Source organism: Saccostrea echinata, unplaced genomic scaffold (assembly GCF_033153115.1).
Source record: "Saccostrea echinata isolate AGI-Se365-2 ecotype Australia unplaced genomic scaffold, CSIRO_AGI_Sech_v1 ptg000022l, whole genome shotgun sequence".
NCBI lineage: Eukaryota > Metazoa > Mollusca > Bivalvia > Ostreida > Ostreidae > Saccostrea > Saccostrea echinata.
Genome location: NW_026889771.1, coordinates 17257501 through 17379641, shown reverse-complemented (window position 1 = coordinate 17379641; position 122141 = coordinate 17257501). Strand labels below are relative to the sequence as shown.

General features: G+C 33.8%; 1 protein-coding gene across 1 annotated transcript; it reads right to left on the bottom strand.

The window, feature by feature from the left end:
- Nucleotides 1-32024: 32024 nt before the first annotated feature.
- Nucleotides 32025-106259, bottom strand: LOC133190568 (tyrosine-protein kinase Src42A-like). The gene is made up of 8 exons (XM_061326270.1): nt 105668-106259; nt 99572-99693; nt 97975-98138; nt 84431-84599; nt 61689-61847; nt 57016-57194; nt 56423-56579; nt 32025-39392 (listed from the first exon to the last, which is right to left on the bottom strand). Exons 1-8 carry the CDS (start codon nt 106084-106086, stop codon nt 39181-39183), a joined length of 1581 nt encoding a protein of 526 aa, XP_061182254.1. The 5' UTR covers nt 106087-106259; the 3' UTR covers nt 32025-39180.
- Between the last annotated feature and the right edge of the window lie 15882 nt (nt 106260-122141).

Sequence of the window (122141 nt, the reverse complement as noted above, 5' to 3'; positions counted from 1 at the left end):
GGCTGTACTGCTCTTGGCTCTTTTATTACATATACACTGTAAAAACAGTGTTTAGATCCTAAACACAAAACTAAACACATAATTTGTTTCACTTTTTTTACACGTTTAGCTCTAAACATGTCTCATTTCTAAACACGTAGACTTCATGTGTTTAGTAGCTAAACATGTTTACTCCCTAAACACTTTTAGCTAAACACATAATTTGTTTCACTTTTTTTACGCGTTTAGCTCTAAACACGTCTCATTTCTAAACACATTTAAACTTCAGGTGTTAATTAAGTTGCTTAACATGTTTAGTTCTACAACATTGGTTCTAGTTGTTTACATGATAAACAATTCCAAGAAAACTGAATGTATTTGATAAGTTTCTAGAAATACAGTATATTAATGCACTGGTATGTACATATAGATAACAAAATTTTTAACTTCAGAGGTACCCATGTCACAAGAAAGGAACAACTAACAATAACATCACTGAACATTTAAAAATAGATTTATTATAAAAAATAAATAAATTAAATATACATGTATGCTTAAACATAATCATTTATTATAGTTAATTTCAATATTAATCAGCTCAGCAAGCAGTTTCTTCTCACAACAGTAAGAAAAGGTTTATCAAATTTATTATGTTGAGCAAGTCCTTCACTAGCAACACAAACAGTGTATGATTTGTATCCATCCATGACTGTCAGGAATCAGGGATTAATCCATTTCCAATGTACAAGAATGGTATTCAAAACTACCGAACAGTAGACTTTTCAAATTCCGGTTTCCTCTAGAATGTGAGAAATGCTGAATTGTAACAACAAATGCACTTGAACTTGAAGATGACACCAGTTATTCTGATACATGTGTTTTTGCTTTTAAGTTCGATCTGGACCATATCCTGTAAGAAAGAAATTAAAATTATAGTAAGAGTATGCTCCTCACTGAAATTTTACATTTGTTTGATAGACATTATTGTGCAACTTTTAGTGAAACTCATTTAACTACTATATATATAGTACTAATACTGATCTAGATGTTTTTAATGAAATTCAGTATAGATACTCTTTTCTAGCTTTCATGAATGCAAAATAACCGAAGGAAATCTTGATCTACATTCATGTATAACTGTATGTTTATTTACGTTGCTCATTGTGGTCAATTCATGTAAAATAAAAATAGTAAACAGACCTTTTATAGAAGTAATAAGATGCCTTTCAAATGTACTTCACAATCTCTTCATGGTTTATCACTTTGGTTATCATTCACATCCTTTGATACATCTTTAGCTTACATTGGGATTTTCTTTGTTTCCATAACCGCTCTAATTAACGTTCAAATAAATACGCGTCATTTCCGGGAAGATAACTCTGTATTTCAAAGAAAGTGTTCAATTTCTAAACGCTTATATCTAAACACGTATTATAGCTAAACGCGCTTAGATATAACACATGTTTAGACGCAAGTGTTTAGTTTTTAAACATAATATTAAACATGTTTAGGTCTAAACACGTAATGGAAGTGTTTATTTTCTAAACACAGTTTTTACAGTGTATATACATACGAAACGGACTTCTCTGAACGAAATAAAATACATTTGCATTACAGTTTTTATGAAATCTATTTGAAATTGAAACCGAATCTCTTGCAAAACTTAACAGGACTGTACAACGCGCGGGGGGGGGGGTGCCCCCACTTTTTCTGAGTATAGTATTAGCAAATTTTCCTTTTATAGGTGCTGGTTCCCCCGTCCCTCCCCCCACCAAATTTTTGTTTTTGTAAGCACTGACAAATTCCAGGATTTTTGTATACAGATAAGTTTTTCCCCTTTTTCTGCTCCTCAGATTATTTTGGGAAGTCCCCCCCCCCTGCAAATCAGTTAGTATTAGTCAGTATAGGTTTTTTTTAATTGCGTGTCAGATTTATGGAGGAATCCCCCCCCCCCCCAACTTTTGAATTTGTAGCTACGGACCTGCTTGAATATATGTATATAAACATAATTAAGGTCATCTATTCATCTTCCTCTATGGCATCAGTTAATCTGACATCTAAGTTTTTCATATTTCGATGCGATGAAATGTACATAAATATATTCTTAAACAATAATTAAATATTACGTCCAACACACATGTTTATACATTTTTTGTATATGGGGCGATTCGGTTAAACAACATCCCATTGAATGTTTGTAACTACTCTAACTTGACCTTCATAGCCGACTTAGTATCTGCTTTTGTCTTGAAAGCTAAAGATAAAATAGACAAACCATGACATAAATATATTCTTAAACAATAATTAAATATTACGTCCAACACACATGTTTATACATTTTTTGTATATGGGGCGATTCGGTTAAACAACATCCCATTGAATGTTTGTAACTACTCTAACTTGACCTTCATAGGCGACTTAGTATCTGCTTTTGTCTTGAAAGCTAAAGATAAAATAGACAAACCATTTTTTGTTTGTCATTGTTTCAAAAATCTTGAAATTAAAGAACATGACTCTTATTTTTGCCTGTTACCACAAGACTGAAATAGAAACATTTTTTTCTTTAAAATCAGAAAGATGTGTGTGCTTGTTTAATCCTTTTCCTTCAGTATCCCTTTCAAAAAATGTCGAGATATCCGGGATATTGATATATCGGAGCAGAGACTCAACGTCCAAGATTTTAACACGGAACATGACTAATTTATTACAGGTGTACATGAATTCAACAGTCAACCAAAAAAAGAAGTTTTTTCTAACATATTTTATGGTTTTCAAACGGTGGATTGCATACACAGGTTGTTGAGAATAGTAGGTAATTATTGCAAGGTGAAGCAAGACAATGTGCTCTAATCTATGAGAAAATTAAGTGCCCTGGCTGTAAAAATTAAAGACGATAGATTTGTTTGATTAAAGTTTCAGTTAGAGAGAATTTATGTTCTGATTTTCTGATTATCACGGATCTTACTGTGTCGCTTTTTTACTGTGTCGTACGCATAAATTTGAATCGTTAGGCTGCTATAGTGCAGATTGCTAAAATCGAGTTTACGAAAGTCTGTTGAAGTTTCCCCAGAGTACAACAAAATTGTGATTTAATGTTACGGTTACCTACGACACATTTATTTAAATATTGTCAAGTATACTATGACAGCTTATCGTGATCGTAAAATTTTCCTGATACTAGTAATCTGATGATTTTCAAGGGATTGTGTGATTTTCTTACACTGCGTTCTTCGAAAGTAAAAGTTAAAATAAGGCTCATTTTAAAAAGTATTGTTCATACAGTACCTTCTAATTGTACCATAGAAATAAAAATTGCACTGGATGTGTGAATCAACATAAAGTGATTCAACTGAATCTACTAAGAATAAAAAATATTCTATTAAACATATTTGCTGTAACTAGCAAATTGCTAGTGTTCTCGATAGAGAAATGTGTTCTCGATAGAGTCCAGCTTTATAAAATTATACATTAATTAGATGTACTTCATAAGGTCCTTATATAATTATATTTATTTGAAATATTAATTGTCAAAGATGAATAGCTGAAAAAAATACTGTCTTGATCATGTTAGCAAAATCAGTTTAGCCCCCAAAAATAATGATAGAAAAGCTATATATATATATATATTTATATATATATATATATATATATATATATATATATATATATATATATATATATATATATATATATATATATATATATATATTAGGGGTGGCAATTTGTAATCGGTTAACCGATTATTCGGTCGGAATGATGGCAATCGATTAGATAATCTGTAATCGGTTAATCGGGATAAAAATTAAAAACTTTGTTCAATTGAACACATTTTTAAAAAAAAATATTTAAAAAAAAAAAAAGAAATCTCTGCATCACAAAGAATGATCGTTTGATCGTTTAGGATTTAACGTATCTAATTTGGACGTACATGTAATTATGAATCTCCAGGTTGAGACCGTAGCGTAGTTGGTCAGTTTTTGTAGAGTTAATTACTATGAAAACACCATGTCGTTTACCCGACTGTCCTGTAATTCTTTAATGATAATAATTGAAATATTGAGCAATGTGAATTTGCGTTTTGTCGTTTTCAGTTTTTAATCCAATTTATTAAACAAACATTGTAAATTAAGGTCAAGATCTAGTAAATGAAAAGAGCCTACAGATTTCTCAAACTTGAGAAATAAATTCCTTTTATGATGCTTTATAACTATAGCTCGGTCAAATAAGGTGTATTGGGGCATAATTTGCAAGAAAACAAGACGAAAAACCATCTTGTAAACTGTCATTTTCAATGAAAAATTAAGAAAGCCAGTCACGATTATGGGAGTTTTTTCCATATCAGACGAAGGAAATGTATTCAGATTGCCTACAGTCTCTCAGAAAACGGTAATTTGTATGTTCTTAGCCTCTTCTTTAAAATAACGTAAAATTGAATATAGGTATTGGGATTACTTTTCACATGATTTCAAATTGAATGCCAATAAAATACTTTATTTTCTATATAATTCTATTGGAGTTGTAAAGTACGGGAAAAGGAAAGGTTAAATTGATTATGACGTCATAATGGATCTAGCACCGAAAAGACGGTCTAAAGTCATTTACTAGATCTTGACCTTAAGGGCTATAGAGTTCACATGTACTTTTGATTATCATAGTGAAAATGCAGAAAGAACTTTTGTGACATTCTGTTCTGGAAAATTATCAAAGATTTCTTTGGCTTTTTTCATGGTTTTCTCATTTTTTTTTCTTGTCTATTGAAATTTAAATATAAAATATGTACCAATAGTTTTCTGATCCAGAATCAAGACTAATGGAATGTTTTAACTTCTATCGTCTTATTTGGGTCTATTTGTGCATATGGACAGAGCTACTTGAAAAACAATTGTCAAGAAAACGTGCATTTTGATACGATTAACCGGTTAATCGGTCGGAACGTCTTGCGGTTAACCGATTAGCACTTCTGTAATCGATTGCCATTCCTAATATATATATATATATATATATATATATATATATATATATATATATATATATATATATATATATATATATATATATATATATATATATATATATATATTTGGTGTCGCTACATCACTCTATTTATGACGCGCTTAAAATGTATGACCTCATACTGATTCTCACTGAGCCTGATGATGTAAATGGTCATTCTCATAGCTATTATAGTAAAGATTTGCATTACTATGTATGTCAAACTGGTCTGTTAAAAGATTTATATGTTTAATATCATCAGAATAAATAATCCATCTAATTTCTTTATTATTAACATGACTAAAACTCATTAAAAATAATTTGGACTTTTTTTTTTTAATTTGTGAATTCCTATTTTCAAAACACACTTCATAATAATGTGAACATGTGTTGTTGTTTACAATTCAACCAAAGTTATCGTTCTTGCGCAAGGTTCGTCTGAATGAAGAAATTAGTTTCCCATACCGAGTTCAAAAATACATTTTAAAGTTTCTCTTTATAAAACGTTTTGTGTATTTAAAATATTTAAGACATGTTTAATCAGAATATAACATCGTTTTGCTGAATCTAACCCACATTTTTATAGGTCTCCTGTAGGTTTCAATTACGTGCAGGTCGTCAATTAGGTCGCGCCTTTCAAACTCGATTTGCCACTAGATGGCAATCACATATTCCCTTCCGTCGCAGATTTGCATTCCCAAAGGACGCAAGGCTCTAAGAGCCTCCGTCCAAAAAGCTTGTCTGACGTGAGCAAATTTATTATTACGTGAATGAATCAAGAAAAGTTTTAAAATCCAGTGTAATCAACATGACTCTGAGTCCAGAAATGAATTCTTTTGCTAAGAAACAAGAAAAGTTCGATTCAGTGGCATTACTTAATGCTTGTGCCCCCAAAATCAAGTAAATCATGCAAATAATTAGCCCCTTCACGGCAACAGCGGTACTACTCTTTTGCAGGGTAAAATAATAAAGTTTGGCGAAGTTTTTTTTTGAGAGATAATTAAATGACGTATATTAAACAATTACTTTTACGTCATATTCCAACAAACTATATCATTTTGCCCTGCAGTGCCGCAGTTACCGTGAAACGGTCTATAACGACTAAAAACTATTTTATGCTTGATAAGAAATTTTTCCTTGATTGTGCCCACTCTACACTGAAAATATTTAGTTGTGCACCCCTTCCTCTTGAAATTTATTCCAACGGGCCTGTTCACACTGCTGGTAAAGCGCGAATCGAGAAAATCTTGGTTTCGGACACCTGCTCTATTGGTTTACATTAATGAGGCAGTTTATGTCAACTAAAGATTCAGAAATGATAGAACACTTGATTAAGACGTAATTATTAATGTTTGGTATGATTTTATGCAGTAGAATTGCTTGTTGGTTGAAACCATGTAAGGAGCAATCCAGTAACTGCTTTAGGTTACATCCGTTCAACGTAGTTTACTGGATCTATTCATATGTTCAGTTTACATGTTAAAGACGATTTACACTACATTATTTGTGTTAAAAGTGATATGAGTATATAATATTTGAATCGTTAATGATTTCCTATGTCTGTAATGTTTCACAAGATTAAAACATTTGATGCAATATAAAGTTTTCTGATAACAGCGCGAGTTTGGTTGCGGTATATGCAACTCTTGGCATCTGAAATTGCTACGCTTGGTTTCTATTCTGTTTCATAAGGTGCGACGTTTTACTGCTTCATCATGAGTTTATCGTTTTCCAAGAAATACATTTGAAGTCATTTTTGGCGTATTTTTTTAATAGTTCAGACTAACTAAAATTAAAAAGATCTATCTATTTGTTTTATTACTTTATATAAAGATAGGACTTTCCTGTAAATTACAAAATCCAAATCAATCACGTTTCAAAGATATTATACAATTATGGACTCTTTCGGTGGTGAATATGGTTTGTTATTCACCAGAAAATATCAATATTGACCGAGGCGAAGCCGAGGTCAATATTGATATTTTTCTGGTGAATAACAAACCATATTCACCACCGAAAGAGTCCATAATTGTTTTATTATATAGTCAGGATTTGAATGAATAAGACATTGAAGGCTGCATGACGACTCCATTTTTCATTAACGAACTTCTATCGTAGAAAAATTTAAAAAAAATGTCCAGATTATAACTTATATCTCCCGTGTTTTCCTTTTGCTGTGTGTAAGACATCGAAATGTTTGGAAAATAATCCTGCGAGAAATTTGCCTAAAAGTTTTACTGCTCAGAAATACAGCATATATATACAGCTGGCTCCGGCCGTTGCAACCATTGTTTTCATTGTTTTAGGTATTGATTGTGACGTCACAATGCCGCTGCACGCGCACTGACCCTCCGGTGAATACGGCTTCAAATCCAGTGAATATGTAGTATTATGAACTGTTTGCGTTTGTATAGATTATATAGGGACTATTTATAGACTATATAATAATAGAAATTTAAAACAATAATAACCAATTTATTTACCGACTCTGCAATTAAATAACAGACAAAGTTTAAAGTCAATTTCGCTATAGAAACATGAGGTTATTCAAGTTCAAAATCGGTGAAAATTTTAATTTGAACGTAAATAACATATATCATGTTTATCTACACTCAATCTCGTGTTTTTATTTTTTAGCTCAGATACGCCATATATAGCTTTAGATTTAATATCGACAAATTAGAAAGTGCAAAAACTATATGGTACAAATTGAAGGTCCTTGAATACACCCCAAATACATATACCCCCTGATCCAGGATTGGTTGTTTCATAAACTAAGCTTCTATATCAAATATATAAAATGCATTGCATACCCCCCCCCCCCTTAAAAATTGTTCTATTATGTGAAAAAAATGTTTTAAAGGATTGAAAAATGCAGAATTCACCCTGGTAAGTTAATTTATATTGGATATCATCCTTAAAAATCAAGAACTTACTTCACTAAAATATGTTATATGTTCATTAAGGCTCTATTCCATAGTTCAATTTTAATCTCTACGCTTTCCACCTTCATCTTGTAAGTCATCTTCAATACGTTCTATTTCCACCATGGAAGAGTTAAAGTTCTTAGTGAAAAATGTACAAATCTCGCGGGATTTCGGGGACAATCCTAACAACATGTAAACAGTATGTTGAATGTCGATGAAAAAACGCGTAACAAACATGCAAATGAGACACTGTATTGTTGTGGACTTAACATGCATAAGAAGTAGAAACATTCACCACAGGAAGTTGATGACAAGACTTAGTGTTGACGGTTCGTCTCTAAATACAATGAACATGCCTCGGAAACGTCGTAATGTTTATCAATGGATGATAAATTCTGGCCTTTCGCAATCTCACATATGCCTATTAGTTCTATTCTTTAACTGGAATGACAAATTCATTAAACATTCAAAATTGGATTGAGATCGGCATGTTTTGTATTCTCCGCTAGTCATTGTTGTCCCAGTCAGACGACCAAACGCGCCTCTAATTTGAAGAGTTCCAGTAATGGAAATAGAAAGTATTGACTAGAACTTCAGAGTTACTTAATTTTTATGTAGAAGAAACGAACAAAAAAGACCTTGGAACCCCCCCCCCCCCCCAAGTAAAAAAAAAAAAAGATTGACCTCTCTTAAATAAGAATGAGAGCTATGTACAGGTATGTGAAGAGAATAGACGTTGATACACGTAAGTGTTTTTAAATTTTTTTTTATCCCCTCCCTGAATAGTTTTTTTAAAACTTTGACTTGGAAGATGGCATGGAGAGGCATTAAGTATTTCCGATAATTAACTTGTACATGTATGGAATATTTTAATATTTCAACAAAATATTCTCATATTTGAATGATATATAGTGGCCGATCTACTTAGTAAACATGCAGACCTGTGGCAAAATTTTTTCAATGTATGTGGAGGAAGGATGAGGGTGAAGCAGGGGTGATTGACAAGCCAACAAAAAAAATAAACCGTCCAATCACGGAAGAACAAAGCGGCAGACCTGTAGCGTTATGGTTTTATGTTTTAGTCTTTGACTATAAAGACTTGAATATAAAACCATAACGTTACAGTTCTGCAGCAAGGAAGAACAGTCCTATTTCTTTGTGTGTGGGGGACCTTTCTCTAACATTTCCATTTCCCCCAACGGCTGGAATTTGCCAGAGTCCAACCTTACGGCTAGCTGCAGAACTGTAGCTCTCCGAAAAAATATTATTATTGACAGACGGGAGAACTGCAGTGCCACCAACTGGGAAAAAAATGTATATTTATTGCGCACAAAAAAGTGCGCTGTTTCTCGGTTTCTAACTGTCATCTCAAAATATTCTGTGTGTGCCAAATATATTCCTTTACAATTTCCACTTACAACTTCCACAATAAAACAGTCTTTAAAACTGTTGTAAATAGCCCTCCTTGAAATTGAGACCATCGAATTTCGAATGTTTACTGCCATTTTTAAGTTGACATAAAAAAGTACACCCCCAACTTTTATACTACGGGCCTGAGATGTTACTTGGTAAATGTAGATTTTATTAAACACGATTCAATACTAAAGATGCTAACATCGTGTTCTGAGTAAACATACATATATTGCAAGGAAAAATATATTCTAAAGAGCTTGATCACTATTCGGACGAAAAATTACAGCCATCACAACATTCTTAAATGGTATACCTGGTGCAGCTTTGGATTATTTTGTTGTCATCGTCTTTGCTCATTTATACCATATCACTCTATTTGAAAGTAACAAAATAATTTAGCCAAAAACACAATATCCGTAAAAAGAATTGATGGAACATTTTGTATTGCTTCAAGAAATGGTCAAAAATGACTATACACTATAAAAACTATTATTCTTTTCATGCAAGTTTGAATTATTTTATATTATTCACGTTTAGTTACATAAACCAACAGTCTCATAGACGTAAACCAGTTTTCACAGTTACACAAATAAAAAGTCGCCTGTGTCAACGTTTTACAGAAACCAGTTGTAGCACCTACAAAATGAATTTGCTAGTTGTTGGCAAATTCCATGGAAATTATTCATTTAAAGCACATTGTTTGTGTCCATAGTATTGAATAACGTTCAATTAAAGTTAAATTTATCAATTAAGCTGTCCCATTAGTCCTGTAGTCCTTTATGTATAATTCGAATGCGAGTACATGAAAAACACGATGTAAACAGTCATTTACATGTAATGTTTCGATACGAGCACTTTTCGGATATGAAAGCAATCTAATCGGTTATCTATTTAAATGAATTTGCTTTCTGGAAAGTGATTTTTATCATGTTATTTCAAAAAATATATATTTAAGTAGACAATTTACAGGTGCCAATAGTAGCGAGTGTCCGAAACCAAGATTTTCTCGATTCGCACATTACCAGCAGTGGTTCATGGATACATAGATACAACCTGTGCTTTTGAAAGAAAACGTTAAAACACATAAAAATCTAAACATCAATTTGTAAACAGTTTTGATAATTATGAAAAAATAAACGTGTTACAAACGAGCTAACATCTTAGCATTTTAGCAAAAGCATGTTCAACATCTTTCACATTGATATTTTTTTTTAACTATGAATAAATCAAACGTTTGCAAGTTATGAATATGTGTAGACTGTATAAAAATTCTAAAGGTAAAGAGACTGAGTATGCATTGAAAATAAACATCTATTAGTTAATCTGATAAAGGTATTCGACAAGTGTTGACCTGACCAGCTTCATTCTTGCTGTTTTGCTTGACATGAATGCATTCTAGAATGGCCAAATGTTATGTAACCTGTAATGTACAATGTGATAATAATGACACCATGTCCAGTGCTCTGGCTTGTTTGGATGTGTAGAAAGTTTTCATTACTCCCCATGATCTCTAATTGATAGTTAAGATAGTATGAAGTTTCCAAGATCGATTTTCACAAGAATTATATTGAACGACTTGACCAACAAGCCTTGACTAAATCTAGTACTGTCTGACACCATGACGTCAGACAATAAGGCCTGGTAAAAGATTTCCTAGAAAGCTTGTCTGATGAGAACGAATTCATTCCTATGCTAAGAAATAAGAAAATTTGGCCCCAGTGCCATGAACATAAATCTGAGATCGGGAGAGGGGTGACTGCACCCGATCTGCAATTATAAAAAAAAAATAATTAAAGTACTGAAAGTAATGATAGCCGGGCTCTTTGGGAAAAGATCCAAAAAAGGAATGATGCTGCACTTTCCTATGTTCAGTGTATTCAGTGTACCCACATATAGACTTATTAATCTACACCTTGTGCTATAACTGTTGTAATAAAAAAAAATAATAAAGTGCCCCGCCACAGCATGATACGCCAGTCAAATATTGTTCAATTATCATAAACAGTTTAGAGTACAAGAATTTCACTGTAAAAATTGTGTTTAGGAAATGAACACTTCTATTACATGTTTAAATCTAAACGTGTATAGTACTGTTTTTAACAACTAAACACTTATGTCTTAACATGTTTTATATCTAAATCTTAACATGTTTTATATCTAATATCCTAGAAATTAAACACGTTTTAAATACTGTAAGGTGCAGACTATCTTCCCGGAAATGACATATATTTGAACTTTAATTTGAGCGGACGTCTAAACAAAGAAAACAGAACAAGCTAAGATGACGTATCAAAGAAAGTTATGACAACCCAATTCAAGAGATAACCATGAAGAAATAGTGAAATACGTGACAGGGCATCTTATTACTGCAATAAATTAAAAGTTTATTTTTCCTTTGCTTTAATTAACCACGATGAGCAACGTAAATAAAGTTGACTTGGGATATCTTGAATTCGTTCATAGACTTGCTGGAGAGGAAATAATACTAAATATCATTAAAGACATCTATATTATTTTATATCAGTATAGTTTCACTAAAACTTGAACAATTTTGTTTTTCCAAGTACCGTGGTAATGTAAAATATGAGTGATAGTGTACTTTTACTACAATCTGGCTTTCTTTCCTTCAGGTACTGTAGTCCACATCGAACTCAGAAAACACGTATCAGAGTACCTGGTGTCATCTTTAAGTGCAATTTTGTTCCATAATCAACACTTTGAATTTTCATTTTGTGAAGACTACTGAGTTAATTCGACACTGTGTTTACAATTACCCTCGTGCATTCGAAATGGTTACTTTCTGGCAGTTATTGATGGGATATATAATATAACATGTGGTGCTTTGGAACTTGCTGAAAGCTAGTAAAATTTGATATTTTTGTGATTGACATGAAGAAAAATCCACAGCCGATTCAAATTATAAATGATTATAATAAATATAGATATAAATAAACATTTTGTATTTTTTATTTGAAAAATTCTTTAATAGAGCCTTTTAGAAATTTTCAAAAAAGTTTTGATATTAAATTGTTAGCTTATTATTTTTTCTTAATAATTTTGAAGGTGAAAAGTTTGTTATCTATGTGTACAACATAAATTATGTGTCATTCTGACTGAATTGTTGAGACTAATCAAATCTATTCAGTTCTTTCTCCTATATTATTTGTGAAAATTAAGTACGTCGCACAGTGTCCATTTCATTGCATAATTAAATACATATCCCAAAGTTTGGTGGCTTTATGGAAAATAATTAATATCGGTTACATATTTTGAAAATTTTGACAATTATGCGCATTGAAAAACATATACTTTTTGTGCCTAAATTTACGAGAGCGTTTTATTTTTCTGCAGGTACAAATTATACTTATGATGTGTTTAGCTATTAAACACTTCTGCTTTTATGTGTTTAGAATTTAAACACTTGTGTTTATGTGTTTAGATATGTTTAATTTCTAAGCACACAAGTGTTCAAATTCTAAACACTTTCTAAGACATGTTTAGAAAAAACATGTTTAGGAATTAAACATATAAAAAAGGAGGTGACAACAAAGTGTTTAGAAAAGTGTTTGAATTGTAAACACATTTTTTGCAGTGAAAATCAAGTCAACATTGATAAAAAGATTTCAATGATTTTTCCATGTTTGACGTACATACATACATACATACATCTCCTGTGGTGTAGGCATTAGTTATAGCAAATTATACGTCATATATTTCTCAGATGGTTGTGTTAGAGCTTAACAAATGCCCATCTGTAAGCTTTGTTTATTGTATATTTTATGATTGATTAACAATGCTACAGCCTAATAAAACATCAAAACATATGTTTATTCTTTAGACCATAAAATTGTCATCTTAGTGAGACATGACACTCTGAAATTTATTGTAAAGATATTAATATATATATATATATATATATATATATATATATATATATATATATATATATATATATATATATATATATATATAAAGCACTAAAAATGACCAACGACACGAACAATAATAATTGTCAAATTTTCGGGACGACCTGTCCCTTCCTCAGGACAAAGAAAAAAGTTAAGAAGTCATAAAAACAAAGGAAATAGAGAAGCAAAAACAACTAGCACTACTACTAAACTACCAAACACTAAATATTTACAATGTTACATGTTTAATTTGGAGTTTATAAACAGTTGTGAACAAAGAAATCCGGAGCGCTATGAATTGCGTCCGGTCTATCGGGTGTACTCTGGTGAAGTGTGATTTACATAAGTGTGAAATTATTATGGGATTCATCGCCTATTTGATATTACATTTTTTACATAGTCTCGTTTCTCTTGGTTCATTTAGCCAGCGTCCACTTTCAATCGGTAAATAATTATGGCAAGTACGGAATTTGCAGAAATTAATGGCATCTTTTCGGGATAGAATATCCAAGTATTTTTCAAATTTTAGTTCGTCTTTGTATATTCTTTAATTTAGAGTCTTTGATAAGTTTTGAACATCCGAATTCCATTTTTGTTTAAATTGATCAAGTAAAGTAAGTTTTACTTTCGATCTCAACCAATTTGGATTAAAGGTTTGACTTTGCCAAATATTTGAAAGTCCACAGTTGTTTAAAATATTCAAGACATTATTTAGCCAAGCAATCTTCGTCTTTTGATTTACGATTTCACTTAATTTGAACAGTAGGCTTGATATTTTTGTTTCCTTTCCAAGTTTTAGTTTGCACCAATGTCATGTTGTAGATTTTGAATTTACCGGGTGGCAGTAAATACAAAATTTACAACATGTTGTAAATTTTGTATTTACTGCCACCCGGTAAATTCAAAATTTACAACATGACACCAATATGAAATAATACGCGTCTGTATTTTAATGGACATTGGATGTCGACCGAGTTCACCATACACCATACAGTCCGGAGTAGTTTGTTTAAGGTTAAGAAGTAGTTTACAAATTTTAAATGTACTCTGTCTACAATTGCATTGTTCGAAAATCCCCATACTTCACATCCGTACAGCAATATAGGCTGAACAATTTTATCAAACAGATCTAACTGACACCGTATTGATAGATTATGTAAGCGACCTTTCTTAAGAATTTCAAATACTGCTTTATTTGCTTTATTAACCTGTTTCTGTTTTGCTTCTTTGAATGAACCCGAGGCGCTAAATAAAATACCCAAATAATTAATTTCATTTACTTCAATAAGCTGTTCGCCGTATTTAAATTCAGGTTTTTCTTTTTTTTTCCCTTTACTTATTATCAAAACCTTTGTTTTGTTAATGTTTATCTGAATAGAGCATGTCTCTATTCCATCTGACTCCATCTGACTTCATATATGGCTTATGATTTTCCTATTTACACGGTATGATTTGTAAGATATGGCGAGTCGCATCTTACAAATCATACCGTGTAAATAGGCCTTAACAGAAATGATTAAGACAGCTCGCCTTCCTACATTGAACTCATTAAATAATCTTCATCTGGATGCATGACATTGTCCACTCATTACTCCAATTGGATGATCTGCTTTGAACTCTGTAGTACAATAAAAATGCATATTTGTGTAATTCTATTGACAACAAAGATTTTTTTTTTTATTTTTTACAAAGATTTATAAAATGAAAAAAAATTGTGTAATCTTGATGCAACATTTTTAAATAAGGTTACTGCATGACTCTGTAGGGATTATTTACCATAAAGCATTTTTTAATACTTGTGGTGATTTTTTGAGATTTAATGACTGGGTTTTAGCTGCACGCCCCCCCCCCCCCACCCCCGTGTATAATTAGTTTTAATTATATTACACAATATCAATTTCGTTTTATTAGTTTTGATTATATTATACAATATCAAATTAGTTTTAATTACTTTACACTAAATTTATCTTGAAAGTTAAGCTAGCCAACAAAAACTATTTAATCCAACGCAAGCAATCCGTTGCTCAATTCCCAAGAGATAAAGATAACATCTGCTTGATCAGAGATGCTTTACCGGTTATCTTTTCACACTAAACTCATTGATTTCTATTTAGAGGACAAGCTTTAGTTGCAATAGTTGCTGTTGAAATTTCAACAGGTATTGGAAAAAAGGATGGATTCTCCATGTAGGTTTCATATTTCTTCCAAAGTTTAACAGCCCATCTATTATTTTCTCTAGTTTTTTTAGGAACACTTTCTATGAATTTCTTCAGCAAATCTTCTCCAGATATTGTTGCAGCATATCTATCATTCTGTTCTCTTTTGAAAAATAACTCCTGTGTAGGAATTATATCAACATCAAAGTTATCTCCATCTAAAAAGGAAAAATTTGCAAGGCCAATTAATCAGGTCTGAATAACTGTTATCCTGTTCAGACATTGTGATAGAAATGACTGGTATATACCTTAATTCTGTGTGAATCAGAAACTGGCATCAGAGATGCTGATTAATTTGACACTGATTTAATGGTTTTGTCTCGAGTAAAGCTTGTCCTCTGAGCACGTAAGAATGTTAATTAGGATTTTCTACGGGACATAGAAGTCTCGCTATCGCTCGACTTCTATATCCCGTAGAAAACCCTAAGTAAAATTCTAACCCTTACCTAATGTGACATGCAATTTTCTGTTATCAAAATTCTCCTTGACCATGCAGTGCTTGATAATTACACCCATGGGAGAAGTGGACTTTCTCTTATAACATTAACATTTGTTATAGATTGCTGTAAAATATACAATGAAAAAATAAGTATTTTTTTGATTTAACATTGATTTAATAAGGATACTGCAATCCTCTTACATTTTTTTGGATTGTGTAATTTAAAAGTTTAAAGACATGGTTTTTTTCCTTCAAAATTTCACTTTAATTAAAGGTCACAGTGACTTGAAGTAGGGTGCGACACTCCTTCTACATATGATGCATTAATTGGCCAAGTTTGATTATTCTAGGTCTAATAGTTTTCTAGTTATGATCCAGACAGGATTTTTCCATATTTGGCCATAGCATCTTAATTAAAGGTCAGAGCGACCTACTTTTAATGTGCGACACACCTTCTACCCAAGAAGTATCAGCTGACTAAATTTGATAATTCTAGACCTACTAGTATTCAAGTTATGAGCCGGACACGAGAAAAGCTAACAGACAGACAGACAGACGTGAACGCCATAACATAATATGTCCGTATAAAAATGCCACAATTAAGGATAACTTTTTTTTATCGTCTGTTATCTATCAGTTTGATAGCTAATAAAGTGCATTAACGCCAAAGGTGTCATTTTCTTCACATCCTGAAAATCTACAATTAAATATCAAAAAGGTTTAACAGTCAAATTCAATAATGCATCGAAAAGAAGTCTGAGAGCCAATGCTCAAGAGTAATACCCCCGCTCTGATGTGAATATACCCTCTGATGTGAATATACACAAGTTCAATAAACAGGAAGTTGAGAACAGAATTGGTACAAAAATGAACCCACCATATCGCATGCCTAAACAAAGAGTGTGCTCTAATTTAAAGCATCTGAGATGAGTAGTTTCTGAGAAAACTGCGACGAAAATTTGTAAAGTATGGTACGGACAGATGCACGGATAAACAGGAAGTTAATATCGGATTCGTATAAAAATGAATCCCACCATATGGCATGCCTAAACAAAGAGTGTGCTAAAATTTCAAGCCTCTGCGATGAGTAGTTGCTGAGAAAATTGCGACGAAAATTTGTTACGGACAAACACACAGACGGACAGAAAGATACATAAGGGTAAAACAATATACCCCCTCTCCCTCAGAGAACGGGGGTATAATTATACATTATTTATTATATCAAGGATATAAATATATTGTGTAAAATCAAGTTTAAGAAACGGGGACAAAAATTTAAACTGAAAAAAATGTTTTAATACATTGGCATATTGTAGAGGGCCCTGGTGAGGGTGTTGGGTTCATTGGTGTTAATGTGCACGCATGTGATGCGTTCTATTTCTTGGTGTTATTACAGGCCGCGCATATGATAATAGAAAAGTTGCCCATCCGTTTCAAGGCAGCAATCAGCAACAACAGTTTTGTCACTGTGTCTCATTAAAGTGACCTTACAGTGATTATCTGAGGGGAGTTTTATTTTTGTCTAATTATGATTGAACTGTAGGATTTGTAGAAGTTCCTTGAGACAACATCTTCATTAAAGATGCAATTGATTTTTTTTTTCTCTGTTGCCAAATGATGCAAAGAAATTGTTTTTCTTTTTTTTTTTTTGAATTGTTGCATAATGCAAGTAGTTTAGACATACATGTAATAGGTTTTTTGATATTAGTCGTAGAATATACTGTAGAAAAGGTTTATTTTTGTCTTTTTCTCCCCATTTGTTCACATAAAGTGCTTTTAAAAATAGAGACAAATTTTAAAATTCAGTCAACTTGTAAGAATTTAAATCTAGTCGAAATATATTGGACAAAAATAACAATATAGTGTATGTACAATGTTCTCTAGTCATTGTTTACTAATTAATAGCCTTTTTTTTTTTACTAGAACTATTACAATTTTTTGTGAATGCTTGCATGCAAGATATATAATGTAGTTTAGAAATTGTGTTCATTATGTTCTAGTCATAATATTTCTTAAATTGTTAGCATTACATTGCATGTTATTTAAAAAAAAATCAGTGAAATCTGGTCCATTCATATATTTTTTTGGGGGTGGGGGGGGGGTGGGGGGTGGTCATGGAAATCCAAACCATATATCATTGTTATTAAACCTTTTTAATGTACACATATTACTTTTTTCTCATGGAAATCCAAACCACATATAATTGTTATTAATTTTTTTACTTGTACCCTGTTCATTGTTTTCTAAATGGAGCACTCCTTTCAAGGAGAACTAAACCTTTTTACAGTTTAAATATTCAGAAATGTCCATAACTTTTTTAAAGTTTATTATAAAATATGAATTTATATTCCACAGTTTTTTAAAATATTAAAACATGATGATTTCACTAGTCCTTTTTGATTCCTTGTGAAATCCGAAAAGGATAATGTTTAACTTTACTTTAAATGAAGATAATCCACCCCAATTATGCTAAATGAATCATTTTCCACCAAGAAATTGGATATTAAACAAGTTTCATTTTCACTTCCTTCAAATTTTGGCAGACTTTTGATACGATTCTAGATAATTTTAATCACTGTACAGGGGGCCCTTATTTCCTGACAATTGAAAATGACCTAAGGGGGCGCTTATAGGGACAGGGGCGGTTATTAGGGATTATACGGTATAGTTTAATTCCCATTTGCAACTTCAATGAATTGTAGTGTGACAGAGATCGGGCTCGGGATGTGTTTATGCATTACGTCAGCCGGACTTTATCCTAGTGCGATACGATAGCGTCCAAGGGTAGTCCGGGTATAAATGGGTATAAATAAGAGCGCTCTGCAGAAAGCTGGCAGTTGCCAGTCGGAGCGCAGTGTAGACGGTCGTTGAAGGCACAATAGTGAGGTACGGCGGAGGTTAATAAGGCTTGTAATTAATACGGTGTCTAGTATACTGGGTTTACATTATTCAGGTTAATAAAGTTGTAATTACTTTTCCTCGAATTTTATTAAGATCTGTCTGTGTACAGGACAGAGACCTCGAAGATCCGTACCTGTCCTGGTACTGATACATGCAGGACACAGACCTGTCTGAATACAGGACATATCCCGGATTTGAGACCCGTACCTGCCCTGGTACTGATACATACCAATAATTGTTTAAAGAAAGTTGTTTGCTTTTATGTTAAGGATAGGAAATCCTATTATTATTATCTTTACTTATAAATTAATAAATTTTGCAAATAAACTCCGAAACGGATGCACCAGAGTTCTTACTTACTCCTCTAACAATACACTAGATACAAGATGATGTCCGTAAACTATATTTAGATTTCACTCGCATAGTAAGTATCGAACATTAAATGAAAAGTCTACTTTCATTTTCTATAAACAGCCATGAAATAGCAGAAACGTGAGAAAGGTGGCGTTTCCGGTTGGCGGATCTAAGTTACTTGCAATTTTTTATGAAACTGACAACAAGCAATCGTTTATTTATTTCATAAAACGTCATCACCGAATTATTCAATCAAAACTTGATTTAAATGATATGAAATAAATAAGTTGTGATAACCGATTAGAAAGGGAAATGTGCAAATTATTTTCGTCATTCAACGATCTTAATATTGACGGAAGCTTCTAGAACATCATATAGCATCGAGCCCGATGTTAAAAAGAAAAACGAGACGATTATAGCTGCATGTACATAAATAAAAAAAAACTTTTGTGTGAATGGTCATTGAAATAATTGTAAACCATTGATAACACTATAAGTTGTGAATATATTTATATATCGAAAGACTTTTACATATATGTAGTAGGTTTTCCTAATGAATTTATCGATAAAATTTGTATAAGAGCATCGTGGCAACGAACCCGAAGTACAATTTGTACTTCGTAATAAACTTGCTTACATGAAAAGAGAAAACTAATGAATAAGGTATTGTTCAAATACAATTAATGTTGTAAAATTTTGTGCTTTAATCAATACATTTCAATTTTTTTCTGAATACAGTCTTTTGTATCAAATACTCGGCCTATTCATAGGGCGTTAAAAGCAAAAAAAAAATTACACAGGTACTTGGGTCTTGGTATATAAATATATATATATATATGTACCTTATTGATATGTAAAAAAGGTAAAGTACATTTTTTACATATCATTAAGGTACATAAATATTTATAAACCAATACCCAAGTACCTGTGAATTTTTACACCCCCTCCCCCCCCCCCAAAAAAAACAATCAATTTATCAGCATAATGTGCATATTTGCTGCTTTTATCCTTGGCGGAAATGAAATAAGAGCATCTGAAGTACAATATCCATAACATAATTAAACAGGTTTCACAATAAATGTCAATGAAATTGTAATTTTTCAAGTTTTTACAAAGGGGGGGGGGGGGTATATCTACTTCATGCGGGATTTTGAACAAAGTTTTTCTTCCTGCTATAAGCCTGTAGGCTGTCAGTAGAAACTACAATATATTTTCTGTCGGTAGTCGTATTCCCCGCGCTTGCGCGGGATTTTATCTAGTATCTGTATATATTGACTCGTTTATTTTCACATGCTTCGTCTAACCTATCATTTCTAATCATTTGTTAAATTAATTGTCTTGATTAAGGATCTATACTCAAATTCACGGACACAAACACGTTACAGTAGTAATTGAACAAAAATGAATCAACACCAAGATTTTGGATTATGGATTATTTTAAAAAGACTTTCCACACGGAAACCGATGACAATCTTGGAAAAGGATAATGAACTAACAAAGTTCTGACTAAGCTAAATATATTAATTGTTTGCGCCAATGTGGATTTTTTTTTTTATATGGGCCATCGTGTCCATAATTTTGGGCGAACCTGAGGGTTGGTATGTCAGAGATGAACAGGCAGGCATCCATTCTTCTAATTTATAATCCAAGATTGCTTTGTGTTTGAAATAGGTCCCTCTGTACTCTTCATCCTTTCAAATGTGTAATTTCATACACCCATCATTTGACATAAAATGGGATAAATTGTAATCTGCACTATAAGACATATTTTAAAATAAATTTATTAGTATTTTAAATATGATATTAGACAAAGATACGTGTAGATTGGTTGACTAAAAAACATTTTCCATCTGTGTTTAAAGTGTCCTTAAAAGGTTTTGCGGCCTGATATCTTTGACGCTTGCGTCAAGATTATTTTCTTGTATTCACCTAATAACTTTTTTGGGTCTGTGCCCACATCAAACAATGTAAATACTAATACAGTCATTTAGGGTATTCCGAATCACCTTTTACATTTTGACTGCAAACGATTTTATTAACAAGTTTATAAATGGTTGTTTGGTATTAAAGGAAAGCCAATTCTAAGAAAAATAAGATCTACATTACAGGGCGAGTCTATCTTCGATACAGCGGCCTTGAGGGGGGTTATATTTACATCACCTTTTTAGTGTATTGCGGGTCACTTCCGGGTATTTCGAATCACCAGGTAAAGGGCTAAAATCGGTCAGATAACAACATCATAATTAATGATATTAATTAGTTGGTATTATTTACCAAACGCCTAAAAAAATAAAAAGAATTATTTTCTTGTTGATTGTTCTTGTTTATTTATTAAGTTATTAAAGCCATAGACGCACTCTAAAACAGCGTGCTCAGAGGCGGATCATGCAGAAAAGCAAATGCCAACGAAATAATAGTTTCAGAAATTACTCTAAGACTATAAATTGTTGCCCTGTAAATATAATTATGTGATTTTTTTTCACCCGTGTGATTTTTTTTTTCCAGAGCAAAACAATATTAACATTGAACATGTAATACTTCTGAATATGTTAATCGTATTTCTACGAGTACGCTACCAAAAAAAAAAAATGATATAATGATGATTAAAAAAATCATGAAAAGGGAACTAAACCAACTCATGTTTAGATATCACAATTATCAAGTATGACATATACCACTGCATAACTTGCAAGTACTCGTACACATGCATGTGTCCGTATTTGTGTGATGAAAAGAGAAACAGTGATCAACACTGATGAAGTGTATACCGGGACCCGGGATAGACTTGTTAGCTCTTGCTTTGTCAAATCATTACTTTCATACCCCTTGCATTTAATATCAAAAACAATTAATGCTTACGGAAGCTTATAAAATCGCCGTTCTATCAATACCTAATATGTCATTTTTCATCCACCAACAACGCAACGACATCGATGAGAAATATCATGCATGCAACGTTTCTCACGAGCATTTTCTTCAAAAGAAAAGCAAGTAAATGAATTAAATTATTAATTTTTTTAATTAACGCATTATGTTTAACTCCTTATTTCTTGTATATAATAAGTAGAGACCTTGCTGATAATGAATGGTTGGTTGTCACACGTGTGCATGTGTCGTGCGAGGTACAGCGGTAAGGTAAATTATCGAGAGTCGCGATAAGCGGGGTGATTCGGAATACCCTAAATGACTGTAAGTACATTTGGGTGATTCAAGATTACTTCAAGAAATGGACAGAATTTGTCCCAATTCCGCATATGGAGACACAGACTAGCTGTAGCTCGAGCCTTCATTGACATGATAAAGTCGCATGTAAAGAGATCCTTACGTCGCGGGTTCGAATCTTACTGCGGAATTGGAAACGGATGAGACCGTAGAAATCGAGGACCTGTGTCGCAGTAGGTGCTGGCACAAAATAGAACCCTCACTGCTAAAAGGCCGTAAGTGCCGAGTACTAAATTTTTAGCCCTCCAACGACAAGTGGTGGCATCTCAATATGAATGAAAATTATCGAAAGGGACAATAAACATCTATTTATTGAATTTGTATATATACATGTATCTCTTATCTCTTGAATTGCCAGTTACTAGTATTTGTATTGTGTTGTATTTGCATTGTTTTCTTCTGCATTTTTTTTTATGTGAAATTATTTAAAGTCATAATTGCAATCAGGCCTTTTTTTTTAACAAAATATTGTACGAAATACTTACTCGATCACCCGATACCTGGCGCAATCACAGATTCAAAATTTCCTATAAAAATGGGTATAGTTCAACAAAAGAAAGGCGATATTATTACCTTTTATACAAGTTTTGTTGTATCAGATTCTTTTTTTTTCCAGAATTGCAAAGAGGAGTTATGAGCTTATGCCATCGACGATACAAGCTGAACTCGAGGCACAAAACGCCAGGCAAACAATTCAGACGATATGTTGAACAAGAGATTGTTCAGGCACCGAACTATTGTACATCTCCAGCACAACACGATTGGTCAACCCAACACAAAGTTTGGTTTTCTCGAACATTTGACCAGGATAATATTCAGTAGCCCAAAGTCTATTTCTCTGGAAAATCATCCACTCCTAAATTGTACTGGTGCTCAAGTGTCACACATGCCTGAGGAACACGCCAATTGTTGTTATCCAGCTCTGTTAGCCTCTGAGAACCAATTCACTCTTACTGGTATAACCAAAGAACAATTTAAAGATATAATGAATTCTTTGCTACCCATCATTCGAAAGTGAGATCCGTAAGAACTCTAAATGAAAATGCGTACAAGCCTTTAAAAGGTGTTCTATGTATTACTTAAAATAGAAAAGGCAAAATACATATTACAAAAAAATATATGTATTTAAAATGACTTTTTGTTTGACTTTTTATTTCTGCACCTCAAATATGATCGTACTATGCACAATATTAATGATGTTCATATTGCAATATAATGCTGAATGATAATCTTATTGAATTCCTCTTTTAAATGATAACATATATAAACCAATAAATTGCATTTCTCGTATTTTTTTCTGCCAGTGACTTGAATTTTATAGATGACCATGGGTTATGTTCATGAGCCACCTTCACCTTTATTGAAGCATGGGAATCCATCCAATTTTTTTTATTATTAAGTTATGAATTCAACGCAAATTAGTCAATGTTTTTGCCAGTGACGTTGAATTTGACCTTGAATCAAAGTTAGAGCTTAATTCAGGTCATAAATCCTATGTATATATACATGTACATGTAGAATATAAGCTTCTAATGTTTCTCAGTTACAAAGTTATTGTCGGAAATGACTGCATTGACGGACAGACTAATGGTCAGACGGACAAGTTGATTTCTGTAATGAACCCCCCCCCCCCCTCAAAATATAGTTTTCGTTAAAAATCTAAATATGTTTTTCATTTTACTAAAAAAATGTAAAGTTTAACAAAAAATCGGAACGAAGAGAATAGAGACTATATCAAAATTAACGATTGTTTTTATAACAGTAAAAGTTTTGTTAAATGACAATAATAGCTAGATTTTCAGGTCTGAAGGTATCATTTTTTAAAGATGGTATCCATGGCAATGGAATGTCTGATCAATTTAAAATATGTTTTCTCAGCAGTACACTTACGTTAACATATCCTAAAGTATAAATATAGATATTTACTGAAGAAATTATAGATGCAACCACAATTAAAGGTTTGTTAAATGACAATAGAAGCTAGATTTTCAGGTCAGAAGGTATACGTTTTTAAATATGGTGTCCATGGCAACGGAATGGCTTTTCATTCTAAAATATAAATCCATTTCCTTAGTAATACAGTCACCTTAGCATATCCCAGAGTATAAATATAGACATTTGCTGAAGATATTATAGATGCTACCAAAATAAAGCTTTGTTAAATGTCAATAAAAGCCAGATTTTAAGGTATGAAGAAATATGTTTTTGAAGATGGTTACCATGGCAACGGAATGCCTGATCAATTTAAAATATATTTCTTTGGTAAAGCAGTTACTTTGACATATCCCAAAGTATAAATATAGACATTTACTGAAGACATTGTAGTTGGTATCAGAACAAGAGGCCCAAGGGCCTTAAATCGCTCTTCTGATAAACTGTACAACCTATCACTTCTACTTAAAGCCTCTAAGTATCCTGTATATTTAGATAAGGCCTTAAAATTCCAAAGGTAGGTCATCATGACCTACATTTTAGATGAAACACTCTGAGAACCCAAGACGATTCTAAGCCAATTAGTACCTGAGAGTAGGTCATGGTGACCTACTTATCACTTGTCATTCTCTGAGGACCCAAGATGCATCAACTAAGTTAGATGATTCTAAGCCAATTAATACCTAAAACATTTTTAAAATTATAACCATAAAAGGGGGAGTTTCGATAAGGCCGTTTTTCGGCCCCTCGCGAAATTTAATGAAATTTTGAAATTTTGTGGAAAAACTCTTTATTTTCCTAAAAATATGAAAATAATTTATGTTACGCATTTTCCGGTCACGTGATAATTGAAAATTTAAGTATACCCCCTTTCGTATAATTTTTGGAGTAGACATTTTTATAGGGGAAAGTTGATTTTTTTTAACCGTCAAAATCGTAAATGAAATAGGCTAAATATGAATAAAGATATATATTAACCAATTTCAACAATTTTTTTACGGAAAATGGTATTTATCTTATCATGCTTATGCGAATGTTTTTTTAAGGCGCGATATTTTTCTGGTGCGTTAAATGTTACATTTTTTTTTAAAAGAGGATGAATTTAACTTATAATACGTAAACATATATAGAAAGTTTTAACATAATAATTAATAGACAGTTTATAAATAAACTTTATAATCAATATTTAACATTAAAAATGCAAATTAAAAGATATGTAGACATGAGATAGGTAAGCGTAAAAACGTCATATACAGATATATGCAATACATTTTCATCAAAGAGGTTATAAAACTACATGTTTTATAAAAATATACCTTAATATCATAAAAATGAAATTAAATGAAATGTTTTGAGATAAAAAGATTAAAAATAAATGCAACTTTATATACATACATGTAATACGGAAGCCCGTTGAGGCCAGTTTAGGGAAAGAAATATTAAACGCAATACTTTTTTGCGTTTAAACGCAATAATATTTTTGCGTTTAATCGCAATAATCTTTGTGTTTAATCGCAATAATCTTTGTGTTTAAAGGCAATCATTTGTATCTAACCTTACAGAGTACAAGGACCCACGCATACTGATATCTTTTATTTCTTTCTCTTTTTACTTATTAGGAAATTGAGTATTGTCTAGCTTTATAGAATCAGATTCCTCCGAGCAAACGCTCTCTGAAAGGATAAATCACTGATGTGAATTTATAGAGGAGAAAAAAAATGTCGGGTTGCAAAAACAAAGGCAACCTAAGAACGAGACATGTCTTGAACTTATTAGATCTCAATATTCTTAATGAAGATTTGGTCAGTTACTTACAATCACAAATCACATTTTCTATTTTGTTATTTTTTACTTTGAAACAATATCTGCAAACATTTAGAATGGATCTTCTACACAAAAGACTATGAGGTGAAGACCTTATGAAGTGAATTTTTGTATAAAGTGTAGATTTGATCTTTGCTAATAAGGCATATAACTCCCAGATTTGACTACAAACAGAAGTTGTAGATGTCATTAAAGGCAGAGATTTTAAGCATCGCCTTCAAAAATATCTGGTCTGTGTACCTCTGTCAATAAAGTGCATTAAAGTACATCATTGGGTGCTACAACTTGATTGGCAAAAACACTACAATTTTATCTGGCGGCCGCCAGATATTTCAATGGCAGGCGCTAGAAACTTATCTGGCGGCCGCCAGATATTTTTTTTTTTACATAGCACCTACCGGCTTCAGTATATTGCAATGTATTTGATAATATGAATAATATTAATTACAGTCAAAAATATTTTATCATGATACGTAATATGTGAATAGCCAAATGATGGAAAAAGCTATAATACATTGAGTGTATCCTTTTCATTATGAAACTTAGAAGTATTTGCCCACATAGATCTATATTATGTTAGCATAACTGAGAGAATCCCAGCCAGGACTAATTTCCTCTCGATTCCCAACTCTCCATAGATACTTAAGTTGCTTCACCAACTCTAGTCACTTCTCATTTAGAGAGTTTTAGAATTCATTATATATGATTTGCTAGACCAGAGCGCAGTTCGAAATACATGTGTAAACGCCAAAGATATGTGTTTAATCCTTAATCAGGCAGGCATATACGCCTTGACATCCAGACAATCCACGTTCCCTATATCAACCACACGGAAATATGTGAGCGCTTCTCTAGCATGTTGGAGCGTGGATTTCTATTTACAAGAAAGTCAAAAATACAACTATGCATGATAAATAAATTAAAAGAATGGACTTGCTCTAAAACTTATTTTTTGTTCAGTCAGTCGGAAAATGTAAGAAAGATCCAGCATCTGAACCATGTCTGGTAGTGTACAATCCTAGATGCATCATCAGTGCAAGTTTGGTCACGATAGAGCTTATAGTTACATAAGAATGAGACCCGCTTCAAAATCTTTAAACGGCTCACTAAGTAAGAAAATGTAGGTCATATCTAGCATCTGAAGCAAGTCTAGTAGTGTGCATCCGTAGATGCATCAAGAAGCAAGTCTGGTGAACAAGTGCTTACAGCTTGCTCTGCTCCAAAAACTTAAACCTGCTTTTAAAACATTTATCTGGACATTCTTTTGCTAAAAATCCAGCATCAGAAACCTGACTGGTGACAAGGAAACACGCTAGATCATGTGTCTCTGATTAATATAGGGCATAGTTATACTTAAAAAAAATCTGCTTCAAAACTTTTACCTGGAACACCGATGCCGACGGTATTAAAAGTTCCCCCAACTTCGAGGAGGTGAGCTAAAAATGTGACGTTAACGTTATATGTTGGCGACCAAAAAAAGTATCGAAATGAAGATAGGATACGAAAATGTTTTCTACTGTTAATATAATCGAGAATCTTCTTTGATTTAAAAAAATATGCTACTTTTGGCGTAGTATTTTAACAGTCAGATCAAGAAACCAGGAGCTCCTAATTTTAGATAAGCAAATTTTATGCAATTTTCAATTCTTGGATATGAAGTGCACACGCGACACTCATCTCGTTTCAAGAAATTAGTGTGCAGAGTATGTATAATTACTGAGCAAATTTAGGTGAGTGTCCCTCATGCACTTCATATTCTAAACATCGATTTATAAATGCCACCCTCTTATATTTTCCCATAAGCCTAATGTTAACGGATCTGAGGGTACATCTAAGTATGTATCAGCTACGGTGTGAATTCATCTCATATTAACTTTTGAAATATAAATAACCAAAGGTAACATATTTATCTTGAATTCTGAAGTAGGTTTGAAAAAATAAATTGAAATTTATCTGTATGAAAAAAAGTGGGCCACTGAGCGGCCTTATCGAAACTCCCCCTTTCAAAAGTAGGACAGTGACCTACTTTTCAGATGACATACTTTAAGGACCCAAGATGCATCAACTGACAAAGTTTGATGATTCTAAGCCGATTAGTACCTGATATATTTAAATAACGCCATAAAATTTCAAAAATAGGTCACAGTGACCTCCTTTTCAGTCGACTAACTCTGCGGACCCAAGATGCATCAACTGACAAAGTTTGGTGATTCTAAGTCAATTAGTACCTAAAAATATTTGAATAAAGCAGTAAAATTTCAAAAGTAGGTCACAATGACCTACATTTCAGTCAACTTACTCTGAGGACCCAAGATGCATCAACTGACAAAGTTTGATGCTCTAAGCTAATTAGTACCAAAAATATTTCTTTATAGCCATATAAATTGAAAAGTAGGTCAAAGTGACCTACTTTTCAGTAGACGCACTCCGAGGACCCAAGATGCACCAACTGACAAATTTTAATGATTCTAAGCCAAATAGTACCCGAAAAATATTAAATACAGCCATAAATTTTCAAAAGTAGGTCACGGTGACCTACTTTTCAGTCGACCTACTCTGAAGACCCATGATGCATCAACTGACAAATTTTGATGGTTCTAAACCAATTAGTACCTGAAATATTTAATTAAAGTCATATAATTTGAAAAGAAGTTCACGGTGACCTACTTTTCAGTCGACCTACTCCCAGGACCAAAGATACATTAACTGACAAATTTTGATGATTCTAAGCCAAATAGTGCCCAAAAATATTAAATACAGCCATAAAATTTCAAAAGAAGGTCAAGGTGACCTACTTTTCAGTTGTCATACTCCGAGGACCCAAAATGCATCAACTGACAAAGTTTGATGATTCTAAGCCAATTAGTACCTGAAATATTTAATTAAAGCCATAAATTTTCAAAAGTAGGTCACAGTGACCTCCTTTTCAGTCGACTTACTCCAAAGACACAAGATGCATCAACTGACAAAGTTTGATGATTCTAAGCTAATTAGTACCCAAAATATTTAATTATAGTCATAAAAATTGAAAGTAGGTCACAGTGACCTACTTTTCAGTCGACCTACTCTGTGGACCCAAGATACATCAACTGACAAATTTTGATGATTCTAAGTCAAATAGTACCCTAAATATTTAAATATAGCCACAAAATTTAAAAAGTAGGTCACAGTGACCTACTTTTCAGTTAACTTTACAAAGTTTTATGATCATAGGCCTTAAATTGTTCAAAATATGCCTCTAAATCATTTTGAAAAAGAATAGCCACAAAATTTAAGAAGTAGGTCACCATGACTTACTTTTGAGTCAACATGATATGAGGTCCTTAGATGCATCAGCTGATAAGATTTGATGATCCTAATTTTTATAGTAAGCAAAATATCAACATTTTAATAAAATGTAATTTTTGGTCAACTTTGAAGTGACCTTGAGACCACGCCCTTTGCCCCAGGGTGATTTCCCATGCACATTTTAATCTACAACATATCCTCATCATTTTATGTAGGTTTGGTGATAATCTGCCCAGTGGGTCTTGAGAAGAAGATTTTTTTAGCAACCAGTACTTTTGTTTCTATTTTCCTAATTATTCCACTTGTTTAAGGGTCACAACCCTAGTTTTAGAATAAACGGGAGCCTTTGGGCCAAGGATACCCTGTGAAAAATTTGACAATAATTGGTCAAGGGGTTGTTGAGTTATGGCCCATATTCTAAAAAGAATATTTGTGCGCACACTGCACAAATGGCCATAGCATTAGCTCTTTGAGCCTTTGGCTCAGAAGAGCTAATCAAAGATTTGTCAATGACAATAGGGGCCAGATTTTTAGGTCTGAAGGTGTTTTTTTTGACAACAGTTTTCATGGCAAAGAAATGCCTGAACAAATTAAAATATATTTTTAAAACAACACACTTGCCTTATCACTCCCCAAAGTAAATATAAACATTTTCTGAATGGGGACCTAAAATGGCCCAAACCATATATAGTTCTTTGCAAAATACCAGTACTTGATATCAACAAAACACGTACAATCCCATACATAGGACATAAGGACATCACGAACGCCTACATGATGCACGGGCCAACCAGGAGAGGCGGAAGCAAAGTCCTGAGGAAGACAGTACATGTACAACCAGTCGTGGCACTCAGTCAATGCCTGTCTTTAATTCTAAGAACAACAGATCAATTAAAGCCACACAGTCATGGACAGACAACTGTTAGTTGTCATGCTGGGACAGGATTCCTATATTATAATGATACCACTAAACATCAGGGTTGGGGTCAATTACTTTGAAATGTAATCAAATACTTTCACATACTTTGAAAATTTTGTCAAATACTTGCAATTACAATTACATTGATTTTTACAAATGTAATTAATTACTCTCAATTACTTTAAAGAATTAAATACATTTCAATTACTTTTGTTTCATTTTCAAAAATCTTGAAGAACAAATACATGCATGTAAATTTAAGGTAGCTAGGGGGAATATTTAAAATAAATAATGTCATGTGTCTGTCATGTTTTTTGTGTTTCATCAACATAAAACCTAGTCCTACATTTACATTTATCAATTAATTGACTGCCTTTATGAAATTATGAATCAACAATAAAATATTCTCAAATTATTTTAGCTACAGGTAGGCAAGCTAAACAACTTAAATTGCAAATGTTGACAAAAAATACTTGTTTTATGTAATAACTATTTTAGGTACCAAATGCATATGTAAATAAAGATCTGTTTTAAATAGTGATTCAATATTTATTTCTTTGAAGTATATAAATAGGAGAGTATTCTTAATAGTATTTAATAAATCACCTCTAATGGTCATATCTTTAATTTAAACAAAGCATGGTATAAAATTATATAAAATTTTGGAGGGTTGTTTTGATAGCAATTTACAGCTGGGTGTTGAAGGGTAACAAGGCAGGTCTTAATGACACATTAATTAATTTTTTTTCCCTTTTCTTGATAATCAAGCAACAAAAAATTGAAATGTTTCATGCTTATACCAATGAGAAGTAGAACAAAATTTTTGAAAAACATTAAACTAGTGTTAATTCTTTATGTGCATTATAATTATAAAACAAATATTTTTATAAACAAGCAGCAATATATCAAATTTATTTATTGACATATAAAAGAGTTTAACATTTTGAAAAACAGAAGGGCTTCTTTGAATAAATTAAAAAAAAAACCTGTAAAATGTGACTGTGTTGGAAATATTTTCTTATTAAATACAAATAAAATGTATTATGTAAAGTAATTGAAATGTTATTGAAAAGTAATTGAAATTACAGGGTATTTTTTCATTGAAATTAATTATATTCAATTACATGTAATTGAAAAAATGGTCAATTACAAATTACTTCTAATTACTTTGAAAAATGTAATTACACTCAATTACAATTACTTTTATCAATTACCCCATCCCTGCTAAACAATGGTGCTAAGATATTTCGAACATATGTGATGTATCTACTCAGTGCAATGGAATTGTCGTTCGAGAAAGAAAAAAATTTGGTGATGGAATGGACCAAATTAAAAGGACATAACTATGGAGCATTCAGTGTCAATGTAAACCTTTTATTTTGTTAAATTGTACCCACATTTTCATTCATTTTCTGAATCAGAACGAATCTCTATGTGCTTGGTTTATGTTACAGACTTTTTAAAAAGTGACTATCAATAACTTTAATGCTTTTTTTTGCTATGATTGTCTTTCTTTGTTATAGATGTCTCTTAAATTTTACTCTTATCACGTGATAATCATTATACATACACTATTTTTTTATTTTCACAACAAAATGATGCAAATTTAAAGCTTTGAAAATTCATAGAGACTCCATGGGTGAATCTATGAGCACCTGTTTTACAGTAGGTCACCCAAGTGACTTGCATATCTGAAATAAAACTCTCATCTACTTAATAGCTTTTATTATTAGACATTACACACAACAATAAGTACTGACAAGTATACAGTGCACTCAGAAAGGGATATAAATTATCCATAGTTACAGTACATAGTTCTCTATAATCTGAGAAAGAGTGGTAATGCAAAGAATACATGTACATGTATTTGGAGGATGAAAACTAACCTAACAATCAACAATACAACCTGCAGTGCAAAAAAAAATATGACTATGGGCATCAAAGCTCACCTGAGTCACCATTTTCTTCCTGATATTTCACTTATGACTCTTCTGGTTTTTTTTTTAAAAAGTTTTCATAGTTTAGTTTCATATATACATATATATTCCCCCTACATGCCCCAACTCCACCTCAGGGGCCATATTTCGACAAATGCCAGGGCCATATTTCAACAAATGCTTTACCACACAGGAATATTGACCCTCTTTGTGAACCCACACTAGTCAAAATTTAATCCAAACACTAAACAAATTTTACTCTATATACTTCATGAAGATACTTAGATACTAAGATGGCTTTTTGATCTGCTGTTGTTTAGAAGGAGCTTATTATAGACTTTTAACTATAATTATCCTTATGCAGATTTAACCAAATATTGCTGCCCCATCTTATCCCCCGTTTGATGAATAGAACACAGTTCAACCTATACTACCCCTACTTTCCATTTTACCATCAATTTGAACAAACCTGAATATATTACATACTGTGGCCCTGCTAATCTTAAAAATTCAAGGATCTCAAATATACTGCTATATAATACACAGAAAATCAAAGATTACAAAGCTCAACTCAACAAATAATATCTTTAGGTAAGACAAAATCTCATACCATTTTTTTAATTAGTCTGAAAACCTGAGATTAATATCCATGCAAGTTTGGTTTTAGAAGAACTTATTACTTGGGAATGGTCTTGCATGAAAATGTTATTCTGATCACTCATCTGGAAAATGTAGGTATGATAAAGTATCAAAGTAAATCTGGTAGTGTCCAACCCTAGATACTTCATCCATGTCAGCTTGGTTTTGACTAGGGCTGATATTCATTCATCTTGAAAATATGTCAGGTCAGCATACAAAGCATGTAGGTTATTATGCATCCTTTAATGCACTGTCCTTGCAGGTTTGGTATAGGTAATAGGCATATATTTACTTTGGGATGGACCTGCTCCAAAAACAATAACTCGTTTGCACACCCAAAAATGCATTTCAGATAAAGCATTCAAAGTGAGTTTGGTAGTGTCCATTCCTTGTGCATTATCCATGCAAAGAGCTAAGTTCACTTTGTGCATAAAATGGCCCTGTCCTTATATCAATTAATTGACTATCACCCTCTGTCCCATTTCATATGTCAAAATTAAGTAGAGACTTAGTGCTCCCTTTTCCTATGACAAAATTTCTTTTTGAGAATCAGTTATCAGAAAATAGGCTTTATGAAAATGCAGTGTTCTTGAATTTTGCAGAAAACAGGCGTATTTCACTACCTTCAGCAAAGAATTAAAATATGAGCACAGCCCTCAATCCAAAAATTAAAGCATGTTTCATGATCTTCAGAAACAGATCTTTCATTAAGTAATTGCATATTTTGGATCAGAGGTAGTGCTCCATATGAAATATTGAAAAAATACTTCAAATTTAAGCCAGTTTTAGAGGAGTTTACAGGATATGCTAAAAATGATGCATTTTATGACATCATAATGGATTGACTAGAGAGAAAATTACGTCATATTCAATAGAGAAACGATCACCAAGGGTCCAAGTGATAAATACTGCATTGTCAAGCAAAACTGAGCAGTTTCAATTTTTCAGAAATTAACAGGACCAAAAAAGGCCCTAAGTGGCCCTTGCTCTTTGGTCCAGGTAGGGTTTATAGTTACTTAACAAAAGACTTGATCCAAAACTTCAACCTGGTCACTCATCAATAATGTAGGTTAAATCCACCATCCAAAGCAAGTCTTATAGTGTACATCCCTGTACATATCTGTTCAAGGTTGGTCCAGGTTAGAGCTTATAATTACTTGGGAATGGACCTGCTCCAAAAAAATTTAACCTCATCACTCCATGATTTAAATGTACACAAGTCAAAAGATTATGTGTATGTCAATATCATAAATATCACTATAAATTCTTGAAATGAAGATTTTTAAAGATATTCCCTTTTGATTCCTATATAAAACTTTCACCCATATTGCAGTCCATCCCAGCCCCGGAGTCCAGAAATTGAACAAGTTGCAGAATATAACAGCACACAATTTTTATCTATTTTGGCATACCTATTTTTAAGATTTAAAAATGACAATAAAATCTTTTCACCAAATATGAATTATCTCCCCTAGGAAGAGGGTGTTAATCTTTCTTTCATCAAGATGTTTTGTGGCAAGTTTGACTGACATTGCCCTGTGGTACTGGAGAAGATGGCATAAGATTCCAGTTTTTAGATGATACAGATAGACAGATAGACTATCAACCAACAACCTTTGGCTCAGGTGAGCTAGAAACTATACACATATATATGCAAGTAAATATGCAAAGCAATCATTAAATACATACAAAAGGTGCAAACATTGTTTTCTTCTACTTTCAGAAAACCATGAGATACAGCAGTATAACTATTTATGATAAAGCACATGAAAATGATTCAAAGTATTTCATGGAGAATGAAAAAAAAATTAAAATGCAATTCATTTTGTAAAGTAAACATTATGTAAAATTCAAACAACTTGGATAAGTTCAGCAAATGTGATATTCAAAATTTCACATCTCTTTGTCTTTTAAATTGTTTTTGGCACAACTTTTAAAATAAAATAAGTTTAAATACAACCTAAATCTTGAAATTCTCACAACCTAAAATCATCTTGTACAAGCCAAAAAAAAAAATACAGAAAAGAACACAAATATATCAATTATTTTTATAACTGTGACATGTTTATAAGGCTGTCTGCAATTTTCTGTATGATGAATCTGTATATGCTCTGGTCAAATAGAACAAAAGGCCCATGGGCCACAGTGCTCAACTAAATCACCATAGCCATGCTGTTATCAGATTTAAAAAAATTCCTCTGTATTCTAATGAAAATTTTTTAACCTCTTTTATGGCCCAATCCTATCCCCTGGGGCTATGAATTAAACAAAATCTTATGTGCACTAACTGAGGATGCTAGCATATCAATATGACCACTCATGACCCTGCTGTTTTTGAAATGATGATTCTTAATGATTTTTTTAAGTTCTAATGTGAAATTTCCATACCTTATTGCAGACTCATCCTATCCTTGGGGATCTGCATTTTATATAATCTTTAATACGCACTACATGAGGATGCTTAAATGTCTTATCATAATCATACTATTCCAGAAAAGGAAATCTTTAAACACTTCTTCTTATATATTCTTACAAAAACTTTATTCCTCTTTTGGTCCCACCCCACCCCTGAGGGTAATGAATTCAACAAACTGGATTCTGCACTACCTGAGAATGCTTGGTGGTGCATCATTAAATTATAGACTAATTGTGGCCTGCTGGTCTTAAGAATTAGAAAATTAAAAAGATATTTCCCTATATATTCCAATGAAAGTATAAAATTATCCCTAAAGTGATCCCATTCTAAGGGGGGGCATTATTGAACACATTTGAATTTAGACCTTGATTATCTCACGTTGAAAGAAGCATGACCCTTTATTTAAAGAATGTGAATCCTCTTCACACAAAGAAACATTGTGCTAAGTTTGGTGAAATTTGCATACTGCTCTTGAGAAGATCCTGACAATGAGAGTCAACAATTTTGACCAGAAGCCTTAAACAAGGACTAAAACATATGCTACATGACTTGATATGCATTGATACTTTTAGGTATTAAGATATAATAAAGCATAACAAAAGAACATGATATTCACGCCAGTAAATTTACAGAACATTTCTATCCACCTACATTCCACAGTCTTTCTTTATTCTTGTAAACTATAGATGAAAATATGTGCATTTGTATATCCAAGAAATGTAAAATTGATGTATGAATAATAAAGACCCAATGGGTCACAATGATCAGAAAGGCTCATTTGAACTAACAACTTGAGTAAAAATATTAGAGAAACAAATTCTAAAATAATAAGAGGCATAAAATTGTAAATATCAAAGTTTTAAAAAATTACTGATATATTTTGCACTAAGTACATTAATCACATCAGTGTCATTTTTGAAATTTAAAAAGCATCTAAAGATTCATTGGTCACAATGCTCACCTGAGTCACCTTGGCCCTGTTATATGTAAATTAAATAATATTTCACCAGCACAACTAAATCTTCCACCTTGACTTGAAGAACCTTAAATCTACACTTTATCAGGAATCTTTCATATAATTTTTATCTTCACTGACAGAGTGGTTCCTATATCTCACCTTGAGAGAAGATTGCATTAATTAATATGCTAGGTTTTTTTCTACCCATCATAAATACAATATAATTGAAAAATTGAAAATCAACCTAAAACTTTTATTTATTTCTGTTGCCTGTATGTATCGCTCTATAGCCACACATTATGAATACAAGGGTATCTAAGTGTTAAAATAACTGGACAAGACCATGAGAATGTACAGATAATATTAAAAACCACTACTTGCTAATTGGGTAATTACACCCATACTCAAAACAATCTGATCAGCTGAACTGCTTTTCCATGAATTTATTTTCGCAACCTGTCTGCTTTTCTGGGATTACTCCATACTGCTTTTCCGCGATTGGTTTTTACTATACGTTATGTGTTATCTCCTTTTTTTAATACCTCCTTTCTTTTTTAATGGTCATGGTTAGGAATAAACATCAAACAACTGCCAATATTTACCTGTATTTCCCCCATAGAGTTTTATACTAGGTAGTGAGTATTAATTCACACTGTGATAAAAATTGAATGAACCACATATTTTACACTGGGTCTTGATAGGTTTTAGACGTTATGGAAATTGTTCATACAAAAAAGAGGCCCATGGGCCACAAGGCTCACCCGAGTAACTTTGGCCCTGCTGTTCTTCATCAGATTTCCCCCTTATAATACTTATTGTGGCCTCACCCTACCCCTCGGGGTCATGATTTGCACAATTTAGATTCTACTCTACCTCAGAAAGCCTCCTCCACATAAGTTTCAGCTTTTCTGGCGCAGTGGTTCTTGAGGAGAAGATTTTTAAAGATTTTTCCTATATATTTCAATGTAAAACTTGGATTCCCTATTGTGGGCCCACCCTATCCCTGGGGGTCATGATTTGAGCAATTAAGAATATACACTACCCCAGCATGCATCTACCTAAGTTTCACCTTTTCGGGCCCAGTGGTTCTTGAGAAAAAGACTTTTTAATGAACCCACCATATTTTTGTCTTTTCCTGATTATCTCCCCTTGTAAGGGGGCTTGGCCCCTTCATTTTAACAATTTAAACTCTCCTTTACACAATGATGCTGTATACCAACTTTGGTTAAAATTGGCCCAGTGGTTCTTGAGAAGAAGATAAAAACGTGAAAAGTTTAGACAGATGGACGGACGACAGACAACAGGTGATCAGAAAAGCTCACTGAGCTTTCAGCTCAGGTGAGCTAAAAACAAATCGCGGCAACAAATATACAATGGATTTACATATAGAAAGGTCAATGTTTTAAAGAATGGTAATGTCTATGCAGCATAGATAAAATATGCAAATCCAGGATTACAACCGTAGTAAGCAAGGGGCAACAGGGTTTATCAGGGTTTATTTGGCTAAAGGAAGAGGTACGGAAAAAAAGTGGCGGAAAAGCAAAAAATATAATTGTGGAAACAGTATAACATCACTTAAAAGCAGGATTTTTTCGCGGAAAAGCTGTGTCGAATCGCAGAAAAGTGAAACTGCGATCTGATCAAAAGCAGCTTTCACAAATGGGGCAATTATGATCAAGACTTACACAATTAATTTCAAAAATAACATTTGAAAATTCCATTGAATTTATATGGTATTTATTTTTTTTTCCTAATTCAACCATTTACCTAAGTATAAACACGTGTGAAACAATTTGTTTATAAATATTGAAGTTTAAATTATTCTCTTTTTTGTTATACATCTTTCCTATAAAAATGTTTACTTATAAAAACTTTAATTTGTTGAGGATGTAAATTTGTTGAAGGGTATCCATGATGAATTCTACGAACATTGAACCACCATGAAATCTAGCGATTCCACAGTATATTCCTATGTTAAACTATGATCACCTACTTTGTTGCCAAATTCTATACCCTGGGGGCCGTGATTTAAAAAAAAAAATTGAATCTACACTGCCTGAAGATGATTCCATATGGATAAGACTTATCATAGTTTTGCTGTTCTTTTAAACATTTTTAAAGTTTTTCTTTTATATCTCTGTGTATTTTGACTGCCTACTGTGGCTCTGTCCTACCCCCAGGCATCATGATTTGAACAAACTTGAATCTGCTCTATATAATAAAGCTTTCACTTAGGTTTAATCTTTTCTGGCCTAGTGGTTTTTGAGATGTTAAAATGGTGCCATTAAATTTTCAATTATTCTTAATTACCTCCCCTTGAAAGAGGTTGTGGTCCTTCATTTGAAGAAACTTGAACAAGCTTTGTAGCAAGCTTGCTTAAAATTGGCCCAGTGGTGGAGAAAAATTTTAAAATGTAAAAAGTTACAGATGGACAGACAGACAGACAGAAGGAGGGACAGACAGTTGTATGCCAGACAAAAAATATCAGAAAAGCTCACTTGAGCTTTCAGCTTAGGTGAACTTATAAAAAATTGTTTTGCAAAAATATTGAAGTTGAAAAGCAATTCAAAGCTTAATATTTGCTTAACTGTCTTTTCAACTGTTTACTTTTCATAAGAAACAGAAATATTGCAGTCAGTACTCTCTGTTCCTTGAAAGAATTAATTTTGACTAGATAAAACAACAAAGTTATACAAAATTCACTCCTCTAAGTAGGCTTTAAAATATTAACATCACCAAGTTTCACCAAACACAGATTAGTAAAATTAATAAGCCGAATATATAGTAAGATATTTCTGTCACGTTCCCTTGTGGATCACAACAGCTCTTTGTAAGAAAAGTCCACTCATTTTAATAATGTAATTACAATGAACACAGACAACGTTAGGCAAAATATGACTATTTAGAGGTGGGACTTTATTTAACACTGGATGCTTCCTTGTAATCTGTCCCCTCCATGGTAAAGAACTCTTCCAATTTCCACTGCAAGGTTTCAAATGTTGGTCTTTCCATCTCCTCTTTCCTCCAACATTCCAGCATTATATCATACAGTGGTTTGGGACAATTTGGGGGGCAAGGCATTCTGTATCCATGTTCCACTTGATGTAGGACTTCTGCATTTGTCATTCCTACAATAGGTTTTAAACATTGTCAATATAGTCTTGCCTCATGAACTTGGTGGGACTGTCAAAAAACTTTCACAAAAGCCAGACATATATTCAAAACTACAACAGCATATAATTTAAATATCAATTCATGAATTTAAACCCATAACAAACTAGATATCATTGAGATGGTGGCCATCTCAAAGGGCCCCACTTTCAGCAACGAACATGAAAATGTAAGGTAGCTGAAAAGGGTTTATTTTGAAGAGGAACATTTGTGTACTATTAAGGAATGTGTTGTCTGAAAAAATAATAAAATAAAAAAAACTTTTAGAAAAGTATTTGTATGATGAAATGAAATATAAATATATATGAAACACTGCACATCCATTGACCAGTGGCACTCTGTGAGTGAAGTATGAGCCACATTGGACCAAGGGGAGAGAAGATATGTTCCGGACAAGGATTTTTCATATAATTCTGCTATGACCTTAACGTTAGTCCTAGAAACATGGTTCAAGGCCACTGCACACCCTTTACGCAAAGGAACTCTGTGGGTGAAGTATGAGCCAAATTGGGCCACGGAGAGAGAAAATATGCTCCAGACAAGAATTTAAACAGAGAGGCTATTTTTGACCTTGACACTTGACCTAGACACTTTGTTCAAGGTGACTGCACATCCATTGACCAGTGGAACTCTGTGAGTAAAGTATGAGCCACACTGGACCAAGGGGAGAGAAGATATGCTCCGGACAAGGATTTTTGATATAATTCTGCTATGACCTTAACGTTAGACCCAGAAACATGGTTTAAGGTCACTGCACACCCTTTACCCAAAGGCACTCTGTGGGTGAAGTATGAGCCAGATTGGGCCGAGGAGAGAGAAGATATGCTCCAGACAAGAGATCTCGGATGGACAGATGGACGGACGGATGGACAGACGGACAGACTGATCGCTATAGGGCGCCTGCAGAGCGGGGCCCTAATAATATGAATTCCTCTTTATATAAACTTGTCCATTATAATCATAGGTAAGGGGGTGTCTTAAGATAGTATTCTGCTTAATAAATCATCATTAAAAATAGAAATGTCACATGTATATTATTGTATGAAAATATTAGAATACTTGTATATTTATGCAACACATCCACAGACCTTTGTAAAATATTTCTTTTTTTATCAATTTACATGGAATTGTTTTTGTACGGAATTACATGTGTGTTTGTAATTCATTCCATAAATCGGTCATTTATTTTTCTAAAAGCAATGACATTTATAATAGTTTTTCAAATCTGTGTCCAAGCCCCTTGAAACTCATTAAATAACATAGCAAAAGCAATTTGCTTCAGTGATGAACTGGTTAGGTCTTAACATACTTGTAGCTACAGCATTATTGCAAATTAATGTCACTATTGAACTGTTTTTAAAACTAGAGGCCCAAGGGCCTTAATGATCACCTGAGTATAATACAACACTGTAAAGGATCCATAGATTAAAGTATAAAAACAAAATAACTGTTTGTTATCTCCATATTTCATAAACTGATGGATGAAGACAAACTGCCCAAAAGTAAGAGAAATAAGATGCTCAGATATCAACAAAATAGTATGATACTCAGTATCAAATCAACAAGAGGCCCATGGGCCACATTGCTCACCTGAACACATTGGCTAGGCAAAAGCACAAATCAGTTCAGTATTGAAAAGATTACCAGGGGGAGGGGGGGGGGGGCTTGAATTTTAAACTACCTGATGATGCTTCCATGTCAATATAACAAATGGCTTTGTTGTACTTGAAAGATTTTTTAAAAAAATTTCCCATATATTCCTTTGTAAAAATTTGATCCCCCATTGTGGCTCCTCCCTATCCAAGGGGTCATCATTTGAACAAACTTGAATCTACACTACCTGAGGATAATTCCATATCAATATGACTAAACATAGCTTTTCTGTTCTTGAGAAGAAATATTTTTTCTATATATTCTTATGTAAAACTTTTGATCCCCCATTGCCCCCCCCCCCCCCCCCCGAGGGTCATGATTTGAACAAACTTGAATCTTCACTACCTGAGGATGCTTCCATATAAATATGACTCATCATGGCTTTGCTGTTCTTGAGAAGAAGATTTTTAAAGGTTTTTCCTATATATTTCTATGTAAAACTTTGATCCTCCACTGTGGCCCCGCCCTACCCCCAGGGGTCATGATTTGAACAAACTTGAATCTAAACTACCTGAGGATGCTTCCATATAAATATGACTCATCATGGCTTTGCTGTTCTTGAGAAGAAGATTTTTAAAGGTTTTTCCTATATATTTCTATGTAAAACTTTGATCCTCCATTGTGGCCCCGCCCTACCCCCGGGGTTCATGATTTGAACAAACTTGAACCTACACTACCTGAGGATGCTTCCACATGAGTTTCATCTTTCATGGTCCTGTGGTTCTTGAGAAGAAGATTTTTAAAAGATGCTATTAATTTTTCACTAATTCTTTATTATCTCCCCTTGGAAGAGGGCATGGCCCTTCATTTGAACAAACTTGAATCCCCTTCACCCAAGGATGCTTTGTGGCAAGTTTGGTTGAAATTGGCCCAGTTGTTCTGGAGAAGAAGTCGAAAATGTGAAAAGTTTACAGACAGACAGACGGACTACAGACAAAATGTGATTAGAAAAGTTCACTTCAGCTTTCAGCTCAGGTGAGCTAAAAAGTAGATCTATTTACTTGTGTGTACTTGCCAGTGATATATTCTCATTTGTCACTACAGTACAATTCGTTTAGTATCATACCAGTTTTATAGGTGTGATCCCCGAACGTCAACTGGACTAAACCAACATCTAATTATCACACTCAATTAAGGGGCCCTCTAAGGGGTACATCATTTATGAACTAGCTTTACCTGTTTTTAATGAAGGAGGAATTCTACAGCAACAATAAATTTTGGATCTTGAAGGCATTTCTTCTGAAACATGGTTTCAGCATGGATAAAAGATATTGTTTTACATGATTTTTTTTTTCAGGGGGAATCTAAAAATCTTGAAGATTTTATCCATTAGTTTAAAAAATAAAAATAAAAATAATGTGTTTTATTCTCATAAATAATTTTTAATTAAGAAAAGCTTATCTGATTTTTCTTGACATTTTTTATTAAATATTTATATTATCCATTTATTTAGAGCAAACTTTAAACTCTAAAGGATCTTATTTGCAATTAAAACAATCTTTTCATTTTCTCCTAAAAAAGCCTCCAAAATTCATAAAAATTAATTTAAACTAATATCAATCTTTCCATACTTAAGCCATATTTCAGAGGAGATGTCTTAAAGATCGGTTAAATAAAATTTCCGTGAACATGTAAGTAGCTTTCTTTCTTAAACAGGAAAAATCTAGCGATCATATGTCATTTTTTCTTTTCAATATAAGCATTAAAGGTGCTTAGACACAGATTTGAACTTAATATTTTCTCAAATTTTCTGTATAATATCACGACTTATATATTGCAATAATAATTCACACGCAAATATAATTAAAAACTTATTTTATCTGAAAATTATTGGAACTACGAATTCCGGGACGCGTTTGATTAATACATCTTTGCACTTACAAAAATTTTAACTTTATCCTTAATATTTAAGAAAAGAAGCGATTTTGTTATGTATAAATGAAAAATATTACATCTATAATCCAGAAAATTCAGAGTAGAAATGTTTGAAAGCAAAATCATCTCACCAGTATTGTCAGTCCATGCTCTATGATGTGTACAGAGTTTAACAAATTGAACACACCCGTGAAACGTAAACTGTTTTTGTAAACAGGGCACGAGCTCTGTTATTGTTAATGTTTACGATTCACCGGGTGTGTTCAATTGTTAAACTCTGCACACACCACTGAGCACGGACTTACAATACTGTGAGTGGATTTTGCTTTCGAACATTTCTACTCTGAATTTTCTGGGTTATAGTTTAAATATTTTTCATTAATACGCAATAAAATTGCCACTTTTCTTAAATATTAAGAATAAAATTAAAATATGTGAAAGCACAAGGATGTGTCAATCCAATGCGTCCAGAAAACAGAAGTTTTAATAACTTCGAGATGAAATAAGATTTTTATTATATTTTAGTATGAAATGCTATAGCAACATACAAGTCATGAAATTATACAGAAAATTTGAAAAAATATTAACTTCAAATCTGTGTCCAAGCACCTTTAAATGAGCTAAATAAATTTTGCTTTGGATAACTTTTTAATTTAGTTTCAATCACCATTTCAAAGCATTAATTTTAAATATTGTAACAATAAATAATTTCAAAATCTTTGTTAGTTTGCATCATAAAACTCAAATCACAATATACATGTATTTTATTTTTGGTAAAAATCTATCAAGAAGCGCAAGATACGATTATTTGAAGAAAAAAATTATTTTGAATTTAAACCCCTCCCCAAGGAAATTGGGTTTTGGACAATATTTTTAAAAGATAAGTTGTCAAAAAAAATTTTGCCCCTCCCCCCTCTTTCAAAAACGATACAACATGTCTGAATTTGATGTAAATAAAACGGTGCTAACTTTAGATATTGCTTCCAAACAAAGAGGTAGCTATGGTTTAAACAGTGGGGGAAAGGGCAAAGTAAAATCAAAATAATTAAAAAAAATCCTTGAAAATCCTGTTTTGTGTGTTCGTGTGTGGGGAGGGGTGGACTTTCTCTAACTGTTTGTAAATTTTTTTTCAAGTACGAGCTGGAATTCGCCAGCGCTCGACCTTAGAGCAACAGAAAGTAAGAGGGGGCAGCATCTAAATGAAAATTTACATATTAGATCTAGAGGAATAGACTATACTACAGGAAAAGTCTATGATCAGAAAAATGCCCTCTCCCCCTTTTCATTCTATGGACCTGCAAATGTGGTGTGAAAAAAGTTCTCCATGATTAATCAGATTAATATAGATTAAACAAAGCTTAAAATGTTAAAATTTGGTGTAAGTGATGCTTCAAGTACCAAGTGTTAGGTAAAAAAAAAAAGTTATGTTTGAAAATAATTCATCACATGTTACTTGGTAATTTAAATATCTTGTGCAGATATGTTTCTTTTTTGATTTTTAAATGTATTTTAAATAAAAATATTTGTTACATGTACAGGTATATGAAAAAAAATTTGTTCAGTGCCTTCAGTAAGTATTTAATCAATAAATCTGTGCTTTAGTACACAGTTTTATCAGTAAATATTAAATTATTTACATGTAATTTTGACTACTTTGTTAAATCAAGGTAACACAGGTAAACTCTACCTGGACCCCATAGAGGGCCTCTTAATTGAGTGTGATAATTAAATAGTTGTTTTAGCAAGTAGACGTTCGGGGAATAAACCGTTTTATATCATACTTCTTTTCTTATCATAGTTTTTTGAAACATAAAACCATTTCTTTATAATTCATTGAAAATTCCTTCTGTTATTATAATAGGCAAAAGTGTGCACTTTGTTTACTATAAAATTTTTGTCCCTAATATTTTATTCACACCTTTTCACCCTTGGGACACTCAACAAAACAAAAGATAACACCTATCTACACCTGTGGTTCATGCCCTGTTGCTTGTCTATACACAATGCCTTGATTTTTCATTTGCTGATAGTGACAGATTGAGGAGATTAGTCACACTCCAGTGCACTTACCTGAGTGATTGACATCTGTGTGCAGGATTTTTTGGTCATTTAAGGAGGCTGAGGGGTCAACAAATTAACCAGCAGATATAACTTATTTTTTTAGATATGATATCTTAATCTGTCAACTATCATATGGCAAAGAAAAATTTCATTCATTTTAGTTTTAAAATTTGATCATTTTTGTATATCTTTATATGGAGCTCTTCTAAAGGAGATAAATATAGTCTGAAAATGGCCACAACCACCCAGCCCTCTTAAAACTATTTCCCACTTACTTTATTTTTAAAAAAAAAAAGTCACAAAATTTAACAGATTAGACGTTATATATATTTTTAAATAATTACATACAGAACTCAAATTAAAATGCTTCAGGAGTGAATGGTGTGACGTCATGCAGGCCCTTATAGTGACTGATTCTTTTCGAGATGTTGCCAACTTTAGATTTAAGGGTCGAGTATGGTGATTGAGAGGGAAATCGGACCAGAAATCAGGTTAGAAACATCGACTAACGTGAATAATACTGTGTGTTTTTGTTAGTTTTATCAAATAAAGCCCCAGAGCAGAATTCACCAAAAATGCATTGCATTCCTGTTGCTTTGCTCGTTACGCTCGCGAAGCTCACTGGTTATTGTTTATGCTGTCTTATGGATAAAACTGCCGAATCCTCTGAATTTACAAAGGCATGTCATTTATGTCAGATGTCCGAACATAAATTTCAGCTGACTATGCCTATTATAATAGTCACTTATTATAAAGTTTTGGCCTGACAAATAAATTATGATAATAAACGAATTGTACTGTATCACCATGTAGACTAGACAAAACAAAAGTGCTTGAGCACATAAACCCTCTCAAATTGGCCTTGATCTTTGCAGAACATTAATGTACAAAGAAAAGGTATTTTTATCTCATTTTTATTTATTTATTAAATACAAATCTACCTGACCATTAAAAACTTTAAAAGTACTTTAAGTATTAAACATTTAAAAAATTTAAATCTTTATTTCAATTAACCTATTAATTACATTATCAACAATGATTAATTATCATACGTAAAATATCAAATGGCCAGGGAATAATTTCTTTCAGTACAGTACAAATTTCTCTATAAGATCAATAGAGCCTTGCCAAGCAGCAGAAGACTTGACCCAGTGATCCAGAATTTCACAAATTTGGTAAAATTACTCCTTGCTCATTACAACTTTGTACTCTATTTACTTCCTAGCTTGACAAAGAATTCATGCAATTTCACGATATAATCAATAGACTATCTCCCTAACACCAGAATCCCCAACCCAGGGACAAAGAATGTCACAGTTTGGAAGAGGCACCTTTGCTCATCATAACCATGCACTTAATTTATCTGCTAAACATCCAGGAGCCAAAAAAAGGATTTGAAAACAATTGATGCATTTTCACTATAAAATCAATAGACTATCTCCTTAACACTAGAAACCCTGCACCCAAGGGCCATGAATGTCACAGTTTGAAAGAGGCTTCAAAGTGTCCAAGATGTGCATCAAAAATCAAACTGAAAATGAATATCAGCAAAATTTAACAAGAGGCCCATGGGCCACATTGCTCACCTGAGCACAATGGCTAGGCAAAAGCACAAATCAATACAGTATTGAAAAGATTGAAAGATTACCGGGGGGTGGGGTGGGGGGGGGGGCTTGAATTTTAAACTACGTGATGATGCTTCCATGTCAATATAACAAATGGCTTTGTTGTACTTGACAAGATTTTTTAAAAATTTTCCCATATGTACCTTTGTAAAAATTTTATCCCCCATTGTGGCTCCTATCCCAGGGATCATCATTTGAACAAACTTGAATCTACATTACCTGAGGATGCTTCCATATCAATATGACTCATCATGGTTTGCAGTTCTTCAGAAGAAGAAATTTTCCTATATATTTCTATTTAAGACTTTGATCCTCCACTGTGTCCCCGCCCTACCCTCAGGGGTCAAGATTTGAACAAACTTGAATCTACACTACCTGAGGATGCTTCCATATAAATATGATCAATCACGGCTTTGCTGTTCCTGAGAAGAAGATTTTTAAAGATTTTTCCTATACATTTCTATGTAAACTTTGACCCTCCATTGTGGCCCCCGCCCTACCCCCGGGGGTCATGATTTGAACAAACTTGAATTTACACTATCTGAGGATGCTTCCATATAAATATGACTCATCATGTCTTTGCTGTTCTTGAGAAGAAGATTTTTAAAGATTTTTCCTATATATTTCTATGTAAAACTTTGATAGTCCATTGTGGCCCCGCCCTACCCCCAGGGGTCAAGATTTGAACAAACTTGAATCTACACTACCTGAGGATGCTTCCATATAAATATGACTCATCATGGCTTTGCTGTTCCTGAGAAGAAGATTTTTAAAGGTTTTTCCTATATATTTCTATGTAAAACTTTGATCCTCCATTGTGGCCCCGCCCTACCCCCAGGGGTCATGATTTGAACAAACTTGAATCTACACTACCTGAGGATGCTTCCACCTGAGTTTCATCTTTCCTGGTCCTGTGGTTCTTGAGAAGAAGATTTTTTATATAATGCCATTATTTTTTCACTAATTCCTAATTATATCCCCTTGAAAAAGGGCTTGGCCCTTCATTTGAACAAACTTGAATCCCCTTTACCCAAGGATACTTTGTGGCAAGTTTGGTTGAAATTGGCCCAGTGGTTCTTGAGAAGAAGTCGAAAATGTGAAAAGTTTACAGACAGACAGACGGACGGACAGACGGACACCGGACAAAATGTGATCAGAAAAGCTCACTTGAGCTTTCAGCTCAGGTGAGCTAAAAAGTAGATCACTATGACTTACTTTTGAGTGAATTGACTCAACATGATATGAGGTCCTAAGATGCATCAACTGACAAGATTTGATGATCCTAGTTCTTATAGTAGGCAAAGTATCAAAGTTTTAACAAAACATAAATTTTGAAAAACTTTAAAGTAACATGTGACCCACCCTGTGCCCTAGGATGATGCCTTGATCAATTCTTAATCTATAACATATCCTCAATCTTGTGTATAAGTTTGGTAATAATCTGCTCAGTGGTTCTTGAGAAGAAGATTTTTCAGTAACCACAAATTTTGCTTTTTATTTCCCTAATTATCTCCCCTTGTTTAAGGTGAACAATCCTATTTTTAGTAAAAATAAGAGCCCTTGGGCCAAGGATACTCTGTGACAAATTTGACAAAAATTGGCCTAGGGGTCCTTGAGATATGGCCCATATTCCAAAAAGTTGATGCACACCACACAAATGGCCACAGCATTAGCTCTTTGAGCCTTTTGCTCAGAAGAACTAACAAGAGGCCCAAGGGCCTTAACGGTCACCTGAGTATAAAACAACAATCCATAAAAGATCCACAGAGTATAAAATAAACTGATAGAAGGAGTTTTGTAAATCTTTGATCGTCCATTGTGGCCCCACCCTATCCCCCCCGAGTCCAGAGTCATGATTTGAACAAACTTGAATGTACACTACCTGAAGATGATTCCATATCAATACGACTAATGTACAAACTTGAATCTATACTACCTGATGTTTCCATGTAAATATAACCAATCATGGCTTTGCTGTTTTTGAGAAAAGAATTTTTTCAAGATTTTTCCTACATATTCCAATGTAAAACTTTCATTGTCCATTGTGACCCACCCTGTGCCTAGGGATCATGGTTTGAATCTACAGTACCTGAAGATGTTTCCACATTTCATCTTTCTTGGCCCAGTGGTTCTGCAGAAGAAGATTTTCCCAATATATTCTCATGTAAAACTTTGATCATCCATTGTGGTCCCCCCTACCCCCCGAGGGTCATGATTTGAACATACAGTACAGGCAAGGCAGATCCAGTATTAGACTGAGTCCCCTCGGCGGTGTGTTAATCCTTTCCACATTTCACCGCGGGTTTTGGTTGCGGTACTCCCTGTGACCGTGTTTACACCGCGGCAGGGCCAGCTACCGCTTTTCTTCAGCTTAGAGTTGTTACCTGTAAAGTGTTTGCGATTTTTCATCGCGACGAAGAAAAAGGGGGGGATTTATTGAAGATCATGGCCTACATTATATTGTGAATACCATCAAATGAATTTTTGATTTAATTCTAAGTAATATAAAATTGTATAATAATTATTTATTTCCTATGTTTTTTATCAATAGCCACTCAAAATTAATTATTTCTCATAATAAAAAAAGCATATATAGCTAGTACGTGTGGTAAAATTCAATGAAATATCATCAGCTCATTTACCGTAAATAATTATTTAAAATCAATAATTCCAACATAAATTATCCTGAAATCGCTAAATAATTCACCTTATAACAGTAGCATTAGATTCTTAATGCATTGCAATGCAGTGTCCACGATTAGACCGTGCAATTACGTTCTTGGTTACATGAAGCTAATAAGTTTATTTTTCTGCGAGATTCGATCACAGTCATTGGTTTCTTAAAAATAAAATATGCCTTTGTATATATATATCTGATTTAATTATTTGAATGAAAAACAATGATAAATAGAGATGGTAACAGTATTAAACACATGTACATTTAGGAATATGTTGCACCTTTAACTGCTTATATTATGCGTTAAACATGTGAGACTGTAAAAGTAATATTAACATGACCTTTTTTCTGTTATTGTTGTTAATAAAATCATTACATCCTATATATTTAGGATAATTTCATAGCTAGTTTTTCCATTTTCTTTCTTTTTGAAATTAATATGATCATGCTCATCAGTATTTTCATTTACACGCATCGTCAAATTGGAAAGACCCTCTTTTATCAGCTGATTTTGGGCCCTCAAATAATTTGAACATACAAAACAAAAAAAATATTATATTCAGAGACAAAATGTGTTAGAGCAATAGGCTTCGAGTTTTCAGGTGTCTGTGTACCGGTAACTGTCCATTACCCCAACGAGATACCTGCAAAATCTTCAGATTGCGTAATATTACATCGTGAAGCAATATTAGCGATCTAATAAATAAATGTCCTGTAAGCAGTTAGTTTTTTTAGTAAAATAGTGTCTGTGGCTGTTACTGTTTCTGTGTTTTTCAGAAACTCGAATGTAGAATTGAACAATCAAAGTCCACAACTGGTCAGTAAATTGATAAATTGGATACAGTATAATATTATCTGTTCACAGAAACGATTATTTTAATTTGAAACTGAAAAAAAAATTCCAGAAGCAATTTATTTCATGAATATTTTGATTTAATCGATGGACTCGATAAATCAATGAACTGACTGAAGGAAAAACGATGTACGTGCCGTAACATTCTGTACGACTTTTTCCTTTTTTTTTTTTCAAAATTCTACTAGTCTTACATAACATATACACATGTAACATATTTAAACATAAACATAAATATCAAGCCCTTTGGCATTTACAGAAAATAGTAAGAAACATTAATTTTATTTATTTTATTTTATCTAAACTCTATTAATTTGTTTTAAAAGTATGATTCATTTGATCATTTTCCTTTAATACACTCATGAAAAAAAATTGCAAGTATGTATTGACTCGCATAAATTTCATGGTTGTAGTTTCATTTGAAAATGAAGAAATAATGAAACACTGAAGGGACCGGTGTTTTGTATGGCTAGACAACGCCTTGCACATTCCCAGGTACTCTAGGACAGGTGTGAAACCCCCCAAGGCATGCCGTTTCCTGTTCTTGGTCTGCTAATCCCTATACACAGGAAATGATTGCGACTAATACTTAATACACAAAGAAACAGAATATATTCAAGTAAACTTGGCATTTTAATTTTTTTCTTCTTCACACATTGAGAATAAAAAGTTTAAGTGTTATAACCCCCCCCCCCCTCTCTGGTTAATTGTTTTGTGGAGTTCATCACCATGCACATCCTACCTTCTGTAATTGGAGAAATAATTAAATTAAAAACAAAACACTTTTTACCAAAGAAGTAAATATTGAGGAAAAGAAAAATTATGTTATATTTTATCGATATCTTGTATAAAGTTCACGTGCCCTCACCATCGAATATTACAGCTTTCCGGTCATTCGACAATTTCAGAGAAATGCTTGCACATTTATACAATAAAGTGAAATTAATTAAATGAATTATACTGTTCTAAATTTGGTAAAAATACAAAAACATGAACAGCATATAGATGTACTTTTTTCCCTCATAGGAATGCTGAAAACTGCTCATCGGAACTCGCATTGACTATTGTTAAGCATGTGTATGTAACAGTATAATTGCAGTTCGCGTATAATTTGAAGAGAGAATTTAAAAATTTAGAACTTATATTTCCGACATTAACATTTGTCATGTTAAACTCTCAAATGACACAGCTTATAAATAGTTTTCTTGATAGTATTTAAAACAAAAGATTCGCTTTAGTATAAACATATAATTTCAAAAAAAATAATTATTAAAAAAAACGTTTAAAAGATCTTCCGTAGCTTTACAAATTCTTTTTTGGAGTATATTCATTATTTTCACCTCACTGCTACAAAAAAAAAGAAAATACTTTCATAATACATACACTGCGGATCTTGATTTTTTTTAATTTTTTTTTTTTTAAATTCCTGTTCAGGGAGATAACTTCCGTTTGTTTACGATACTAATTGATCGATTATTTAACCACGGCAGGGACAGGTAGGTGATGAATTTCCCGCGGAGGGAACGCGGTTTACCTGTCTCACCTGGCCAAATCCCGCATTGTGTTTATACCGCGACGGCGCGGGAAATACGGGATCCGCGTTGCCTGTACTGTACTTGAATCTACACTACCTGAGGATGCTTCCATATAAATATTACCAATCAGGGCTTAGCTGTTTTTGAGAAGAAGATTTTTTAAAGATTTTGCCTTTATATCTCTATGTAAAACTTTGATCGTCCATTGTGGCCCTGCCCTACCACCAGGGGTCATGATTTGAACAAACTTGAATCTACACTATCTGAGGATGCTTCCATATAAATATGACTCATGACGACTTTGCTGTTCTTGAGAAGAAGATTTTTAAAGATTATTCCTATATATTTCTATGTAAACTTTGATCATCTATTGTGGCCCAGCCCTACCTCCAGGGGTCATGATTTGAACAAACTTGAATCTACACTACTTGAGGATGCTTCCATATAAATATGACCAATCAGGGCTTAGCTGTTCCTGAGAAGAAGATTTTTAAAGATTTTTCCTATCCATATCTCTATGTAAAACTTTTATCGTCCATTGTGGGCCCACCCTACCCCTGGGGGTCATGATTTGAACAAACTTGAGTCTACACTACCTGAGGATGTTTCCATATAAGTCTCATCTTCCCTGGTCTAGTGGTTCTTGAGAAGATTTTTAAAAGATACCATTAATTTTTCACTAATTCTTAATTATCTCCCCTGGGAAGGTGTGGCCCTTCATTTGAACAAACTTGAATCATCTTTACCCAAGGATAGTTTGTTGCAAGTTTGGTGGAAATTGGCCCAGTGGTTCTTGAGAAGAAGTCGAAAATGTGAAAAGTTTACGCACGACGCACACCCGCACGCCGACGGACGAAAACAGATAGCAATAGGTCACCTCAGTGAATAAGGTGACCTAAAAATGTGTATTTCCTGATGTAACATTTCTTTTGATAGGTTACTGCATTACTCTTGCATTTGTAGGGATCATCTCCCTTAAAAAATATATTTATATTTTATTATTATACCTCTGTGAATTTTTTTCTAAATAAAAATATGACGAATAAACATGCTATTTTTTCCAAACAGCTCCTACCGTGGAATAGTTTTTGTGCTATTTGCCCATGGTGAAATAGTCATTAAACTATTCACAGGCAGCATTCTGTTTCCCTCGCTTTTCATCTGGAACTCTTGTGGTTTTATCCAGATTGTGATGTAACACAAGTAAAAGCTGCTTCGGTATAATAAAACACCTATTTACTGACTATTCGGACAATAGCAAGTTTATCGCCCCCCTTGACAGCAACTATTTCCCTCGGCTGCACCTCGGGAAATAGTTGCTGTCTTGGGTGACGATAAACTTGCTATTGTCCTCATAGCCAGTAAATAGGTGTATAATATTGCCTTCATTAAAGGTCACAGCGACCTTAATGAAGGATGTGACACACCTGCTTAAGATGCATTAGCTATCCAAGTTTCATGTTTCAAATAATTTCCCAGTTATGAGCAAGACATGATTTTGCCATATTTGACAATATCATCTTCATAAGTAATTTAAGATCACAGTGACCTTAATGAAGGACATGAGTAACTATGTATTTTAAGAACTGTGAACGACAGTATTGTTCCGTCACATACCTTAAACCAATTTTAAAAATCAGCAAATTTGAATGATTTTTTCATATTTATATACAGGTGACTCTCGATGGCTCGAACTCCGATCTCTCGAAGTTCTCGATCTCTCGAAGTGAACCTCCGGTCCCGTTTTTTTCCTGTATATAACTAAGCAAATTTACTTCCGATCTCTCGAACTTCCAATCTCTCAAAGTTCTCTATCTCTCGAACCAAGACCTGGGTCCCGTTACACACATTTCATTGTTTTTTACTCTCTATCTCTTGAAGTTTTGATTGCGCTTTGTACACGCCAATCAAGCGTGAAATTAATGCAGCTTGGACTTACCTGGATAACAGTGAACGCCTGGGGCTGGCATGGAGGTGTTAATTGGGTGTTTACATAGATGACACTATACCTGTGAGCATCTGAGTGTTGATATAAATAATTGGTTATAATTGGTAAATTATAAACGAATTGCTTCAGAACTTATTTTTGACTTGACAGCGCGACGAAAATTTTTAGAAAATAATTTAAGAGGCGTGTCAATAATTTTCCATAGATTATGAAATTTTTATTAGAATGTACATAATCCCAGTATGACAAACATTGCACAAGAAATCCTATCTCAAGAATTAAATACCGATTTAATACGAGAAATCTGTTAAAGTACCCGATCAGGCCCGTGGGTTAGCCACACCGACGATTGATATTCAGATTTTATGTAATCATGAAATAGGAACAAATAAATATTGAAACTTAAAGAGATCGTTTTATTTATTCAAAATACGATCATTGTTGTTGAAATCAAGTGAATTATCTGTAAACTACGAATGAAAACGTGCAATGCTATTATCAACATATACTTCCGGTATTTATAATAGTAGAACAATGATGATCGGAACTGAAAATTCCGGATTTTATTCACTTTCTATCTCTCGAACCCCTCGATCTCTCGAACTTTTCTTGCAGTCCCTTGAACTTCGAGAGATCGAGAGTCACCTGTATATATATATATATTTATGTGAAATTTCCTAAACATAACTTAATTGGGAAAACAGAGAGAGATAACTCTACAATTTTGGTAAAAATTGTGTTTTTCATTTTAGAAAACAACGGAAAATGGTAAATATTTTTAAAACATCTTTACCTTTGTGAAACAAAAATTTCTATTTACAAGCATTATGAATGTTATTCCACAAATTCATACCAAAGCTTTTGTTTTTTCAATGGGGAACATATATTAACAGACAATAAACAGTAAAAATAGTCATTTTATTTCCCATTTCAATTGAGATTACAAATTAAAACAAGAGGCCCAGGGGCCACATCGCTCACCTGAGCACTGTGGCTAGGAAAAAAACAAAAATCAGTTGAGTATTGAAAAGCTTTTTCTTATGTATTCCTATGTAAAACTTTGATCGTCCACTGTGGTCCCACCCTACCCTAGGGAGTCATGATGTGAACAAACTTGAATCTACACCACCTGAGGATGCTTTCACATAAATATGACCAATCATGGCTTTGCAGTTCTTGAGAAGAATTTTTGAGATTTTTCCTATATACTCCTATGTTAAACTTTGATCATCAATTGTGGCCCCACCCTACCCCCAGGGGTCATGGTTTAAACAAACGTGAATCTACACCTCCTGCAGATGCTTCCATATAAATGTGACCAATCATGGCTTTGCTGTTCTGGAGAAGAAGAATTTTTAAGATTTTTCCTATATACTCCTGTGTTAAACTTTGATCATCAATTGTGGCCCTATCCTACCCCTGGGGATCATGATTTGAACAAACTTGATTCTACACCACCTGAGGATGCTTTCACATAAATATGACCAATCATGGCTTTGCAGTTCTTGAGAAGAATAATTTTTAAGATTTTTCCTATATACTCCTATGTTAAACTTTGATCATCCATTGTAGCCCCACCCTACCCCCAGGGGTCATGATTTGAACAAAAGTGATTCTACAACACCTGAAGATGCTTTTACATAAATATGACCAATCATGGCTTTGCAGGTCTTGAGAAGAATAACTTTTAAGATTTTTCCTTTATACTCCTATATTAAACTTTGATCGACCATTGTGGCCCCACCCTACCCTCAGGGATCGTGATTTGAACAAACTTGATTCTACACCACCTGAGGATGCTTCCATATAAATATGACCAATCAATGCTTTGCTGTTCTTGAGAAGAAGAATTTTAAAGATTTTTCCTATATATTCCTATGTTAAACTTTGATCGTCCACTGTGGCCCTGCCCTACCCCCGGGGATCATGATTTGAACAAACTTGAATCTACAGTACCTGACAATGATTCTACATGAGTTTACATCTTTCCTGGCCCATTGGTTCTTAAGAAGAAAATTTTTCAATGATGCCATTAAATTTTCACTATTTTGTAATTATCTCCCCTTGGAGGAGGGCATGACCCTTCATTTGAACAAACTTGAATCCCCTTTACCCAAGGATACTCTGTGCCAAGTTTAGTTGAAATTGGCCCAGTAGTTCTGGAGAAGAAGATGAAAAGTGAAGATTTTACAACAACGATGCCAACGATGACAGACAATGGACAAATTTCGATCAGAAAAGCTCACTCGAGTCTGAAGGCTCAGGTGAGCTAAAAATGTACTTTATCAATGTTAAATTTAAATTTTATATGTTAAATTTAACTTGATTTAAACACACCGACAGATTTAAGGGTCATTTATCCATTTCTTTAAGTATTTGAAAATCTAGTGAGTTTTAAAGCCCGATTTCAAACCATAAAATGTTTTATCCCCTTATGAAAAGAGTTGAAAAAAAGAGCTATTACCTGTTTGACACTGGTTTTAAAATAAATCTTTTACTAATATACAATTCTTTGCATTCAAATAAGTTTTTATGGCCAATTTGCCAATAATTTCGAATTAGATGTAATATGTAGGCAGGGATTAAGAGTTAGCATGCATAGTTCTTTGGCAGATGCCATCCACTGAAATTAAGAGTTAGAGACTAGATCTTTAATTCTTCTCCCCAGTGCAATGGCAGTACCTTCACAGAAAAACTGAAAACATTTTAGATGTACATTAACTATTTAGCACGACATTTTGTATTTTACACAATGCAAACCTGGATATGGTATTCTTCCATATGTAACTATTTCTGTAAGGAGAATTCCAAATGACCAAACATCTGACTTGATGGTAAATCTGTTGTAGTTGGCTGCTTCAGGTGCAGTCCACTTAATGGGAAAGCGAGCTCCTACCCTTGCTTCATATTCATCCTCCTAAGAAGGAACATAAAAAATATATGTTGTTTGTGTGTTGAAAATTGTCAGCAGGCAATATACAGTAAAACACAGATACAGCAAACATGATTATAATGACTTATAACAAAGTGATTTTCATTTCCCATAATTCTAAATTATATTGTAAAGTAAATGGATATAACAAATTACTTTTATAACAAATTAAAATTGTTCATCCCTTGCACTTTGCATGTTTTACTGTATGTGTTGAAAATCATGACTTCATTTCTCTTCCCCTATTTTCACTGCTATGTTCATATATTAGTGCTATGCATATTTTTAAAACAAATATACTCCATTAGCAAATCTACACTCATTTCAACAATATACATTTGCTCATTGACTTGCTTTTAAATACATGCAATATCTACAATTACTTGCTCAAATTAATTTCTGAATCTGAATTCACAGTTACCTTTATTACTCTGGCTAGTCCAAAGTCAGCTATTTTGACAGTGTTATTGTCTGTTACGAGTATATTACGAGCTGCCAAATCTCGGTGTATGTAGTTCTGTGATTCAAGATAGGCCATGCCACTTGCAATCTGTGCTGCTATGTCAATCAATTGTGGAAGTTTAAGTGTTCTGCCTTTGCCTTAAAAAAAAAGGACATTATTTTGCAATCAGATCTTTTGTTTTTCCAAGACTATCAAAATTTGATGCTAAATATCTTTTTAAAAAAATACCAAAGGTAATCAGAGATTACAGAGCTCACCTCAAAGAATGTTGTCTTTGAGTAAGGCAAAGTTCCACATTAAACTAATAATCTAGTAGTGTACATCCAAAGATGCAACATTTATGCAATTTTGATCTGAGAGGGCTTGCAGTTACTTGGGAATGCACTTATCCCAAATCTTCAAACTAGTCACTCATCCAGAAAATGTAATTCAAATCCAGCATCTGAAGCAAGTTTGGTTCAGATAGGCCTTATAGTTTCTTGGCAATGGACCTGCGCCAAAAACATTAACCTGGTCACTCGTCTGGAAAATGTGGGTCAAATCCAGCATCTGAAGCAACTCAAGTTGTGTGCATCCTTAGAAGTATCATTCATGCAAGTTTGGTCAAGGTATGGCAAACAGTAATTTAAAATGAACCTTCTTCAAAAAATTTAACCTGGTCACTCATCTTAAAAAAGTAGGCTGGATTCAGCATCCAAAGCAAGTCCAGTAGTGTGCATCCTTAGATGTATCATCTATGCAAGTTGGTCAACATAAGCCTTATAGTTACTTTAGAATGAACCTGCTCCAAAAACTTTAACCTGGTCACTCAACCTGAAAATATAGGTCAGATCCAGCATCCAAAGCAAGCCTGTTAGTGTGCATGCTTAGATGTTCATCATGAAAGTTTGGTCAGCATAAGGCTTATAGTTACTTAGAAATGATACCTGCTCCAAAAACTTCAACCTGCTCCAAAAACATTAATCTGGTCATTCCTTAGCTGAAATTGCACTATCTGAAACCTTGCAGGCGTGCAGCTGCCTGCACGCAAGTACGCAAATGCATACAAATTATTTTCAAAAATAAAAATGGAATTTAAGAGAAAGTTTTGCAGAGAAAGAAATGTACCATCCATTTAAGTTTAAAATTATTTTGTGTCATTTTGTTCCGATTCAAATTTAATACAATAATTAAATTTGAAATCTTTGTAATAAATCACTGTCAAATCCAAATAAATTATTTATTGATATGCAAATGTTCTGTAACACATGGCTAATTTTTAAAAGATCTTTGAGAAATGAAATTTCAATCACATCGTAGAATGGTTTCATATTCTAATGCATGATTTAAATACGGTATTTTTTGTTATTAACATTTATAATATTTGTTGCTGAGCGTTGAAAAAGAGTATACAATACAAACATATATATATATCCGTATAATCCCTATTAACCGCCCCGGGCACTTAGAAAATTGCGAAAATGGGGCGGCTATTTTGGTATTCTAGTTATAATTTTTTACGTCATATTTTAACTTCAAAAAATCTTTTGAAAACTAGAAATATGTCCATAGGACATGAATGTCCCACCCAGGGTATATTAGTAATGCAACATGAAAATTTGTATTAGTGTATGAAATTTGATGAGAATATCTTGAATAGTTTCTTTAAAACTGAAATCTAAAAAGTTGGATATAGATGATAAATTCTCACCAAATTATGTATAAGTGCATAAACTTACATAAATATATCTTAAATGATTTCTTTAAAACTAAGCAAAATACAAATTTAAGAAAAGTGAGGTCAAGGTCACAGAAAAAGTTCAAGGTCAAACATTTTTGATGCAGTTGAATAGTTCTCACAAATATGTATCAGCATATTAAAGGTGCTTAGACACAGATTTGAAGTTAATATTTACTCAAATTTTCTGTATAATTTCATGATTTATATGTTGCTATAGCATTTCATACGAAAATTTGATAAAAATCTTATTTTATCTGGAAGTTATTGAAACTTCAAATTTCTGGATGCGTTTGATAGACACATCCTTGCACTTTCACAAATTTTAACTTTATCCTTATTACTTTAGAAAATTAGCAATTTTGTTTTTTATTAATGAAAAATATTAAAACTATAATGCAGAAATTTCAGAGTAGAAATGTAGAAAGCAAAATCCTCTCACCAGTATTGTCAGTCCGTGCTCAGTGGTGTGTGCAGAGTTTAACAATGAAACACACCCGGTGAAACGTAAACATTAACAACAACAGAGCTCGTGCCCGGTTTACAAAAACGGTTTACGTTTCATGGGTGTATTCAATTTGTTCAACTCTGTACACAACTACACAACACTGAGCACGGTCTGACAATACTTAAGTGAGTGGGTTTTGCTTTCGCACAATTTTACTCTGAATTTTCTGGATTATAGACGTAATATTATTCATTAATACACAACAAAATTGCTACTTTTCTTAAGTATTAAGGATAAAGTTAAAAATTGTGAAAGTGCAAGGATGTGTTAATCAAATGCCTCCTGAAATTCGTAGTTTCAATAATTTCCAGATTAAATAAGTTTTTAATTTTATTTTCGTGTGAAATGCTATAGCAACATATAAGTTGTGATATTATACAGAAAATTTGAGAAAATATAAATTTCAAATCTGTGTCTATGCACCTTTAAGTTTGATGAAAATATTTTGAATGGTTTATTTGAAACAGAACTATACACTAATTTAAAATAAATGAAGTTAAGGTCAAAGGAAAGGTCAAGGTCAAAAAATGTTGATGCAGTTGAAAAGCTTACATCAGTATGTATTAGCATATGAAGTTTGATAAAAATATTCTGAATGGTTTCTTTAAAAATGAGTTAAACACAAATTGAGAAAAGTGAGGTCAAGGTCAAAGGAAAGGTCAAGGTCAAAAATGTTGATGCAGTTGAATAGCTTACATCAGTATGTATCAGCATATGAAGTTTGACACTAATTTAAGAAAAGTGAGGTCGAGGTCAAAGGAAAGGTCAAGGTCAAAAAATGTTGATGCAGTTGAATAGCTCTCATCAGTATATATCAGCATATGAAGTTTGATAACACTATCCTGAATGGTTTCTTTAAAACTGAGCTAAACAATAATTTAAGAAAAGTGAGGTCAAAGTCAAAGGAAAGGTCAAGGTCAAAAAATGTTGATGCAGTTGAGTAGCTCTCATCAGTATATATCAGCATATGAAGTTTGATAACACTATCCTGAATGGTTTCTTTAAAACTGAGCTCAACAATAATTTAAGAAAAGTGAGGTCAAGGTCAAAGGATAGGTCAAGGTCAAAAAATAATGATGCAGTTGAATAACTCTCATCAGTATATATCAGCATATGAAGTTTGATAAAAATATCTTGGATAGTTTCTTTAAAACTGAGCTAAATACCAATTTAAGAAAATGAGGTCAAGGTCAAAGTAAAGGTCAAGGTCAAAATGTTGATGTAGTTGAATAGCTCTCATCAGTATGTATCAACATATGAAGTTTGATAACACTATCTTGAATGGTATCTGTAAAACTGAGCTAAACACTAATTTAGGAAAAGTGTGGTCAAGGTCAAAGGAAAGGTCAAGGTCAAAAAATGTTGATGCAGTTGCATAGCTCTCATCAATATCTATCAGCATATAAAGTTTGATAAAAATATCTTGGATAGTTTCTTTGAAACTGAGTTTTGAACTGAGCTAAATGCAAAGCGCGTCGGAAGGATAGATGGAAGGATGGAAGACGAATGTGACAAACACTATATGCCCCCGCCATATTCATGGTGGGGCATAAAAAATATATTCAGAGAACCACTAAAAGATTGTCTTAACTTTCCTTTAAGTTAAGATAATCCATCGAAATTATGCTATATGATTCATTATTAGAGAATACACAATGAGAACAAATTTTTTAGGTAACTTTCACTTTCAGAAATACATAATGATTAGGTCGTTCTAAAAATCTTTCACTTTCAGGAATACTTTACATATCATTTACCCAATAACCAAGTTTCATTTTCACTTTCTTCAAATTATGGTGGACTTTCAATACGATTCTAGATGATTTTAATCACTGTACAGGGGGCCCTTATTTCCCGACAATTGAAAAAGACCTAGGGGGCACTTATAGGGGCAGGGGCGGTTAATAGGGATTATACGGTATATATACATGGATCGGTAAAATATTCAGCCTCAATTATATGTACAATATGTCTCCAAGGAAGTATTAACGTATTTAAAAACAGTATTACCAAGTCATTTATTTTGTAAAGAAAACCGAAATAGCATGATTTTTTTTTCAAGGAAAATGATTGAAATACTTGGTGAAACCCAAGAGCATCTGGGGACTTTTCCCCCTGGGCCCCACCAGAGCTTTTCCTGGACCTACTGGGGTCTCACGGTGGCCAACAGACCCTGTGCTGCTCTCTGTGTACACTTCAATTCAGACGACGCACTTGCATTGACTGGTACAATGAAACAACTAGAAGCATCTTCCATGCCTCTTTGATTAATGTACGGTATAGAAGTACTTAAAAAGAAAACTGCACTAAAAACTTTTAACCTGGGACACTGATGGTATCACAAAAGCTCCCACAAACTTCGTTGAGGTGAGCTAAGAATTATTGGAAACTTCTGTTGTACCTTACCTTGTAAAAATTCAAGTAAGCTTCCATGCCGCATGAGTTCTGTAATGATGTAAATTGGCTCATCTTGTGTACAAACTGCATATAGCTGTATCAGCTTTGGATGCCTGAGCTTCTTCATTATCTGAGCCTCAGCCAGGAAATCTTTTGGATCCATAGTACCTTAAAAAAATAAAGTGCCCTGTCACAGCATGATGTGCCCGTCAAATATTGTTCAATTATCAGAAACAGTTTAGGGTGCAAGAAAATCATGTCAACCTTAATTCAAAGATTTCCATGACTTTTCCATTCCTTATAATATTTGATGTTTATACATTTCCTGTAGTGCAGGCACTAATTATAACAAATTTCTCAACTGGTTGTGTTAGACCTTGACAAATGCCCATCTGCAGCCCCCTCCCTCTCCCCCCTTCATATTTATTTGATATTTTAAAAAAATTAAATAAAAATTTCATATTAAACAATATCAAAATAGTCTTAACAATTTAATCTATATCAAATTAATTTTGAAAATAAAAGGCTGGCCATCAAATGACATATGCTATAAACTGACAAGCAGTTTTTCTGTCTAATTCCCAAAGGATACAGATAAGAGCTGCTTGATCAGAGATGCTCTAACAGAAATGATTGAGACAGCTAACCTTCCTATACATTGAACTCATTAATTATAATCTTTAACTGGATGCATGTCCATTCATTACTCCCAAGGGATGAATGGATCTGCACTATCTGCTTTAATAGTCTGTATTGTAATAAAAATGCATATTTATGTAATTCTGTTAAAAACAGAACTTTGTTTTTAACTTGTTACAAAGATTTATAACAAGAGGCCCAAGGGCCTTGAATCGCTCTTCTGATAAACTGTACAACCTATCACTTCTATTTGAAGCTTCTAAGTATCCTGTATATTTAGATAAAGCCTTAAAATTCCAAAGGTAGGTCATCATGACCTACATTTTAGATGAAACACTCTGAGAACCCAAAATGATTCTAAGCCAATTAGTACCTGAGAAATGGTCATGGTGACTTACTTATCACTTGTTATTCTCTGAGGACCCAAAATGCATCAACTAAGTTTGATGATTCTAAGCCAATTAATACCTAAATATTTTTAAAAATTATAACCATCGAATTTCAAAAGTAGGTCACAGTGACCTTTTTTTCAGATTACATACTTTGAGGACCCAAAATGCATCAACTGACAAAGTTTGATGATTCTAAGCCAATTAGTACCTGATATATTTAAATAAAGTCATAAAATTTCAAAAATAGGTCACAGTGACCTTCTTTTCAGTTGACTAAGTCTGCAGACCCAAGATGCATCAACTGACAAAGTTTGGTGATTCTAAGCCAATTAGTACCTAAAAATATATTAATAAATAATAATATTAATAAAATATTTAAATAAAGCAATAAAATTTCAAAAGTAAGTCACAATGACCTACGTTTCCATCAACTTACTCCGACGACCCAAGTTGCATCAACTGACAAAGTTTGATGATTCTAAGCCAAATAGTACCCGAAAATATTAAATACAGCAATAAAATTTCAAAAATAGGTCAAGGTGACCTAATTTTCAGTTGTCGTACTCCAAGGACCCAAGATGCATCAACTGACAAAGTTTGATGATTCTAAGCCAATAAGTACCTGAAATATTTAAATAAAGGCATAAATTTTCAAAATTAGGTCATGGTGACCTGCTTTTCAGTCGATTTTCTCCCAAGACCCAAGATGCACCAACTGACAAAGTTTGATGATTCTAGGCCAATTAGTTACCGAAATATTTAATTATAGTCATATAAATTGAAAAGCAGGTCACGGTGACGTACTTTTCAGTCGACCTACTATGAGGACCAAAGATACATCAGCTGACAAATTTTGATGATTCTAAGCCAAATAGTACCCTAAATATTTAAATATAGCCATAAAATTTCAAAAGTAGGTCACAGTGACCTACTTTTCAGTTGACATTTTTCGAGGACCCAAGAAACATCGACTTACAAAGTTTTATGACCATAGGCCTTAAAATGTCCAAATTATGCCTCTAAAACGCTTTGAAATCGAATGCCTGCAAAGTTCAAAAAGTAGGTCACTGTGACCTACTTCTTAATAAATATGTTTTGAGGCCCCAAGATGCATCATCTTACAAGATTTAATGATTCTAAACCTCCCAGTATTCAAATTAATGGCCTTAATTGTTTTGAAAAAGATAAGCCATAAAATTCAAAAAGTAGGTCAAGGTGACCTACTTTTTAGTCGACATACTCCGAGGACTCCAGATGCATCAACTGACAAAGTTTGATGATTTAAGGCCTTAAATTGTTCAAAATATGCCTCTAAATCATTTTGAAAAAGAATGGCTGCAAAATTTTAAAAGTAGGTCACCGTGACCTAATTTTGAGTCAACAAGATATGAGGTCCTTAGATGCCTCAACTGACAAGATTTGATGATCCTAGTCCTTATAGTAAGCAAAATATCAACATTTTAATAAAATGTAATTTTTGGTCAACTTTGAAGTGACCTTGAGACCACGCCCTTTGTCCCAGGGTGATGCCTTGAATAATTTTTTATCTACAACATATCCTCATCATTTTGTGTAAGTTTGGTGATAATCTGCCCAGTGGTTCTTGAGAAGAAGATTTTTTAGCAACCAGTACTTTTCTTTCTATTTTCCTAATTATCTCCCCTTGTTTAAGGGTCACAACCCTAGTTTTAGTATAAACGGGAGCCCTTGGGCCAAGGATGCCCTGTGACAAATTTGACAATAATTGGGCAAGGGGTTCTTGAGTTATGGCCCATATTCTAAAAAGTTTATGCACACCGCACAAATGGCCATAGCGTTAGCTCTTTGAGCCTTTGGCTCAGAAGAGCTAAAAAGAAACAAAAACTTGTGTAAACTTGATGCAATATTTTTAATAAGGTTACTGCATGACTCTTAGATTTGTAGGAACTATCTACCATAAAACATTTTAAAAAAAAAAAAAAACTTGATTTCTTTGAGATTTAATGTCAGACTGGTTTTAAGCTGCAGTTCATATTGACAAACAGACAACCGACACGCTGATTCCAATATCCCCCCCTATAATTATATAATATCAAGTTAGTTTATTATACATTATCAAGTTAGTTTTAACAGGGTTTGACATTAACTTTTATGAGTACTAGACCAGTCGGGCTACTTCCCATAATTTTTACTAGCCCTGACCATAAAATCACTAGCCCTGACCAAACTCGAAAATTTTCTTTTTATAACCTGCTATTATAATGGAAAAAAGTTTCGAAACCATACTACAGTGTTATCTTTCACATGTGTTCATGTATACATTTTGACAGACTGTTCCATAGGTAGCAGCCCATTGAGCCCATAGGTAGCAGCCCAAAGAGTCAACATGCGAATGTTATAAGCTTTAAAGAACATTAATTCAAGGAACTTAAATAAAATTATTAGGGTAAATATACATGTAAATAAATTAAAAACTATATTATTCAAAGATTCTTCATACCAAATAATACTGAATGAAGCTAGTTTCGATTGTGACTTGTCTATTACAGCCGGTCTCAAAAAATAGCAATTGTGTCATGCAGGAAAGTTTTCTTTTTCAGAGCAATGGCTGTGTTTGCAATCGGAAAATTAAGAAAATTTCTTTTAAAAGTTTTTAGAGCATTTATTTGAAAGACTGAAATGAGGGTTAACATATTTATTTCATCCATACGACCAGTCGGGCTAGTTATTGAACATTTAACATGCATTTACTAGACTGGGTCAGTCGGAAGTGCCTTAGTGTCAAACCCTGTTTAATTACTTTTCACCAAATTCATTTTAAAAGTTAAAAGGCTAGCCAACTAGATTCATTTAGTCCAACGCTGATTCCTTTGCCCAATTCCCAGGAGATATAGATAACACCTGCTTGATCAGAGATGCTCTACCAGTTAGTTCCTCACACTAAACTCATTAATTTCTCTCTAATTTGACTTCTCTCTAATTTGACATGTAATTTTCTGTTATCAAATTTCTCATTGACCAGTGCTTGATAATTACACCAATGGGAGAGGTGGAATTTCTCTTATAACATTACATTTGTTATAGATTGCTGTAAAGTATATAATGAAAAAAAAAAAGAGTATTTTCTTGATTTAACATTTTTTTAATGAGGATACTGCAACATTCTTACATTTTTGGGGATTGTGTAATTTAACAGTATAGAGACACAGTTTTTTAAAAAAAAATTCACTAAATTAAGGGTCACAGTGACCTATAATAGGTTGTGACACACCTTCTACCTAAGATGCATAAATTGGCCAAGTTTGATGATTCTAAGTCTAATAGTTTTCTAGTTATGAGCCGGACAGGATTTTTCCATATTTGGCCATAGCATCTTAATTAAAGGTCAGAGCAACCTACTTTTAATGCATGACACACCTTCTACCCAAGACGTATCAGCTGACAAAGTTTGATAATTCTAGGCCTAATAGTATAAAAGTTTTGAGCCGGACACAAAAAAGCTAACAGACGGACAGAAGACAGACATGAAGGCCATAACATATTGTTATACCTTTAAAAATTTGTTCCTATATAAATCAATACTAATAAAAGTCTAACATTTCCAATGTTTTACTGAGCGGGCATAAAAACATCAATGTTTGACCGCGGAATGAGATATTGGACCTGTCGATGAGATGTTGGACCATTTACGTCACATAATGGGCGGGGCCAGCTAAATCTCATTTGCATTCGTTGGTGTTCAACATATATGTATGTCAAAAAAAAATTAACTAGAAATCTGACCAGTCAGCAAGGGCTCTGCCGAGGGGTAGAAATACATGTATAAGGGTGCAGATTAGGGGATGAGAATTTTACTTGATTACAAGAATTTAAAAATATATAATATACAATTAATTACCCCTTATGAGGTCAACATGGTAAAATAAGGACCCGTGACCTGGCCCACGAGGTGACCTGACCTGACCGAGGCCGCGTAGCGGCCGAGGTCAGGTCAGGTCAGCGAGTGGGCCAGGTCGAGGGTCCTTATTTCACCATGTTGAACTCATAAGGGGTAATCAATTGTTTTATTATACAGATATAAGTTAAGGCAATTTTTGTAAGCTTAATTACTAAAATAATCAATAAAATGTATAAGACCTACGAACTGTTATCAGTGTTCCATCGGGATCGGGATTCGCTAGTGAAGTTGTTTACTTTTCGGCTGCCAGTCTTGTAAGTTTTTGCACCGCCGATTTATTAAAACACTCTGTGATTGTCAGTAACATTGCATTTTTATAAATTCACAGATACCATTCCCGACTACAATGACAATCTGTTGCAGACTTTTACTGTACAAGAGAGCCGAGTCTGCGTTCGTTGAATTTGACATTGTATTGTAACGAAAGTTAATTTCAATGAAAACAATAAATGTTATGACGCATCTAAAGGCCAATCGTGTTCCGTATCCTAAAAATACTTTACATATTTTTATAACGGCAATTTTTGTAATGTACAATCATTACTGTATGCATATTTTTTTTTAATTTGAATGGAATTTGGATTAACAGGTCATTTTTAGCGGTCATTAATTTTATTGACCGGTCATTATACCCCACGTGCAATGATTCCTAGGTCATTCTTGCTGTAAACGGTACTTTTTGGAGTCATTATTGAGTTTAAAAGCCTTCTAACAAGCCAATCAAATTTGAGAATTCTTAATAGAGGTATAATAAAGAAGAATAAGCAACAGCAACTGCTAAATATCCAACAACCTGTAAATAGTATCCTTGTATTTACAAAAGGCAGTAAAAAACGTAAATCAATTATATGTATATTTAAAGAAGGATGAGGCATGTGTTTTCTAAAATGTTAGCCTTCAGTGAATGCAAATATCACCCAGGCTTGACCTTAACTTCAAAACAAAAATCAGCTGCAGACAAAGGTGTTAATTAATCTTAAAATGACAGAAAGATAACCCTCTAAAATGTTTTAGAAGCAGGAAGATAATCAATCCCAGGGGACTAATTATACTGCTCTCTCAACCTTTTCTTCTACGTTTACAATAAGAACTTTTTCAACAATGATAGAATGAGGTTATAATTATCAGAATACCTGTTAAAAAATAGTATTCTTGAATTTACATAAGGCAGAAAAAAGAAAGAAAAAAGAAAAAAATAAAATAATAATAAAGAATATATCTTTATCTACATCTTATTTTTAGAATTCAATAAAATCATAACTCATTATGTATTTTACCAAAAAAAAGTATGAACAGTATTTAAATCCACATTTCAGAGAATGTAAACATCATTCAGAATTGACCTTCCAAACAAACTTCATTTGCAGACAGAGGTGTTAATTAATCTCAATGTGACAGATAAAGATTAATGCTTTGGATTTTCTTCAAGAGGAAAGTTAATTAATCCCAAGAGACTCATTGCAGCCTTTCAAAGTTTACAATAGGAACATTCTCAGCAGTTATCTCTCTTTGCCCATTCACTCTTATATAAAGTTAAGGAATCTACCCTACCACCCCAACTCCAAACCGGATGACACAGAGAACCAAACTAAGCATCAAAATATGTCTTACTTCCTCTTCAACCAACATACCAAATTTGAACTTAATTGGTCAACCCTAAAAAAAGTTATTAGAAAAAAAAAACAGAAAATTTGCGGACGGAAGAATGACAGACAGACAGACAGACAGACAGACAGAGTGATTACTATAGGGCACCCGCAAATCCTTGCGGGGCCCTAATAAAATAAATAAATAAAAGGTATAACAAAACATTTATTGACTGTGTTCTCGGGCAAAATGCATTTTGTCGACCCTCGAACCAAACTGTTTGCCTTCGGTCTAACGGCCTCAGCATGTTGCCTTCAAACCCAGTCAATAAATGTATAATACGTCACGGGCGTATAAAAACTAATTTAATAACGAGGACCATGAGTATTAAGTATTTCTATGTTTTTCTAAGACATAAGACACGTGCATTTCAAAGAAGTGTTTGATAAAACAAGAGGCCCATGAGCCACAATGCTCACCTGAGTAACTTTAGCCCTGCTGTCCCTTCTTCAAATTTCCAAAAAGATTTTATATATCCATGAAAAATTGTGACCCTATATTTATCCTCACTCTAGGGGTCTCTGAATCCACACAACATAGGGATGCTTCAATATCATTATGATTATCTTGGCCTTGCAGTTATTGAGAAGAAAATTTTTTTCTCATATACACATAGTATGTAAAAATAGGATCCCCTTTTTTTAAAGCTAAATCTAACCCATGGAAAATAATTTGAAAAAAAAAAATCATCCACTCAACTGGGGAATGTCTGCATATGTATGGCACAATTATGGATCTTTAGAAGATTTTCAAAGTTTATTTCTGATGAAGCCCAATGTAAAACTTTTGATTCCCTATTGTGACCCCACCCTACCCCTGGGGGCCATGTTTTGAACAATTTAGAATCTACACTTCGAGAAACTGTCACATTAGTCTCATCTCTTCTGGCCAATGTTCTTGAGAAAAAATTTACAAGAATTTTTCTGATATATTTTAATTTAAAACTTTTATTCCCTATTGTGGTCCCACCCTACCCATCCCCTCCTAGGGACCATGATTTTAACAATTAAGAGTCTACAACACCCAAGGAAGCTTAAACATAAGTTTTATCTTTTCTGGCCCAGTGGTGGTTGAGAAGAACATATTTAAATAATTTTTCCTACATATTTCAATCTAAAACTTGAAACCCTATTGAGACCCCACCCTACTTCCGGAGCCATGTTTTGAACAAATAAAAATCTACACTTTTTCAGTAAGCTTCCCTATAAATTTCATCTCTTCCATCCAAATGCCTCTTGAAAAGAACATTTTTAAAGGATTTAATGTAAAACTTTGATCCCCTATTGTTGTCCCATCCTACCTTCAAATTCCTCAAATTCTTCAAACCACAATCATGTCCGACAAGAAAAAATTGTGAAAATTACAGCCTGTGTAATTAATCCCCTATACAGTATTTTACTTCAAGGAAAAAGTGCTGATAGCACATGAGTTCAACTATAAACATTATACTTGCTGATTTTGTTTTACATTGAAAGAGCTAGGTTCACTTTATGTACAAAACGGCCCTGTAGATATACCAATTGATTGACTACCACTCTATATTCAATTTCATACAACAATATAAATATAAAGTAGAGACACAGGCACCTGACGTAACTTATTTTTCTTTTAACAAGAGTCCCATAAGCCACAATGCTCACCTGAGTTACTTTGGCCCTGCTGATCTTCACCAGATTTTCCCCTTGTAATAATACCTATTGTGGCCCCACCCTACCCCCGAGGGTCCTGTTTCAGCATTCCTGGCCCAGTGGTTCTTGAGGAGAAAATTTTAAAAAGATTTTTCCTAAATATTTCAATGTAAAAATTGGATTCCCTATTGTGGCCCTGTCCTACCCCCAAGGGTCATGATTTGAACAATTTAGAATCTACACTACCCCAGGATGCTTCCACATAAGTTTCAGCTATTCTGGCCCAGTGGTTCTTGAGGAGAAAATTTTTAAAATATTTTTCCTATATATTTCAATGTAAAAATTGGATTCCCTATTATGGCCCTGCCCTACCCCCGGGGGTCATGATTTTAACAATTTATAATCTACACTACCCCAGGATGCTTCCACATAAGTTTCAGCTATTCTGGCCCAGTAGTTCTTGAGGAGAAAATTTTAAAAAGATTTTTCCTATATATTTCAATGTAAAACTTGGATTCCCTATTGTGGCCCCGCCCTACCCCCAAGGGTCATCATTTTAACAATTTAGAATCTACACTACCCCAGGATGCCTCCACATAAGTTTCAGCTATTCTGGCCCAGTGGTTCTTGAGGAGAAAATTTTTAAAATATTTTTCCTATATATTTCAATGTAAAAATTGGATTCCCTATTGTGGCCCCGCCCTTTCCCCGAAGATAATAATTTGGACAATTTAGAATCTACACTACCCCAGGATGCTTCCACATAAGTTTCAGCATTTCTGGCCCAGTGGTTTTTAAGAAGAAGATTTTTAAAGATTTTTTCTACATATTTCAATGTAAAACTTGAATTCCCTATTGTGGCCCCGCCCTACCCCTGGGGGTCATGATTTTGTCAATTTAGAATCTACACTACCCAAGGATGCTTCCATATAAGTTTCAGCATTTCTGGCCCAGTGGTTCTTGAGAAGAAGATTTTAAATGACCCCACCCTATTTTTGTCTTTTCTTGATTATCTCCCCTTGTAAGGGGGCTTAGCCTTTCATTTTAACATTTTATACTCTCCTTTATCCAATGATGCTTTGTACCAAGTTTGGTTAAAATTGGCCCAGTGGTTCTTGAGAAGAAGTTGAAAATGTCAAAAGTTTACAGATGGACGGACAAATGGACGGATGGACGGACAGACGGATGGACGACGGACAAAGGGTGATCAGAAATCTCACTTGAGCTTTCAGCTCAGGTGAGCTAATAATAAAAATATACCTCCTACCTAATAATACACAAGGTACACATCGGGCGCCATCTTGAATTTTTCTAGATCGCTCACATCAACTTGTATTTTTATCTGAAACTCCATGAAATAAATTCCCTGCAACCATATTCTTTCTGTGGCCAGTCTTTTGAGGTCTCAACTTACGGACAGTGCAACCAGAAGGGCGCATCGCACTTTCAAATATTAAAATCTCTCCTTAAACTCGATCTACTGCTTCAACAATCTGAGAAATTGCTAAAGGGGGGCCGGAAGTTTACATCAATATGCTAATGGGAATTCGTATTTGTCAGTTTTTGGGTGGATCTAAAGCAGCGTGTTGTAATTACTTTGAAATTTTAACAAGTATTTCGATATTAAAATGAAAAAAAATGCAAAATGGGAAAAATAAAACACTTCTTGTGAATATACCTTGTAAAATATACTGTATTAATCTACACAGGTCATTGCGTTTAACCGTCTTTAATAAAAGAAGGGGGGTGCTTAAAATTAAAAAAAAAAAAAGCACAAATCATGTAGAGTTTATTGAATGGCTTTTTCAAAGCAATAAACAGCAAATCTCCCAATTATATATATACCTGGCATATGCTTAATTGAAAAAAGGGGGAGGGGGACACATAAAACTATATAATATATAATATTCAAATATTAGCTTGTATGTTATATGTATATCTGTCACCAAAAAAATCGGACAATAAAGATAAAAATGTTGCCATGCCACTACTTTATTGCAATACTTAATATTCCAGATCTCAACAATCATTGGAATAATTTTAGAGTGACTCCCTCCCCCCCCCCCACACACACACGTACATACTTTAACTGGTTTTAAATAATCAAGGTCAATATTCTCCACAGATAACGCTCAAACAGTGCATCAATAATGACAGTGTTATAAATTATGTTCAGTGCGTATAAGTAGGGACTTAAAACCGACTCAATACTTTGTTCATGAGGCCGATCTTTGACATTTACAAAACAAGAGGCCCAAGGGCCTTAATGGTCACCTGAGTACAACAATTTAGAGGATCCATAAACTGATAAATGAAGCTTTGTTGCAAAAAAGCAAGAAAAATAGTACGATTAAGATCAACAAAATAATTGTTCTAGTATCTATCTATCCATCTGTCCCCCATTTATCACTATTACTATGCCTCTCACACTGACCTCAATTGGCCTTTGAAGAACATTTAAAAAGATAAGTTATTTTTGTTTCTTTTTTATTCATGTATTATTTCCAAGTCCACCTGATCATTTAGACTAAGAAAGTACTTTTAGTATTATACAATAAATGTTCTTGCCTCTTATTCTATTAACCTTTCAAATAAATTATCTACAGTGATTAATTATCAAAGGTGAATGGCAAAGGGGAATAACTTCACTCAGTAGAATACAAATTAATAGAGCCCTTGCCAGGACCAGAACACTTGACTAAATGGCCCAGATGTTCAAAATTCTGGTAAAAATATCCTTGCTTATAAAAACTTTTTACTCTGTTTGCCTCCAATATGCCCAGGAGCAGAGAAGCTCTTCAAAGAAATAATGCAATTTCACTATTTAACACAGCCCTACTCTAACACCAGAGCCCATGACCCAGGGTCATAAAATTTACAAATTTGGAAGAGGTACCCTCATCATCATAACTATGCAATTATATCTAGTTAAAGATTTTCAAAGAATTCACCTATTTTCACTACCCCCCCCCCCCCCCCCCCCCTTCACAGACACAACAGAACCCCTGGAACCACAAGTTTTAAAAATTTTGTAAAAGCATCCTTGCTCATCATAACTATACACTTGCTTCTTTGCTTTTTAACCAGGAGTAGAAAAAATATTTTGAAAGAAATTATGAATTTTCACTATATAATCAATAGAGTCCCCCCCCCCCTTTCACCAAAACCCCTGACCCTGGGGAAATGAATTTCACAATTTTGGAAGAGGAATTCTTGCTTATCATAACCATGCACTTCCAGTAAATAATACCCAGGAGCAGAGAAGAATATTTTCAAAGAATTGATGCATTTTCACTATATAATCAATAGAGCCCCGCCCTAACACCAGAACCCCTGATCCAAGGGCCATGAAATTCACAATTTTGGAAGAGGCAGCCATGCTCATCATAACTATGTACTTAGTTAGTTTTTTTAATACCCATGAGCAGAGAAGATTTTCAAAGATTTAATGCATTTTCACTATATAATCAATAGAGCCCCACCCTAACACAAGAACCCCTGACTCTGGGGCCATGAAATTCTCAATCTTGGAGGAGGCAGCCAAAGTTAATTATAGCTATGTACTTAGTTAGATTATTTAATACCCAGGAGCAGAGAGGAAGATTTTCAAAGATTTAATGCTTTTTCACTATATAATCAATAGAGTCCCGCCCTAACACCAGAACCCCTGACCCAGGGGCCATGAAATTCACAATTTTGGAAGAGGCAGTCTTGCTCAACATAACTATGTACTTAGTTTATTTAATACTCAGGAACAGAGAAGAAGATTTTCACAGAATTAATGCATTTTCTCTATATAATCAATAGAGTCCCGCACTAACACCAGAACCACTGACTCTGAGGCCATGAAATTCACAATTTTGGAAAAGGCAGCCATGCTCATCATAACTATGTACTTACTTAGTTTATTTAATACTCAGGAACAGAGAAGAAGATTTTCAAAGATTTAATGCTTTTTCACTATATAATCAATAGAGTCCCTCCCTAACACCAGAACCCCTGACCCTGGGGCCATGAAATTCACAATTTTAGTAGAGGCAGTCTTGCTCAACATAACTATGTACTTAGTTAGTTTATCTAATACCCAGGAGCAGAGAAGAAGATTTTCAAAGAAATAATGCACTTTCACTATATGATCTATATAGCCCTACCCTAGCACCAGAACCCCTGACCCTGGGGCTATGAATTTCACAATCTTGGTAGAGGGCTCAATGCTTATTACAATCATGCCAACAGTTTGACTGCTTGATGCCCAGGAGTAAAGAAGAAGATTTTTAAAGGTTGCATTAATTTTGGTGGTTTTAGCCCCACCCCTCAGGCCCCAGGGGGGCAGGGATCATGAAATTCACAATTTTTGTCCCCCTTTACCCATTAATGCTATATGCCAAAATTGGTTGAAATTGGTTGAGAGGTTTCAGAGAAGAAGCTGAAAATCTTTAAATGTTAACGCATGACGGACGACGCACAACGACGGACAAACTCAGGTGACCTAATAATATAATTATGATCGCTTTGATCAGTTATATATCAAGATTATTTTGGGGGAAAATAAAATGAATGTTCTTATATTACGTTGTATACCTGTCTGAAATATTTTTTTGGGATCAGTACTAACTTTAACTGGTTATTTTTAAAAATAAATCTTACAAATATATTGACCAATCAAAAAAGGACTTTCCGTAAGAATTTCAAGTCAAATTTAAACTTCTGGTCCCCCTTTAGCAATTTCTCGGATTATTGAAGCAGTAGATCGAGTTTGACAAGAGATTTTTAATATTTGAAAGTGTGATGCGCCCTTCTGGTTGCACTGTCCGTAAGTTGAGACCTCGAAAGACTGATCACAGAAAGAATATGGTTGCAGGGTATTTATTTCATGGAGTTTCAGACAAAAATACAAGTTGACGTGAGCGGTCTAGAAAAATTCAAGATGGTGCCCGATGTGTACCTTATGTATTATTAGGTAGGAGGTATATTTTTTTTATTAAAAAAAAAAAATACCGTATATACTCGCCTATATGTCGGTCCGGCTATAAGTCGGTTTTATTTTTGAAGCTTCAATTAGAGGGATTGACCCACTAAAATACCAATCATTTTATAACTCGCATGTAAGTCGGATAAAGAGTTTTGGACCAAAGTTTAACTCCCAAAAAACCAACTTATAGGCGAGTATATACGGTAAGTAACATCAGGTGCCTGTGAGTAGAGACTTAGCACTTTTGTTTTCTATACAGGAGGCCCATGGGCCACATCACTCATCTGAGCACTCTGGCTAGGAAAAAGCAGAGATTAGTTCAGTATTGAAAAGTTTAAATATAAAAGTGGTTCCAGGGGAGGGGAGGTATGATTTGAACAAACTTGAATCTACACAAACTAAGGATGCTTTTGAATTAATATGGCTTTGATGTTCTTATGAAGAACATTTTATTGATATATCCTTTATATTCTTTTGTATAACTATGACCCTGTTATGTCCCCTCTATACTCGGGGGGGGGGGGGGGGGGGGGGGGGGGATAATGATTTGAACAAATTTGAGTCTACATAACCTGAGGAAGCTTTTATTTTATTATACCTCTATTAAGAAAACTCAAATTTGATTGGCTTGTTAGAAGGCTTTTAAACTCAACAATGACTTCAAAAAGTACCATTTACAGCAATAATGATCTAGGAATCATTGCACGTGAGGTATCATGACCCGGTCATTATAAATAATGACCACTAAAAATGACCTGTTAATCTCAATTCAATTCAAATTTAACAAGAGGCCCATGGGCCACATCGCTCACCTGAGTAACTTTGGCCATGCTGTTCTTTACCAGATTTCCCACCTTGTAATACCTATTGTGGCCCTGCCCTATCCCCGAGGGTCATGATTTGAACAATTTAGAATCTACACTACCCCAGAATGCTTCCACATAAGTTTCAGCTTTTCTGGCCCAGTGGTTCTTGAGAAGAAGATTTTTAAAGATTTTTCTTATATATTTCAATGTAAAACTTGGATTCCCTATTTTGGCCCCGCCCTACCCCCGGGGGTCATGATTTGAACAATTTAGAATCTACACTCCCCCAGGATGCTTCCACATAAGTTTCAGCTTTTCTGGCCCAGTGGTTCTTGAGAAGAAGATTTTTAAAGATTCCTATATATTTCAATGTAAAACTTGAATTCCCTATTGTGGCCCCGCCCTACCCCCAGGGGTCATGATTTGAACAATTTAGAATCTACACTACCCCAGGATGTTTCCACACAAGTTTCAGCTTTTTTGGTCCAGTGGTTCTTGAGAAGAAGATTCTTTAATGACCCCACCCTATTTTTGTCTTTTCTTGATTATCTCCCCTTGTAAGGGGATTAGTCCCATTATTTTAACAATTTAAACTCCCCTTCACCCAAGGATACTTTGTACCAAGTTTGGTTAAAATTGGCCCAGTGGTTCTTGAGAAGAAGTTGAAAATGTGAAAAGTTTACAGACGGACAGACAGACAGATGGTCAGACGGACGGACAACGGACAATGGGTGATCAAAAAAGCTCACTTGAGCTAAAAATGAATGCATACAGTAATGGTTGTTCATCACGAAAAATGCCGTTATAAAAATATGTATAGTCTTTTTATGATACGGAATACGATAGTCCTTTAGATGCATCATAAAGTTTATTGTTTTCATTGAAACCTTCGTTACAATGTCAAATTCAACGAATGCAGACTTGGCTCTTTTGTACAGTAAAAGTTGCACCAGATTGTCATTGTACTCGGAAATAGTGTTTGTGAATTTATAAAAATGCATGTTACCGACAATCACAGAGTGTTTTAATAAATCAGCGGTAGTGTTGGGAATCAGTAAGAATTTCATAATCGATGATCATGCTACTGTAACTAACTAATTATCAATTATAATTGGACATTTACAAAGTTTGTCTATTTAGTTTATTAAGGTGTAACATCCCTCTGATAAGAGAGATAACTTTTGGAGGAAATTTTTCCAAGCAATCCAATGAAATGTCTTGCCAAGTTTAATAATGAGGACCATTTCATAGTCAACTCATTCAAATCTGATCAATTGTACAAATATTGATTTTCTATTGCCAATATTTTAATTAATTACTTATAATAGTTTACCTAAAACATTTATACTCAGTTCCTTTAAACAAAGACAATTGAGATATTTCTATCTCTTAACATATAATTCTTTTAATTGTTACAGAAATTTCAGATGCAGAATTCTTATAATCAATTAATTAATTTTTTTTTTTCACTAAAAAATATTTTGAAGAACGATAATGGAAAGATAACTCTTGTAGATGGATGCATTTTATTTTACAAGCATAGGAAACATTGTGATATTCTGATTTAAAAAGCAACACTTCATTATGTTTTCTAATGTGAGTTAGATAGATATGATAGTAAATATTATTCTTACATATACCTTATATCTTTAATTTTATTGTGAGATAGAAAATTATTGATCTTTCTATTTACCACATCAAATTTTCTTTATATCATGATTAGACATAATATTCATTTCTGAAAAAGTAAGCAACACTTCATACTTCAAACTATTTTTCGTTTGAATCTAATGCTATTGTTATTGATGAAAATCAATGTTGGGAAATTAAAAAAAAAATTGGTGAAATTTAAAGCAGAGGGATATTTCACCTTAAATGGTAGGAATGGGTGAATAACTACTTTCTGATGGTAGTCCAGCTGGTTCTTCATTCATTTTGAAGAACCCAAAGTATGTCCATACCCAGGAATGAGCATTCTTACCCAGGAATAAAGACAATTGTCTGTTCATCTGTGCCATTACGATACACAAATAAGTTAAAAGATAAGTTGGGGCTGGAATATTTGGCTTAAAAACTATTACGCTTGTAAAATAATAAAAAAAAAATAACCCGATTAATCGGAATAAAAATTTTGTAATCTGAGCGCTTGGATTATGCCAGCAACTGAGTGATTTTCAATTATAATCGATGATTGGAACACCACTAATCAGCGGTGCAAAAACTTACAAGACTTGCCGGCAGAAAGTAAACAACTTCACTAGCGAATCCCGATGAAACACTGATAATAACAGTTCGTAGGTCTAATACACAATTGATTATTTTAGTAATTAAGCCTATAAAAATTGTATTAACTTATATCGGTATAATAAAACAATTGATTACCCCTTATGAGCTCAACATGGTGAAATAAGGACCCTCGACCTGGCCCATTCGCTGACCTGACCTGAAGATTTTTAAAGATTTTCTCTATGTATTCCCATGTACAACTTTGATCACCCACTGTGGCCCCATCCTACCCCTGGGGGTCATGATTTGAACAAATTTGAATCTACACTGCCTGAGGATGATTCCACATAATATTATTCATATTTTATAGCACAGTGGTTCTTGAGAAGAAGATGACATTAGTTTTTCATGAATTCGTAATTATCTCCCCTTGGAAGGAGTGGCCCTTTCTTTAAACAAACTTGAATCCCCTTTATCAAAGTATACTTTGTGGCAAGTTTGGTTGAAATTGGCCAAGTGGTTCTTGAGAAGAAGATGAAAATGTGAAAAGTTTACAACAACAACAACAGACAACAGACAAATTCGATCAGAAAAGCTCACTTGAGCCTTCAGCTCAGGTGAGCTAAAAACGTATCCTCTGAAAGTCAAAGTATTGGAAAACAGGCTCTGTGAAATTGCAATACTAGTATTCTTGAATTTTAAAGAAAATAGGTTTATTTGAGCACTTTCAGCGAAGAAACAAGATATGAGCGCACTCCTGGATCCAAAAATAAAATGTGTTTTTAAGCCTTATAAACAGTTTTATTGTTATATAGTTGCATATTTTAGATGAGAGATTGCGCTCTATACAAAATTTCGAAAAATAGCTTAAAAATTTGGTTGTTTTTATAGAAATCTTAAGAATTTGGGGAAAATGACACAATCTATGACATCATAATGCACTGACTGGCCTGAAAAGTACGTCATTTTTAATAGATACGCATTCACCAAGTGTCTAAATGTAATTTAATTTATTGCCAACTAAAACTAAGCAGTTTCACTTTTTTAAAAAGAAATTTACAATGCCAAATGAAAGAAAAAGTGAGCAAGCTCACATACCCCATGCTCCCCCAAAACTTGACAATGCAACACATAATGAATGGCAAGGTGCACTTTAAATACACAGTATAATTCAAAAAGGAGCATTACTTGCAAAAAATCATCACATCAAAACTTCTTGCATATAAGGACATTCAAATCTTCGTATGTTACAAATTTAATTGGGCTGAAGTTTCTAGATAAATATTGGAATCAAAATTTCTTGGTAATATACAAATCAAACACATTACGTCTGAAATACCTACAAAGTTCCAGGAAATTCAGTGCAGGAATTATGCTGACAAACTGTTATTTAAATTCCTCATTGATTTCAATTTGTTAATGAGTGTAATTCCATGTCCAACATATGACAATTAACACATTTAAATAACTGATGAAAACAGAATTATGATGTAGTCATATAAATTTATTTATATACTGTACTTATGAAATTATTTTAACAAAGCTGTGGCAAAGCACTAATTTGAGAGGGGGGGGGGGGGGGGGGGAGGAGAGAGAGAACTTTTTGTGTACTTCTATTCAAGATTTTGTGTGTGTGTGTGTGTGTTGAGTCATTGATATTTTGATCTTAAAATCAGCAGAGGTTTTTAAAGGTCATAAAATATTTCACAATAAAGAGCAAAATCCACGAACCATCAAAAATGGCCTCATTCCAAAAATTAACGTGTTTTTTTATTATAGATAGTGTAGACTTTTAGCTTTTCATAACCGTTTTTCTTTTTTCCATATCTTTTATACTTTTTTAAAGGGAGATCTTGCAGTATGGCAGTGTTTTGATGGAAAAATGCAATAGGAACGTCATTTTTTGTAATATAACGTCACGTCAAAAGGCGATAGAAATGACTATCGGATTATAATGTGCCAATATATGAACACAGGAATTGAAATCAAATAATTGGGAATAGACATTTATCTTATCAACATCATTATCAATTTATGATTATATTAAAAAGGAGATAAAGATGTTCATTTTATATACAAATGTACATGTACCAGTCAATTCCCCACCTAAGAATAAACAGAGTATATAAGAAGTATTACCTGATATATTGTTCAAAATATGTCTTTACTGCAAGAAATTAATAAAGACAGAAATTTGTGCTTATACTCATTTGAATGTTTTTATACAAAGAGAGTATGTGACATTTAGATAAATTCTTATCTATATTGCTAATGCGTGCGGGAAATTTGGCCGCAACTCAACCTCACTGATAGTGTATTTATTTAAAAAAAAAAATAAATTGGTGATTCGTGCCGGGTTGTAGAGATAAGTGATGTTTCTTTTTTTCTCAAAACATATCATTATCGATAGATCTATGAATATAATTAACTTAATATGCTTTCTTATATGTTAAATTACTATAACATTCACTACTTTCTATTTCATTTTCACGTTATGATTTTTATGTGTACAATTAGAGCAGTGCTGCATACGTAAACCAAAGCTTATAAATATACATGTCAAGATAGTAATTGAAATACATGTACAGGCAAGAACATTTTACTTACTCGGCGCAAGATTGATTTTACATGAACAAGGCCCTACCACAGGCAGAATAAGAGAAGAGGATAAAACAATCTGTAATAGGGAATATTTCTGTGGTGAACAGTGGCAGATGTATGGTGGGATGGGGAGGTGTAATATAAAACACAAACACACAGACTAACTTCTATTTCGTTGCAGCAAAAATAGCTGTAAATAACTTGCAGACATGTATTCAGGAACATATTTCAGGGGTTGTCTTGTACATATTCTACATTGCACTGACTATACATTTGAGTTGACAAACACAGAGTCTATCCCGGTGCCCAGTTAATCATATAGTCATGAATTGTAGCTTTAAATAAATCCCATACTTCAAATCAATGCTGATAAAATTGCATGCATATGTAATGCACTTATGATTTAATGTCAAGCAAAGTAAACCCCCACCGCATCCCTTCTCACTGTGTGGTGAGAAACTAGGTGGATCCAGTGGGAGTTACGATTTCAGAGTAATTAAATGTAAAGTAAGAAAAAAAAATTAATTTGCCACCCCTCCCCCCATTCCTACCCCACCCCAAAGGATCTGCATTTGGTCAGAAGAGACGTGTATATAAAGACTGCTTGCCAATGTGAAGTGTCCAACACCCCCCACCCCGATTAGGTTTTTCGCGTTGAAACTGTTTTTCCCTTGTCAAAAAAATTTAAGTCGGATTTTTTTTGGAGTGGATATAGTTCCCCCACACCCTCCAACCCCCTTTGAAAAAATCCATGGACCCATCGTTGACTCTAACATTTTTTTTATTTTACTGAAATGCCTCAATTATACCGCCGAAAAAAAAAAAAAAAACAAATAAATAAATCAAAAATAGGATTTCGAATGAAAGACTCTTCTAAGAAAAATGTCCCCTTTCGAATACTACGTGCCTGAAAATCAAGCCATCCTATGTATATCAGGCCCGTAGGAAGCAATTTCAGTTGGGGGGGGGGGGGGGGGGGGGGACAGCTATACATTTTCAGTTTCGGGGGGGGGGGGGGGGGGGGGGGCACTATCAACTACCAAAATTTCCTTGAAGAGTAAAAAAAGTCATCAGACGTTTTTATTAAGGGGGCACAAACATATAGTAGCTAGGTTTTCTATAGTAATCTATATACTGGGGGGACATGCTCCCCCGGTTCCTAACTTCCTAAGGCCATGTATATTGTGTTTAAATGTTAATCAGTGTACAGTCATTTGTAACGAGAGTTGTACTGGTCAATAAAACTTGACAAGAACAATTAATACATAAGACTGCGGTAATTACCATAGATCTACAGATTTTACTCGTTATTGACAATTGAATAATTATGAATTTTTTGAAATATACATGTATCAATTCCCCTTTTCTTCTTTCTTGTCAAAGCGTATGACATTTTTTTTTTGCTCGTCATCTCATTATTCTTGACGACACCCACCCCCACCTCTTTAAAAAAAAACAAAAAACGATGCCCCGTATACCTGAATATTTTTAGTAATTTCCATAGGAACACATATTTAAAATAGGCATTTTGCTTCTGGAAACACATTTGAAGTATGTCGCATAAACAAAAATACGTGTATCAAAACAAATACTGTCGACGTAAATAAAAGATATACGAACAAATATACTTTGAATATTTTATTTAGTCAGAAGCCAGACAAGTATCCTTCCTTTGAAAAAGGATGAAAATTACTTTTCACGCTTTTAAATGCATGTGCATAAGAATTATTTGATTGGCATGTAGGTACAAAAATAAAGATTGATTGCAACTACATGTTTATACAAATTTTGTATGTTTGTTTCCACATGGGGATTCGTCAAAGACATGTGCGTTTTACGCACCCGCATATGAGTTCTATTTTGGATCCAGTTTACAGAAAATCTCAATGTTAAAATTTGTAATGATTTTTTAAAGATATTTTTTTCCTCTTTCGAATTAATACATTTAACAAAACAGCAAGCTAGGTCCATAAAAGAATTAGAAAACTTTTTTAATTTAGCAAAACCACAATGACTATATCCTTTATGACGTCACAAATGACATATATGAGTAACGTCACTTACAACATACATGATCTTAATACAAGTTTTTTTTCCAATTTCAATTTCTGAAAATGTTATTTATAGATTCTGTTTCCACTTTATCGTCTGCACATGAAACAAACAATCGAGTGCTTCTCTATCACCTTGTGTGTTATCTATGGATCTTAAGTGTAATATGAAGCACCCATTAAGGATTGATTATCAACAATTATTGATTCTTGAAGGCATCAAAATAAACTGATATAAAGTCAAATTTCGTATTTGCCACAAGCAGGACCAACGATTATAATGGGCATGTACATTTGTATGTGTGGTATTTATACAGATTGTAAGTATGACAATTGTTCTTGCCTGTGGCCTCGTCTTTGAAAAAAAAATCTGTCGAAAAATCGACATTTTTTATCGCATTTTAGAAACCATCACATGTTCTAATCGTCAGATGTGCCTATCGGCGCATCATATAACAATTTGTTTTACATGTGGGATAGAAGTGTGTTGTACACTTACCCAATAAATATAATACCCCTCTTGAATCGATGCTTTAAATTTGTGTAAAACACGAGGAAATACATGTATATGATAGTTTGTGGCCATGATAGTTCTTTCACACGCAATGATTTTTTTTCTTTTTTCAACAAGAGCACACTCGTTACGGGTAAATATTTTCATTGGAAAACATTTCTCGAATAGTGATTGTTACTTTTCTGTTTTAATAATAATAATATTTTGCTGTAACGAATGTGCCCTATGTGTAAATCATGATTAAATGTGTAATTTTCGGCATTTTCCCAGAAAACCTCGAACCATGGTGAGGTTTAGAATTTAGTTTGACATCATTAACATCCGGTTTCGACGGCATTGTTACACGTGTGAAATGTGTCAATGTTCTAGGGTGCGAATTACCAAAAACATTTATTCTAAAGTCCTCTTTAATTTTTTCATATTTGCTAGGCCATATAAGGCATATTGTGGGTCGAGTTCTTTCATTACAAAAGCTGATTCCAGTGGATTTCCTTATTACTTAGCTGGAGAGTTTCTTCAATAATAGCCAAAACTCTAAAAGAAAAATTAAGGAATCGGAATTTCCTGGCAATATGCACATCTATACACTGTGTCCTAAATATTTGCAAAGTATGACGAAATTCTGTGCAGCGGTTTAAAAGGAGTTGCACTGACAAACTGTTCCTCTCTATATTCAAGATACGGCCAAAAATCTAAGTTGAAAAGTGCCGAAATTCCCAAAAAAATTTAGGAATCGGAATTTCCTGGCAATATGCATAACTACACACTGTGTCCTAAATATCTGCAAAGTTTCACGAAATTCTGTGCAGTGGTTTAAAAGGAGTTACGCTGACAATCTGTTCCTCTCTATATTCAAGATGTGGCCAAAAATCTAAGTTGAAAAGTGCCAAAATTCCATGAAAAATAATGGAATCGGAATTTCCTGGCAATATGCATAAGAACACACTGTGTCCTAAATATCTGCAAAGTTTGATTAAATTCTGTGCAGTGGTTTAAGAGGAGTTGCTCTGACAAAAAAAATAGGACTGATGGACTGACGGACTGACTGACTGATGGACGGGTCTAAAACATTATACCTCACGCAACTTGTTGAGTGGGGTATAATAAAAAGGCCTTAAATGAACCTTCTTCTTTATCAGAAAAGACTTCTTTCCAAAATAAACCATTACTATTTATTACAGGTCTTCAATTTTAGGAAAATTTTCACATAGCCTGTATTTTTGTGTAAGTTGTAAGTTGTGTGTCCCGTCTTTTTTTTTTTTAATTTCAATTCATCTTTATACAACTTTTGATTCTAAAGTTAAAAGTATTTATATGAATAATCTATTTGATACTGACCTGGCTTGAGAGTCTTGATAGCCACTGGGGTGGTACTATTCCACAAACCTTCCCAAACCTCCCCAAACTGTCCATGTCCAATATTCCTCAGCAATTTTAGGGAAGATTTAGGAATTTCCCATTGGTCTTTGGTGTTGTAGGATAATCCAATTGTTTGAGGCTTTTCTATCTATAATCAAAATAAGAACTGTTAGTGCATGCATATACTCTTAAAGCCCGAGATAATAAGCACCGCCCTCAGATTTACCTGGTCTTTATACCCCGTTAATAAAGTAAATTAAGGTCCATCATTGGATGCTTGAAATTGATTGACATTTAGTTGCTAGTCCCTGTGTATAACTTGTACACCTTGTTTGGCACTCGTGGCGAACAACAAATTAACTTTTGGTCTTTTAATATTTACCACATATATACCAAGGCGATATAGAGCTGTATTGATGCTAAAAAAAATTTATCTTGAATATAAATCTAGAACACAAACATGCAAAATCATTATACCCGCACTTTCTAAAGAAAGTTCGGGTATATTGTTGTTACTCATGTCTGTCCGTCCGTCCGTCCGTCTGTCACACTCTTATTTCTCAAACTCCTCTTACATTTTACACAGTAGCCTAATCATCTTTTGGGAGATGTTTGGTGGTGTCATGTAGATGTGCAGTAAAGTTTCGGAATTTTCATTTTCACCCTGGGGGTCAAATGGGGGTCGAAAAATGACGTTTTTTATGCAAAAAGCCCCTGGTTCCCTGAACTCCTCTTACATTTTACACAGTAGCCTAATCATCTTTTGGGAACTGGTTGGTGGTGTCCTGTAGATGTGCAGTAAGGTTTCGGAATTTTCATTTTCACCCTGGGGGTCAAATGGGGGTCGAAAAATGACGTTTTTTTATGCAAAAAGCCCCTGGTTCCCTGAACTCCTCTTACATTTTACACAGTAGCCTAATAATCTTTTGGGAGATGGTTAGTGGTGTCCTGTAGATGTGCAGTAAGGTTTCAGAATTTTCATTTTCACCCTGGGGGTCAAATGGGGGTCGAAAAATGACGTTTTTTATGCAAAAAGCCCCTGGTTCCCTGAACTCCTCTTACATTTTACACAGTAGCCTAATCATCTTTTGGGAGATGGTTAGTGGTGTCCTGTAGATGTGCAGTAAGGTTTTGGAATTTTCATTTTCACCCTGGGGGTCAAATGGGGGTCGAAAAATGACTTTTTTTTTGTGCAAAAAGCCCCTGGTTCCCTGAACTCCTCTTACATTTTACACAGTAGCCTAATCATCTTTTGGGAGATGGTTGGTGGTGTCATGTAGATGTGCAGTAAGGTTTCGCAATTTTCATTTTCACCCTAGGGGTCAAATGGGGGTCGAAAAATGACGTTTTTTATGCAAAAAGCTCCTGGTTCCCTGAACTCCTCTTACATTTTACACAGTAGCCTAATCATCTTTTGGGGGATGGTTAGTGGTGTCCTGCAGATGTGCAGTAAGGTTTCGGAATTTTCATTTTCACGATGGGGTCAAATGGGGGTCGAAAAATGACTTTTTTTTTGTGCAAAAAGCCCCTGGTTCCCTGAACTCCTCTTACATTTTACACAGTAGCCTAATCATCTTTTGGGAGATGGTTGGTGGTGTCCTATAGATGTGCAGTAAGGTTTTGGAATTCTTATTTTCCCCCTGGGGTCAAATGGGGGTCAAATTTTTTTTTAAAAATATTTAACATGTTTAAACATCCTGGTTCCCAGAACTTCCCTTATATTTTATGCACTAGCCTTAAGGACATACGCAACGTAGTTTGAATTTTATTGTCTTTTTCCCTGGAGTTGAAGAGTTCCAATACTTAAAGGAAATGTGTGCTACATTTTAATGTCATATAAATATGACCAATCAAATCTTTGCTGTTCCTGACAAGAAGATTTTTAAAGATTTTTCCTATATATTTCTATGTAAAACTTTGATCCTCCATTGTGGCCCCGCCCTACCCCAGGGGTCATGATTTGAACAAACTTGAATCTTCACTACCTGAGGATGCTTCCACATAAATATGACTAATCAGGGCTTTGCTGTTCCTGAGAAGAAGATTTTTAAAGATTTTCCTATATATTTCTATGTAAAACTTTGATCGTCTATTGTGGCCCCACCCTACCCCCAGGGATCATGATTTGAGCAAACTTGAATCTACAATACCTGAGGATGCTTCCATATAAATATGACCAATCAAATCTTTGCTGTTCCTGACAAGAAGATTTTTAAAGATTTTTCCTAAATATTTCTATGTAAAACTTTGATCCTCCATTGTGGCCCCACCCTACCCCTGGGGTCATGATTTGAACAAATTCGAATCTTCACTACCTAAGGATGCTTCCACATGAGTTCCATCTTTCCTGGCCCCATGGTTCTTGAGAAGAAGATTTTTAAAAGATGCTATTAATTTTTCACTAATTTTTAATTATCTCCCATTGGAAGAGGATGTGGCCCTTCATTTGAACAAATTGAATCCCCTTTATCTAAGGATACTTTGTGGCAAGTTTGGTTGAAATTGGCCTAGTGGTTCTTGAGAAGAAGTCGAAAATGTGAAAAGTTTACAGAGGGACAGACAGTCAGAAGGATGATGGACAAAATGTGATCAGAAAAGCTCACTTGAGCCTTTGGTTCAGGTGAGCTAAAAATGGATGGGATTTCTGTTTGTTTGATATGAAATTATGGAATTTTACAAATATTAGCTATTACTCTGATATTTTCTGTCGATGTAGAGATCTGTTAACTTTATCTCTAGATAAAATGTACTGGTAGGCCAAACAAGCCGTACAGGTAATACTCATGAACTTCCTGTGTATACGGTTTGTGTATAGGGATTAGCGTTCTGCATGGTCTGCACGACCATCAATGCCTCAGGGTACCATACATATAGAATTAAGTCCCTCCCCTTACCTGAGAAAACCATACTGTTAAAAATCTCTGCCTTTAAGTAAAGGGGCTATAATGATGGTCTGAGACGATACAATTTCTTCTATGTCAATGGTCTGTATAACACTTAACAATTCAAATTTCTAAAATCATTTAGAGTTTTAGAATTTTAATATATTAGTTCAAATTTCTAAATTTCAAAAACTCAAACTGATTTCATATATTGAAATTTAACATTTTAGTTCAAAACAAGAGGCCCAAGGGCCTTAACAGTCACCTGAGTATAATATAACAATATAGAGGATCCATAGAGTATAAAATGAACTGAAAGGTGAAGCTTTGTTGCCCAAAAGCAAGAAAAATAGGGTGATCAGGATCTGCAAAATAATTAGTCTATTATTCATTAATAGTTCATAAATTAGGTTCTAATCTGTTCCCCATTTATCACTCTCACCAGACAGTATATAAACAAACTATCAGTGCTTCTGTACTCTTTAAATTCCTTGTTGAAATCTCTTACATTGGCCTCTCTTGGTCTTTGATGAACATTTAATAAGACAAGTTATTTTTGTCTCATTTTTATTTATCTATTACTTACAAGTCTACCTGATCATTAAAACTACGAAAGTACTTTTTGTATTATACAATAAAAATTCTTGCATAATTCTCTTATTCTATTAACCTTTCAAGTACATTATGTACAGTGATTAATTATCACAAGTAAATGGCAAAAGGGAATAACTCCTCTCAGTAGAATACAAATTAATAGAGCCCTGGCCTGGACCAGAACACTTGACCAAATGGTCCTGATGTTCAAAAATCTGTTAAAAATACCCTTCCTTATTAAAACTTTTACTCTTTTTGCCTCTGATATGCCCAGGTGCAGAGAAGTTTATTAGAGCCCCACCCTAACATCAGAACCTCTGATCCAGGGGTCATGAAACTCACAATTTTGGAAGAGGCATCCTTGCTTATCATAACCATGTATTTGTTTAAATAATACCCAGGAGAAGAGAAGAAGATTTTCAAAGAAATAATGCACTTTCACTATATGATCTATATAGCCCCGCCCTAGCACCAGAACCCCTGACCCTGGGGTCATGAATTTCACAATTTTGGTAGAGTCACCCTTGCTTGTCATAAATATTTATTCAATTTGTTTTAATAATACCCAGCAGTAGAGAATAAGATTTTCAAAGAAATAATGAACTTTCACTATATGATCTATATAGCCCCGCCCTAGCACCAGAACCCCTGACCCTGGGGTCATGAATTTCACAATTTTGGTAGAGTCACCCTTGCTCATCATAAATATTTATTCAATTTGTTTCAATAATACCCAGGAGTAGAGGAGAAGATTTTCAAAGAAATAATGAACTTTCACTATATGATCTATATAGCCCCACCCTAGCACCAGAACCCCTGACCCTGAGGCTATGAATTTCACAATTTTGGTAGAGTCACCCTTGCTTATCATAAATATTTATTCAATTTGTTTCAATAATACACAGGAGTAGAGAATAAGATTTTCAAAGAAATAATGCACTTTCACTATATAATCTATATAGCCCCACCTTAGCACCAGAACCCCTGACCCTGGGTCCATGAATTTCACTATTTTGGTAGAGGGCTCAATGCTTATTACAACCATGCCAACAGTTTGACTGCTTGATGTCCAGGAGTAAAGAAGAAGATTTTTAAAGATTGCATTAATTTTGATGGTTTTGGCCCCACCCCTCAGGCCCCAGGGGGGCAGGGACCACGAATTTCAAAATTTTTGTTCCCCTTCACCCATAGATGCTATATGCCAAAATTGGCTGAAATTGGTTTGCTGGTTCCAGAGAAGAAGCTGAAAATGTTCAAAAGTTTACGACCGAAGAACGACGGACGGACGAAAAGAGATAGCAATAGGTCACCTGAGTGACTCAGGTGACCTAAAAAACCTGAACTTTGAAATTACCGAACAGGTTTAAAAATTTTTAGATTTTTAGATTTTTACCTTAAATATTCAAATTTCAAATTTCCAAAAAACGATTTTTGTATTTTAAACTTTTGAGTTTTTAACCTATAAAATGTTCAGAAAACTTATGCTTAACAGTCTAAAATTCAGTACCATTTTTCGTACTTTGATATTTTGATATTTACTTCAAACTTCTAAATTTCAACTTTCAAAATGTTTAGATTTTTTTTTTGAAATTTAGAATTTTGATTCAAACATTTAAATTTCAAATAACTAAAACACTTTTTTTTTTACATTCTGAGTTTTTTTTAGTTTTACTTCAAACATCCAAAATATCAAATTTCAAATCCCAATTTGAATTTTGAAACTTTGTCAATAAAATGCCCCGCCACAGCATGATACGCCTGTCAAATATTGTTCAATTGTCATAAACAGTTTAGAGTGCAAGAAAATCATGTCAACCTTGATACAAGGATTTCAATGATTTTTCCATTCCTTTTAATATTTGTTTATACATCTCCTGTGGTGTAGGGATTAATTATAACAAATATTACATTATAGATCTTCAACTGGTTGTGTTAGAGCTTGACAAATGTCCATCTGCACCCCCCCCCCCCCCCCCCCAAGCTTTCAGATTTGAGAGACATGATGCTATGAATTAGTTGATACTTTCAAAATATTAAATAAAAATATCATATTAAACAATATCAATTTAGTCTTAACAACTTAATCTATATCAAATTAATATTAAAAATAAAAGGCTGGCCATCAAATGACATATGCTATAAACTGACCAGCAGTTCTTCTGTCTAATTCCCAAAAGATACAGATAACAGAGATCATCTAACAGAAATGATTGAGACAGCTAGCCTCCCTACACTGAACTCATTAATTAATCTTTAACTGCATGGATGCATGTCCACTCATTAATCCCAATGGATGAATGGATCTATACATACTATCTGCTTTGTAGTGCAATAAAAATGCATATTTATGTCATTCTGAAATTAAATTTGAAAACAAAGATTTTTTTAAAAAAATTGTTACAAAGATTTATAAAAAGAAACAAAAAACTTGTGTAATCTTGATGCAACATTTTTAATAAGGTTCCTGCAATTTACTCTCAGATTTGTAGGGACTATCTACCATAATTAAAAACATTTTTTTTTTTAAATACTTGATTTTTTTAGATTTAATGTCAGACTGGTTTTAAGCTGTAATCCCGAGTATAATTAGTTTTAATTATATTATATAATAATTATATTAATTATATTATTTAAATTATAATTTGTTATACAATATCAAATAAGTTTTAATTACTTTTCACCAAATTCATTTTAAAAGTTCGGCTAGCCAACTATTTAATCCAACACAGCTGATTCTTTTTGCCCAGTTCCCAAGAGATATAGATAACACCTGCTAGATCAGAGATGCTCTACCAGTTAGCTCCTCACACTAAACTCATTAACTTCTCTCTAATTTGACATGCAATTTTCTGTTATTAAATTCTTCTTGACCAGTGCTTGATAATTACACCCATGGGAGACGTGGAATTTTTCCTTGTAACATTACATTTGTTATAGATTGCTGTAAAGTATATTAAGAAAAAAATAAGTATTTTCTTGATTTAACATTTTTTTTAATAAGGATACTGCAACACTCTTGCATTTTTTGGGATTGTGTAATCTAATAGTAAAAAATATTTTTTTTTTAAATTTCACTTAAATTAAAGGTCACAGTGACCTTGAAATAGGTCGCGACACACCTTCTACCTAAGATGCATAAATTGACCAAGTTTGATGATTCTAAGTCTTATAGTTTTCTAGTTATGAGCCGGACAGGATTTTTCCATATTTGGCCATAGCATCTTAATTAAAGGTCAGAGCAACCTACTTTTAATGCGCGACACACCTTCTACCCAAGACGTATCAGCTGACAAAGTTTGATAATTCTAGGCCTAATAGTATTAAAGTTATGAGCCGGACACGATAAAAGCTAACAGACGGACGGACGGACGGACATGAACGCCATAACATAAAACGTCCCATCTCAAGACGGGCGTATAAAAATGCCTTTGGTCAAGCATACCAGCTTTTAGATATTTAGAATATTGAATTGATACCTAGTTTCATTTAAGGTAAAAATCTAAAAATTTAAAATTTTAAAACCTGTTTGGAATTTTGAAAGTAGAGCTGAAACGAATGTTCGAATATTCACGAATGAATAGTAAAAGGCGAATATTTGAATGGAAATTTAGCATTCGAATATTCGGTATCATGATTTATACTTCAATGTTTACTTTGTTGATTAAATTATATTGGTACTTTAATGATAAAAACTTACAGTATTAATAAGGATTTAGCCCTACTTTATCCTTTCAATGCTCCACATGAACTGTTGACTACATGTACCTCTTGGGATTTTATTAGTGTTAGAAAGTACCGAAAATATGATTAGAAATTTAAACAAAGAATGCACATAATTTTTCTCAGTGTAAATCCTTTTAAATATACGCTCAAGATATTTCATTTTATTGAGTGTAATTCACGCCTATCAACTTCATCACCGATCTTTTGCATGGCCCTGCCATTTCCATGTGTTTTTCTATCACAGGTGTCACTAAATCACAAATGTGTTTTCTTTTAAAAAGAAATAATCCTAATACCTATAATTACTGATTTTAATCTTTTTGAAACATGTTTATTTACAGACTGACCTCTTAATATGTTATAAGCATGTTCAGTTATGTGTATTGTGAGTAACCCCAACAATGCACATGAACTTTCGCACTTCCAACTTTTTCTACAACATATGTCAATCTCACTATCATACTGTGACTTTTTCTGTATTTTCCATGCATAGATTTTTATAAATTTTAGCAGGTAAAGATAGTTTCGTATTTTAGTACATAAATTTACACATTTTTCCACCAACCTTACTTTGTGTGATGAAATAAGGTAGACCTATACTGTAAATAGGGCGAGATCCACACCACCGAAAAAATGTTTGTTTTCCATTTTCTTTGAGAAGCTTTAACAATGGGAAGTTTAACATCAAGTAACTATATGGTTATAAATTTTATTATATACGTATACTTTTCTTTGGTCTGCAAATGGTATAGGTATTATAACATTTCAGAAAGATATCCTTTAAATATAACATCGACGAATATTCGAATATGAAATCGAATATGTGTCCTGAAATATTCAAATATTGATTTTTGGTATTCGTTTCAGCTCTATTTGAAAGTTTAATTTTTTGAACTAAAATGTTCAATTTCAATATGCAATCGCCATTTTCACAGTATTTGTGCTAATTGTGTTGCACTTGGACCAAAAAATAAAAAGTCAAACAGCACATTATTGACATGTTTTCTAGAAAGTACAATACCTATGCAAATGAGTCCCAAATTTTTTTTATATAAGCATTCTTACAAAAAAAGTTATGCGAAGTCAAATTTTGGGTGAGACCTTGTGTTGCGGACACTACATTACACCTGTTATGTCTAAAATAAAATATTAAAGACATTTATTTATTCCAAACTTCCTGCGGGTTTCGATTATGTACCTAATTGCAGTGAAATAAAAGAAAAATCTTATGGTTCTCTTTGAAAACAAAAATTTTATTCACATTAATGACTTGCTAATTTTTTGCCTCATTTATCTCCCTTCCTTAAGTTTATCTACCTTTACAATCACACATAAGACCTATATAATTATCATGTGAAAATTAAATTGAATACTTCTATATTTCAAATACATTTGTCATAACACCCTGGATATCTTCGTTTGTATCTTGTCTACCTTTGAAAATGCCTAGTATTTTTGTTGCGGACACTACAAGTAACCATAAGAATAATCTTTTGTTATTTTTATAAAAATAATTGTTGATAAATGTTCATTTCTAGGCTGAATTATATACCACAGGATCAACTCTTGAAAATGTACCATATAAAAAGATGCAGAATGTGGTTTATTGAGATGAAAATAACCACATAACAAGGAGCACTAATTATTTCTTGATGTATAATTGTTTTGCAGTTTTAAAAAATGTCTGTGATTTTACTTATTTTAATACAATTAAAGAAGTTATAACAAATAGTTTTATAGATAAATTCAATGAATTAAAGAATTTACTGAGGCATCCATAATTTTTTTTTCAGTATTGAAATTGTTGCGGACACTACAATATATTGAAATATTGCTATATGACACCATATTTGGTTTTAATGGAGTAAACTGAAAATCTTAATCTCTAACTAGTTCTATATGTACAGTAAATGGTGTTGTATTATAGGGAAATAAAGAAGGCTAGTCAGAAATGGCTATCCGGCTTGGAAATTAAAACCCATATATATACCAGTAAGTTTGAAGTGTTATCTTGTACAAAAATCACCATTTGTTATCTTAATCCAGTTAACTAATTGTATTATCAAAGGAGCAAAATATCAGAGAAGTGTTTTACATTTCAAAAATATTTAATGAAATAAATAGTGAAAATAATAAATGAATGTGGTATATAGTTATTACTGTAGTGTCCGCAACACAACTGTATTAATTAGAACTAGACTTATTAATTAACAATTAACATCTTGATATATTCTTTAGTTTCCACTTATTCAGTTTTAAATACCACATGAAAATTAACTTTCAACATATAACATAAGACTGACAATTGAAAGATTTTGAATATTATGTATAAACAAGTCGTTATGGGTGTTATTCAAAGTATGAAGTTATAGTTCCACTAAGTTTTGTAACCTTACATATTTGTATTGAATATTTGAACAATTATAGTGATGATCAATTGAAATCATGTTACATTTCTTTGAAGAAACTGTGAATTTAAAAAGCTGTTGCGGACTCTACAGCATTGCGGACTCTACAAAACACAATATATTTGCTAGAATTCCAAGCAACACTGAGCTAAAGTCTGATATTTTTTGGTAGATAGATTAGTAGCTGTACTGGCCTCTTACATGTAAAATAAAAGAAATGTAATTCATAATGCATTCCAGAATAAGCACATGTTGCGGACACTACAGAATTTTGGGACATTTTTATACCAGTAAGAAGAAAATGTGTCATTTTCTAAAGTTCCGAAGAATCCACTCAAACTTTTCTTTATTGTTTCATTTATCATTTAACTCTAATTTTAAAATGAACCTAAAGTAAAAGTAATGCATTAACATATATTTTTTTTAAACTGCAAGTTCAAACAGTAGAATTTTATTAAATTTCATAACGTATCTGCATTTTCACATATTTCAACATAATTTCGCTAATATTTTGTTGATTTACATACAGTAAATTGCATATAAAAGAGGGATAATTTCACAATGATTTGACATCTGTGACTAAGAGTTTCTATTGTAAATCTCCTGAAACAAAAACTGGAAAACAAAGCCATTTTTCAGCTGCAACAGCATAACGCAAAATATACCCCATATTTTAGGTAGTAAATCTTTAATATTTTTATTGTCTAGAACATGGGAGTGTTATATATCATTTAACTTGTTAGGGGTACCATTTTGTCATAATTTGGTCATAATTGTTAAGGGTTTAATCATATATTTTGATGCAAAGTGCATTATAACATAAGTGAGTACGAAAAAACACAAATACTGTGAAAATGGCGATTACGAAATCAGTTTGTTTTTGAAATTTAGAAATTTGAACTAATACCGGTATATTAAAATTCTAAAACTCTAAATGATTTTAGAAATTTGAATTGTTAAGTGTTACATGGACTATCAATACAGTGCAGTGGCTGCAATGTTATTGATGACAAATTGATTGTGCAGAATTGTTCATGGAACATGGTGTGTTACTGTTTGTGTTTCATGAGAGATCTTGCCTGAACTGGGTTCAATTTTGATTGTGCAGCAAGAACCATGCAGATTTTTTTTCAGTTTTATCAGTAAACTGTGAATGAAATATTTTGCTTATTTGTTTTCAGTTTTTTTTTTCTGGTTTTGTTTTGTTTTTTGGGTTTTTTTGGGGAAATTAAAGAAATATACATACTTTTTATATAGACTGAAGATTTATTTAAGGTCTACTGTTTCATTGAAAGACCTTCTACTGATCATGCTGGTTAGGAGTATTCTTTTCCTAGATACTGACTTTGAGAAGTAATAACTTATGAATGGATTTTGCTCATTTTTTCTGAAATTATACACTTTACAAAATACATGTATTGCAATACAATCCAAAATTTTTTTTTTTTTTTTTAGCTTTCATATGAGTTATTTCTCTCTGTTTTATGGGTTTTGATTTCCAGACATTGAATGGCTCTGGGACTTATATAATTGGAACAAAAACAAAACAAAAGGCCCATGGGCCACAGCGCTCACCTGAGTAACTTTGGCCTTGCTGTTTTTCACCTGATTTCTCTCCCCCCCCCCCCTCCCCCGTTGTACTTATTGTGGCTCTGCATATTTCAATGTAAAACTTGGATTCCCTAATGTGGCCTTGCCCTACCCCTGGGGGTCATGATTTGAACAATTTAGAATCTACACTACCCCAGGATGCTTTCACATAAGTTTCAGCTTTTCTGGCCCAGTGGTTCTTGAGAAGGAGATTTATAAAGATTTTTCCTATATATTTCAATGTAAAACTTGGATTCCCTATTGTGGCCCCGCCCTACCCCTGGGGGTCATGATTTGAACAATTTAGAATCTACACTACCCCAGGATGCTTCCACATAAGTTTCAGCTTTTCTGGCCCAGTGGTTCTTGAGAAGAAGATTTATAAAGATTTTTCCTACATATTTCAATGTAAAACTTGGATTCCCTATTGTGGCCCCGCCCTACCCCTGGGGATCATGATTTGAACAATTTAGAATCTACACTACCCCAGGATGCTTCCACATAAGTTTCAGCTTTTCTGGCCCAGTGGTTCTTGAGAAGAAGATTTTTAAAGATTTTTCCTATATATTTCAATGTAAAACTTGGATTCCCTATTGTGGTCCCGCCCTACCCCCCAGGGTCAAGATTTGAACAATTTAGAATCTACACTACCCCAGGATGCTTCCACATAAGTTTCAGCTTTTCTGGCCCAGTGGTTCTTGAGAAGAAGATTTTTAAAGATTTTTCCTACATATTTCAATGTAAAACTTGGATTCCCTATTGTGGTCCCGCCCTACCCCCCGGGGTCAAGATTTGAACAATTTAGAATCTACACTACCCCAGGATGCTTCCATGTAAGTTTCAGCTTTTCTGGCCCAGTGGTTCTTGAGAAGAAGATTCTTTAATGACCCCACCCAATTTTTGTATTTTCTTGATTATCTCCCCTTTGAAGGGGATTTGGCCCTTCATTTTAACAATTTAAACTCCCCTTCACCCAAGGATGCTTTGTACCAAGTTTGGTTAAAATTGGCCCAGTGGGTTCTTGAGAAGAAGTCGAAAATGTGAGAAGTTTACAGACGGACGGACAGATGGACAGACAGACGACGGACAACGGGTGATCAGAAAAGCTCACTTGAGCTTTCAGCTCAGGTGAGCTAAAAACTTATAAAATTAAAAAGTAGAAGCATTGTTGTTGTGTACATCATTTTTTGTTTTTTGATTACAGGGTTCAAAATGGCACTAAACAGGGTTAAAAAAAATTGGGATGCCTAAAAGGGTAAAAATTTAGGCATATTTTCCTTTGTATCTTTTAAATTAGAAATATTTTGTTAAAACATAGAATAAAAGTTGTGCAATATTTCAAGAGCTTTCATGTGACAACACTAAAATTGGGTCAGCCCCTTGAATGAGGGATCTACAGCTCCTGACACAGTTGATAAATGCTCACCATATTATGTATCTGAGTTAAACAAAAGCATCTTGGGTATCTTGAATAGATTCTTTCCTAATTGCCAATGTCTAGGCGCCGTTTTAGTAATTACATCTAAACTACAACCATAACTCTGCTTTATTACGATTACAATGGAGTTACGATCGGGTGTGGTATACGGGTATACTGGGAAATGGAGGAAATGGATAAATATAGTAATACAGGTCAATAACTTCGGTTTTAATGATAAAATTGGTTATAAGATTGTAAAAAGAAGTAAGTTAAGATTTAGAAATTCAATCTTTTTATCCTTTTTAGTCTTCTAGTATTTGTGTTTATGTAATTTTGCGAACGTTTTATCGGCTGTTGGGTTGTTTGTGTTACATCGTTATCGTTCCGAAACGTTATTCATGTCATTCGACGTGCCCTTTCTTTAAAATTCATCCACAACAACTATCACGTTTTTCTTGTGTGAAAATAAACATAGTCTCTTTGTTTTGTAATAGAATTAATTGTAGATATAATTGATGCAATTTTATTTTCAAGCTATTATCAGTTGTGAGCATTTTCAAAGAAATTGATTATAGCTATTACTATTTTCTTTTGTGGATGCATCGACTGACACATTCGGTCACGTAAAATACGATGGCAATTTTGACTGGGCCATAGCTAGATGATGTTCGAGCTCTAGAGGTCGACGCCATAAAAAAAAAAATGTTGATGCAGTTGAAAAGCTCTCATCAATATATAAAGGTTATGGTCAGTTAAGTAGCTTTCATCAATGTTTCAGTTTATGAAGTTTAATATCTTGAATAGTTTCTTTGAATCCAAGTTAAATGCAAAATGATGGAAGGACAGACAGTAGGATGGAAGATTTAATTAAATACTGGATGCAAGAATATCACTTTAAAAACTTACCTGTGTGCAAGGCTTTCGTAAATTGACACATAGACCATCTGCTTCTAGGTTGTAGTGATCTACTAACTCTGATAAGGTGCGGAAAGTGACCCGTCGAGCTATGAAAAACCCTCCCTCATCCAATTGTCGAATTCTATAATGCTTCACAGTGTCTCCATCTCGAACTGTAAGTTAAAATACCAGAGGTTTCTCATACGATTGCATCTCTACAAAATAAGACTTCACAGAAAACCTTATAGTGATTCTACTTTTTCTTCTTCTTACTAAGGTCTTCCATCTCCAACAGAGTTTTCTATCCAATTTTTAAAAGTGAGGTGGATTCAATAGCTGTAGGTGAAACCAGGGAAAATGAATTTTTTCACAACTGATCTTGATATTATCCACATTTTGAAAGAAAACTTATATAAAGCATTTTTCTTAAAACATAGTTGTAATGCCTGCCTGGCTCAGTGATTAGTGCGTCTGCTCTAGAGTCGCAAAGTAAGGAATTAATCCTTTCAAATCCAACTGTTAGACATGGCGACCGGTCCTTCATATGAGACCATATAAATCAACGTCTCATATATATATTCCTAAGTGAAACTTTGATCCTTTATTGTGGCCCCATCCTACCTCAGGGGGGTCATGAATAGAACAAACTTGAATCTACACTACCTGAGGATGTCTCTGTATCAATACGACTGAACATGGCTTTGCTGTTCTTGAGAAGAAACTTTTTAAAGATTTATTCCTATATATTCCTATGTAAAATTTTGATCCCCCAATGTGACCCCACCCTACCCCTGGGAGCCATGATTTGAACAAATTTGAATCTACACAACCTGAGGATGCTTCCATATTAATATGACTTATTATGCCTTTGCTGTTCTTCAGAAGATGATTTTTAAAGATCTTTTTCTATATAGTACTATGATCCCCAATTGTTGCTCCACCCTAGTTCTGGGGACATGATGTGAATTATCTAAAAGAAGGTTTAACAACTTTTTTGGCCCTGTGGTTCTTGAGAAGAAGATTTTTAAAAGATACATGTACCACTAAATTTTCACTATTGCTTAATAATCTCCCCTTGAAAGATGGTGGCGTTTGCTTTGTGGAAAGTTTGGTTGAAATTGGCCCTGTGGTTCAGGAGAAGAAGTCAAAAATGTGAGAAGTTTAAAGACAGATGGTTCAGAAGTTATTAGTAAGGTTAAAGTTTATGACAGAAACAAAGAATGACAAATGGCCATGCAGGACAAAAGCAACATGCCCTTGAACTTTTTCCTGTCAAAAGTCCAAAGAAAAATAAATTAAATTGGTGTGGCCTTACTTCAAACAGACATTTCAAAATTACTCAACCCCCTTTTTAAAAAAAAAAAAAAAAATTTCTCCCCTTGAAATAGAACATTACCCTTCATTTGAACAATTTTGAACCCCTTTTCCTACAGAAAGCTCTATACCATATCAGGTCAAAATTAGCAAAGTGGTTCTTGAAAAATCTCAAACCTGTAAAAGTTGAGAAACAGTGAGACAGACACAGGAAAAGGGGTAGTAAGAAAGGCTCACACTATGCTTACAGCCAAGAAGAGCCAAAACTTATACTATAACCAGTTATACATACCAGATAGTGAGTAGTCATTGCGCCTGCTCTCACTGTCCCTGATAAGGAATGCCCCATGTTCATTTTCTGGAGATAACAATTTCTTTTCAGCTTCAACTCGCTTAATTTTTCCAAAATACCATCTGCAAGAAAAGATTATTTAATGAGAATTCTTAACTTTTTTCCAGACTGATTCCTTTCACAACAAGAGACCCACGGTCATCTGAGTATGATGAGTTTGTCAGACTTTGACCAATTAGGGCCTACCTGGAACTGGCTTAGACTTATACCACATACATTCTCCAGTTAGAACTCCTTATTTGTTATTTAACTTGTTCAGCTTGTCCCAGTTAAATTTCTGAGTAAATGAAACGAAGAACATTATAATAAATTTCAATATATGCCACACATAAAACCCTTCATGCAAACAATTTTTAAAGCTTTTTTCCCTATTTCTTCATAAAACTTTGACCCCAATTGTGACGCCCCCCCAATCATAATTGGAACAAACTTGAATCTGCATTACCAGAAGATGCTGGCATATCATGATCCTGCCTTTCTCGAGGAAAAGTTTAAAGATTTTTTTCTTACATATTCCCATGTAAAAATTTTATCTCTTGTTGTCCCAATCCATCCCAGGGCCCCAATTTGAACAAACCTGAATCTGCACTACCTGAGGATGTTTTCATATTAATATGACTATTCAAGGCTCTGCTGTTCTTGACAAGAAAAATATGTATCATTGTATGCATGTATCAAATTGAGCACAACAGGCACAGGTGAGAATATGACCATGGGTTTCTAGTAATTTATATATAATAAATTCATTACTGGTCTGAAATTCAAGATCGTAATGAATATAATATATGTTACATTACTTTTAAATCTGAATATTTTTCTTACCTTTCTTTTTTTTTTTTACACAAATCATATGCAGGGCTCGAAATAATTGATGGCCTGCTGGTCTGGGGCCAGCGAATTTTCAATCTGGGCTAGTACATTGCAGAGGGCATGTGCCCTTTGGGTCAGCATTTTTTTTATGCATAATAAAATGCATTCCCAGTCGGGCTAGTTAACTTGACAGGGTTGTGTGTCCCAACTTCTGCTGTTTCTTGTTTTGTTAAGTTGTGCTTCTAAGTATCACAATATAAAAAAAATATTATTATTATGGTTTTGGGCCAGTCTTTCTAAAATCTACTGGCCCAGTAGGACAGTGAAAGTACTAAGCTGACCAGTAAAAATGTAAGGCAATATAGCCTGAGTGACCAGTAAACAAAAATAATTATTTCTAGCCCCGATATGTCATTTTAAACATCAAATCCTGTATTTTTCTTCCATGTGAAAAAGTCAAGGAAATCATTTGATTTTAATTTTAATTGTGTGACATCAATGCCAATGTCATGATTTGAATATTTTTTTCAAAATGGACATATTACCATTTTGCTGAATTGTAACATCTGTAAAACTTTTTTTTCAATACAAATTGCCAACACATTCATTCAGAAGTTGATGAAGGAAAATATTCCAAAGAATGAAAGCTTTCTTCATGTTCTTGGATGCTAATCAGAAGGCTAGTATAAAAGTGAAAGGACAGGAAATGACACAATAATTTTTTTAAAAAAAAAAGGACTTCAAGAACAGTAGATTTCATTGATGAAGTGGAGATTCTATAAAGTTTACCTAACTCCTCCTAAAAGTGTCAGAAAGATGGGGGGTTTTTTCAGAAATTGATGCTGCCAATACCAGCATTTACAGAGTACATTGAAATCTGACATATAAAATGAAGTTATCAAGGTATAAATTTCCATTAATGCAACACCCCAGGGAGAGCTTGACCCCTGCATTTGCCAGATCTCAATTTTTATGCCTTTAATTTTCTTTGGAGATTCCTTAAGAACAGAGTCTAAAATCCTAAACCACAGATACTGTATGAGCTCAAAAAGAACATAAAACTTCAGAAGAGGAATGTCTCAGCAAAAATGTGGGACAATGTTATAAAAAAAAATCAAGAAGCAACTTTCTCTTGCAGTTAATATAGGCGGAGTTTATTTTGATCATGTTATTTGAGTTTTGAGGTTGTAAACTTCAACGTTACAAAAATGATGCAATTTAGAAATTTCACTAATTTTCCTTTAAGTTTGACATTTTGACCAGTGTTAATATTTTAGTTGGTAGTTGTACATAATGAATTTAATGGATACATGCATCGAATTGATGAAAATTGTTTTTGTATTTGTCAAATTTTAGATTCAAAATGTAACATATACTATGAAACACCCTGTGATTAACAAGTGATTTTAAAAGAAAGAACATCAGAAAATTGATTTTTTTCATAGAAAAAAAGGGAAAAAAACAATTGATCCAAATCAGAAGTTGGAAAAATGTCATTTTTCAACCCCCATTTCGCAAGGGTGAAAATTTAGAGTCCGAAACACTATTGCACATCTGCAAGACACATTCAGTCATTGTGCAAAAGATGAAATGGCTACTGCATGAGGAATTGTTGGAACCAGACTTCGGAGCCAACAACAAACAAAAATCTCACCTCAAATCTCAGATTTCTGCCCCAGCTGAGATTTTCCTAAAAACGTGGTGCCACCAACAGTACTGTTTGTGTAGGATATATAACCCTATGGGCTGATGGTGCAATGTAGCATATGCAAAGACTGATTCCACCTGCAGTATGTTGGCATCTTTGTTAAACTTGCAGTAAAGATGCCCATAAACATCTGCCCAGAGTGCAGTTAGGCAGCCAGGGAGGACGTTTTATCATGTGTTTGTTTGTTGCATGTTAAGGACCCTCTCTACACTGCACCCTAATTTCAGGGTACTTTTGTGTAGTTAGACTGACCTGCCACTTGACATAAAATAGAATAAATTGTAATCTGCACTGTATGACATAATTTAAAATAAATTCAAGTGTTCTAAACATTATATTAGACCAAGATAGATTAGTTGAAGACATTATTTGCATGTATTTTCTCTATCTGAGTAAGGAAAAGCAATTTTTCTTAATCATTACTTCATTGTCTTTGAAGATTTTTCCCGGATAAAAAAGGCACGCTCCCTATATTAAAAATGAATTAGTTAATTTAAAAAAATCCTCCTTTAAGATATATAATTTTTTCAAAGTCCAAAAAACATTTTTCATCAGTGTATAGAGGGTCCTTAATTACTTTACTTAGTGATGTTTAGGTCGTTAATGAGTATTTTTATTGCATGTTTGTGTGTATAAATAGTATTATCACACTGTTGGACAGATCAGTTTATAGTTTCAAATTAAGGAGAATTCTAGAAACCATTGTAAATTCAGTTTAGTACCAAGTAATTTTATTATGTTTGTGAGGTCTTGGAGGACCCCGTGCTCTCCTAGCTTCCACAGAAAAGGCCAATACATGGGTATTATTTTGATCTGCCTTATGCCTGGTCTGTCACTTTGGTGCCAGAGGTAGGAAGGAAAACTGTAGATCTCTGGAGTATCCCAATAGGAAGTGGTCCCATGCTAGATGGAGGACCCTACCAAATGGTGGAGCCCTATATGTACTATTGGCTGATCTGTGTTCCCATGATTAAGTGTGTGAACTGATTATAGCGCTGTGCTTGACACCTTGACTTTATTTGTTAATAATTATATGGGAGAGGGGGGAAGTGTAGTGGGTTTTTAGTGCAACCATAAGCACATGTTGAAAATATGATGTCACAGTAAATGCAGAGAGAGATCTGCTGGATTTTATTAGAGATACTAAGAAGTAAGTTTGTATGCTTCTGGGTTATATATACAGATGTGTGCCAAAAGTGAAGATAATCTTATTTTTTCTCTGTATATTTCATTGAAAACAACATTTTGTAAAATCACTGGAATGAAAACATTTCTTGACAGATTTTAGTACAAATTTCTCAATAATCCAAGAAATTGTTATATTTGATAAAAACAATAGTTTTTATCTGATCAGCATCAACATTTAAAAAATATTGTAATTTAAGAGCGACATGAAAATTTAAGTCATTTAGGCACAATGAATCATATAGTGACACATTGATCTTGATCCAATTATATACTGAAACGCAAAAGAAACGCAACAAGCAGTAATCTACAAATATTTGAATTCTATTGTAATTTAAGAGCGACATGAAAATTTAAGTCATTTAGGCACAATGAATCATATAGTGACACATTGATCTTGATCCAATTATATACTGAAACGCAAAAGAAACGCAACAAGCAGTAATCTACAAATATTTGAATTCTTTATCCAATGATTTTCAAAAATGAATACAGTACGGTAAAACACGATTTAAAAACATCAGAGATTTGATAAAAATGTTCAATGGTTATCTTCTAGCTTTAGAAAGTAACACATGGCTGTTAAAACAACCCCACTCCAGCCATTCAAATACAGCGTGCAAGACTGCCATGCCCAACAATTGCAGCTTGATTTCTACGATGCAGTAGGTTTATCTATTTCGAGATCTGAGCGAAAGAAATATTCTTTGCCATTTTTAAATGCTCGTTTTTCAGATGATAAGGTCGAATTTTCTCTAGCCTAGCGCAGTGTAGTAACCCTTGGACTTCCGGTCCAAGGACTGTCATTCATGCTAATGATACATAAGAGCCTCTTGAGGAGTAATGTAGTGCATATTTGCATCTGCAACTCTCCATCACCTTTATTTTGAGATTTTCCAGCTAGAGCAATGGAAATGCGTACTTACGTCATTTTCAGGAAGTCTTGGCATTGCTTTATGAAAAGAAAGAGGAGAATTTATTTTTCGGAATATTGCTGCATTACTTATGATGAACAGATACAAACCCCATAAACCCCATATTATTGCTAAATAATTTAATTTTGTTTGTATTCTAGCCTCTGATTGGTTAATATCCAAAAAGGAACACAAATTATTTCTGTATAACCTGGTTTGGTATGGGGACACCCCCCTCCCCCAACAACCAGCTGAATCATCTGTATCCATACAATCCTCTCATTTCCAGTCCTCGGGATTCATGGAAAATTCCATAGTTAATAAATGTACCTTTAACTTCAAACAATAATTCGATCCTACCACATGTAAACAAACAACAAGGCTGCTAGGCCTTTGTATCAGTTTTTACCTCCCCTCGCTTCCCATCACTTCCGTTACTACGGTTGTATTATTGAGCGGCAAATTTGAACTAATAAAAAGCAACGAAATTTTACACCCATAGTTATTTAATGATTTTAAAATTAAATTATAAGGAATGACTCTAATTCTTGGCCAAATTATTCGAGTATAACCTGGTTTGGGTCAGTTTACGCTGTTTTATAATCCGCTTCGCGGATTATAAAGCGTAAACTGACCCAAACCAGGTTATACTCGAATAATTTGGCCAAGAATTAGAGTCACTCCTAAAATGTTCTGTGAAACATGCAATTTTTTATTTCTGTTAAGCGGATTCAAACTTAACTTCCGGTAATGGTATGAAAATCATTCAACCGTTAAATTGCCGACATTTACAAAGTTGAAAATGTCCTTACTTTTTAGATACAAAATTATATCCTATATATAATATTTCCCCCTAAAATAGGATGTTGCGTTTCTTTTGCGTTTCAGTATAGAACTGATGTAAATGATGAACTATCTTTTACTAAAAACTAAATATGTAATGATCTTTTAGAAAAAGATAACTACACATTTTCTGGTTTAAGTACTGAAAATGAATAATGAAATTGGACAAAAATTGACCATCTGCCAGTGATTCAACTAGATGTGGTTTTCAAATAAAATATATAGAGAAAAATAAAATTATCTTCACTTTTGGCACAGATCTGTATGTTACTACATTTTAACAGTTATCAATGTGCTTTGAATAATTTACCTGCAGGAAACACCCACTTAATGCTCGAAATGAGAAGAAAACTCTTCAATTTTACCACATAACTAGTGATTTTTCATGACATTTTATTTTCCTACAGAAGCCATCCAACTGAAGAAAAAAAATCTGGCCCAATCTCTTGATTTAGCTATATAGGTTGAATACTTGAATAAGCTACATAGCTCCATTAAACTATTCAAAAAAGGTTTAGAGTGGTTCTAACAAACAAAGAATCTTTACAAAAAAATGTACAGATGCATCTTACTTACGGCTCAGATTCTAAGCTCTTAAGTTTGGCTACATAATTGGATGGTATATAGCCTTCATTTTTCGTTGTCCTTGATCTTGCAAGCCACCAATCACCCTGGGTGTCATTAATTATTTCTAAATGCTCCCCTTTACGAAAACTGAGATCTTCATCAGTTCTAGCATCATAATCATACAGAGCTACAAATGTTTTGACAGTGTTGTGGATCGAGTCTGGAGTCGGACCTGGCTGTGGGAGAACTGTCAATGGATTTACTACAGGAGAAGATGCTGGTGGCGGTGTTGTAATTGTCACTTGACTCAGAGAAACAACTGCCCCGTTTGACTCCGGTGGTTTTAGCTGGGGAGGCTGGGTATGCAAAGCAGGTTCTGTAGCCGAATTATTCAGATTGGAGTTATCTGGACATAAACAGTTCCCCATTTTAAAAATGTTAAATAAACATAATTTTCTTTCCTATATATGATAATAAAATAATTCCAACAGGATACAACTTGGATTATGTCTAATTATAATCAGTTCCGACATCATGGAGTCGAGCACAGGCAGCATGCGGTAAAACTAGTAGACCAGATTCCCAACTCTCTCGAATTTGTGTTTTTCGTTGATACTCTTCGAATCTCTTAATCGTGTTAACAGTTCTTCATATTTTCAGGCACAATTAAGATATTGACTTATTTCAAATATTAATAAGTAATCAAAAATTTTACGAATGGATACAATGAGTCGATGAATGGGTATCCGTTTTTGGTTTCAGCATTTATATTAAGAACCCAGTGCTGGTGTGTCTAATTGAAGGCCTACATGAAGACCTAAAGAGATCCACAGAAGATCGCAAAAAAGCTATGTGTTTAAAATATTGAAAAGCTATATGCATAAAATATTGATATGTTTTTTTTCTAATTAAACATGACTTAAATATGTAATATGGGCAAAAAGATTTACAAAAAGAAATTTTGAATTGTATTTTTAAACCTCGGTGCACTTTTCAGACGACTAATGCAATGGAACCCTCGAATAACCGAAATGCCCCGGATTTACTAAAAACTAAAAACTGAAAACTACAGAAATGCCTATAAAAATAGATCTATTCATATGCAGTTTATTTTTATTTTTTTATTTTATTTAATTTGACAAAAACCACGTGTGGCGCAAGTCATACATACAGTAAACAAATATGTAGTCACACAGATTTTCTTACATTAACCATTATTTTTTAGGACAACACCCAAATATTTATATTGTAATATGTGTTGATTTTCATTTAAAAAAAAAGTAAACACAAATACGAAAAATGATAATTATTTCGCTAAATACGGCCTAATGACCCTCTAAATTTCATCAAAGTAATCAAATAAATGAATGAAATATGGAGATAACGAACGGTATTCAAGCTCAAAAGTCCATTAAACAATACAAATTAGGAGCAGAGCAAAACATCAGAGGTGGGATCAGGTGCCATGAAGGAGTGAGCATCCCCTGCCGACCGGTCACACCCGTCCGGCGCACGGTGTGCTCCTTGTCATGATCGGGAAATAACGGGAAAATGCGTCGACAATTCAGTGTGTAAATAATGGCCTAATAATTAGTATGAAAAACTTCAGTCAGCATTTGACTCAAAGATAAATTGTATTTGCTGACAAGGTCATTGTATCGACCATAGAACTTACGAAATGATGACATTAAACGAGGCTGCTGATATTCTTGTTTCATCAACTTGTTTGTCAATAATTTACCTCGTTTTAGAAATTGTACATACGTAGAGCATGCTCTTGCGTATCGAATCAACCCCGTATGTAGGTGATGAATATATATTGCTGCATAAGTAAGGGAAGTTGACGATTGAAAAGTTAAAGTCATCACATTTATCATAAAGCTTGGTTGTTAGATTAACGTCTTTTTTCAAGTAAAATATCCAAATATGAAACAGTAACAGTAAAATACATTTAATATACCAGCTTCGCACATTTCTTCATTTTCATTACTTTGCTTGATATGTATCAGCAGTGTGCTCAACTCTTCGCTGTTGTCATATTTTCAATGAACATCCATAATTTCTTTTATTAAATTTGTTTGGAAAGGTGAAATTTATGTAAGCTCCGGCGTGATTCGAACTCAAGACTTGATTTATAGCTAACTGGTGGTCAAACTCATTCTGCGCTACGCCGTTACGCAACAATTAAAAAAAAACAAACAAAAACAAAACAAAACAAACACAAAAAAACCCCCAGAATTATATTAACATTCATTGTTTATTTCAAAAATCCCTTACAATATGAATGTGTCGATGTATCTATTTTGTAAATGTCCGATATGCACATGGATGCATTCTTAACAATGTCAACCCGTGCACGCACGGGTCAAAGTCTAGTACATTTAATATAATGAGCCTTACAAACAACGACAATGTTGTTACCTACTTTGTCAGCAGGGACCGGTACGTACTGATTATGTAATCTATCTAATTCTTTTTTCACTTCTGGATTATTGAATACAGAAGGGTAGATGGTTCTCATATTGCCCCTCAATCTTTTAATACGCGATTTTAACATACGTCTGATACATTTAATCCATTCTGACAAAGTGTCAAGGTCTTTTTCCATGTCTGGCCCAACGCCTGGCGTAATCCTCTACAGAATCCATAATATTTATGAAATTCCGACGCCAGTTGAAGAATCGGGGTTCCCTATATTTAGGACCTTTTAAAATTAATGATCTAAGGTCCTCATTATTAACTATATAAAAATTCCCAATATTAATTTTCATCATTCCCAGTATTGATTTCAATCAACAACAAAACCCTTAGATTCTAACGGGGGAAAGTTTAAAGCAGAAAGCGAGGCTAACTTTCTCGGAAATTAACAAAACACACACACACACACCCTCACACACACACACACACACACACAAAACCCCTCATTTCCTCTCTCAAACGTGAACAACCTACAGGGGGGAGGAGTGTTTGGTGTTTGAGCCACTTCATCACTACCATCGGCTCATAGTCACCTCTAGATCTGTCGTTGGCCTGCGTATGTCGCAGTGATAAGCACGAGAAATACTGAGTTTGTTTTAATTCATAATAATTGAATGTCTGCGATAATGTTTGTCCTGTAAGATATTTATTAGTTTAATTTGATACAATCCTTGGAATACCATTTTTTTTTTTTAATTTATGTCAAAAATCTTGACCCGAGCCCATTGCAGAGGTGTCTGAGAGAGGAACGAACGACAATTCTGCAAAGGGGATTGCCACTTCACTTCTTAATTAAGCTTCAAATTTATAAATTTTCCTATCAACTAAACAGGGAGTTTGCGTTTTCTAAGGGGCCCATGGTTATTTTGTAGTTGCGTTACTTTGTACATTTAAAAATCCACAAACAGGGGACGATTTTAAATTTCTATTTTCATTCAAAAAATAACGTCAGTTTAATTAATTGAAATTTCATAAAATCTCTTAAAATCAATCACAGTGACATTCTTCGTCACATCACTACAACCATCCGTGTTTGTAAACATGAACACGAGCTCTGTTATAGCTTTTCTCACATCACTGAGATGATTAGTAATTCTGGTGAGTTTTTTTTTCTTCTCTGAATTTTCTGGATTATATTTGTCATTAATACCCAACCAATTTTCCATTTTTCTTAAATATTAAGGATAAAGTCTGCTTCCGCAAAGTGCAAGGATGTGTGCCTATCAAACGCGTCCCAAAATTCGTAGTTTTATTAATTTCAAGATAAAAGAAGTAAACACGCTTATATATATATATATATATATATATATATATATATATATATATATATATATATATATATATATATATATATATATATATACTTATAAATTAATAAATTTTGCAAATAAACTCCGAAACGGGTGCACCAGAGTTCTTACTTACTCCTCTAAGAATACACTAGATACAAGATGATGTCCGTAAACTATATTTAGATTTCACTTGCATTGTAAGTATCGTACATTAAATTAAAAGTCTACTTTTATTTTCTATAAACAGCCATGAAATAGCAAAAACGTGAGTACGGTGGCGTTTCCGGTTGGCGGATCTAAGTTACCAGCAATTTTTAATGAAAATGACAACAAGCAATCGTTTATTTATTTCATTAAACGTCTTTACTGAATCATTCAATCAACACTTGATTTAAATGATATAAAAGAAATAAGTTGTGATAACCGATTAAAAAGGAAAATGTGCAAATTATTTTCGTCATTGACCAGTCGTAATATTGAAGGAAGCTTCTAGAACAATATATAGCATCGAGCCCGATGTTAAAAAGAAAAACGAGGCGATTATAGTTGCTTTAACATAAAAAAAAAAGCTTTTGTGTGAATATATATATATTGTGTGAAATAATGGCAAATCATTGATAACACTGTAATTTGTGAATATATTTATATATCGAAAGACTAATACATATATGTAGTAGGTTTTCCTAATAAATTTATCGGTAAAAATTTGTATATATATATACCGGTATTCCTTGCTGAGAGCATCGTGGCAACGATCCCGAAGTACAATTTGTACTTCGTAATAAACTTGCTTACATGAAAAGAGAATATTAATGAATAAGGCATTATTCAAATACAATTATGCTGTAAAATTTTGTGATTTAATCAATACATTTCAGTTTTTCCTGAATACAGTCTTTTGTATCAAATACTCGGCCTATTCCAGTGGCAGATCCAGGAATCTTGAGAAGGGGGGGGCAGTTTGGGTAGGGGCCCACGGACACACCCAAAAAAATTGATTTATTAAATTTTATGTATATTTTGGACACAAAACGGGAGGGGGGCTGGGCCCCCTCTCTAAATTCGCCAGTGTATTCATAGGGCGTTATATAAAAGCTAATTTTTACACAGGTACTTGGGCCTTGGATTATAAATATGTATGTACCTTATTGATATGTAAAAAAGAGGTAAGGTACAGTTTTTACATATCAATAAGGTACATACATATGTAAACCAAGACCCATTTTTACCAAAAAAAAAATCTATTTCTCAGTAAAATGTGTGTGCATATTCACTGCTTTTATTCTTGACGGAAATGAATAAGAGCATCTGAAGTACAATATTAACATAGTATATACAATATCCATAACATAGTATATAACAGGTTTCACAATAAACGTCAATTAATGATATTGTTATTTAAGTTTTACAAGGGGGGGGGGGGTATAGAGACGTACTTCTACTTCATGCGGGATTTTGATTAAAGTATTTCTTCCTGCTATAAGCCTGTAGGCTGTTAGTAGAAAGTACAATATATATATTATTAGATTTTTTCTGTCGGTAGTGGTATAAATTCAATTCCCCGCGCTTGCTCACCTCTTTAATTTATACCGGTATATCTATATCTATATATATATATATATATCTATATAAGTATATCTATCTATCTATCTATCTATTTATCTATCTATCTATCTATCTATCTATCTATCTATCTATCTATATATATATATATATATATATATATATATATATATATATATATATATATATATATATATATATATATTATATATATATATATATATATATATATATATATATATATATATATATATATATATATATATATATATATATATATATATATATATTTTCTGGTAGATTTTTATCACTACAATTATTTCATGCGATAAATTACGAACAATTGCCGAAATTTTAGAAAAATAATTACATTCACTTGCTTTCTGAATCATTAGAAATATATTTAATCAACCTATCTTCTTGCTTCGGCTTGAATTCCGTATGCTTTGAAAACATACTGATGTCAGCTTATTCCGGATATATAGATTCTTACCAAATAAGTCTTCATTTTTGTGTAACCGGAATCCAATTATAGACTCACAGCACGTGTTGGTTGAGACGATTTCAATTGATTTTGCGGTTTGAAATATTGACAGACCTTATAAATTGAGTTATCATAGTCAAGAAAGACTGCTAGTTTATTTAAATCATTTCAAACGTTGAATAAAAACAAAATTATAATTTTAAGATCGGTTGGAATAGCATACGCTTTTCCGGAATAATGGCATGTTTTGAAAGCACTATAAAACTTGTCCCTACTGATGCCAAAAGAAGTCGAATTTCAAATAATTGGCATCTTTGCGTAATTTGTCGGGTTTCTTCAAATGAAAGTCTTTCCTCGGCTACAGGAAAGGGCAAGCTTTCACTTCTTACTGCTGTAAAGAAACGAAAAGATGACTTTTTTTTACGCCTTCTTAGTGAGTATGACTCGCTTGATGAGATAGACATGGAAAGAATAGCATATCGTAAATCTTGCTACAAGTCATACACTAGCAAGATAAATCTAGACAAGTTCTCCCTTAAAAACGTTGACGTAGAGATTCACGGTGACCCCTCCATTTCACATCTCTACGAAGAAAGTGTCATGAATGTTCAAACACGCTCCATGACAAGTCAGTTTGATTGGAATGCTTGCATTTTCTGCAGTCAAAAGCAATATAAACGTGACACAAAATTGCATAAAATAGAAAGAGAAGAACGAATTCACAGGGTTACAAACACAGCGAAAGAAAAATGTGATGCTGAAATTTTAGCTTTGGTTTCATGTGAAAATTTCTCTGATAAGGCTCTATATCATAGATCATGCATCACAAATTTTCTTTTGAGTACCACAAAGAAGCAATCAGAGGAAAGCATAAATGAAACAGAAAATGATAAAGCATTTCAACAGTTAGTTGAAGATATAACTAATGACCTGTTGTATCGTAAAAAAGCTTTTTTGATGTCTTTTCTTTTGCAAAAGTTTCGCTCTTTTCTGCCACAAGAATTGCGTAACAAATATACTTCTTGCAAATAACAACGGAGACTAGAGAAATATTACGGTGCTGCTGTCATTATTCAAGCACAGCAAGGACAAGAAAAGTCTAATATTCTTCTTAGCAGTTCAGTTACAATAGCAGAGGCTATTCAAGCAGTCAGCCAGTTGAAGTCAGAGTTAAAATTTTTTTTAACTTAAACATGAAGTTTCCAATATGAAGATGAACGAAGACTACACTCTGCATGCAGCTGCTTCAATATTGCGTCGTGATATACAATCTGTACTACTTTCTCATGATATCTACCCGTCTCCAGCTGAAGTATCCCTTGAAAGGTCGGCTATGGTAACTCCAAGCTCCCGTACAAGGTTTCTACTCTAGCTTACTGACGAAAAGGCATATATATAGATAAAGTTGACCTCAGTGAAAATATAGACGAAAAGAGAAAAGTTACAGCTCTAGCAGAATGCATTGTGTCATTAAACAAAGTTCTCTTTACCCCGTTTCATCTAGGTCTAGCATTACAGCTTCATCATGAATACGGTTCCAAAATTTAATTGAAACTTTACACTCTTATGGCTTTTGTGCATCATATTCGGAAGTCCGAACTTTCTTGACTAGTTTAGCAAATCAGGAAATATGTAATATAGGAGAACATTCTCTTGTTCCCAATGGTCTTCTTGCCTTTGGAGAAGGGGGTCACCTTATACAAGAAGGGGCAGATAATGTTGACATCAACACCGAGACCATTGATGGCAAGAACACGTTTCATTCAATGGCTAGAGCTATCTTTCAATCGCAGGAAAACACAACAAACACACATTTATCCTCTGTTAAAAACCCAACTAATGCTTTGTCTTCCTTTCAGCAAACCAAAAGAGCGCCATGAACCACCTCGTTCTGAAAATGCTTATGAAAAGATCACGTCAAGTTTGTTTAGCGCTAAATAAACTAATATCTCAGAGACCACGTGGGTTTTTCTTCGCCAACTTAAACGCCAAAATACTATCAACATTCCAATAGAGGTACAATTCCATGAACAAATTATTCCATTTTGGACTGGATTTTACAAACGTTTTTCAAAGAGTCGATCTGATTATACTTTTGTTGCATATGCCCCGATTATTGATGCAAAGCCTAACGACATGGCAACTGTATACACTGTCATGAAACAAAGTTCAGACATGGCAAAGAAGGTAGGTCAACTATTTTCGATTCAGACATTTGTTCAGCGATTGTACGCAATTGCCCAACAAGTAAAATGGTCGATGCCAGATGTATTCCAATCACATGTTCTCAGACTGGGTGGATTTCATGCTTTATCGTGTTTCATCGCCTGCATTGGCAAAATATGGGCATCAGTTGGTCTATTTGACCTTCTCGCAGATTCTGTAGTATATGCTCCTTTCACAGTTGATCAAATGTTGTCGGGAAAAGAGTTTAGCCGTGCTGTGCCTGGTTTAACTATTGCATACGAATGTCTCATGGTCATCATGTTTGACAATTTCTTCAAGTGGGCAAATGAAGAAAACCTCTTAATTGGTACTGATGAAGGAATATGGCAAGTTATTCTTGAATGTCACGGAACATTTGCTTGCAACGAAATGGTTAATATCAACTTCATTTCGCCCCACTGCTTGATCGTTTTCGAAAACGTGGTTCTAATTCTCAACCTTTGCATTTTGGAACAATTTTCTGAATGCTGTAGAGATCCTTTTGATGAACATTCGAGTTGAGCGTGATGGTCTATGGCAACAGCATTTACAACCAAGTACAGCAATGCTGCCTTACTTTTTTGTTACCAATAGAACAAACTATGCTAGATGGATGCCTGTCTACCTATTAGACATGATACAGCTGCCAGAGTCCATAAAGGCATCTTTCAGGTCTGGAGATTTTTCTGTCAGACAAAAGCCTGGTACCTTTAATGGCATATGGAGCGACATGGCGACAGAAAAGACTATAATCAAAGATTCCAAAGGATGCAGTGGTATTGTAGAAATCACTAGGAAAAAAAACCTGCTCTTCTCAGATGGGTCCTTACCCGACATATCTTAGCACATTTTAGTTCTGAGATGAAAGCAAGATCTGGTATAGAAACGGGCGGGTCCTACATCATGAAGAAAATAAACCTACTGCTCTGTTACGTGATGAGCAACAGGTTATTAACTTGGTTCAATACCTTCGTTCAAACATGACAGACCCATTCAATGTAGCTGAACATCCCAATTCCTTGATTAATACTTCTACTGGGTTGCAAGCTTCAAAAGATGTTGAACAAGCACTTTCAAACTTTCTTGAATGTGGAGAGAAAATGGTCAATGGTTTTGTTGAGGGGTGTTTGAGTGAAGTAGGATCTCGCAAATTTTACAATCCTATTACCAGATCTTCTTTGAAAACGTTTCATGATATGACAAAGACTTCGAGACTGAAATGTAGAACTGGAGAGTCCTTAAAAGCACATATCAACCCAGAACTAATCTTTCCAACGTCCGCGATGATGTGAATATAGAGAATGTTTTGGCACATCCAGTTGGTCCAGTACCTTTGTCACTGTTCCATGAGGATGGTACAATGCGAAAGACTTGCAAGTCAGATTTGATACATCTTTTCGAAGAGACTGTTACGCCATCTTTCTCTCGCCATGATTTTGATTTTTCTAGAGCAGTGCTGATAAGGGATGGGATGGGACTGATTCAAGCTCTGGACGTAACCCAGTTCAAGACATTTGGTGATCTAGCAAGATCCTATGTCAGGTCTTTGAACACCTGCTTTGCTTATGCCAGAACTGTAATGGATGTGTTTGATCGCTATGATGTGAAACATGCAATTAAATCAGCAGAAAGACTTCGACGAACAAGTGCGTTTGGAGCAAAAATGGTTTACCAAGTCATTGAAGGAAGAGCCCTACCGAATTGGAAGAAGTTTTTGAGCAACTCAAAGAATAAGCAGGCATTAATACAATTCTTGGGCGAGTTTTTAAGCACAAATTTTAGGCAGTCTGCACTTAAAAGGGGCGAGGTTCTGTACTTAGCAGGTGTGTTTAAGAATCCGGAGGCTCTCAAAAGATTTGATGACATCAATGTGTCTGATATTCCTGAACTTTGGAGCACACAAGAAGAAGCAGATACGCGAGTAGTCCTTCATTCTCTATTTGCTGATTCTGTTTTTAGAGCTGATGGCGTTAGAGGTCGTGTCATTGTTCGATCCCCTGATACTGATGTGTTGCTCTTGCTTATACACTACTTTCCCCATATGACAAACATAGATGAGTTGTGGTTTCAGACGGGAAATGTATCAAGCTTGCGAGACAGAAGGCGATATTTACCCGTCCACGACCTGTCCAAATCACTTGGTCCTACCATATCTTCATTACTGCCTGGTGTACATGCTATGACAGGTTGTGACACAACTTCATCATTATTTGGTCTTGGGAAAAGGTTATGAATACAGTTCTAAGGAAACATTAAAAAAATATTCAAACCTTGTCAGTACTTTCAGGTGATGATTTAGATGCTGCTATGAATGCTGCACGCAAGCTTACTGCACTGATGTATGATTCACAAGAAAGGTTTAAGAATGTGCATGAAAACCTTAATAACTTTAGAGTCAAACTAACAACACCAAAAGAAACAACTCTTGCTAGACTCCCACCTTGTGAAGCATCCTTTATGCAGCACATTCTTCGTGTTTTGCTTCAAACCCATGTTTGGATGAATTCACACATAGCCAAGCCAGTGCACAAATCACCTTTAGATTTTGGTTGGAAAGAAAGTGTCAATGGATTGACACCTATATTTTTTGAAGGGCCTATGGCATCTGATTTCTTGCAGGATCTTGTTTGCTCATGTAGAGGCAAAGCAGTTTGTGGGAGAAACTGTGCATGTAACAGGCAGAATTTGGCCCGTACTAGTATATGTTTTTGCGAGGGTTTAGAGGATTGTGGGAATCCTTTGACACACCAGATAACATTCACTGATGATAATTTGACTACAGTTTTTGAGGAAGACAAAAATAATTAAGTTTAGTAGATGAGTGTAATTAGCTCCGTGGCTTTTTTTTTCTTGACTGGACAAAGTCAAATGCATTGGGCAACCATTTTAAAAAGGCCAGAAAAAAAATCGGTCACAGTGTGACACCTGAAAGAATATTGGGACTAAGCGCAAGGCAGAGGTCAAAAATATTACCGTCGATAATCAATCTTGTTTAAAATTTTTAGAAATATTATAATTTAATAAATCTATACTTTAAGAGACTGAGAAAAAATACTTCAGATACAAAACACATTGAATTTCATCTGAGTTCAATATATTTAAAAATAAATAATCTCTTACCTGATACAAAAGTCTTATTAAGTAAATTACTTCTATATACAAAATGCAGATTTTTTCACATAATTTAGGACTTTCTTATTTTCCCAACTATTTTAAAAGTCTATTGTATAATTTCTAAATATTAAGTGATTGTGTCGAAAGAAAAAGACATACCGTGACATTAAAGATTCACGCCGCACATAAATTTTCGGATCTTTCACACTGATGAGATACATTGTTTTGTTTTGTTTTTTTTAATATTTCTTTCAAAGATAAAATCTAAAAAGGATATTTTTATTATGTAAAATGTAAAAATATACTTTTGAAAATGTGGACAGAAACTTAGCAGTAAAAAACTTCATAATATTTCTTCACCTCTTCAAATATAAAACTGATCTGAAAAATTACATTTTCCCATTTTCACCAAATTATGTGGCTTTGCCAAACATTAGGTTTTACAAACTGATATTAATTTTGTAGTGAGAGAGGAACCTATTTAAGCTAAGATATTTTAATTTGAATTAGAAAGAAAACATTTTTTTCGTCTTTAAACGTTTTTTAAGTAGAATTACTTCAAAACGAACATTTCAGCATACAAACAGACATACGAACATTATTAATAAATTATTTCGTTCGCTTTTATAAACAATGTTTCCCCCAATAAAACAAGTAGTCATCAATGTTAACATATATAAAATTCCTAGAAAATATGCATGTTTTTGGAATTTTTTCAAAATATACGTTTTTTCCATAAATTTCGGTCATTGACCTTTAACCTTCTATTATTATAAATTTTGACCATAGAATTTTCTACGACCGGACTAAAATTATTTATTGATAGTTTATCTATCCGAAAAAGTACAAATTAGCCGTAGGGTAGGGCGGTGCATTAAAATCAATTTTTTGCTCGTCGTGTCACTCCACTATGTTAAGCAAGTGTCGAAACTGAGTAAGTTAGAATGTACATCAAACTATCTTGATGTTAATGTGAATATGAATGAAATTTTAAATCAAACTAGTGCAATTCTGTACGAAGCAAGTGATGAGCTAAATAACAGTGTTTTTAACAATTCATTTCCAAACAAAACTAGACAGAAAGAGTTCCAAAACACAGATATGGCCTTGGGGACCTCACCAACTAACGCTCCTACGTAGGACTCTACAATATCTTACAGACTAGATATTGTTATAAACGCTATTCAGGATCTCAAACCAAACCAAGATAGCATGAAACATTTGTTTGAGTCTAAACTTGATAAACTGAGAACTGATTTAATGAAAGACGTTGATGAAAAAATACTGTCACTTCGGGATGAGTTATCAGTGGACTTTGGTAGAGAGACAGGACGTGCAGACCAGCTCTTGACGACTGTTCATTCAGTACAATCTCGGCTCGATGGTGTCCAACAAGGAATAGTGACAGGAAACGGTAGCGGTGCAATTGTGAAATCGAAACCGCCTTGAGGCCCCCAGTGGGTCCAGTTTATGTTAGCTTAAGAGTTGTTGTAAAATGTGCTCTATAAATAACAAGGGGCCCATGGGCCATAGCGCTCACCTGAGTAACTTTGACCTTGCTGTTTTTCACCTGAAATCTCCCCCCCCCCGTAGTACTTATTGTGGCCCCGCCCTATCCCCAGGGGTCGAGATTTGAACAATTGGAATCTACACTACCCCAGGATGCTTCCAAGTAAGTTTCAGCTTATCTGGCCCAGTGGTTCTTGAGAGGAAGATTTTTAAAGATTTTTCCTATATATTTCAATGTAAAACTTGGATTCCCTATTGTGGCCCCGCCCTACCCCTGGGGGTCATGATTTGAACAATTTAGAATCTACACTACCCCAGGATGCTTCCACATAAGTTTCAGCTTTTCTGGCCCAGTGGTTCTTGAGAAGAAGATTTTTAAAGATTTTTCCTATATATTTCAATGTAAAACTTGGATTCCCTATTGTGGCCCCGCCCTACCCCCGGGGGTCATGATTTGAAGAACTTAGAATCTACACTACCCCAGGATGCTTCCACATAAGTTTCAGCTTTTCAGGTCCAGTGGTTCTTGACAAGAGGATTTTTAAAGATTTTTCCTATATATTTCAATGTAAAACTTGGATTCCCTTTTGTGGCCCCGCCCTACCCCCGGGGGTCATGATTTGAACAATTTAGAATCTACACTACCCCAGGATGCTTCCAGATAAGTTTCAGCTTTTCAGGCCCAGTGGTTCTTGAGAAGAAGATTTTTAATGATTTTTCCTATATATTTCAATGTAAAACTTGGATTCCCTATTGTGGCCCCGCCCTACCCCCGGGGGTCATGATTTGAACAATTTAGAATCTACACTTCCCCAGCATACTTCCAAGTTAGTTTCAGCTTTTGTGGCCCAGTGGTTCTTGAGAAGAAGATTTTTAAAGATTTTTACTACATATTTCAATGTAAAACTTGGATTCCCTATTGTGGCCCCGCCCTACCCCCGGGGGTCAAGATTTGAACAATTTAGAATCTACACTACCTTAGGATGCTTCCAGGTAAGTTTCAGCTTTTCTGGCCCAGTGGTTCTTGAGAAGAAAATTTTTTAATGACCCCACCCAATTTTTGTATTTTCTTGATTATCCCCTCTTAGAAGGGGACTTGGCCCTTCATTTTAACAATTTAAACTCCCCTTTACCCAAGGTTGCTTTGTACCAAGTTTGGTTAAAATTGGCCCAGTGGTTCTTGAGAAGAAGTCGAAAATGTGAAAAGTTTACAGACGGACGGACAGACGGACGGACGACAGACAACGGGTGATCAGAAAAGCTCACTTGAGCTTTCAGCTCAGGTGAGCTAAAAATTAAATTTCATTACAACCTGTATTGGTAACGATTCCCTTATAAAACTAACGTCCAAATAACTGTATTTCACTTCCATTCTCAATGACCGTGTAGTATAGAGCAGCGCCGCGAGAATTCCATCGGCATCGAAAGCAAGTTTTTAGACTTGCCTAGATAACCGAGAGGTCTGGCGTGCTGTTCCTGTACTGCTAGAAGACAGATTCCGTAGGTCGAGAGTTCAATCCCGGGCTGGGGCGGAAGTGGGTATCGTTATAAAAGTGAATTTCTTTGTGCTTTTTATATTAATATTTCTTCACTAAGGGCAGTTATGTTAGTTTAAGATTTGATGTAAAATGTGCTTTATATATATATATTTACATTTCCAATGTCTTTGTCCGAGATAAAATTACAAATTGTAAAAATACTTTATTTCTACATAAATCTACTGGTTCATCGATAGGCGCGGTTAAAAAAAATCACGTGCGGGGCGGGACAAATAGAGACAGAAGCGGGACTATTAGCACGGGAATTTGCAGAATCAGGAGCATGTAAATATAAGGAATAACTGTCAGATTTTTTTGGATTCATGACGATGATCAATCGATTGGCTTGCGTGATAATTTTATGCATAAACGCCTTCGGCGTTTATGCAAATTATCACGCAAGCCACTCGATTGATCACATCATGAATCCAAAAAATAAGACAGTTATTCCTTAATATATATATATATATATATATATATATATATATATATATATATATATATATATATATATATATATATATATATATATATAGATAGATAGATAGATAGATAGATAGATATAGATATATATCTATATATATATATATAATTTGAAGCAAATTTAGTTGAAAATTAAAAAAAAAAGACAGGACAATTATTGATTAAAATTTATTTCTTATCTAAAAGAGAACGACAGAGAAAAATGCTCGTTAACGGTTTAAATCGAATTTTTCTTCATCAACAATGAAGTAAATCATTAAAACCCTGCCATCTTCCAAATAATCTGTCATGGAATCATTTTCAATTTTAGACTGAAAATTAATAAAGGACACATGACTTAGCATTACAGGTGTTAGAGTAGGATTTCCCGCATAGCCAGCTTTCCCCCGGAATCTGTTTTCTAGAGTAAGATTCCCCAAAGGAGAAATCTCACAAGAGCCAAATTTCCACCTCTTACCTTCTCAGAACAAGACTTCTCCTCTTTCATCAATGCATAAATCATACAGACAACATTTTGGCTGAGAGTTTATATGAAACTTCACTGATTTTTAATGGAAAAATCTACTCAAGAATTTTCAAGAAATCATTGAGTCTCAACCCAAAATTTTAACTCGTATAGGAAATTGTAAAATTAGTCACTCAAAAAATAAATAAATAAATAAATAAATAAATAAATAAATAAATAAATAAATAAATAAATAAATAAATAAATAAATAAATAAATAAAATAAAATAAAATAAAATAAAATAAAATAAAATAAAATAAAAAATAAATAAAAATCTTAAGTCCCGATGTCTGAACACCCTCTCTTGGCGCAGCTGTACCTGTTTGTTCACGAATTTTAAAATGAATATCAGGGCACCATTAGTGATTTGATAATTTGTCTGCACATTAAAAGCCCAGTATTTTATCTAGTGGGCGCTCCTTTTTACAAAACGTGCGCGAGAAAAATTTGAAATTTATGGTATTGATAGTTCCACATGCTTTATTGCGAATATTTGAATCAAGTAGTTCTCGAAAGGGAAAAAGGGGGGAAGCAAAAACTAAAAATAAACAATTATTCAAGAAACACTGCGTTTGCAATACGAAGCATAAGTTTGTCTTCTCGACCCCAGCGGTGTTATAATCGGTTTAAATTGAAAGCAGATAGAAAATACTGTGACGTAAGTCAGCCTCGTAATCTGCTGTCCAGCTTCAATGGCGCCCCCTCTCTGATCACTACCATTTGCAATTTCTTATTTATCTTCACTCTTAGCATGCTTAGGGACAATTCACTACTCTTGATGTTAACACGTGATACTTTAGAAAGCAAGGATCAAATCAGAGATAGCTAGGTTGGTAATACCGGTATGTAAACAATAGCACTTGCAAGGTTGATTGGAAATATTAAAACGTTAATTTTTATCAGTTCACTAAGAAATATAGTCCTCTGTTTATACATGCATTGATTTCAGAACAAGATCGAAAATGTATTTAATGTGATTTTCAAGCAATAAGTATAATTTTCATGGATTTACAAATGCTAAATACAAATTCCTGATGGGAATAAAATATGAAGTATCTCTACGCTCCGAACGATTTTAGCGAGGGTAAAATGTAAACGAATGTCTATGACAGAGATCGTGACCTACATTACATGTATTGAACGTCGATCGAGGCAAGGGGGAGAACCGAATCGTGGAACAAAACCAGTTGAAAGATGCGTTCCGCTTACTTTGAAAAATGCAGTTAAATGAATTCGGGGATCAACATAGGGGCGACCATGGCGACTGAGGCGCAAAAGTCGCTACTGAGCGCAAAACTTTACCGCAAATTA

Excerpts from the sequence above, each read along its gene's own strand:
- LOC133190568 (XM_061326270.1), bottom strand. The coding sequence starts at position 106,086 with ATGGGGAACTGTTTATGTCCAGATAACTCCAATCTGAATAATTCGGCT. Across the intron at positions 61,848-84,430 it reads TATCAAGACTCTCAAGCCAG|GTACTATGGATCCAAAAGAT; the intron begins GTCAGTATCAAA and ends TATTTTTTTAAG. Across the intron at positions 56,580-57,015 it reads GACTAGCCAGAGTAATAAAG|GAGGATGAATATGAAGCAAG; the intron begins GTAACTGTGAAT and ends GTTCCTTCTTAG.